The sequence below is a fragment of the Bombyx mori genome, chromosome 23 (genome assembly GCF_030269925.1).
Source record: "Bombyx mori chromosome 23, ASM3026992v2".
Taxonomy (NCBI): domain Eukaryota; kingdom Metazoa; phylum Arthropoda; class Insecta; order Lepidoptera; family Bombycidae; genus Bombyx; species Bombyx mori.
This window is the reverse complement of record NC_085129.1, coordinates 945,680-1,089,858: the sequence shown is the minus strand read 5'-3', so window position 1 is coordinate 1,089,858 and position 144,179 is coordinate 945,680. Positions and strand designations below refer to the sequence as shown.

The 144,179-nt window shown below is 40.6% G+C and overlaps 2 protein-coding genes and 1 non-coding gene across 3 annotated transcripts; 1 reads left to right on the top strand and 2 right to left on the bottom strand.

Annotated features, from left to right (window-relative positions):
- Positions 1–22,725: 22,725 nt before the first annotated feature.
- LOC105841534 (uncharacterized) lies at positions 22,726–143,306 on the bottom strand. Its single transcript, XM_038019243.2, has 8 exons — positions 143,007–143,306; positions 45,846–46,738; positions 43,590–43,699; positions 42,509–42,695; positions 41,499–41,558; positions 29,136–29,325; positions 25,588–25,768; positions 22,726–24,410 (listed from the first exon to the last, which is right to left on the bottom strand). The coding sequence occupies exons 2-8, from the start codon at positions 46,669–46,671 to the stop codon at positions 24,369–24,371; spliced, it is 1,596 nt and encodes a 531-aa protein (XP_037875171.1). The 5' UTR covers positions 46,672–46,738; positions 143,007–143,306; the 3' UTR covers positions 22,726–24,368.
- Positions 57,573–57,679, bottom strand: LOC119630389 (U6 spliceosomal RNA). The gene has a single exon (XR_005246149.1). It is a non-coding gene; the product is annotated as a U6 spliceosomal RNA (small nuclear RNA).
- On the top strand, positions 85,431–88,588 carry LOC119630316 (uncharacterized). The gene is made up of 2 exons (XM_038019313.1): positions 85,431–87,351; positions 87,579–88,588. Exons 1-2 carry the CDS (start codon positions 85,431–85,433, stop codon positions 88,586–88,588), a joined length of 2,931 nt encoding a protein of 976 aa, XP_037875241.1.
- Positions 143,307–144,179: the final 873 nt, after the last annotated feature.

The window sequence follows — 144,179 nt, the reverse complement described above, 5'->3', positions numbered from 1 at the left end:
GAACATAACTATAGAAATGTATGGATATCTGTTCAACCACGTGTATTTTTTTATTATATTTTATCTAGGTATACAATAACATCAAATCAATTTTAAATGCCACAAATTCTCTTCGAGTAAAAAAAGTGCGGATTTTATATGAAATCATCAAGAATCTCTGGTTTTGTAATTTTCTTTCCAAATATTGACATGGTCAAGTAGAAATACCCAGGTCTCATTAGGTCAGGTCAAATATAATCGAGTTTTCGACATATTTTGTATTAAACATTACGGTGCTACCGCTGGTTTTTCAGGAAACAATTTTTGTTATTTTGCTTTACGAAAAGGGTAGATAAGCCACTGCGCTGGTCGGTCGCAGATTACGTCAATTGAAATCGTTGTTGTGAACTTGTACATATTTTGTAGGCAGTGGCTTACTTCTGCCCCTGGCATTGCCGATGTCCAATGGCCACGGTAACTACTCACCATCAGTTAAGCCGTATGCTCGTCTACCTGCAAGGGCAATAAATAAACAAAATACATATTTTGATTATTTATAAACCGGCTATCATGATATCTTAATAAGAGAACGTATTTAATTAACACATATTTTTGGTCCGAATGTTATTTTGTCGTTCCTTATACCCACCCACATGCGCAGTTAAGAATGGTTTGCGCAAATTAACGGTAATGGTCCAAGGGACTTTGCGCCGGTGACCCTAAACACATCTTCCCTCCCAGTGGGTTGAATCGGAGTTCTCTGACGCCACATACATCTCCCAATTAATGAAAGTTGCGTAGGGTGGTCGCCGTCAAGGCTATTACCAAACAGCTCACGACCGTCCTGATAACGCCTAAAGCGAAAACGCCGTGTTTCCATGGGCATGTAAACCAACCAATATAATTTTTTGTAAGGCGATAAATTGCCCTATTAAATATCCCTTCATGAATTACTGAAGCAATCTTTCTGATCCAGCGAATATAACGAATATTTCATGACACATAAAAAGATAGAACTCATCGTGGGACAGACAATGTGAAAATCCTCCCTTAATCCAGTTTGACGGTTACGCAGTCATCTGTGACTAGTACCAGTTATTGCTCGATCAACTGGTCATTTGGATCTGTCACCGATTTAATGGCCATAGAAAATTGGATTGTATTGACGTGGCCGTAAATGTCTAATTGACATGAATTGTATTTTTGGACGATCTAACTAAGGGTTATCATGACAATTCACTTACTATCGAACATACGTGTCAAGGAGTTAACAAGTGCTCACGGTTAATGCCATTGACTCGAATATACATTGGCATTTAACTATAACTATGGAAGCATGAACTCAACATCTATACCGGTTGCAGCTAAACTGGCAAATGACAAAAACTCCACATCATTTTAAGAAAATACCAAATGAGCTCACATGGCGAAAATATTTCTGGCTATATAGTTTCATAAGAATTTCTAAGTTTTAAACTATTAAAAACGGAATAGGAATGTTTCCTACTGTACAATAGGAGAAACATCTCTCTCACACATAGTACCGGTAGCACCAATTCCTCCTTTTGTTGTTGAACAAGTTCTTCGGTCATCATGTTTTAAAAGTTTCTACCTTAGTAAATTCTGAATAAATTTACAATAGTATTTCTGTTTTGGATTTTGGAAAACATACATTTTTAAGAGACATATTTAAAACACGAACTCCAATTTCAAGTACCTTAATGTAACGACTACAATATCATCGAGCTAGTGTTCAGGAACAACATTACACAATAGCTGTGACCTTTTAAAACAAAATACACGTCGAGTATTATTCCGGGCAGCGATCCAGATCCAGGGTGGGATCCAGAATGACTTTGCATTAACCCCCGACTCTGGCCCTGTACGGTTCACTTATAACAAAGGGACTATTGTGGGCGTAATCAGGTAAAACTCGCACTAACTCATTTTGGTTTCGTACGGAACACACGGGATTTAAGTTGGCTAATCCTTTTTTTAAATCTGAAGCACGCGGTATGAGCGATATAACGAGCTTTTTCAATTAAATTAGCAGAGTTTGTTTCGAGAAGTTAATTAATTCGTAATTTTTGTTTTTGTTTAAGCTTAGCTGGTTATACTGCCCATTCGTTATTGAAATGGCTGTTTTACCCTTCAAACGGGAACGAATAAATTGCTATCTGGCAGTGAAAGGTCGCACGTGCATATCAGCTTTAAAATTCTCTACCTCAAGCACCTAGGAATATTATATTCTAAATACTATAAATATATTATTGTAATTTTTACATTGATAATATGTTTGAAGATTATTATCAGCATATTGGACATCTGATCTGTTAGTTGCTCAATGACCTCGTCTGCCTAGTAAAATATAACTTCCACAATATCGCTGTAGTATCTGAAATATTATAATGGCAGATTGAGAATTTATTGGGAATTAAAGGTCTGCTATACACATATTAATAGAACTAGTAGTTTCAATAATTACTATTAGTAACTACTATAGTTCACTCCTGCATTTATCTCTTTAACTCTTGCATTTATTGTTTTCGTTATTTTCTTGGTCACCGCTGACGTCAATAGGTGTAGAAATGATAAAAGCGAGACTAAGTCGTAAAATTAGTTTTAATTAATAGTTACAACTCACCATTTCCTCACTATTTCGCTTACCGTGTGTACCCAACATTCAAAAACTCAATTACATATCAGTTAGCGTTGGGTCGGCCACTGTGGCGAGGTCGACTCGACGGCGGGAGCTCTCGATTAATTTGCATATTTTTCAAAAGACACCGTTTTCATTATGGTCCGCCTAATTGGCGATCACGTACACCGAACCGTGACGGCTATTTTCGTGTAATTAATTAGTAATTTTGATGTATCTTATCTGAGTGTGGGGATTTTGGTACTTTAAGCAAGAAAACCGTGCACACATTTTACTGTTCATATTATCAGAAAAAAAAAAACATCTTTAAGTTTAATATTTATTTATTGTCCCTGTAGACAGACGAGCATATGGTGAGTGGTAACAGTCGCCCATAGATCCCAGCAATGCCAGAGGTAGAGCCAAGCGGCTGCTTGCCATTAAGTAAATGATTTTAAGTATCTATACGATGAATGTAAGGACGTCTTCTGGTGTGATCTTAGGAACTCATTTTTCTACCGCAAAACGACCTTGCACTGCACTTTTAGCACACTTTATTTCCTTCAAATACTACGATATGAGCCCTATGAATATCGTTTAGCCACTATTTTAGTACAGTTTTAACCGGGAACGACATACGTATCAAAAGGCATAATAACGTCAAGGCAGACATAGCCAAGCCTATGATATTAACTCACGTAAACCTACTCCTCCACCAGCTGATTCTTTATGCTAAAAAAACAGATAGATCATAAAACCACGCAAAACTGTTTCGTTATTTATTGAGAGGAACAACAAAATAAAACTTTAATCTAATTAAACTTTAATCTTACACTTTAATCAATTTTTGGGTGTCAAATTTGTAAAACGCCACTTAAGTTATGTAATACCACTCAACAGAATCCATACGTGTGTTTGAGACGTCCTGAAAATACGTCAAAATGTCATTAACCTCGACTCGGATCGACACAGCTCCTCCGGGAATCGTTGACAAAATAATTTTCGTACAAACATAACGGTTGTAGAGGAAAAAAATCTTGTAAGTGCAAAATTATTCCTGCGAGAATATGAAATATTTATTTCAATGTGTTTGACCCGGAGCGCCAATGCCGGTTCTTTGCAGGGACGGATTCAGTTTAGTTTTATTTTGTCCTATTCGATTTTTGCAACTCTTATTTTGTGACTTTCTGCATTCGGAGAAATGTACCTTTCAGTGAAGTGGTATTTGAAGTTGCTTTGCTTTCCCTTTCTTTTACTTCTTATCCTACTCTTTTAGCTTCGTATAAATATGAACCCATTTAGTCATAACCAAAATCTGAGAAAAGGCTGTCAACATCTTATCTTACTAATCAAGGGCCTGAACAAATGATGTGCTCAAAATTTCGATTCTCCTTTTAAAAAATCCTTTTGCGTCATTCCTCCTTCTGTTATTCTTTTTTTTTTTTTTTTTATTGCCTTTGTAGGCAGACGAGCATACGGCCCACCTGATGGTAAATGATCACCGTCGCTCATGGACGTCAGCAATGCCAGGAGCAGAGCCAAGCTGCTGCCTACCATAAAATTTTCTCTTCTATTCTCTACTGTTCAAAACACTAGTCTTGTGCGATTTATAACATTTTGTACTTTAAATGGTTTTTCTGCTTTAAAAATAAATGCATCGTTACTTAGCGGCAGGATTAGATAGGCTACCTATCCGCACATAACATCATTAGCATAGCATGTACTCTATGTATTAACCTGATAATTTAATGTTGACCCCCATCAGGATCCCCTTGACCCTGACTCAGCTATAAATCTTACCCTGCAGCATAAACAACTCTGAAAAAATGTCAAATCTCCCACCTTAAATAGAATTACTTGGTTATTGTCCTGAAACAACCTTTGACATTCGCCCTAGCGCCTATACAAAGGTTTTGCGAATGTTGAATTAACTCTCGAAAATTCTTAACGAAGAATATACAAAACCACTGGAAAATATTTTAATCAGTGAGAACCTATTCTTCGTTTATCTTCCATAGAAAAAATGCTCTATCACTCAATTAGATTGAATGCCAAATGAAATAATTTCTTTTGAAGCCAATTTCTTTACGTTATTGACTTTTTTTCGTTTTATTTAATTGCCTAATTGTATTCGTATTTCAATCGTTCTGTTTAAATTCAGCAACTCAGTGACCACAGAGTGAGGCAAAAAATTAAACACAATTTTTAGCACTGAGCTACATTTATTTCGGGAAAAAATGATTTGTTATTGCCGTGTTCTATTGCCTATTCTATATGTGTATAGCTCTTCAAGTGTTAATTTCAAAATAAGTTATTACTCACAAACGATATGAAGAAATCATATGAATCTATGCACAAATATCCTGAGAATATCAAACTATGTAGGTACCCGCAGGGCTTTATCAAATATAAAACAATGCGATTTACTGTAGTTATATAGTTATATAAGAGATTATTTATTAAAATATGCAATGTTTACAGCTAATATTAGATAAAACTAATTTCTATCACTGCCATCAAATAGCAAATGAGTTTCTTAGCTCTATTTTATTGACCCTTGTAGTAGTAGATAGAGGAAGCTGCGGTGACTATATGGCTTTATTTATGGTTGTATATAGTTATGGAAGATATGTCTCACAATTAAAAAATACAGTGGCCACTTCTCGTCTCATCTTGAGAAGCATACTACGGTAAAGCTAACAAAATAATCAATTTAATCACTCTTATCCCGCGTCAGAATTTCACTTCTCGTTAGTGGCAATTGATTAACATCGGTCAGAACCCGAGTCTGGAGATAATCAATACAAATGTTGAATGTCTCGTAATCAATCTTTGCGGTCTTGTATTTGAAATGATTTAATACAAAATGGAATTATTTAATTACCACTGTTGGTTGCTTTGGCGAAATATCAAAGTAGCGCACGTCCGATTACAATAGGAGCAGTTGATGTTTATTGCGATAGATAGATGACTTAATTCTAAACGGCTACCATAGTCCTATCTACCACAATATTCCTAGTTGTCTTGTAAGGTATATTTAATGAATAATAAATTGGTACGTGTACTAATGGTGTAGCTTTAAGCTGTGTTATAATTGGTGGATTATTATCAGTTTAATGGCGAACTAAACGTGCTACTTAAAGATCCAAGCAGCCCTCATTTAAATGAAATGGTTAGGTCTACAGCAGGCTGTATACAATGTTATACTGTCCATAGCGTTTGTACGGATGAGCTCACGTTCTATGGTGTGAAATGGTTATGGGACACTATATATATTAGGAGTGGGTAATATCGGTTTTGCCGCGTATCGAATCGTATCTGTATATCGAGTATCAATATCGGATATTGAATCTATATATTTTCGGAATCTATATATTGATGGATGCTAGTAGATTTTCTCGATTCATGATATTTGAGATTTGAAACGATACGCTGATATAATATCGTAGTAGATATAGATTTAAGTCAACGTTATACGGTTGGTTTTCTGATATCAATTTATAATATGATTTTAAAGTAATAAAAAGAACATGAAAATAAAAATATCAAAAAAACTTTCCTTCATGCTTTTACCAGGCTTAGGATTGGCTACATTATTTTCAGTTTTTAGTATTTTGTGTCTTAATTTAAAATTACAAAATATACCAAAAGAGTGTAGATTTCAAAAGTTTAATACAAACACAAGAAATAAACTCAATTATTTGGATTCAACTAAAAATAGAAAAATGTGTACTTTAAAAATCAAACACAAAAAACTTTTAAGTATTTATAAACACTTGTCCAAAAATTCTAGTTCAAGGCCAAAGCGCGTGAAATTAAATTCAACTATGCAAATAGGCTATACTGCATTTAAGTTAGAGTCGAAAGTTGAAACTTCTTTCCTAAATTGTATCCTGCTGATACGCTAAGAATAATCTACAGACATATGGACTTAAATATTATAAGGTTTACAATTGTATGGATAATGCCTGTTTCTGTTTCATTCATCACATGATATCCCTATCGTGCGCTCACTCACTCTGGCCGATTCGATACGAACCAAACGAATATTGCTGATATTCACGAATCGGTCCGATATGGCGATGCGCATCACATCGAGCAATATCGTGTATCGGCTGATATCGATGTATAGATTTCGTGCGGGGCGATATTGGATTCAACGATATTGCTGCGATATATAGATATTGAATCTATATACGATTTATATCACCCACTCCTAATATATATAGATGCGAAATGAATGCTGCCATTCACCTCGAGATACTCCATGTTATGTAATTCTATTTTTAGCATCAGAAGTGGAATGTAATTAAGAAATTATGAAGTTAACAAACGATGCGTATAATTACAACTCAGACCATAAAATCTAACCTATACAAGTACAATCAACACGATTATTACTAAACCAATTACTGCAAACTTCTACAATCAATTTACAAAAATAATAACGAAATGGCTTACGTGACCTTGCTAGCAACCAACACTGATTATCGCAAGTCGTCCGTGCACAGCGAGTGTAACGAGCAGAATGTCCAGTTTTTTTTTTTTTTTTATGATTGAGAGATTACTCGTGGCCCGGAGGCCTTTCCAGCTTCACCAGGACAGGTGGGCGAGCAAAGGCTCAGCCAGGAGGGGTGGGATTTGCTAACAGCTGCCCGAGCGCCTCCGAAGGAGACCTAATAACTCAAGAGCAGTTGCTTCGCGAATGAATCTACTACCGGATCGGAATCGCGATCCACTGAGAAGATCCGGCGAGAAACTCAGCGGGCTGATGCATGGGTTAGGCTGCACGTCGACCTCTTTGTCGAGTTCGACGAGTACGGTTACCGGGGTTCCTCAGCCTGCTTCTAGTGTTAGAGCTGAAGGTATCTAATGCAAGAGTTATTGGATCTGATGGATCCGTAAGGACGTGTCTAGGGCGACGACGGTGACTTGCTCCTGCGTGATCAGGATTCGGGGAGTAGTCAGCGGCGGCAACGATAAGGCGATTATCATGACGCATAGCCTTATCGAAGTAACGTTCCGACACTGACTTCATGTGTTTGCGGATCGATTCGAGGCCCAGGTCGTTGTGTAGGTCGACGTTCCTCACGAACCACGGAGCCCCGACGGCTAACCTGCAAAAGCGGGATTGTAGGGATTGGAGGGTGTCTATGTGTGTGCGGGCTGCGTGAGCGAACACCACACTCGCATAAGTCATGACGGGCCTTATGCAAGTTTTGTAAAGTGTCACCTTGTTCTGAAGGGCATTTTACTCCGCTTACAGATCATGGGATAGAGTCTGCCGAGAATAAATGCGGCACGATCGCGGACTGTTTTTATATGCGGGCGGAATGTCATGGATGCATCCAGGGTGACTCCCAGGTACTTGACCTTCCTAGCCCACGGTATAGGTTGGCCGAAGAGGGTGATCGGGGGTGTGATATTTCTCCTCCTAATGCGGGAGGAAATAAGCGGTGAGTTGTGCAGAATTATCTAAGTACCCTCCTTATATAGGTTTGCCGAGTATTCGATGACGATGTTTCGGAGGCTCCTTACACTATAAATTAATAACTTTGAAAGCGGGGCTAAATTGGCATAACATACATTTTTCGGCACGCGGACTTATCACAAGCAATAGAATGGTCATTGATGTAGTGGCAATTACTCTGACTGCCACGTCATTGGAGTTCGATTTCTAATTGTAATCAATGTTTTTGTTCAAATAATATAATTAGTGTTCTCGATGTTCAAGGAAAGTCTAGAACAAAATAAAGGGTAAGCAATTTACAATACATAAACAAATTTAAATATTTTTCCTGTTTGCGACATACAACTTTATATATTACTCTATATTTGGATACATGCACCTTATTTTGTTTATTTATTGAGGCATAAAACAAATCAAAATCACCACAGTAACTAAATCGTGCAATTAGTACTTACATATTAACTAAATCGTGCAATTAGTACTTAGATCTGATCTGGATTGCAATCTAAACAATATATGAACTTAGCAAACCCATATTAATGTACATAGCGAGCAAGCCTCCAAACCTGTTATTGAAAACAAAATTACAAATAAATAAATAAAAATACAAGATACTCCCACATATGTAGATAACCACAATTACCACCAACACAAATAATCCATGACCCCAGCTGCAGCCGTACCTTACACCAATGCAAATGCGATACACCAAACATTCACCCTTTTCCAGGGTATGATGAAGATTAATTCTCACACATTCAATATCGACATCTAGCCATTGTTAAATAGGATATCTTATCACACTATCCACGCATCTGACAAATTTCTTGACTCTACTTTCAAAAATATCAAGGTCACCGTGACATTTAGCCAAATCGTTTTACTGCCTGACCATTCTTACCATAGGGTTGTAGTAGGATATATTATTTTTATATGTCCGTAACGCAAAAAGGTCTAATGCGAATTTCGGGCTCTGAAGTGGGTGTTAATAACAATATTTTAGAGAAGTTCCATAGAATCTATATGGGAGTGTACAATTTTTAACAAAAATATCAAATCAAAATACCTACGGCGAGCTTCCAAAGATTGGACATGGAAAAGAACAAGTCTGGATTCATAATTTATGTGAAAACGACCTGGCCGCAGACGATAGATTAATATTCTTAAGAATTTCTTCTGCACCCTATTGATATCTTTGCTGTGAAGCCTGTAGTACGGAAACCATACCGGACTTCCAGACTCCAACACACTCCCAAAGATAGCAAAAAACAGATAAAGAACACTTTGCGGCTTATTGAACTCCTTAGTCTATCTAATCACAAATCCTAAAAGCTGATTAGCCCTAGTGAATTGGTAATCAGGTCGAAAGGACCTTTAATAAATATCAACCGCCACCGTCAATGACAAAGTTACATTAAGTTTTAGCTTCTCTAGAAGCATTAGCCATTAAAAGATTTCCTGTTTTCGTTATTTTTATTTTGGTTTTTATTATTGTTAGATATTTTTTATTATTATTAGTGCATCAACTAGCACTTGATGCTAATAGATTACCAAAGCCTATAGACATCACTACGAGAATGCCGCCTCTCGTCTTGAGACATAAGGCCTGAGTCTTAGTATAACAACTGTCCTAACCTTAATACCGGAATCCATAACTGCTGCGTGGAAGAGATAGACATGGTGGTGACACTTACCCCTGCAGTCTCACTAGACCCGCTATGACCACTACTCATAACAAATATACTTTTTCGATTTAACGTGGATATCATACTGGAACACAGAGCAAAACCATAGCCTGTTGATCAATATTTGCTTGAGGTGGAAATTTACCACCACCACAAATTGGTCTACCAATCAGAAGTACGGGCAACTACTATACATAATATGGTCTATTTACTTTGGATAGGTTTGACTAGGCTTAATAAAAAAAAACATTGTTATTAAAAATCACATCCACAAAATAACATAAGAAATTCCGCACGCAAAATCCTCTTAAGAATAAATTGAATGTTTCTGGTTCGCCTGTTAGAGATGTCACGACAAGTACGTATATACATCTGTTCCGAATAGATTTTGTGTCGTGTGTGCGATCATGTGTTCAATGATATTTAATTTCATCATTTTATTTACGAGTATTTTTCTGTATTTGGATTTTGTATTGTACCGTGATGGATAATGCACGAATGTATATTAAAATAATGCAATTATTTCTAATTTCCGATGAAATTTCAGTTTCCGCTCTTCTTGTCTTTATTGTGTTCCAAATAGACATATTGCTTTGAGTTATATTTTGATTAGGTTTAGGTGGTAGGACCTCTTGTGGGTCCGCACGGGTAGGTACCACAACCCCGCCTATTTCTGTCGTGAAGCAGTAATGCGTTTCGGTTTGAAGGGTGGGGCAGCCGTTGTAACTATACTGAGATCTTAGAACTTATATCTCAAGGTGGGTGGCGCATTTACGTTGTAGATGTCTATGGGCTCCAGTAACCACTTAACACCCGGTGGGATGTGAGCTCGTCCACCCATCTAAGCAAAAAAATAATATTCGACGGACCTCCCTCATATCCCATCACTGCGAATGGAATCCGTTTTTTGGAAAATAAAGTGTATTTTGCTAGTATAGGCATGCAAAACACTGGTCAATAGCATGATTTATAAAGATACTGTCTAACGTTTTGTTTGGTATAGCAGAAACGGCATAACAAACCGAGTGCCCAGCTGATAGACCATAGCCTATCGATGCCGCCGCTGACTACTCCCTGAATCCTGATCATGCAGGAGCCAGTCACCGTCGACGCCCTAGATGGTAAGGATGTGCCTTACCAATCCGTCAAATCCAGACCTTTGCATTAGACATCTTCAGCGCTAACACTAGGAGTAGGCTTAGGGGCCCCGGTAACCGTACTCGTCGAACTCGACAAGGAGGTCGACGTGCAACCTAACCCATGCATCAGCCCGCTGAGTTTCTCGCTGGATCTTCTAAGTGGGTCGCGACTCCGATCCGGTAGTAGATTCATTCGCGAAACAATTGCTCTTTAGTTGTTAGGTCTCCTTCGGAGGCGCTCGGGCAGTTGTTAGCAAATCCCACCCCCCCTAGCTGAGCCTTTGCTCGCTCATCTGTCCTGGTGAAACTGGAAAGGCCTCCGGGCCACCAGTAATCTTTCAATCATAAAAAAGACCATAGCCGGCATAGCCATAGACTGAGCTGCATCTGAGTGAATATGAAGTACCTTTCTGCTGCCTTCACTATTCTGCCTGTTTTGGCGGTGATCTCATTCTACATTCCTATTAGAAACACAAAAGTTCGGTTAATCAGATGCCTGGTCTTTCCAATTTTTCAGTATGGGGTTGATTGAGATTGACGAACTAGAAATGTGTGTTGGAAACGTCTCCTCAGAATTCCGAGGGCCGCGCACCGTACCAACGTTTCGATCCTGAAAGAGCTCAACATCAAGGCGAGACTATCGTCAACAGTCCAAATACGAATCCTCAAGTACTTCGGGGACATCGCTCGTAATAAGGACTCTATTTAGCGGTTGGTAGTGCAATGGGAAGTCGAGGGTAAAAGGTCTCGTGGATGATCTCCAACACGATGAACTGACCTCATAAAATCTGTGACTCACTCCAACATAAATGATTGCTCTCACTCTGCGAAACATCGTGGCACATGGAGTCGCATCGCGAGAGCATCTGTGTCGCAGGATTCGACTGATGCATGACCACGACCACTCTGTCAAGAGTGTACAATTAGGAAGAAGAAGAATTAGAAATAAAATTAGGATAAAGAGATGAAATCTCTCTCATTAAAACTCATTTCTAAATATGATTAACGACTTTTTACGTTGAGGATGAAGTCTATGAACTCTGATAGCCTTGTAATTGGAGGTAAGTCAAGAATTCGTTTATTTATTTATTTATTCAATTCAATACAACATGTTGTACGATTATTTATTACACGTTTTACTCATATAGTTGATTACATAAGTAGGCATTCACTCGCATTAAACATATTTAAGATTTTTTTCTCGCGTTCGTGTACTGAGCGACATAATTGTTATAAAAACAATTATAATCACATTTCTTGAAAATTTGACATGTCATCTATCAGGTCAACTTGTCAATATATTAAACCATAATATTCTTGTTACCACAAAAATACATAGGTAGTAATCTATTGTCGTAATAGAATTAAAGATATCTTCGTTTACTACTAAAATTCAAATAAAGTAAACACATTGTTACTAAGTTTTTGAAGTCTTAGAATACTGATGTTTTAAAAAATAAATATATAGAAGAAAGGATATATCCGCATGATATATTCGACGATTACACCCAAGAGTATCCTTGGAAGGAACTGTGAAAGCTATCTTTTGTAGTTCGAGATAAATCTAGTAAAGTCGTTCGGGGCCCCACGAGTACAAGGGCTGAAGAAAAATGAAATTTGCGGGTATTCTTAAAACTTGTTGAGATCGTTATTTAATGTTTCGAATGATTTGCTAAGAAATCGTGTAGTCTTAGTTGACAATAACTCAATAAAGGGCGTACTTTACAGCCCACAGAGAAAACCAAAGCTCTTATCGATGCCCATGGACAAGCCTATAAAGCAATAGGTAGATAAAATAATTCCGAGAAGAGCAATATTTTACATTAATTACGTTAGCATTGGGGCAAACCGACTTTCTTTATTGCCTTTGTAGGCAGACCATCATACAGCCCACCTGATGGTAAATGGTTACCGTCGCTCGTGGACGTCAACAATACCAGGGGCACAGCCAATTCGCTGCCTACTATTAAAGGCAAAGGACTAAAATGTAATAAAAAAATTCAGTATACTGATTGACATTTATTTTTCTAATTAGGATAAGTATTTTAAAAATTCTGTGCGATCAAACAAACGCTATATACCTACACTGCAATAATTTAAATACTCTTTATTCGAAGTCGGCTAAAAACTATTTATTAAAATTCAAGTTGTCAATATAAACTAATAGTGAAAGGTGGTTAGTGCTGAAAATTCATGAGCTGAGCTGGCTAACATTTATTAAAAAAGTTAGTCCTCTGGGAGTGGCAACTTTTTGACTAAGCTTAGTGGAAACACAAAGAGAAACCACGTTGGTATATCCAGAGAAAGCTCTGCCACTTTATAATAAAAGTTTTAGCCTTGCTTCATTCAATCAATTTATGGATTCTATTTTTACATTTTTTGTTGTTTCCCAAGAGTTTATGACTGGAAGTTTTTTTTTATTGCCCTTGTAGGCAGACTAGCACATGGCCCACCTGATGGCGAGTGGTTACCGTCGCCCAAGGACTTCAGCAATGCCAGGGGCAGATCCAAGCCACTACCTACCGCTTAATTAATACTCTCCACAAGCCTCGTTTGAAGAAGGACATGTCATAGCGCTCGGGAAACACCGTGGAGGGGAGCTCATTCCATAGCCGGATGGTACGTGGTAAAAAAGACGTCGCAAAAACGCAACGATTCCAAATAATATGGATGAACTCTGCTCCGATGGCGGGAGATGCGATGATAAAAAGGAGATGAGGGGAATTCCTCAGAGCACTCCCCATGGAACATATGGTACAAAATACCGAGTGGAAATAGAGTTTACAGTCCACCTGATAGTAAATAAATGAGTTTTGGCTGTGCGGTGATGTTTGACCGAGTATAGCATTGCCGCATTTCTCCTGGAAGCTGTAAAAGGCAAATAAGAGTTTTACTTGTGGGAGGTATTTAGTGATGGCAGAGCCTGTTATAAAATCACACGAGTAGGTATTACTAGCCTGGTTATTTCTTCCGCGAAGCAAACTGGTATTCCGGTTTAAACGGTGGACAGGCGTTGTACAATGCAGTTGTCATTTCGACCTCAAAGTGAGTGCCGACAGTCGCATAGTAATGTCTATGAGCTCCGGTAACCACTTTCCACGAGATGGGAGGTGAGCATTCACCCATCTCCGTAATATCTACACTAATATATAAATCTACAGTGGTTTTTACGCATGTTCCGTTATAACTACTGAACCGTGCATCCGATTGACTTGAAACTTGGTATCCTTGTAGAAAATGCATGTACTTAATGGATAGGCTAATATTTATATGAGTGTTGGACTCCCTACACCAGTTGTGGGGGCGTTAATGATGAGAATCTTTGTGGGGGTGAGAAATAAAATGTTAATTTTAAATGCCCAAGCGAAGCGGCCGGGTACAGCTAGTAAAAATATATATACATAAAATTTTATATTTATGATTTTTATATAATATCTTTTTTTGTCCTTGGCTGGGTTTACGTGCTCACGGCTCACCCGGTGCTAAGTGATTACCGGAGCCCATAGATATCTACAACGTAAACGCCGCTATCCCACTTTGATACATGAGTTCTAAGGTCTTACTTTTAACAGTATAGCCCTTCAAGCGGAAACATATTACTGCTTCACGGCAGAAACAGGCAAAAATATAGAAAATTAAGAGAACAAATTATGAAACTAATAAAGATAACAATAATATGATATACTCTATTACACAAAGATTACAAAAATGGTACTTATGTCCACGGGCCTTAGTTTTACGAAACTCAACCGATCAATAAAACAAAGCAATCATTAAAAACACAATCTTATTTATTCACTTCGTTAAAATAAGGTACATACATTAATTTTACATAATATTTATATTTTTCTAAAATCATGCATCTATTTTATTCTATACGATAATACGTTTCTATGTAATAATATAATTTTCTATATAAGCAAGTTACAATAGTCTTCATATGTTTGGTTAATGTTTTGATATGCAGGTATGCTTAAAGTTATTTATGTAGATGGCACACAGTCTGATTCATGATAAGGTGGTATTGATGATGATGAAAACTGTACTGAAATTTGAATCTTGCAATGTTGGAGAAGCTTCAAAAATACGTCATATACGCTTATGATACAACAGACTATCTTTTGATAGAAATTAAGTAGACCTTAAATTTCAGACCATCAATAATGCAAAACAGTAAATCCACACTTCAATACTAATAATTTTATAAATGTGTCAATGTGTTTGTTTGTTTGTGTTTGGTTGTCTTTTTTTTCGGTCAAAACAAAGTAAGGGATTGGCAGGATTTTTTTTAGAGTGTTAGTATTATAATATTTTTTAACCCGAAAAAACATGTCATGACCCCTTTTGCCGTTTCCACCGGCAAAACCGAGGGTAAAAGCTAGTTTATCTGGTGTTTTTATTATTATTGTTATTCATGTCATAACGCAGTTTTCACAATGCCCTAAGGTCATCAAGGATAAGAGTTTAGTCGTTCCTGACAATGAAAACTGTATTCGAAACATTTTAAAAATGTATTTACATTATCCTACATTAATACTCTCAGAATCAAGATCAAGCTAATCTTGAATCGTACATAATAACATTGAAACTAAAATAAAATTTGGTGTAATGATGAATACGCGAACTCCATTATGTTAATCCATCAATGAAAAGTAATTTATTCAAAGCTAGCAACCCGCCCTCGCTTCGCTTCGGAAACATTAAATTTTATTATTGATAGCTGAGCCCCGCGATGTTACCCGCGGTTATTGTCGTACCGCGGGTGATGCCGCAGGGCAAAGTTAGTCTAAAAAAAAGTAGCTTAAGTTACTTCTTATTTCATCAGCTACCCATCAGTGAAAGTCTCGTCAAAATCGGTCCAGCCGTTCCAGAGATTAGCCGGAACAAATAAACAGACAAAAATTGTAAAAAATGTTATTTTGGTGTATGTACCGTATATATATTCATATGCATGTAGTAAAAAGCGGTTATTTCAATATAACAAACAGACATTCCAATTTTATTTATATGTATAGATTGGACGTCCGATATACACATTGGCTATGCAGCAGACTTCTGGACAAATAAAAATATTGTGAAATAAATGTGCTCAGATTGGACTGGTAAAAAATTATCTGATACAACAAAGGTAAGTTTGACGATACGTTTGGTTTTACTGAGTAAACCCCGTGTGGCCATAAGAGACCCGAACAAACTCCCTTACCAATCACCGAATAGCGATCAATTTTCTAGAAACATTTTTTTGTGTCCGTGTATTCCTGATACGACAACACTAAAAAGAGACAAGACTACGAAAAAATATATTTTAGCAACGGATTTTCTATTGATTTTTAAGGGTGAAGGACCTTATGGATCAGCTAACACTGAGCGGTTACACAATGCTATGCAAATGTATCATGCCAGTCTCTAACTTTACTGGAACACGAGATTAGGTCACGACTGAAATAAGTAGGATGCTATTGCTTAATCCTGAGGGTTCATATATACGCACCATCACCAGCACCCCGGTCACGGTCCTCGCCAAACCTGTCGCTTGCGACGAAGGGCTCGGCGAGTAAATTAATCCATAGACACAGCCCACTGAGTTTCTCGCCGGATATTCTCAGTGGGTTGCGTTTCCGATCCGGTGGTAGATTCTGCGAAGGTAGGTAGGTAGGTTCTTGCTAGGGCCAGTGCTAGCAAGCTAGCAAGCAGTGAGCTCACCTACACGCCTAGGGTACCGCTGATATAGCCTCTGAAGGCTATCAGCATAAGTAGGAAAAAAAATACACCAGCACACGATGAGCATTTACACTCACGTGCAAGATCCCATTATTCCGTGAGCTATCGTTATCTGACCCATTACACCTTACCATTGCACTAACTAAAACTGAACATTCTATTCAATTAAGACAACCATGGAGGTGGATCACGGCCTGATCAAAATGGTAGGGATTGCGAAAGGTAAAAAACCAGAAAGAATGGAGTGCATATGAAGAGACCTACACTCATATTGGGAGGACAGGGGTTGAAGAAGAAACATTAATTCATAACCTGACAGTAGTTTTATGCCCTTTGGGCTTTCGAAGCTCCTTTCCGGCTTGCGAAATCACTGCTTTGCATTATTGCGTCAATCATTTCCGATCCGGAAAAAGATGTTAATATGTAATGTACGATCCATTAATATTATATATAATTTTCGTATCAAAGCCGTTTAAACGTATGAATGTTCCCAATAACCAATAATTCATTTTGTTTCACTTGAAGTCCCTACTGTGAATTAGCACAGCGATGGAATTACGATTATGGTCCGATTGATTTAAGGGACTGTTTTGTCAACTTTGTCAGCTTCTAACCTTTGGCCTTAAGAACGCCAAAAATTTGGCAATTTTATAGGTAAAAAAATTGTAGAAAGAGAATTAACTATATTATATAATTTACCATATTAGATAAAATCGGAAAGAAATTAATTCTCCAGGATTCGTCTTTAATATTGTTCCAATATACTATGCTATTCCCATGATATTCTTAATTGGGAGCTAAAGTATTCGAATATTTTTTTTAAAGCGAATTTGATATTATACTCTACTAGACCCTATTAAAGCAATTAAAATTCCAAAGCTTATAAAACCTTTAAAAAATTCAATACGTAGCGATGATAGAGGTTTTTGTAATATAATATCGAAACGGGATCTCTACGAAAGCCCGGTGAGACTGTGAAAGCTCAGGTCAAGGATGTCAACGTGATATAGCGAATACCTTATAAATATTAGAATTCTAATATTCGGTATAATATGAGAAGTACGTCTTCTGGGAGAAGATTGAATTATTTCACTGATATTGTTGGTTATACGTATGTATTATTGGTGTGTGACATGTGACAATGATGTGAGTTAGGTGGCATTAGGTCGTGCTTTGCCTATCTTGGTTACAAGACAAGTTGCAAAGACTTACTATTTTGGATATAAGATGGTATGCAGGATGAAGGCCCTTTTATCTTACGCTATTGAACAATGAATATACGTATAACAGTATAGTAGTCGTAAAAACTTATCTATATATGACTGTGTCAATAGTGCTTTCTCATTTAAAGGGTAAATACACTAATATTTTTTATTTTGTATATTAATCTGAGTTGAAGTGCCCTGACTTCTGGACCGAGGGTTGTAGGGTTGATTCCGTGTACTAAACAATTTTTTTAGCCGTATAACGTATATAATTTTTAAACGTATAAAAGCTTGTAGACCTGTCTCTGGTTCCCGCAGTACTGAGACTCCTAGTTTTGAGGTGTGCTATTTCTCCCTAATTATCAATTTAGTTATTTTTAGCATAAACACTGAATACTCTCTATACCTTTAACATATCAGAGATTTGAGATAGAAACTATTTAAGAGGTTTTATATTGCTGGACGTAGAACTATTTAAATATTCTATAACTTTAGTGAATTAAATAAATAGAATACACAGAGTAAGTACCCTTTATCAGATTGCGTAAAAGATTATTGATGTATCAATTAAGCATCGACTTGCTTTGGTAATCTTATTTTAATGAACACTCTGTTCTGTAGGTCTGATTTGGATCAGCTATTGTTTGAAAAAGATATTAACATCGTTACTACGATATATCCAATAAGGTAAACGAAAAATGTTTTAATTTGTGATGAATATACCATTATTTCTATTGCGATTTTTCTAATAATTTGTCATGAAATTATTTGGTGGTTCTAGACCAATATCGCGAGCTACGAATAAAGGATTAGATCAATACATTATTGTTTAGTTAAAATACAATGCAGCAACACGTAAAGCCGCCGTAGATCGAGTACCGATTGCGAATATTATTCCAAATACTGACATAGAGTTTTCAATCTTATCCCGTACGACATAATGTTTTTTTAAGGAAAAACGAATTCAACTATTAAAAAAATATTTTCTTCTACAATGTAATTTAGGTCAAAACTTTTGATTGTTACTTTGGTTATTGGTGATAATTTCTGTTGTAATAATATGAACGCCAGCTTCTCGATACATGGAATACTTTATGTAATATACTTTCAAACATGTTTACAAATGTTCACTCACTTAATTTGTCATTGATAATGTTATAGACGATCGTAATGTCTCATTTCTACCGCTTTAAAAACATAAAAACGCACTGTTAGTTGAATCTTTTTTACATCTGATCAAAATAGTAATATATTTTGAGTAATATATAGTATATGATAATTTGCATCTAATACAAATAGTTATCTGTTAATACTAAAAGATAATATTCCAAAAATATCTACGTTCTATGTTCCCATATTCATTTGCTGCTAAATTCTTATCTTTATATCGCACACGTTGGCAGCTCCACAAACATAATATGTGTCGTTATTAAGTCGCTGCCACATGTAAGCGGTTATATCTACGAATAATATATATAATATATCTATAATATATAATATTAGAAAAGAGTATAATACTTCTTATAAAGTTTCTAAAACAATTTAAATATTTGACTATATTTCTCTAAAAGATTAAGTACATTCAAAATTTTAATCTCAAATTAATACAATACAAATGTGTAGATACTTTTTTTTTTTAATTACTCTCATATTACATTTAATCTAATTTTCTACATTATACATTATTTAAATCAATTCTATGCGCATTGCTCAAATTTTAATTTACATATACTATAGTATACATATTATTTTATTTAAAAAAAATACTATTATTATAACTCATTATTAACTTTTTCTGTGCAAGTATATTAGAATATAATATAATAACTTATACTATTATATATTAAAATTAAGTACTATAAGTGTTTTTATTTAAAAAAAATATTTAGCACAGTTAAATCAACAAATTCTCAGGAAACATTTTGATTTAAAAAAATGTGATTTACATTAGAAATACTAATAGTTGAGTATTATATCGTTGAACCCAACATCCATACATACATATATGCATTTTTAGACGAAGCTAATAATACTTATGTGTTAAGGATTAGATTGTTTCATGATTGATGCGAATGTTTTTGTCATTTTCTCTGGGTTTCGATCTCTATATAGACTATGTTTTCTATATCTGTTAGTTATTAGAAAAATTATATAAACTTATTAAAATTAACAATTACTAAGATATAAAATGTTCAATCAGAAATGTTTTAGTCGTGATTGTTCAATGTTGTTTTTTTTATCGTTTCGAGATTTGGATCTAATTTTTTTTTCAATCAAGAACTAGATTTTTTAAGACCGCTTTAAACAAGAATTAGTTATTAGAGGACATCCATCGATTGATCAATTTTAATAAACGTTTTCTCAAACAAAATAAGCATAAAATAAAGTAGCATTAGATACTACTATGATACTCACACGATGCCACGGAATTCAGTATCGGCGGCGCAGACATCTAGAGAAACATTTGCATTATTTACAGAAACTTAAATACTATTTACAATCTTGCAATGCACATTTTCAAACTTATTATGTTTAAAACACTCAACTAAATTTGTCCAAAAGGTTCAGGGATTTTTTTTGAAACTTTATCTATTTTGTAGCCTTTCGAACTTTTTCCAGTCGTTTTTTAATGATCCTCTTAGTAAAAAAATGACGTGAATTTACTGAAATTTTAATAAAATTTTTAGTGAATCTAGAGAAGCGATTTCCAGCGATTTAGTGCTTACCAACTTCACACTCGGTATCTTTGTTGATAAATTATAGGCTCTAGCTCTCTACTTAGTCAATACTACTTGAAAAATATCAACTGGTGGTGGGACCTCTTGTGAGTCCGCGCGGGTGGGTACCACCACCCTGTCTATTTCTGCCGTGAAGCAGTAATGCGTTCCGGTTTGAAGGGTGGGGCAGCCGTTGCAGCAGTAAATCGTGAACATTTGTTGAGTACGTATTTCATTAGAAAAAATGGTACCCGCCTGGGATTCGAACACCGGTGCATCGCTCAACACGAATGCCCCGGACGTCTTATAATTTAGGCCACGACCTCTTATTACTAATATCCTGTCTATCGTTAATCAGTCATGCAATCTGTTTGCAGGATAGGACTAGTCGTGTTTCTTTTGCAGCAAAACATGGTATTTTTTAGGGCTTAGGTCGTCGTTTTTATGGTTTACGGCTGCCTCGCTCTTCAAACCGTAATGCATTACTGCTTCACGGCAAAAATTGTCAAGGTGGTCGTACATACACATGCGGGCTCACAGAACGCCCTATAACCAATCATTACGCATTTTTTTTTGCTGATTTGATTTTTATCTCACTATTCCATCTCCGTGGAAGTCTTCTTTGTAATGTCAACTGATGCTGATCCAATATTTGATATATAATACCTGATATAATAATATAATACCTGATATATAATACCTGATAAGCAATAGCTTTATTGAGTGTTTTAATGATAATAAGTTCCCAAAGCATCTACGTATAACACTGAATACATAACACATTTATTTACATTACTTATATATAAATTTACGATAATACTTTTTCATTACGACTACAATAATATTTTATACACAAAAACCTTTACTATTAAAGCCTGATCCAAATTGTTCTATATGTATCTAGAATGCTTTCAAGACTCTAATTTGTAATTAGCTATTTAATTTTAGTATATAGCTCATGCGTTTTTTATTTATTTTATTTTATACGACTCAAGATTCCCGGCCGAAGATCTCGTGACCGCAATCCAACGCGCTGGTCCGACCAAATCCGCACCACTCTGGAACCCCCGTCTACGATGCCATATACACCGCCGAGGATAGAGGAAGATGGCGAGACATCATCCAAAGAAGGACAATGGGAGGAGACAGTCACAACCCTCAGACATGCGGAATGCGACTCAAGGAGGAGGATTGTATACCAGTAGTATTTATATTATATACAGCGTATATATAATAAAAACCATTATAATATTAATTAAATTCTTTCGACAGTTTTTTTACTTAGGCTGTAAATATTTTATTATAGAGTCTTGAATCACATTCCATCTATTACCATTTTAATTAATCCACACAATCGTGTCGGTACATCTAAATGTGCATATAAATAATATTTTTATTATTCTAAAAAGCTTATTTTGCCTCACGCTATATGTTTTATTTATTAATGAAACATTTTTTTACTCGTGTGACTAGATCGAGATTAATAATTTCTTTCGAGTTTTAGATATTACTAAAATTAAATAATGTCACTTCTTGTTTATTTTTATCTAATTCTTAATTTGACGTTACGAAAACTCAGTTTGCGTGGTAATTGCTTGCTAAAGATAAAATCTTTGGGTAAAGTTCATGTGTTTATGTGTACCTAATCGAACCCGGTTTGCTGGCTGAGCTTTGATCCAATTGCTACCAAACTTCACAGGTTCACGCGCTGAACCAATCTGTAGACTTTCTAAAAAATATTTCGAAATCAGTCTCACCGTTAGACTCCGAGACTATTGAGAATATATTGACACATTTTCAAATATATAAACATATTACATATTGTCATTATTTCATGCAATGCACGTAGGATGCATTATGAACTCGTCCTGCCTACTTCTCAAAGCAATCCTGCGCTTCGATTTTAAGGGTAAGACAACCGTTATATGCAAGAGAATTTACTTCGACCTCACGTATTGAGGTGGGTCATGGCACCCGTTGGCATTCATGTCTATGAGTTCCATAAACCACGCGTGGGACCGTAATTCAAATAACAATGTACAAATAAACTTATTATAACTAAAGCTAGAGATTTCAAAACGTAGAATTAAGAAATAATATGATATGATATAATATGATTTAATATAATATGTTAATTAGAGATTAAATTGTGAATCATTTATTTACGGCGCTTCCAAAAGCTTTAAAGCTATTCGGACTTCAACAAGCAGAAAAGCGGTAGCTTACGATACTATAAATGTACTATAAAATCCAAATTGCGCTAGTGTCTTTATGTCCATTGCCTTTTCTATGCTAACGATTTTATCTTGGGAATTATTCAATCAAATTAAATTTTAATGTTATTTTAGAGCTCTACAATATTTCACTAATTGTTAGAGACTTTATTAATTCACTAGTTAAATTAGTAGGACACTATAATACAATGATTGCAATTTATATTATGTTAGGGTAACCGTTTTCATAGTATTAAGACAATAATAAATACGACATACTATATATTATTATATATTACACGCGCTACATTTAATGTGCTCAATAAATTCTAATTTTTCGTTGTTTCAAGGAAATTTTAATCACAATATTTTCATTTATTCGAAAAACGTACTACCATTACAAAATTGATAATATAATATTGTTGATAAATAGATTATGTATATCTAAGTAACGTGCGGACGAAGGGTGCTTTTTGAATATCTCCATTGCAACAGTCCCATTTAGGTCCTTGTTGATACCAATACAATACCAAGGCTTGTAAGGTTGAGTTAATTAATATAGAGTGTCGCCATTAAATACGTTAGGTGTTTATTTTTAAAAACGTCACTATGTGTGTTACGTCAAAGGTTAGGTTAATACATTAATGTTTTGAAATGATAAGATATTCGATAAGAAATTCCTGGAATTACTCATCATGAGATGGGCCTCGAACCTGTTTGATCATTCATACGTTACTGGAAGTAAGCAGCAAAACCTTAAATTTTTTTCGCAACTTCAAAATGGCTCTCTCATAGAGTCAACAAAATTTAACTTAAACCACCCTTCGCCTTTAAAGTTCATCTTGTTTCGCTAACGCTTCTACAACGTCTACTTTATTATTAAGAAATAAATCATTAAAAGGAACTTTCAGATCCAATTCAAACATTTTCCGAACACTTCGCGTTATTAGATAAAACAATATTTGAAGCTTTTAATAACTTAAAGAGCTTGTAGATTCAACTTCCTAATTAAAAGCTTTCAAAACGTTTCTTCTCGGTTAGTTTTACAAACACTCAACAAAAATTAATTCACAACATAATTTTTCAGAAAATCTTCTTTAGAACGATTACTTTTTTTTCCTTCTAAGCTTAGTAGACTTTTAGAAGTAGTATACTTTATCGTTGGCTTCGAAATGTACGTGTTTCTTGCTGTGCGGTGGTAGCACGACAAACAACCATCAGGCTTGGTTCTGACTGCTCCCATACTTTGCTCCATGAGATATTTCACTCCTCACTTTATGATTAGCACTTTTACCGCCAGACACTTTAGCATTATTCTCTCTTCCAATACTTCTAGAACTACCATTAACATTACTAACACACCTAGGAGTTTCGCCTAAATTACTAGAACTCACATCGTCACCGTTTTTTGGTTCATTGATTTCTGGTATAGGGTTCTTGCACTTCGATGGGTCGTCCCTTTCGGCCTGGGTCAGGACTTCCTGAACGTGGATGGTGAGTTCAGGCCTGACGACTTGGGTGAAGGGAAGCAGCGCGCCCGCTACATCCATGGTGTTGTTAATGTTTCTGTGCCATAACTCCAGCACAACGCTGCGCCGTTGCTACTTGTAGCGAGGCGGGCCCAGCCAGCCGCAGCCGAATACCTGAGAGGTGTTTTATTTATTTATTGCTCTCGTAGGCAGATAATCACAAGGACCACTTGATGGTTAGTAAATACCGTCGATCATAGACGTCAGCAATGCAAGGGCACAACTACTTGGTTCATAGCTGCTTAACTACCCCTACATTTTGAACCGTTTTAGTGGGGCAGGATTTAGACTTGTCTATATGTCCTGCTGCGTATCAGTCACACGGTCTAATTTGAACAATAACAACCACCGAACAATAAAGCTCTCCAATCTAAACCAAATTTACTAGTCTTAGGTCTATTTTGTCTTCACCTATAAAAAGTATTGGATAAGAACAGCTCACGGTAGGCTTCTGCGTTGAACGGTATACACCACTAGATACCACACCCTACTTTGATTCCAACAAACGAATCTACGTAAAATACGAAACACGAAACAGCAATGACAATTAATTAGTTCTGACTTTGTTGAGTTAACGCGATCCAAAACTGTTTCATGGATGTAGAATGCGCTAACAAACAGTTGCAGTATGCAGAGGACGAATTAGTTACGTCACAAAAGTTTTCGTGTCGTGCTTATAGAGTTTCAAACAACAATATACTTGTTTGAGGAGTACGTTTTGTAATCTCAATTTTAGGATAACTGTTATTACCAGAACAGATGTGACTCGATCAGTGATGAGAATCTTGATGGAAAAGAGCAAATTGTGGTGTCTACGACTTCTTGTAGCCTCGCCGGCTAAATTCCTCATGACCATCATTTTATTTATTTATTTTTTATTGCCCTTGTAGGCAGACGAGCATACGGCCCACCTGATGGTGGGTGGTTACCGTTGCCCATGGACTTCAGAAATGCCAGGGGCAGAGCCAAGCCGCTGCCTACCGCCTAATACTCTCCACAAGCCTCGTATGAAGAAGGACATATCATAGCGTTCGGGAAACACCGTGGAGGAGAGCTCATTCCATAGCCGGATGGTACGTGGCAAAAAATACCTCTGGAAACGCATTGTGGATGACTGCAGTGGATCCAGGTAGTGTGGATGAACTCTACTCCGGTCTCCGGTGGCGGGCGGTGCGATGGTAAAAACGAGATGCCGGTATCATCTCGAACAATTCCTCAGAGCACTCTCCATGGAACATACGGTACATAATACAGAGATGGTAGATGGTAGATTGTAAGAAGCACTTCTTACCTGGCAGATGACTAAAGCCAGAAGTAAGAGGACTATAAAAGCCAACACGCCCCATACAACACCAAGCTGGGTCAGCGCGAACACGTACAGGGTCTTGTGACACCACTGGTTTGGTTCGAAGAGCGTCGGGGAATAGTCGGGCCACATTATGTCCAGGGTCCAGTAGTTTCCGCACGCAAACCTGTTGGAAGAAAACATATTTTACGTTTACATATTCGAAAATCGCAGACGATAGAGATAAACGACCTTTTCCCGGACATTTTTTTATTAATTATACTGGTGGACGAGCTCACAGCCCACCTGGTGTTAAGTGGTCACTGGAGCCCACAGACATCTACAACGTAAATACCGCCACCCACCTTGAGATATGAGTTCTAAGATCTCAGTATAGTTACACCGGCTGCCCCACTCTTCAAACCGAAACACATTCCTGCTTCACGGCAAAAATAGGCGGAGTGGTAATACCTACCCGTGCTGACTCACAAGAGGTCCTACCCTCAGTAAATATCAATAAACCACATATTATTATCAATTCTGATGCACTCCCTATTTCTGCCAAAAAGTATAATTTGTGTTCAAGCCTGAACGCTAGAATAGGATAGATATTCCCAAACATACTATCGATCAACATCTAAAAGTGTGAGTACGGTTATCATTGCTGTTGAATGTGAACAGAAGTTGTTTAAATTTAAAAACGAATCCACCAAATTTAACAGTCCCAGAATTCAGTGGGTTAGAACACAAACCACACAAGCATAAGTGTATCAACAAAATTACCAAGTTCTATTAGAAATTACAGTATTCTATTAGGGGTTCTGTGATACAGTCATTAGGATCGCTAATCGCTAGACCAACATCGTCAAAGGCGATATTATTTAAACATGAAATACACACTCCAGATTTTAGACCAGTATTTAAGTACACGCCAAGATATAAATGGACCAGTTGTTATATGCGAAAATATGCGAATTTAAAACTGTTCAACGTTTTAAAATTAGATTTTTTAGATTAAAGCTGAAATTACGGTAATGACTTCAAAAGATTTGAATTAACCATTCAATTTTTCCTTCTTTTATCCTCAAAATTAATAGGATATATTTTCAAAGGGGAAAGATTTTTCAAAGGTTTTCAATTATGGTACGATAAATGTCATCGTGATCTCGGTAATTTTTCTTTTCAACGCACAAAATAATTCTGTTTTTAAATAGTTATATATTTATTTCAGATAAGACATTAGCTATTTTTTAATTTGAATAAGTTTTTAAGTTAAGGAATGTGAATTGAGTTTTTCAATTAAGAAACCAAGGTTTTTGGCAACTTTTCTGTGCCTTCTTATGATACAAAGTCAGTGAGAGGGACTGAATAACAAATGTTAAATCATTAGAATTCTGATAAACATCACAAGTGAGACTGACTGAATAGAGTGACTGGTGCCGCCGAGTTTAGGAGATGATATGAAATCCCAGCTTTGTTGGAATATCGGCTAAACTTCGCTAGAAGGGATAATTGTTGGATGCTAAGAACAAGCAGAAAGGCGATACAAACATATGCCGTCTCATCTTTCGTGTCTCAAAACTCTCCCCGAGTACTCATTCTCAAGCAGCTTGGAGTCGTTCGGGCGATTCGTTTTGAAACGTGGCCTAAATTAAAGACCAAATATTTTTTGTGCACGTGGGAAGATGAGCTCGGGGACTGCTTGGTGTTAAATGGTTTTTGGATCCATTCAGCCAAAAGAAAACCTATAGAATAAAGGTAAAAAAGAAAAAATCTTGACGCTCCCGATAAAGTTCTGAAAAATTTATTAGGGCACAGACCCAGTTCAGTAATAAATTCATTTCAGAGAATCCGCGCGTAATCCTCCGTGTATTTATAGCCAGTCCCGGGGCCTAGTGCTACGAAATATGGACTTATTGTGCTCCAATATTTACGTTTTTGCACCGTCAATAAACAAATAAATTCTAAAGAAGCATGTAGCGGCCCCGACCTGGAATTTGCTCTTATGTAGGCGGAACTCGACGAGACAAAAACTAGTTGAGAACAAACACCCTGAATATTAAATGTCTTACGGCTGATTTCAGCAAGAAAACGATCTTGAACCGCTCAATATCTTCGGTTTTTGAGAGTCTGATACATCACTACGTTTACGGCTTTGTCTCGTTTCTATCAGAATACTTATTCTAATTTTATGCCCAAGCCTTTAACCATAATTTTAGATAATAATTTACTTAATTTGCTGTACAAGTTTCAACTAAAACCGAAAGCTCTTAAAAAAGCTAAAAGAGTAAAATTTAAGCACAAAGTGAATCGAAACACGATAGGTACTCTCAATAATTATTCGTTTGTGGGTGTTTTGTTTCCAACAAGTAAAGTTCACGACTGAAACTTGGAGCTTTTGGAAGCTAATCAATTTCTATCGGTGTACCGATGAATAGATACTAGATGCTCTAGAAATTTCCCAACTAACTTATCTTGATTGAATATATCTAATTCAAATTCTAAAATTTTATTTATAAATGTTGTAACTAATCTTTTGCTATAATATCTTTAATTTTGTATTGATTTTTCTGTTTTATTGGATATTTTGTAAACACGTATATATAGCTTCAAGAGTTTCTTATATGCGAATTGATTGGGAAGATTAACAAGAATTCATATTTTAAAACTAATAATACTTACTAACAAACATATAAACTGTAAGCATGAACATCTTTGTCACACTACTAATACGTTTTATGTAGAAGAGGTACTGACAAGCTTGCGACCCGTAGCTCAACCCTAAGCGGTCTAAGATCAAACACTGCCCTTACGTACCGAGAGGTGTCATATCTGTGAGCTACACTCGCGATAATTCGGGCATAGTCCATACTTTCAGCTAGATAGATCTATTTATTAATTAATAAAAAATGAACTAAAGCCTAATATTGTACTCTAATATTACACGCTACAGAAAGCCAATTATATTTTCTTCCTTATGTGCTATGTCTCAATGTATTATGTGGTGGTTTTAAGTCAAAGGCTTTGTTCTACTTCAGAACGTCCGGTGTGGTACCATTATGGCTGGAAGAGGAAGAAATCCTGATCCACATAATGAATGTCTGTTATGATTTAAGCAGTAAAATAAACTAATTGGTCGGACGGTACACTCAAAGCCCGGAAAAGGTGAAAAATATCTGTCCAAGAAAATCAGTCCAGTTCATGCTAGATTTGGGTCTAGACAAAAATATTTGATACTTCGAGATCATGCATCGATTTTATTGCAATTATCGATGGAAATAATAGCTCTATCGCCCCCAATAATCTAATAAAAAGGTAAAAAGTTATCGTTGTAAGATTATATTTCGTGATAAGACATATTGCAATGGCAGCTGCCAGAATTCGTTTATATTGGATCCGTGTCAAATCGCAAGTCAGTACCTGCCTCGGAAATAGAAAGTCTAATTTAACTATTTATACCCATTACTTTCAGTGTTAGAAATTGTATGCGCTACAACGAAATTTTTTTCTTTCGATTTCTTGGCTACAATACAGTATAGTCAAACGAAACTTACCAGCCCATCAAGAAGACGGTGAGAGTGTACGCGAGGATAGTCTCCGGTACGCTCGCCGATGAGTTGGAGTTCCTGCTGGCCAGCTGAGCCCACAGAAGCCAGCAGATACCCGCTCCACCTGCAGCGCCCCCCACGACCATGTACACTGGAATACGAGGCTCGGCTGGGCAGTCCCTGATGTATTGTACTCCTGGTGACACATTTAATGTACACACATAATTATTATTTTTTATTGCTTTTTTGGGTGGACGAGCTCTCAGCCGGTAAGTCTCAGCGTACCGGTAAGCGCAGCGTTGGGCGTCCCCCTGCCCGTTGGACCGATGACTTGCGGCGATATGCTGGGAGAGATTGGATGCGGAAGGCGGAGGATCGTTCATTGTGGCGGACTATGGGAGAGGCCTACATCCAGCAGTGGCAGAGATACAGGCTGATGATGATGAGCTCTCAGCCCACCTGATGTTAAGTGGTTACTGGAGCCCATAGACATCTATGATGTAAATTCGCCACCCACCTTAAGATATCAGTTCTAAAATCTCAGTATAGTTACAACGGCTGCCCCACCCTTCAAACCGAAACGCATTACTGCTTCACGGCAGAAATAGGCAGGGCGGTGGTACCTACCCATGCGGACTCACAAGAGGTCCTACCACCACTAAAAAATCCAAAAAATCCAATAATCTCAATATCCGATGTTGGAGTTCCCCTGCATTAGTTAATTATTCATTCACCGTCTCTGCACGTTGATATAAGGTTTACGTCAGTATAAATATTCTAAGAGGAACCGCCTTCTTAAAACGCTAATTACAAAAGTCGTTCTGATCCGTAAATTTCTGTCGAACAACACCAAAGCCTGTAGTGAAACCTGCGTATCCGGAATTATCCGGGTTATGTCCGGTTCACTACTGATTAAACGGCGCGCGAACCTGTCAATATTTGTAATGTATTTGCGTCCGTTGTATCGAGCACACCTACGTTGTTCGTGTAAATAAACATTTAGATTGTTTGATACGATCAACAATAGCATTATCTCGGGATCTTTTTCTGTTTGTTTATGCTCGGAGCAATTATAACTTGGATTATGACAAAATGGCGACGCGCTTTGCCGTGATTAGGTGGTTTGATTTTCAATTGTTTGTCTTTGTTCCATATATAAGGAGTTTAATAAGAGCGAAGTTGGATCATCAGTTTTATTAGCTGCTTTGTTTTAGCGCTTACAGTATTGGAACGGCGCGATCAATGTAATCTTTAAAATCGCCCAGATTAATTGTTGCTTCGCGTATTTTGCTTCTAATGACAAGGCAATCATAATTATGCTAACTTCAAGCTGCTCTAACGATGAACTTAAGCAGATTACAAAACCCTAGATATTCACTTCAGACTCATTCAATTTGCCTTAAAAAATACAAAAACAAAGCGTTTTCGTATTTTTCGGATTTGAATTATATCGTTATTAGGTTGACAGACACAATCGCGATGGTCTGTTTTCGTCCAATCATAAATCTAAATGTCACATCCGGACACGACAAACGAAGCAAAAAAGTGCCACCTAGTAGATGCGAGCCGAAACTGTTCGTGAAACATCGGCACACTTCGGGTGGTGTGCTTCGGCAGAGTCCATAGAGAATACACATAAATTAGTTATAGATAAGAAACTCAAGCACTCAACAAAAATGTTTACGGGCGTCGACCACTAGATGGCTTCGCTTCGATTAGTTTCTCATTGCTCCTGTATATGGCAGTCCTATATCCTATATTTTATTTCAATGAAGGTTTTTGTAAATTTTCTATAACAAATTCTTCTATAACAAACTTGTATTTTTTTTTCTGTGTTTAGCTATGCAATAATTAAATGCCTTAACTTTAACAACATATAGGTATGTTTAGGGGCATCCGCTACAAGATGTCGCTAGTTTCCATACAAAAAAAGATTTTCAGAGCCCTAGCAGAGTCGAGGTGTCATCTCTCGAGTGGAATCGAAGCACATTCGTTGCTTGACTTGGGAAGAGTGAAGACGTCTCGGAACTGTCATCATTTCGTGCTGTGCAATCTCTTTGCACTTATACCTATCATACGCCAACAACGCCATATGTCAAGACATAATGAAGATATCGGCCCATTCTGCGACATATATATTCAAAATTATCGACGTGTATGTGTATATCCCTATATACCTACTTCTGCACGGCTGTACATACCTAGTCAGGTCATAAATTCTGTCACATGTTTAATGTAAAATAATTGAAACAAGTTTATTCATTATGTAACCATTCATATACCAAAATGAACTTAACAAAACATAGATTCTTATGACACTAAAGTTTATTCAAAATGACCTCCGTGATTTTGAATACAGGCCTTCAATCTGCGCGGCCAGTCGTCTATCGCAGCACCAACGAGGTCCATGTCAATATCGGCGGCTGCCTTAATCAAGGATGTCTTGAGTGACTCCAAATTGGGATGAGGCTTTGAGCACGCCTTTTCCTCCAAGTATTGCCATATCTTGTAATCTAACGGATTCAAATCTGGACTGGAGGAGGGCCAGTCTTCGTGCCGGATGAAGTCGATTTCACGCGTTGCCAGCCAGTCTTGTGTGCTCTTCGCTCTATGAGCTGGCGCCGAAGGACTGTATTTTGATACACAACTGCATTCGTTTTTACACCTTTCTCACAAAAATGTACCTCTGTTAAGCCCCAATAAGAAACTCCCAACCATACCATGAGCGAGGATGGAAAATGACCTCGTTGGACACGCGGAATACGGTTGCTCGCTTCTTCACTACTGTGTGCGTACACCTTATCATTTTGTTTGTTGTAGCTCTCTTCTACGGTAAAAATTTTTTCATCCGAAAAAAGAATTTCCCGATATTTTTTTCCCGCGTACCGCTTCAACAAAGCGCGGCATCTTTTCAGTCTCAGGTCCATTAGACGAGCATTCAAACGATGTCCTGTTTTTCTTCGATATGTCCGAAGCCCTAAGTCTTCATTTAACACCCTTTTCACCGTGGTTCTGCTTAACCCTATCTGAAGGGCCAACAGTTTCTGCTTACGTTTGGGATTTCTTTGAATTCGCGCCTTCACAGCTTTTATCACTGCTGGAGTCCTAACAGACCGAGGGCGACCACTTCTTGACCTGTCATCTACACTAGAGTCTTCATTGTATCATTTGATGGTACGATAAACGAATCTTTTGGTTATATTCAAAATTTTCAGTATGTTAAAAATTTGAATTGGCGCGTAACCGCAACGATGCAACGCAATAACTGCAACACGGTCTTCTTTAAGTGTCCACTCCATATTTAAAAATGAGTAAAATTCTAAAAGTATACATTTTTATTTTCATGAACAATTCGAAATTCGAATTCAATAAACTTTTTTGTGGCAAGCATTCTAAAAGAAAAGTTTTTACTGTGTGACAATACTGATGACCTGACTAGTTATTTCGATGAAATTTAGGAAATCTTCAGATTGACTGAGCAAAGATCGATCAGCAGGGCGAACCGGGTTTGATCAGTGGATACTTTACATACAGTATGTAATTATTATTTTTTAAGTTCAAAGCTATATATATCGGAAAAGTTTAGTTTAATCTGTGTATTTGTCACTGGTTACCAATCACCGTTCTCGTGAATTAACCCACAGACACATCCCACTTACTTTCACGTCGGATCTTCTCAGTGGGTCGCGTTTCCGATCCGGTGGTAGATTCTTCGAGGCACTGGCTAGGGCCAATACTAGCAACACTCCTGGTTTGAGCCCCGTGAGCTCACCTACACGTCAAGGAGAAGCTGAAATAGCCTCTCAAGGCTATCAGCATACGTAGAAAAAAAAGTCTATGGGTTATCTAAAAAAAGTGTCAGAGGTAAAACGTTCCCTGGTTAAGGCGAAAAATAAAATTTTTTGTGAAACACTTGAGGAAGTTATTGCTTTATTCGACTACGCCATCCCACATATATGCTAAAAATTAGTGTTATATAAAAACACCAAAAGATAAATCTCAAATTTGATTCGAAACTCAATCAGTTCGGAGCGACACAAGTGATCCACAATCGTTTTCTTTGTCGCAATAATAATTTTTCGACCCAGTTTTATTTCGGCGAAAGCACGACACAAATTCAAGCGATTCAAATTGAAAAAAGCTTTGTGGAACATTGAACGGGCGAATGCGGGAGATGTTACGTTGATGTTAATTTAGATTGACGTCCTTCGGCGCTGGGAAAAAAACTGGGAAGACGAGAAAAATTAAATTTCAGAATAACGATTAAGATTTTTATGGAACAGATGAGATTGACAAGCTCAAAGGATGTCTAATGCTATCCTACGCTTGAAAGCGAACAGTACTTTCTCTTATCGGTGCAAATTACTGGTGGTATGTCTTATGAGTTCGCACGGGTAGGTACCACCACCCTGCTTGTTTCTGCTGTGATGCAGCAATGCGTTTTAGCTCGAAGGGTGGGGCAGCCGTTGTAACTGAAACCGTAGAACTCATATCTGAAGGTGGGTGGCGGCATTTACGTTGTAGATGTTTATGGGCTCCGGTAAACACTTAACATCATGTGGGCCGTGAGCTCTTTCACCCACCTAAGCAATAGAAAATAAATAAACAGGAGTGTCGTAAAGTTACTCATGATAGACCTTATGAGACCGTGCGCATGGGCACATCCTGTCTATTTTTGCAGCGAGGCAGCAATGTGTTCCAATTTGAAGGGTTCCAGTTATTATACCCTACAATTGACAATTGACTTACACCTCATATCTCAAGACGGGTGGTATCTTAAGAGCACCGGTAACCGTGCAGTATAAGTGCCGTTCGCCCGTCCAAATTCTCCAAAGAGAAATACGTGAACGTCTATCAACTGTGTAACAACTCGTCACCGCGATTCAGGAATTGTTGAATTTACGTGCAGCGACATCTGTTGATAATAAACTAAATAGAAATAAAATAAACATGGCGCGTAACGGAATAAATTAAGATGGCGTGTAACCGAAAAACGTTACATACGTTTTTTCCTCCCTACGTCGATAAAGAAGTTTCACTTCAATAACAATTAGTGCCTAAACCAAGTTAAATACAGCTCGCCTCGCATATAGACAAACCAGCTCACACGACATCTCACTGTTGATGTACCCGATCCTGTAGACCGAATGGTAAACAGTCGACGTCGCCCCAAACACGTCATTACGGATCCTCCCGATCCATTAACGGTGCTTTTAGGTACCACAAGCACCGGTCACCGTCCTCGCCGAACCCGTCGCTTGCGACGAAAGGCTCGTCGAGTAAATTAGCCGTCAGGCACAGCCCACTGAGTTTCTCACCGGATCTTCTCAGTGGGTCGCGTTTCCGATCACTGGACCGGTAGATTCTGCGAAGCACTGCTCTTGCTAGGACCAGTGTTAGCAACACTTCTGTTTTGAGCCCCGTGAGCTCACCTACATGTTTTGGTAAAGCTGAAACAGCCTCTCAAGGCTATCGACATAGGTAGAAAAAAACAAGCTGATGCTTAACAGAGTATTTTAAAAGTCGATTGTATATACAATACTGTTTAAGGCCTATCTGCAACGAAGCAGGCAATTTATAATGAGAAACGATCAGTGTCCTAAATTCAATCTAGTAAGGAACACAAATCATAGTATTTTCTTCGTTTTTCTCGAGTCGTTGACATAATGAAAATTATTCTAGACCCGTGCGTGATCACGAAAACTGTAAAGTAATAATATTATAACAGTATATCGAAAGGTGAACGGTTATTTGGTATAAGCGATATTTCGCTTAATACGCGACATTTATCTTTGTAATTAAAGGTCCGTTTCATTTGGTATCAGCATCAACAGTTCGATGTTTTTAATTGAACTTCAATTAAGTTTACTCCGTTCAAACAGCTGACGAAGTTTTTTTGTAATGATATTATTTCCAAGTTTTATACTTCAAATGACTCTCCTGTAAAGCTGCAAAAATATCACTGAAGTCATATATCCTTTCACCCCTCGATATATTGACTATATAAACGTAAAAATAAAAGTATTTTGAATTAAAACATCTGTTTTTTTATTGCGAAATTAACATTTGGCCCGCGTTTTGGATTTATTATAGCAAGGCGCTTAGAGAATGCAAATTGACAGGTAATTATCTTCAAAGCGAAATTATGACGTCTCCAATGAGGAGTTGTGCCGAGTGGCGTTGAGCGACAGTCTAATGAACTGTCAATACTACACTGGAACAGAGTACTGGCTAAGTGGCCGGCAGTATAACGTCATAACTGACATTTATGCGAAACAAAAAGCAACTATAAATACAAGAACAAAAGGGGCAGTTTTCTTTGCACTGGCATTAGATTTAATGCGACTAAATGGTTTCGATAAGAGGGTATTAGACTACTTGAGGTTGTAAGCCGTCAAGTGGTGTGTAAGGCGGATTGTTTCTGACGTTGTTTGTTTCATTAAATTGTAAGACGCTGTCTGCCCTTTGTAATAATTAGACAAATTACGCTTACGACTAGTAAAGCCCTATCCTACATTTATTTCTGTCCATTATTTAGCTTCATTTTAATATCACAATCCTATCACAATTGATTTTCGTAAGACATCTCTTTGTCTCAATGTTAGGTCTGTCCGTGACTGCGTCGCGTTTATTCTCGGCAGAGCCTATCCTATGATCTGTAAGCAGAATAAAATGTCCCTACGGAACAAGGTAACTCTTTACAAAACTTGCATAAGAGCCGTCTTGGCATTCGCGAGCGTGGTGTTCGCTCACGTGGCCCGCACACACATAGACAGCCTCATAACTCTACAATCCTGTTTTTGGAGGTTAGCTGTCAGAATACCGCGTTTCGTTAAAATATCGACCTGTACGACCTGGATCTTGAATCGATCCGGAAAAACCTGAACTCAGCGTCGGAACAGTACTTCGATAAGGTTATGCGTCATGACAATCGCCTTTTTATTGCCGCCGCCAACTCCTCCCTGGAGACAGTCACCGCCGACGCCCTAGATATGGCCTTACGGATCCATCAGATTCAACGACTCTTTACTCTCTAACGCGAACTTAGACGCCTTTTACTCTAACACTAGGAGCAGGCTTAGGAACCCTGGTAACCATACCCGTGGAACTTGGCAAAGAGTTCGTGCAACCTAACCCCTATATCAGCCCGCTGAGTTTCTCGCCGGATCTTCCCTGCGAGTCGCGATTTCGATCCGGTAGTATATTAAGTTGTTAGGTCTCCTCCGAAGATGCTCGGGCAGCTGTTAGCAAATCCCACCCCTCCTGGCTGAGCCTTTGCTCGCCCACCTGTCTTGGTGAAACCGGTAAGGCATCCCGGCCACCAGTAATCCTTAATTCATGAAAGAAGATACGCTTTGCATATTATCGCGTTGCCAAAACTATTATTGCTAAATATAACCTAACCTTTCAATCCCACTTTTATGTTATGTTATTTAGACGGACCATAGTCCGCCTGGTGTCACATAGTTGCCCAAACTAATATATACCACACCCTAATACCATACTACACCATACCACAATATCAATGCTAGCTTAATATATGGAAATAATAGTTTCGGTTGTAATTTAAGTTTCAAAGAGGGCATTTTAAGTCGCCACCTCCATAAGACCTGTTGATCACTCACCAATTATAATTATTATTAAAACTTGATTCACTTATTTGCCTATGTAAACTTAAAGCACGAGCATGATTTCGAACTCATGTCTTAATATGACCACTTAACTTGGACTTGACTCAACAAATTCCAGTAATAATAATGTTAACACTAAAACCATACCACGTTCTTATCCAAAGCTGTACAAAAATAAACACAGCATAATAAAACACAATATAACAAAGATAATCTTACGCTTTAGTTTTCGGAATGATCTCTGAAGTGCTTCCCACGGAGAAACTTTCAAGCTTTCACGGAAAAGCTCACACAGAAAGTTCATCTTCTCGTTTGTTATGAAATTTTATTAAGAAAATACTTTCCTACCTTCCTGTATGAATAGCTAAATGTTTTGTTTCATGAAAATAATAATCAAGCCTACATTTAAAGCTTACGCTCCGCTTAATCTTAAGTGCTTATTGAAGCGCAAAGGTAGCGTAAAGCAAATGTCCTGAGACTTTATACATAAGTATCGATTGGATTTTAATACCGGAAAGAATGACGGCCAGGAATATTATTTAACGGCCGTCTGGTGTAGTGGTAAGTGACATGGTCACTACACAAGGGGGTCGCGGGTTCGAATCCCGCCAAGGGAAGATATTTGTGTGATAAATATAAATGTCTTTTCCAGGGTTATGGATGTATATTAAATATATGTATGTGTATAATAAAAATCTTACATTTATTTCCGTTATCTGGTACCTGTAACACAAGTTCTTTACGAACTTAGCACTGGACCAGTTAACGTGGCGTGATTGTTAGTAAATATTTATTTATTTATATTAACTTGATCGCAAGATACGAGTACACTGTGCACCTCATCCTTTAGGCTCCGACGACCGATTCATGGAACAAATAGCTTTGTGAAGATTTAAATGACGAGAGCTGCTCTGTAATCTATACTAAGATCATAAATAAGAAAGTAACTGTTTCTGTTACGTTTTCGCACCACAGCCACTAAAGTAATTGTGAAATTCGGTATGGTAATAGTCTGAGCCCTGAGAAAAATTATAGGCGAATTTATCCCGCGAATGAGCAGGGCTCTTCGCCTACGCGATATGGAATATAGTCCAAGCGCACGTAGCTGCGGATGGTAAACTAGTATTATAATTTAATAATTTTTTTTTGTACAGGAGAAATGTGTAATGTGAGAGTTGAACCTCACCAAAAACTCCTGCCGCTCACAGCCGGCACCCGACACCGAACCGGGCCGGAGCCCAGTCGGGACCATTGAAACGGCGGGACAGGTTTGACGCAGAGCATATTACATCCATCCCGCCGTCTCTTAGACGCCGGACGGCGCGCCGGCCGCCGGCGACTCGACCTTGATGGCGCCGCACTGCATCTTCCCCCGGAGCGGTCGGGGGAACGCGGCCTAACATCACCTGGCTTCCTATCACGAGAGAGCGTGCCATGCACGCCGCCTGTATCTCTCCCTGCACAAAGCGGGTGGAGCCCGAAGCTCTTAGGGGGCTGGGTCACTGATGGGACCCGGTCTCGACCCCCTGCTCGGTGGCGGCAGATTTATGCATTGTGAGGAGAGCTTTGCCTCGCTCGCTTCGCCACCGCCTTCCGCGATATGGCGTACTCGCAAAAGTCGAGCATAGCTTTCCAGGACTCGCAACCGCCAAGCAACGACGCTACGACGTCAGGCAGCGACAAATCCGGTCCTATCTTTGCGACCAGGACACGGCGTTGCACCTACCAAGCGGGGTAGACTGCTATATATGTAATACCCTTTATTCCAAGCGTTAGAATAAATGCCGATTTCATTGATTTTACATTAATTTACGACAAATTTCCGTAACCTAAATAATACTCAAATCATCGCTTTAGCGCTGAATCCGTAAGATAAGGGAAAAGCATTAAAGCAGCTTAAACCGCTAATCGCCCGATGAAAGAGATCGAGGGAAAAACCTCTGTATGCATTAAAAACGAAAGTCTTAACAGTTATTTATGAAAAATGGGTTACAAGTAGCTCCAAACAGAATTAAACTACAGAAGAACAGCATATTGCAAAATAGTTTTCACCAAAGATAAATTCTCAGAATTAACTGTTAATTTAAAATGCTTTTTAGGTTCTGCACATGCTATATTAGAGCTGATCATTAATATTATGCCAGTATCCATTACATTTTTCTGTTATTCGTTAGTTTTGTTATTATCTTATGCCTTTAAACGAGCAATTCTTGTATATATATATATAATCTGAATCTCGGAAACGACTCCAACGATTTTTATAAAATTTCGGGGGCGATAAATCGATCTAGCTACGATTTATTTTCAGAAAATGTTGTTTTATTCATGTTTTCAATAATCAACTTTATCGATAATCAACTTCATGACTCTTCCCGACATCTATTGGCGGATAATAATACTATTTTTCATAATTGAGAGCTATTAACTGCTTTAAAAACACAATAACACTAAAGCTATTTCAGCAGATGGCGTTGTTAAGCCACCCGAAGCCGCTTAAAAATGCCTAAACGATCTTGGAATATCTCATCATTTTATCAATATGTAGTTCGTATTTAAGTAAATATAATTTCTAAAAAACACAAATTACAAAAAAAAAACGAGCAAAGCTCGGTCATCGTCTAGCAGAAAGTAAAGGCGTACCAGGAAAGTAGTAGTAGTAAAAGTGTCCTTCAAACTATTTTACATCGTTGGTTTTATGCAAGTCTAGACTTCGATCTTCTCGCAGCTTGTAAAACAAATTACAAAAGTATATTGTTGCATCTGTTGTCTTTACCATACTATAAATATTGTAACCAGTTTTTTATAGCAAAATTCAATTATTTCCAAACCCAGGGAAGCTCTTTTAAAATAGTTTATCTCACCTTTAATATCCTAACACTTGATTAATCTTTCATTACCTTGGTGAGTTTTTATATCCGTATCTACTCTGTAAAGAAAATAGTGTCTAAGTTGCTTTAACTTTGCAAATGGGGCTAAGTACATTCCTTACTTAAATTCTAAGTTATCAGGTAATAGAATATGATTAACAGATAATAGTAATAATAAAAATAAAATGGTTAGATATCCTGACGGCCTACCCGTTGTTAAATACATATTTTTGAAGCCTATAAACATGACTATGTGAATGCCACTATTAACATTGAAGCACGAGTCTTAATTGTGTTTCGTGATAACAGATCCTTCAAACCGATAAGTTCGACTGCTTTTCCGTAAAAATGGTCTTGGTGGCACACCCGGGCGTGCTCCGAATACATCCTACTATTACTAAAATGGTAGTTTCTGAAAGTGATCGTAGCCCCAAAAATTAATTAAGAAAACTTCGATTGTCGTAATCGTAAATTGAACGCGAGCAAAATAAGTAAAAACATTTTGGTAAATCGAAACAAATAAAAAAAAATCGTTCTAAAATTGCCTTCAAGTTAAAAGAAGAATAGATATTTATAGCAATGGAACACATTTAGTACAATGACAGCTAGGGACGCACTCATTTCACGCTTGTTGGCCGACTAGATTAAAATACCTAACGAAAGGCTGTATGAGGTATGAAAATAATAATAGGTATTTTGTGTATCGGTATCCCGCTAATCTAGATTAGCGGAATTATGTCCAGACCACTCAAATGAGTTTGGTATTGATGAAAAACAAGCGTAAAGAAACCCAATTAGTATATGTTTTCTACGGTTCGAAGAATCAGCAGCCTGTATAAATATAAGCCTGTATAATAGTGGTCGTGGCCTAAAGGATAAGACGTCCGGTGCATTCGTATATAGCGATGCAACGGTGTTCGAATCCCGCAGGCGGGTACCAACTTTTCTAATGAAATACGTATTTAACAAATGTTCACGATTGACATTCACGGTGAGGGAATAACATCGTGTAATAAAAATCAAACCCGCAAAATTATAACTTGCGTAACTAATTGTGGTAGAACCTCTTGTAAGTCCGCACGATAGGCGCCACCATCCTGCCTATTTCTGCCGTGAAGCAGTAATGCGTTTCGGCTTGAAGGGTAGGGCAACCGTTGTAACTATACTGAGACCTTAGAATTTATATTTCAAGGTGTGTGGCGCATTTACGTTGTAGATGTCTATGGGTTCCAGTAACCACTTAACATCAGGTGGGCTGTGAGCTCGTCCACATATCTAGGCAATAAAAAAAAGTGGGTAACGTTGTTGTAACGTTTCCATTAATCACTTACAATAAATAGGCAACAGATCAAAAGTACGTTGACAAATTTACCTATCTGTTAGCTAATAAGTCTACGCTACATAACACGATAATGTTAAAAAGTCCGTAAAAAGGGGTATTAACTAAACTGTGTTGGTATTCATATAACATAAAATTGAAGATCACCTCGAGACATGATTTGTAAGGTCTCAGTTTTAATAGTACAACGGCCGCCCCACTCTTCAAACCGAAACGCATTACTACTTACTTCACGGCAGAAATAGGCGGGTTGTTGGTAGCTTCCCGTGCGGACTCATACGGCATTCTAACACCAGTAATTACGCAAATTTCTATTTTTCGGGTTTGATTTTTATCACACGGTGTTATTCATTCACCGTGGATGTCAATCGTGAACAATAGCTAAGTACGTATTTCATCAGAAAAATTGGTACCCGCCTGCGAGATTCGAACGCCATTGCATCACTCGACACGAATGCACTGGGCGTCTTATCCTTTTAGTCCACGAAGACTTTAAAATGTACGCAGGTAAACTATTGAAAACTGTACTCACCCATGATAAGCATGATGACGGGCAAAGTAGATAAGCAAGCTAGGAACACTGTCATCAGAACTGCAACAAAATGTAATTGAAGGTCAAGTTAGTACGTCTGGGAGTTTGGAAAAAGGAGAATCAAAAGGCAAAACATCTCCATCTCCTGACTGATCCTCAAGTTCTTTTTTATTTATTTTTATTGCTTAGGTGAGTGGATGAGCTCACAGCCCACCTGGTGTTAAGTGGTTACTGGAGCCCATAGACATCTACAACGTAAATGCGCCACCCATCTTGAGATATAAGTTCTAAGGTCTCAATTATAGTTACAACGGCTGCCCCGCCCTTCAAACCGAAACGCATTACTGCTTCACGGCAGAAATAGGCAGGGTGGTGGTACCTACCCGTGCGGACTCACAAGAGGTCCTACCACCAGTAATTACGCAAATTATAATTTTGCGGGTTTCATTTTTATTACACGATGTTATTCCTTCACCGTGGAAATCAATCGTGAACATCTGTTGAGTACGTATTTCATTAGAAAAATTGGTACGCGCCTGCGGGATTCGAACACCGGTGCATCGCTCAACACGAATACACCGGACGTCTTATCCGTTAGGCCACGACGACTTCTAAAAACGACTTCTAAAGTAACCCATTTATCCTTGCTAAGTCGTTAGGTCTCCGGACCAAAATAAATCCTTCCATCCCATAAAATTTGGAAGTGCCTCTCAGCTGATTTTTAATTGCGTAGGCTCATGATAGAGGTCAGTGTCAATCCGATGTTAAGAGGTACCTCATATGGCTCTTATGATCACAACGTGAATGTAGACAACCACTTTGAGATCTGTGTCTCAATGGTAGAGCATAACTATTTTTCCACTGTTTCACGGCAGAAACAATCAGGATGGCGCTACTTACCCATGTGGACTCACTAAACACCTCATCACCAGTACTGAAGCGAGGTATTAAGTGTATAAGCCCTTATACTACATTACTATTAAATTTGAATAATTTAATTTAAAACTCACTAGTTCTATTCATAATCTTAGCGGCCCGACAGACGAAGTCCATAGTGCCAGAAGCTTCCATGTTAGCGTCTTTGAGCTGATAAGCCACAGATCCATACGTCGTGAGCCCCACGCCAAGACCCAGTCCAACTCTCTCGTTGTATTTTGCCTGCTCTCCGCATAACCTTCGTTGCTCATCTCCTGAGACCTGATAGAAAACAAAAAGCTAGAAGAACGAATATGTTCTTTTGAAATAAACCAAATGAACGTGTGTTTAATTTACTGGTATCTATTCACCAGTTTCACTAGACGCCTTCCGGGTTCCTCATAGTGGCTTGACCTACTTGGAAAGTTAATTCGGCTCACAAGATTAGTTCATTTTATAAATCACAAGTAATGCTCATTGAAGTCTTAAATAGAACAATTAAAAGAGAAGTGTTAATTTTAAAAAGCACTTTTATTGTTTAATCAGAGCGCAATGTACTAGCAGTACCTACTGTAGTGGAGTGTTTTCCTCCATAGTCTCCCCATCAGTTCCTTTTGTTTGTCAGTAACTCTTTATTATTGTTTTGGCATATGATAAGCACATGAACTGTTGATCCACTTATTGTTAAGAAACTATCGGATGCCATAGATGTCCGTCACAAATTGAAGATCGCCCTCCACCTTGATACATACTGCCTATTTCTGCCGTGAAGCAGTAATGCGTTTCGGTTTGAAGGGTGAGGCAGCCGTTGTAACTATACTGAGACCTTAGAACTCATATCTTAAGGTGTGTGGCTGCATTTATGTTGTAGATGTTTATGGGCTCCAGTAACCACTGAACACCAGGTGGGCCGTGAGCTCGTCCACCCAGCTGCCCCGCCCTTCAAACCGAAACGCATTACTACTTCACGGCAGAAATAGGCAGGGTGGTGGCCCCTACCCGCGCGGACTCACAAGAGGTCCTACCACCAGTAAATACGCAAATTATAATTTATATTAAGGTAGTCAACGAAATGGCCCTCGCATTGCTGATGTCCCTAAGCCACGGCGACTACACGCCATCAGATGAGACGATACTCATCTGCCTACAAAGGCATTATTCAGATAAGCAACTGACCTGACTGACGGAGCTAGATGCCCTTCGAGACCCAGTATCTGACAGAGCTCCAGTGCCGCTCTGTCGTCCGCCGAATGACGCTCTGTACGGAGACACGCTTCTTCCTTTACCTGCATCCAATACCGTTACTTGTATCAAAAATCACAAAAGTCATTATTTACATCATTAGGCCTCTCGTGGTATTCTGGTATCGAAAAGTCACATTGATAATGGATTGTGTGTTCACGAGTGCTTGGTACGTTCATGACATCAATGACTACTTCGAAATACACCACATCACTACTGTCAAAAATCAGACTAACACTTTATGAGTTTTTAATTAGATAATACAATAAAGTTATTAATTAGCACAGCCACTACAAAGTGAATATCATTTTCGATTATGAGATATAAGCATAGGCAATTTTTTTTATTCCTTAGGTTGGTGGACGAGCTCACGGCCCACCTCTGGTGGTAGGACCCTCTAGTGAGTGTGCGCGGGTAGGTACCACCACCCTGCCTATTTCTGCCGTGAAGCAGTAATTAATTTCGGTTTGAAGGGTGGGGCAGCCGTTGTAACTATACTTGAGACCTTTGAACTTATATCTCAAGGTGGGTGTCTCATTTACGTTGTAGAAGTCTATGGGCTTCAGTAACCACTTAACACCAGGTGGGCTGTGAGCTCGTCCACCCATCTAAACTAAAAAACAAAGAAAAACCTGAAGTTTAAGTGTTAACAGAGTTAAATATCTAGAAGGTGAATTCCGCCACCCACCTTGAGATATGAGTTCTAAGATCTCAGTTTTTTTTAATACATGGATTGTACTTCAACAATGATTTCTCTGACCTTTTAATTACAAATAGAGAAGGCTGAGCGGCAGAAATATAGAGCGGCGGATAGAAGTAGGCACTAGTGCTTGCAACATAACCTACCATCGTTCTTAAAATAGAAACTAGTCTTTGCTAAATAAGTTAAACTTACACCTCTTGTCAAAACGTGACACATGAATTGTTGAGTACAAGCTACAGCTACAGCTTTTTCGTCTGATATTTAATCTTCAAACGTTTAAATCTGAGTAATATGTCACCTATTCTGTTTGTTCGTGTGGTCTCGCGACATTCTTGTTAATATTTCAGGGAAATATTTTTTTCATAGTACCACCAAAGAATATCACTCTTAAAGCGCCCGAGTTATATCAACAGAAAGGTACATTTTATATGTATAACTGCGACCCGCCCTCGCTTCGCTTCGGAAACATTAAAGTTTATTATTGATAGCTGAACCCCGCGATATTAGCCGCGGTTACTGTCGTACCGCGGGTGACGCCGCGAGGCAAAGCTAGTCTTAAAAAAGTAGCCTAAGTTACTCCTTATATCATCAGCTACATATCAGTGAAAGTCTCGTCAAAATCGGTCCAGCCGTTCCAGAGAATAGCCGGAACAAACAGACAGACAGACGGACAAAAATTGTTAATATGTTATTTTGGTGTATGTACCGTATATATATTACCGTATATACCGTATTCATATGCATGTAATAAAAAGTGGTTATTTCAATATTACAAACAGACGCTCCAACTTTATTTATATGTATAAATTTATATATCAAACTTCTAAAAACTTAAAACAGCAAGTAGGTTTTATGATATTATGAATAGTGTATAAATTAATATCAAATATACGTTTCTAAATACGATAACACTGAGACACGCCGTGAATATTTAATGTAATCTAAACAGAAGTTACGCTCGTATTGCATTCATCTGTGTGCGGAGGAAAACTATAATTGCAAGAGCAGAAATTGCTAACATTTCATCTATTTGGATGCGGGTAGAACGAGATCACGTCTCAGCTGGTGTAAAGTTGTTGGTAGAGTGCGTAGACATCACAGCGTGTCGCCATCCACCATAAGAATGATAACATAAAGTCGAACTTGCATTTGTATTGTAAAGTATATCAAAAAAGACTGACTGTGTTGTAGCAGAAATAAATAGAATATACCGGGACGCTTGGGCTCACTACAAATCTTACTTTACTATTACACGACATTATTCTTTCATCGTAGAAGTCATCAATAAACAAATACTAGATAAGTGTCTAACACGTATGTTAGAAAACTGGTGATTGCGTAATGTGAACCCTGGTAGAGTCGCATCATTCGATACATGTACACCGGACGCTTTATCCTTTACGCCCTAACGACTTGTACCTTGAGTTTGTGATTTATCTTTGTCATAGTTTGTTATCCATTTTATTTCGAATGAAAAGATTTCTTACCTGCAGCCTGGCTGTCTTCGCTGGGTCTTCTTTCTTTCGATACCAAAGGCTCTTGAAATGTCAATGTAAGACTACCTCTGGGACTAACTCTTGCAGCTTCATTTTCAATTGCCACAAGACTACCTCTAGCACTTCTTTCAGAGGGAGCAATACTACCTCTCGGACTCCTCTGCGAGTCCGGAATCAAGGATCCTCTGTGAGTTCTGTTTATTTCTTCTTTTTTCAAATTTAAGTCAGGACCGACACTCCCACGAGGGCTCGTTCGTGGACTAGGACCTAAATCCTTTTGAGCGCGTGCTGGATCTAACTGGATGCTGGCCACGGAATGCCTTGGACTTCTTCCCACATCGGGCACCAGCGAATTCCTGGGCTGGTTCCATAATGTACCTTCAGGCACCAAGCTTCTTCGCGGGCTTCTAGCTGACACGTCAGGAGTGATACTATTTCTAGGGCTCCGGTTGAAATCTTGAGGATTCAGACTTAACCTCGAACCGTAATTAAGATCGACACCTAAATTGTTTCTGGACGGCGCGAGACTGTTTCTCATCGGCATTGCTGTGTCAGGCGTTATGGAATTCCGCGCTGATCTGACTTCGGGTGTTAAAGAATGACGCGGGCTTCTGTGGTAGTCCATGATTGCGTCTGGTGCGAGACTAGCTCTTGGACTTCTTTGAGGAGTTGGTTCCATTTCCTCGTCAGTTTCTGCTGTAGCTAGTGAAGCACGTCTGGAGGGTAGAGCTGAGTTTCTTGGTGATCTTGTCTGCGGCGATGTGGCGGCACTTCTTGACGCCCTACGTCGTCTTGAAGATGAAGTTCTATGTAGCATATTTATTGGCTCATAGCATTAGATCCAATCTTACTGCCTTATTGAGACTCGTTGTATTCTTCATTACCTGTTAAAAGAAAATGATTTGTCATTTGAATCCGGGTTTACCATCGTGAGTAATTTTGATATTTTATAACTATTTGAAGGTTTTAAATATTTGACATTTAGGTTCCTTTTTTATTTATTGCTTAGAGGGGTGGACGAGCTCACAGCCCACCTGGTGTTAAGTGGTTACTGGAGCCCATAAACATCTACAACGTAAATGCACCACCCACCTTGAGATATAATTTCTAAGGTCTCAGTATAGCTACAACGGCTGCCCCACCCTTCAAACCGAAATGCATTACTGCTTCACAGCGGAAACAGGCAGAGTGGTGGTACCTCCCTCCCAAGAGGTTATGAAATTATGATTTTAGCATGTATTTATTGTACTAGAATCATACCCATACTAAACAATAAATTTATTCAAACCTCTAGTTAAAATATAGACAAGCTCACGGCCCACCTGGTGTTAAGTGGTTACCGGAGGCCATAGACCTCAACGGCGTAAATTCCGACCCCCACCTTAAGACATGAGTTCGAAGTTTCGGTTTTATAGTGAAAGTTTTCTTACATTAATATTAAATAGAAAAGACAGAGAAGAATGTGTTCAAAACACAATATTTTCGCGACAACGTAAGTGTGAACCGTGAACTCCCGAGGCGCATATAAAATTTACTGCTATTTCTCAGAGCGAAATTTTCTATTTTCTCACATATCTTAAAAAGTATTCAACATTCTTCTGTTTCGTACTTTCGGATAATCTGATGTTTTCGATACGGAGAGTACTTTTATGCTGTACTGTTTTCAATGATTTTTTCTTTAGATAGGAAAAGAACCTCTAGTTATAAATTGCAGCTCATACCGAAGACTATAATCAACGTAATACGCGATCGTGGACAAAGCGATGAGACACTGGTCGATTTTTTGCACGGAGGTTCGAAGGTTCGGAGGTTTATTGGTGATAGAACCTCTTGTGAGTCCACGCGGGTGGGTACCACCACCCTGCCTATTTCCGCCGTGAAGCAGTAATGCGTTTCGGTTTGAAGGGTGGGGCAGCCGTTGTAACTATACTTGAGACTTAGAACTTAGAACTTATATCTCAAGGTGGATAGCGCACTTACGTTATACATGTCTATGGGCTCCAGTAACTACTTAACACCAGGTGGGCTGCGAGCTCGTCCCTCCATCTAGGCAATAAAAAATAAAAATAAAAAGCTTCAAAGCGTCAAAGATCATTTTATTTTGTTTTTGAAATCTTAAATGGTTCGACAGCGGAACGACCGAATCAATTGCTCATTTCCACAGCTCTGTTATCAGAAAAAAGTTTTCGAACTCACGCAGTCTGAGTAATGAGGCTCGTAACTGAAGGATAAAGTCAGACGTCGCCATCGCAGTATCATTAGCTGACAAATTTATCTTAAACTCTCGAGATATCTTTGATTTGCTTTGCTTATCTGATTTCTATTAAATCTGCACGTATTTCTAGGTAGAACGGTGGTAATCTAGCAAAACTACAGTCATCACCGGCAAAGTAGTAGCTAGGTAGTCCCATGCGCTGGTCCGACCAGATTAAGACGACATTGGACTTCGGCATCAATGTCGCTATCCACTGCGCAGAGGGCAGGAAAGAATGGAGGAACATAGTCCCAAAAAAATTGCTCCCTAAAAGTCACGACCCTCAGCATTATAGAACACGATGCCAGGAGTAGTAGGAGTACGTATTAGGCAGTCTGTTCACTATTTTCAATAAATACGTGTCAAATTAAACCAGCTGAATCTATATTTGCAACAAACTTTAAAAAAGGCTTTGTTCTTTCTGGTTCGTGCTTCAAAATCGAATTTCAATGGCGACCGGTCTGAGTTCCTGTAAAATTTATCAGGCCCATTTTATTCATTCCAATTCGCGGCTCTGTGGCTTTTTCGATTCGTCACGAACATTATACGGGAAAAATTTGTTAGGTAATTATTTGATATTGAATATCGTATTTATTCGTAATCGAAGTGTATTTACGGAAAGAGCTTATTGACTACATTGAATTGGAAACCTTGAGCAAAAAATACTGCTACACCAGTAAGAGTAACGCCATCTATCGCCGAATAGCCGAACGAATATTGAAGGATCTAGTAGCATCTAGAACGCTCGAGAAGTATAGCACCATCTATTGTCAGATAGCGGAAACACGATACTCAACTTGTGTGGAATATTCTCGATAATTCTAGGAATGTGGTATCGGCTATAAAAGCGTTGCAGAGATGGCACGCAGTATGTCAGTAATCAGAACTACTCGAAGCGAAATAGCGAATGGATCACCTGAAGCGAAGCGGAAGAAGTGAATTCAGAATTTTAAGGTGTTTGTGAAATGTTTTAAGTATGTTCTAAGTTTTCAGTTGTAATTTTATGGAACATTTATTTATCCCGAACCCCAGCGCGTAACAATACTATATGGTCGCGGATATTCTCTTTACCAGTCTTAGTGGCAAGGGCTGGAAGAGGCGTGTACGCTGATAGACAAATCTATAGATATACAAGGTTTTAAAATCAGCTTATTAAAACAGAGCCCTAAGTTTAGCCAAGTGTATTATACAAAAAAACTCAAGACTTGGTTGTTAGTTGATGTACATATTTATAAAAAAAATCTTTCCGGCCGCGGCTTTGGCTATACAGACTATAGATGTAGTGAGCAGAGACCAATGCGTAGCCTTGAAATGAAAAGTAGCCTCACTTACTCAAGGACTCAGACTATTTTCTTAGCACGTTTAATCAAAATTGGTTTCAGACAGACAGCGGTTTGGACAGGCAGCGTTATTTTCTTATTAATAATATTGTTATTTGCTTTAAAACTTCTCACAGTGTAAATGTAAATTTCCAGAAACCTCTTTTCCAGCATCCGATTTTAAAAGAGAAAAGTTTAAATCCTACTCTGAATCCACAGATAGACTCATGTTGTATGTCTGTGAAAACGACATGAAAATCCATACTATAGTTCCGGAGATTTGCGCAAACAAACAAATAAACAAACATATACTGAAAAGAATGCTCAAAATTGATAGTTTACATTATAATACATTGTTACATTGTTACCTCTTTGTATTTTTATTACTTTTCTTCAATGTAGAAACACCGACGGATTTTACTCATTAGTACTCATTAATTAGACGAGCATCTCACCAGCAAACTTAAGCTCAAAAATGTTTATTTGGAATATGTCTTATGAATCTCAATCAATTAACAATTTGCATCTTGTGTAATTCTAATCGTTATATTTTGCAACGCTTATTTTAACGTATCCCAAATTGGAGAGGTCGTGAAGTGTTTAGATATAGAAAAAAAACGCCTTACGAATCTAAACACATGTGATGATCTGGTAAAGTTAATTTGCGACTCGTAATTTTCAATTTCCAATACAGATGGGGGCGGGATAAAGGAAAAACACGGTGAACTCGAGATACGCGTCAAAATGGTGGCGGCAACATCCGGCGGAGGCTCCGAGGGGAGCACACCGGAAATTGCGGGCTCTCAATGCTTTTTTCGCTCACTCGATCCGTTTATAGACCGCGAAATGTGCCAAAGAAGTACGGATGTATTTCCGTATAATTTTTTTTCCTTTTCTTTAAAAATGCTTTTCGGTCGTGGCAGCTGGAAGTTTAAATATAATCTATAACAAAGTATTATATAATCATTGCTTAGCTTTTTTTTTAATGCTTAGAGAGGTGGACGATCTCACTGCCCACCTGGTGTTAAGTGGTTACTGGAGCCCATAGACATCCACAGCGTAAATGCGCTACCCACCTTGAGATACAAGTTCTAAGGTCTCAAGTATAGTTACAACGGCTGCTCCACCCTTCAAACCGAAACGCTTTACTGCTTCACGGCAGAAATAGCCAGGGTGGTGTTACCCACCCGCGCGAACTCACAAGAGGTCCTACCTCCAGTAATTACGCAAATTATAATTTTAAGGGCTTCACTTTTATTACACGATGTTATTCCTTCACCGTGGAAGTCAATCGTCAACATCTTTGAAAGTATCGTGTAAATCTATTTGATTATTTTGAAGAAGTCACCGAAGCTTGCTCATTCCACGGCCTTTGCAATCAATTCTAGGCTGCAGTGCGCTCCTTAAAAATTTCAGTTGGCGAGTAGAGTTAGTTCTACATTGAGACCAGTAATCAAATAGGTTCGTACACTAATGAAGCCACGGTCCGTCTGATGGCATAATTAACTGTTTTTACGATTGGATCTTGCGTTTTTATTATCATTTTATTATTATTGACGCAGCGTTCGGCGTTGGGCGTCCCCCTTCCCGGTAGACCGATGACTTGTGGCGATTTGCTGGAGAAGATTGAAGGCGGAAAGTGGAGGATCGTTCATTGTGGCGGACTATGGGAGAGGCCTACATCCAGCAGTGCAGAGATACAGGCTAATGATGATGATGATACGACGAATACTGTATAGCTTTCATGGTCCTGGAGGACGTTCGTAAAGTGACATAGAAATAGTTTTAAATAATGAATACGAATCACTTCTCAATCTTATCTCAAGCTTATCTGGTGCTAAGTGGTTACCGGAGCCCATGGACATCAACAATGTAAATTTCACCACCCACCATGACACATGATGTCTAAGTCTCGTTTGTGTAATGACTGTACCACACTTCAGACCCCATGACTGCGTCGCGGCTAATTAGGCAGGATTGTGGTACCTGCCCGTTTGGGTTTACAATAAACCTTACGGTAACAGATTCGAAACTTTTAACAAATGAAAGGAAAAGCTTTTCAAATGAACCGCCTTAGACAAATTTAATCAGCTTTTGTATTCGAATACTTCCCGCAGGTAATCAAAATGTCTGTCAAGTACCTAATTAAGTTATAATCAAAGTTATAACTTGACTAATTTAATTCAACTTCCAAATTAAGCAAAAGGTAGCCCTCTTGCAAGCGATTGTGGTTTCTACGGCGATAGGTCGAAAACAAAAAATGGCTTGAAGTCTTCGAAAATTTATGAAAGTTATGACCTCGAGAGGAGGTTCGATGAATTTTTTTTCATTATTTTTAAGATAAATGAGAGAAATTCATAATTGAAAAGAAAAAAATTAGATCGCTGCCAATAGGCAGCTATCTAATAAGCAGTCTAATCTATCTAATAAGATAAACATCATTGATAGATATGTGAAATAGATAGACGTAGATACTTAGATACATCAAATTCAAATTCAAATTCAAAATCATTTATTTCAACTTAGATGTCAGTATGACACACTTGTTGAATGTCAAAATACAAATAACAATGTTAACTCTACCACCGGTTCCAAAAAAAGCCACAGTCCTGAGAAGAACCGGCGAAACAAACTCAGCGGGCTTTTTTTTTTTTGTTTTTTCTCAAATATTTTCTTTTTTTTTTAAATAAATAGAAATATTCACAATAAAAGAAAAAACAAGTCAAAAAAATACAATTAAAAAAATAATAATAATAATGAAAAATGAAAAGGCCAGGAGCGAGCGCCTCATTCCCACGTAGTGCCATCTAGTAAATAATCCTTAACTTTATAATATGCCTTGTTGCACAAACGTTCCTTAACAGTTTTCTTAAATCTATGAACAGGTAGTAGTTGAACGTTTAGTGGGATCTTGTTGAAAAGCTGTACACCCAGCCCCCTAAAAGAGTTGCTTATTTTCTTAATTCGAGCCGCCGGCAACGCAAGCCTATGTTTGTTCCTAGTGTTCACATTGTGCAAATCGCAGACTCTGGGGAATTCTTCAATGTTTTTACGCACGTACAATAAATTTTCAAAAATGTATTGGGACGCTAAAGTTAGAATTTTGATTTCCTTAAACTTGTCCCTCAAGGATTCCCTCGGGTGCATATTATAAATAGCACGAATAGCCCTCTTCTGCAGGATGAAAATCGTTTCGACATCGGCAGCATTGCCCCATAGCAAAATGCCATAGGACATAACACTATGAAAATAACTAAAATAAACCAGGCGTGCCGTATCTTCATTAGTATACATTCGTATTTTTTTTACCGCAAACGCTGCAGAACTAAGCCTACTCGCTAACTTGCATATGTGAGGACCCCACTGCAGCTTGGAATCAACTGTTATACCAAGAAAAACTGTCGAATCCACAAGCTCCAGTGTCTCTCCACTTACAGTAATATTAGTGTCTACTTGTCTAACATTAGGTGTAGTAAATTTTATACATTTTGTTTTTTTGTTATTTAATAACAGATTATTAACACTAAACCAATGTACCACGCGCGAGATAGCATCATTCACATCGTCATAATCTTCCAAATGTCGTTTAATTTTAAACAATAATGATGTATCATCAGTGAATAATACGACCTCGTGACGGGTTTCAATAAACTTAGGTAAATCATTGATATATACAAGAAATAGGAAGGGACCCAATATGGAACCCTGAGGAACACCCATATTAAGTAAGACACCGGAAGATCTCGTTCCTTTAACGTCTACCTTTTGGATTCTTCCGGATAAATAAGATTTAATAAGTTCTAATGAAACGCCCCTAATACCATAATGGTGTAATTTCCTCAACAATGTATTATGCTCAACACAATCAAAAGCTTTAGATAAGTCGCAGAAAACCCCAAGGGCATTATGCGACTCTTCCCAAGCCTGAAAAATATTTTTAATGAGATCTACACCTGCATCAATAGTTGACCGACCTCTAGTGAATCCATATTGTTTGTTATGAAGCAGGTTATTGGAATTGAAGTGGTTCAAAAGTTGTTCCAGAATAATTTTTTCAAAAATTTTACTCAATGTAGGTAGTACTGAAATGGGCCTAAAGTTAGAGGGGTCAAAAGTACTACCAGATTTAAATAAAGGTATTATTTTACTATATTTCATTAGATCAGGAAACACACCACCATCAATACAGTCATTAAATATTGTAGCAAGGTAAGGTGCAATTATATCAATAAGGGATTTTATAACATTAATTGAAATTCCCCATAAATCACCAGTTTTCTTAATATTAATGAGCTTGAAATTATCAATTATGTCCTTTATATCAATATTTGTGAACTTAAAGTTAACACTGCATTTATCGACATGATTTTGCAGTAATGATTCGGCGACGGTAGGAGATGAAATTAAAGATTTTGTGGTAGAAGCTGGGATATCAGCAAAGTAGTGCTCAAAGGCACTGGCCACTTCTTGATGAGAAGTTATTATTCGATTATTGATTTTTAAAGTTAATTCAGCATTACTGTTTCTGACATTCCCAGTCTCCCTATTAATGATATTCCAAGTCATTTTAATTTTGTCAGGTGCATTTTTTATAAGATTGCCTAAGTGAAAATGACTTGGCCAATGTACAGACTTTTTTAAACAGCTTGGAATATTTAGAGACATACTCATGAAATGACTTATTATGATTATATGATTTTTCATGATAGAGATCGTATAATCTCTGCCTACTTTTGTGAATTCCAACAGTCGCCCATTCATTGAATGATCTTTTATTATGTAAGATCAGAGTTTTAGCAGTAAAGATGGCACTAAATTCAGAATTAATAACATTAAATAAATCCATGTAATGAACATTGGGATCTTCACTATAAGAAACATTCGGAATTTTTGCCAAAACTTTACCTCTAAGCTTCTCCAAACGTCTAATATTAATAGGAACAAACGGTAGCTTTCTTGTACTATTAACATCTGAAACAGATTTAATTTTAAAAGATAAGAATTGTCCACTGTGGTCTGAACTTAAATGATTAATTAGTAAAGGTTTTACATTTGTGAAAATATTATCTATACAGGTTGCCGATGTGCTAGTTATTCTTGTGGGCTCTGAAAATAGATTGCTAAGGTTATATGATTTTAACAATGTTCTGAGTCTAATAGTGGCATTTGTATTTTCTAATAAATTTATATTAAAATCACCACAAATAAAAACATGTTTATTAGAAACAGAAAGCTTTAATAAAACACGTTCCATTATATTTTCAAAAAAATCATATAACGAATTCGGGGGCCTGTACACACTTACAACAATGAATCGCTCAAGCTCTACACATGCCATTTCAATAATCCGTTCCACAGAGAGGCTCACAATGTCTTTACGTTCCTTACATTTATAATCTTTATTAACAATGATCAGTGAGCCACCTCGTATAGCATTCTCTCTGCAGAAGGAACTTACAACCTGGTGATTTTTAAAATTACAATTTAATTCATATTTTTTAAGCCAATGTTCAGTAACACATAGAACATTGACTTTATTATAATCTAGGAACAAATCAATTTCAAGTTCTTTACCCATCAAACCTTGTAAGTTCTGATGCACCAGGTTGATCACAGTTGTTTTCAAAGAAATATTATTAGTTGATGGGCTGTGTCCAAATAAATCATATTTACTGCAAGAGGTAAACTCTGTTGTCTTAGTAATTAATTTAAATTACTTGGAACGGATTCCAAATTAATAGATGTCATATTTTTTTTCTGCTCAAAAGAAGCAGTAGGTTGATTAGCCAAATTCATGGCTAGATAAATGTGTAAAAAATAATGTAGCGAGTTTGCTACTTGTCTAAAATTGTAGCTACCTAAATAGAATTTGTTAGGTTTTGTCATAATAATACATTTATTTTTTATCATGCAATTAATGTCAATAGTATAAAATATATTTTCTGATTTGCATGGTGTCATTACATAATAATTATTAACATTAGAAATTGTCTGCATGAAATCATTAATGCAATGTCTGATTTTATTTTCTGCTGGCATACTCTGAATAAATGGAAATGCAAACATGATGATCTTTTTCACCTGTAGTGTTAATAATTGATTTATTTGATATTTTATATCTCTTATATCTGCATTTCCCCTTCTCCCAATCATTATGACTATTGTTGTGTTAGGGCAATGAGTCACATTTAAAATTTTATTGAGTATGTGGGTACATGAAGCCCCAGGCATACAATAATTTATGACAGATTGTCCCAAACACAGATCATTCAGCGCTACACCCATATTTTTCCCTAGTTCATCACTGAATATTTTAATAATGTTTTTAGTAAGCGCAGGTTTCATTATATTGTTTACAACGGGCTTAGAGGTAGAACTAGAAAATTGATTTTGACTATTGGAACGGTCTGGTACGGGAGAACCTGATATAGAGCAGTGGCATTTACAATTAGCATATTGAGCATGAGGATAATATTTAATTATTTAAAAAAAAATCGGTTGTCTGTAAAGTCGGTTTTCTGACGATAGTTGAACGTGACAACGTCATAAGAAAATTCGCCTCAGAGCGAGGTAACGCCGCATGAGTCATGTTTTTTCGTGCGTGCAGCCAGCTCCATCGAATCATGACGTTGTCACGTCAAAAGTAATTGTACCGGTGAGTTGAATGATTTACGGAAATGTTACCGTTATTCAAAACTGTTGCATTTGAAGTCCAACAGCAGCTCAAATTTCAAATAAACAAAACTCAAACAAGACTGAGCTGTTGCAACGAGCCGTCGGCAACTATTAATTAATTAGTTTTGTGCGCTCGAACACGAAAACGCTTTTCGAAGAAAATAAACAAAGACAAATAGATCTCTTTAACAATTTATCTCCGTGACGTGGAAAGAGTGCTATAGAAAAAGAAGATGTGTAATCTATACTAATATATAAATCTACAGTGGTTTTTACGGATGTTCCGTTATAACTACTGAACCATGCATCCTATTGACTTGAAACGTGGCATCCATGTAGAAAATATATGTACTTAATGGATAGGCTAACAATTATATGAGTGTTGGACTCCCTAATAATAATGACAATAAATAATAATGTTCATTTTAAATGCCCAGCAAAGCGGGCTATTATTCTTATATCCTCACTCGGATGTCCTTTTTCGAGGTAATTTGGTAAAAAAAGTTCTGGTTATCTCTGGTTAAACCCTCCGAAATCGGAGAAAATTTTAAATTAATAAAATATCGAAAAGCACTAAAATATCTAAAAAAACTTAAATTGATTCTCTAATCTACGTGGAAGTCGTTTATAAACACAGATGTGGTGTTCAGATTAAAATGAAACAACTGGTGGCTATTCCGGAATCCATGACTTAGTTATTTGAATGCGGAGACATTTAAAATTGTGTTTAGTTGTAAGGTAAGTTTGTATATACTATACATTTGCCTTCTAAAAAAAAAAGTCCCATGACGAGTACACCAGAATTCTTAAAGGTCACACGAGGTCCAAAATTACAGCTAAATAAAACATAAATTTTCAAATACATGAATGAAATTTTGTGATTAAATTTGCTTAGAAAAAATAAAAAATCGCCTAATAAATTCAGAAAGATGAAGGGAACACGGAAATTACTTCAAATGGCACATAAATTGTAACTGTTCCATCAAAAAACTTCCGTAGAAACGTTAAAAGATAATAATAAATTATTCAACTCTGGTGAATATTTAATGAGGTATCGATCATAGCCAATGAAAATAAATGGCATTTAATACTTTTCAAATTATACCTACCGTTAGGTAGTGTTGTATAATATCATAATAATATCATATGAATTGACTTTCAGTAATCATTTAAGTGTCTCACTGACTTCCATTTAGCTACAATTAAAAAAATTGTACTTATTAGTTTATATAAACGGTTTTTGTTTTAAGTTCAATAATATCATAATTTATAGTGTTATTTCATAATTTGACAATGTAAGTGAAAAGCTATTTTCAATGTTTCAGCTTGTCTTTTTTTTTTATTGCTTTGATGGGTGGACGACGATCTCACAGCCCACCTGGTGTTAAGTGTTTACTGGAGCCCATAGACATCCACAACGTAAATGCGCCACCCACCTTGAGATATAAGTTCTAAGGTCTCGAGTTAGTTAAAAATGTGGAACGCGTCATGATTTTGCGTGTCATCCTTGCGCAGGGGCCATGCTAATCTTCTCTGTAACGTTCCAATTTTAGTATATGTACTGCCGAAGCAAGTATTTTTTTAAAAAAATTACTGTATTCTTATAAGATACTTTTTTTTATTGTGAAAGAAAAGATGTAAATATGAAAAAAAAGATACTAAGATAGTTAAATTAGATTCGAAGTTAGATACGAAGAATGTTAGTGTGATCAATTTTTTTTTATGATCTACTAGTTATTTTTGGAAATACTAGCTAGTAATTAGTAAAATCCAATATTTATCATACTTGACGGTAAGCAGTGACTTGGCTCTGCCCCTGCCATTCCTGAAGTCCATGGGCGACGGTAACCACTCATCATCAAGTGGACCGTATGCTCGTCTGCCTACAAGGGGAATAAAAAAAAAACCTAACTTAATTTCACTGAATTACAGACTTAATACTCTTTAAAACTGAGACATTGACTTGAATTTATTTCCGCAAATCGATTCGATGCGCAAATAAGTGAAGTAATTCAGAGGCCGCTGTCTAGGCGACCATTTCAAAATGTCTTCGGCACAAAAGGGATCTAATGTTATTCAGATTGACACAATATGTATTGGAAAGTAGAGCTGTCCACTTGGATATTCTCTCGAATGGAGATGTGGAACATTTACTGGAAGATTTGTCAGAATCACTGCGCAGTCGTTTCACACGAACATTTCGGTTGCAACTTCTAAATGAATATTGATAAAAATGAATATTTAAAAAAATCTAATTTTAAAAAAGAAATCTAATATTAAAAAAAAAAGACATGCCCGCTGAGTTTCTTGCCAATTCTTCTCAGGACGGAGGGTAGTTTTTGTGGATTGGCGGTAGTTCTTTTGACATTCAACAAGGATGTACTTTCGTTTATGTTGAATTTTTTTTTATTTGATTTGATTTGATAAATTGGGCACAAACCTAACTATCTGCTGTGTGAAGAATACCTAATTTGAAAGGAAAGAAAACTGTTAGTTTCACCTGGATGCGCGAAGTGTTAATATTATGAAGCGTGTTATAAATAATCACTAAATATGAATTATTAGAAACAAATAAAGCCGCTATTTTGAAGTATTCGTCTGTCTTCGCAGGTGCGTAGGGGACAACGGTAAGCTAATTTGTTCCAAAAAGCTTAATACCATTTATCCTACATACACATTAATCTATTCAAGAATAAAAAGAAAAAATATGTTTAATCTATAAATAATAATAGTAATAAGCCTTTTATTTCATGCAAATAATAGGTTACATAGACGTTTCAAGTATGAAGAAGATAGAAGAATTATAAAGAAGAAAAGAAAAAAGAAAAAAAGGAAAGAAGAAAAAATAATAGTGATGCTGTTTAGACTTGTTTACCCTTTCTCCTTCCTCCTCTCATTACTCTTCCCTCCCTCCCCTCGTTTAGAAAATTATAAATGTAGATAGTGCTTTTAAAAAAAGTTATAGTGTGTAAATATAAAAGTTTGTTTACATGAACCCTCCTCAAATGAAGGTGAAGGCCTCCTCTAAAGAATACCATGTATCTTTATCTTGGGCTATTTGCGGCCAGCGGGTACCAGCTATTTTTATCAGCTCGTCTGACCATCTCATGTGGGGTCTGCGTTTCCGGCGTTTGCCGATTGGACCCTTCCACGTTGTTACCCTGTTGGTCCATCTCTCATCCTTTAGCCTCGCTACGTGCCCAGCCCACTTCCATTTCAGTTTCTTAGCGTAGATTAGAGCATCCGTCGCTTAAACAGCTTAACAGCAGATTAAACAGCTTAAACTGTTTAATTTATACTAATATATAAATCTACAGTGGTTTTTACGGATTTTCCGCTATAACTACTGAACCGTGCATCCGATTGACTTGAAACTTGGTATCCATGTAGAAAATACATGTACTTAATGGATAGGCTAATATTTATATGAGTGTTGGACTCCCTACACCAGTTGCGGGGGCGTTAATGATGAGGATCTTTGTGGGGGTGTGAAATAATAATGTTAATTTTAAATGCCCAGCGAAGCGGACGGGTACAGCTAGTATTACATAAATTTAATGCATATCATGTAATAAATGCTATTTGAAAAATTAAATGTATACAATCCGAACAAACCGAACTTCACGGACTTATACCGATATTATTTCAGAAACCAAAATACCTAAATCGGTACAGGAAAAGGCACAGATTTATAACTACTCGCTTTGCAATCATTTTATTGGAAATGTTTAATAGTATTATTTATTCCCTTTCAATGTGTGAATTATTGGTGGAAGCTTCTTGAAACAATTCATACGAAAAATAATTTTCAAATATTTATTTGTTTTATTCGTACATCATATTTCTCTTACTTGTCTACGGATGTCTTCTTGTTTTTTCTAAACATGTAAATAAGCCGTATATCATCATAAGTAAGTATGGATCCGCGGCAAACGCTACCTCAAACCAGCTGTAATCCACATGTTTAGTTTGGCTGGCTCACAAATCCAGGCCTTGCCGAGTAAATATCTGCGCTTAATCAAACTCGGTTAGTGTTTGAACGGGATACGAATGAGCTGGCCTAAAACTTCAACTACAGTGATGCTTAGAAATATTTTGGAGCCTCAAAATCCATTTTACCTATCACTCAGAAAAGAATCGGTATATTTTGATTCATTATAGGAATACAATTCGAACAAATACGGAATTAAAACTTAAAGTTTGTAAATTTAACTAATGAACATCTTATATTATATTTGATATATTTTAAGTTATGTTTCTTTTATAAGTGTGCCGATACAAATTGGTATAAGACGCCAGCAATCTCCCAGCCATTACCAGGAAGTGCCATTTCTACACCATTCAACATAATCCGTCCGTGGTAATTTAACGTTATTTTCTTTACCCTACCCATTTCTGCCGTGAAACAGTACACGGTTTAGATTTAAAGGGTCGCGCAGCAGTTCTAACTTAGAACTCATGTCTCAAGATGGGTGACGGCGTTTGCACTGTTGATGTCTGTGGGCTTCGGTCACCACTTAACACCAGATGAGACGTAACGCTGCTCCGTAACCGTATCTATTCAATGAATAAAAAAGAACAAACTGCCCGGCCCGGCCTAAAGCAAAAGAGGTAAAGTCATTTGACATTTAAATTCGAGTTTGGTAAGATAACTGGACACAATCTTATTATTTTTTTATCTATTGATCCGTCTATTGCTTGCGATCGACCATAGACATAAATTTTGTTAGTTCTAAGTTGAAGTGACAAGAGCTTGTTTTTTTTTTAGCCTAAGTTGATAGCCTTCAGAGGCTATTTCAGTGTAATCTTAACAAGTAGGTGAGCACAGGGGGCTCAAACCTGACGACGTTGCTAACACGAGCAAGAGCCGTCCTTCGCAGAATCTATCACCGGATCAGAAACGCGACCCACTGAGAAGATCCAGCGAAAAACTCAGTGGACTGTGTCTATGGGTTAATTTACTCGTCGAGCCCTTGAGAACGATAACCGGCGACAAGATATAGAAGATGTTTAAAAACTTTCTTTGAACTCTATCCAATCGCTCAATATAAAGACTACGTTGGGAGTAGGTATATTTATATAATTTTAACATAGTTAATAAGACTAAATAAGCTAACGTCAACAAAATAGATGCTAATTAGCAAAAGGCTCTTCGTTCGTCTCAAGATGGCGCTGCGCATACCTGATATCATAATTACATAACTTTATTCACCCGATTCAATTTACGTGATCGCACGGCGTGAAGGTGAGTGCGCTAATTAAAACGTGAACATTAATATAAATCATTTCTACTATTATGAATAACAGCGGTTCTGTGAATTATAAAATGAATTTTGCGCCGAAAATCATTCGATTGATTTGAAGTATATAACTTTGTTCGTATTTCAGATTTTAGTTTTATTTTTTTATTTTGATCAAGTAATTGTCTAAGAATACACGGTATATTTTTTTGATTTGTTGATTCGATTTGTGTCTCGGTTATTATATTTACTGTCATCGTGTTTTCATTTAGTAGCATTAAAAATTTATGGATTGGCATTCTTTTTTTTTTATTGCCCTTGTAGGTAGACGAGCATACGGCCCACCTGATAGTGAGTGGTTACCGTCGCCCATGGACTTCATCAATGCCAGGAGCAGAGCCAAGCCGCTGCCTACCGATAACTTCGACCCCATGCCCTCATTAAAATTACAATACACAACTATACTACTACTACTTTAGAAATAGGTCTGTAATATTAACTCTTCAAAGATAATGAACGTGAACACAATATATAATTTTAGGTTTTTTTTTGTTTTCGACCATTCTTTTTACAATGCAGTATATTTTTTGGCAGTTTATATGAGAAAAGAAGCTCAAGCACCATAATGTTTTCTTTACCTGAAAAATTTAATGTACCCTTGAACCATGCATCCAACGTGTCAATCAAACTTCGTAAGCTTTCCTAACTATTTTGAAACTGAAATTCCCAGTTTCTTTCAACACAGGAATAAAGCGATGAAGTTCCTACGGTTGCATCTTTAACGCCACTTAGAACCAGACTTTTATGCCAGCCTGGTAGAAAAAATTGTAAATAATCTTCAAAGACTTCAACTTAAATCGACTCAACAATTTTAGAATCATTAAAACCTTCAACAGACGTTGAGAAGCAAAAACTTGAAGTCACGTTAGAATTACAAAGAATCGAGAAAGTCCGCGTTCCTCAAGAATAAAGTTCATCAGTGCTTTTCATACAATCCTAATGAAAATAGTTGTTACAGCTACAAACATTTTTCTTAGGAAGAAAACCCTGAAGCCTCTCCAAGCATCGTTAAGAACAACACTTAAGGGCGCTTACAACGGATCTGCAGTTAATGTGGAAAACTGAGGATCGTAGAAAAACACGAACGTAAGAATTTGGTTTATATAGATGACCTAGTTATTTTTACAACTACGTAGTTTCTCATTGTAAGGAAACTAGAATGAGGATCTGTCTGCGGTAATGGATAAAAGCTACGTTAATTGAAAACGTAGTATTTATTTTAATCAATGGCTTAAAATTGTCTTGTCGATTTTCTTACAGGAGCAAAATTTGACCATGGGTGTGACTCACTTTTTGTTCAGCAAAAGGAAATTTACACAAAACCTTTGAATCATTCAGAATGTCGGAAATGGTTCATAAAAAGAACTAATACTAGCTTAAGAGGTAAATTATTTTTAATCATATCAAAGACTCTTCAAAAGCTTAAAAAATACTAGAACACAGTGCTAAATATATACATAGTATATAGAGACGAAACGATCAGATGAGTTTGGTCAGGATTGCCGTCATTAATCAGTTAGGTGTCGACTGTTTGAAGTTTGTAAATCACCGAAACTTCGCTCCATTAGCCGTTCAATCATTCGGTCGTCAAATTTCGGCTGATCGTTACAGTTAAATGAACGACAATAACTCAATGTTATTTTAGCACATGTTAAAGCTTAACAACTGTTTGACATTATTAAATTATTTTATCGTGTGATTTTAAATTTTATAATCATGTTATGTACAACTGATTTGTGCGTCCAGTGTATAGTGAGACTATTTCACTATTGGGTGAAGTTTGAGTCCGAGTTAATACCGCATAATAAGCCTTGTAGCCTTTGTGATAATTTTGTGGTCGCGATCACATTGTTTTTTAGATTTTATAATTGGGTATGCTGATCACTTACATTGTACAGAGCTTGCATACGCTCGGTCATAACTTATTCCCTCACGCGGTCGGCACTCGCATAAACACCCTACAAGTCATTCAATTCCCTTTCTGCAGGATATTCGTCGGATAACCGTGATACGTGAGGAATGTATCGACGCTTGAAAGGCAAACGTGACTAAGCGACAATAACTGCGCGACGATTCCGATAGAGGCACCCGTCACGTGCGGACGTGCTCATCGTCCACTCGATCGCCCGGTCTTTGTTCGCCCGGCTTTTGTTAGCCCGGCCATTGTTCGCGCGGCCTGTGTTCGTGGTACATCTGCCGACAAAGTGGTTTCCTGCAAGTATTTATTTGTTTTGTTTCTTTTCGTAATTTCTGTTTTGTTGTGCTTTTTCTTTGTCCTGTAGTAATCGCGCCGCATTGCCACCTGTGTTCAATAGAACCGCTCAGGTCCGAGAAGTTGGGGCCTCGCCGCAAGGCGAGTGTTTTCAAGACCCGGGGCCGCCCCACCTGGGTACTCAGCGATCATGGACGCTGTATTCGCGGAATTCCTCCGACTTCGCCACCCACAGCTCGCCTCGGAGTTTTTGGCCTTCAAGGCCAATCACACTGCGAGCCCTCTCGAGGACTCCGCCGCGCTCGCTGCTCCTGCGTCGCCTGTACCTGCGTGCAGAGCTTCTGCATTGAGCACCGCAGCCTCTGTCGTGCCTGCCGCTCCCGTGTCGCCTATACTGGCGAGAAAAGCTGCTGCGTCGTCCGCCGTGACCATCGTTTCAGCTGAGCGATCATCCGCGGCCTCCGTCGCGCCCTCTAAAATACCTACACTTGCTCGTAGGTCGCCTGCACCCGCCTCCTCGTGCTCCGACTCTGACTCGGACATGGAGGTTGACCTCGCCCCCGCCTCATCGACGGATGGATTCACCCTGGTACAGAAGGGTAAGAAGCGTGCCGCGGAGTCTCGAGCTCCCGCGGCCGCTAAAATTAGCAAAGCCGTGAACGCGTCGCGCCCCCGCCCTCAGACTCCCGTTGCGCCCCCAGCCCGTGCCACTCCGTCGCCGCGTCCGGTGGCACAAAAAAAAACCCAGACCCCTCCCCCGGTTATCCTTCAGGAGAAGGCAGCTTGGGATCGAGTTTGCCTGGCCCTTAAGGCCAAAAATATAAATTTCACGAATGCCCGTAACCTCGCGAACGGCATTCAAATTAAGGTTCAAACACCCGACGACCATAGGGCCCTCTCTTCTTACCTCCGTAAGGAGCGTATAAGTTTCCATACGTATACGCTCCAGGAGGAGCGCGAACTCCGCGTTGTAATACGCGGAATCCCTAAAGAGTTAGATGTAGAGCTCGTAAAAGCCGACCTGTTAGAACAAGGCCTACCAGTGAATTCTGTGCACCGTATGCACACCGGTCGCGGTAGGGAGCCATATAATATGGTTCTAGTCGCTCTCCAGCCTACCCCCGAGGGTAAGAAAATCTTTAACACACAGACCGTCTGTAGGCTCTCTGGTATCGCTGTCGAAGCCCCCCATAAAAAAGGCACTCCTAGCCAGTGCCATAACTGTCAATTGTACGGGCACTCTTCCCCTAACTGTCACGCGCGCCCCCGATGTGTTAAGTGTTTGGGCGATCACGCCACGGCCCTCTGCGCTCGCGACCAAAAAACCGCGACGGAACCGCCTAGCTGCGTCCTGTGTCGAACACAGGGTCACCCCGCGAATTACCGTGGTTGCTCCCGAGCCCCTAAAATAAATCGCCGCGTCGCCCGCCAAAACCGCCTCCGAGCTTCCGGCCCAGACATCAAAGCCTCGGCACCCTCTGCGTCGCAGGCTAAGCCAGCGTTCGTTCCGGCGGCGGTGCCCAGTGTCTCGGCCTGGGAAAAACCGCTGCCGTACACGAACACGGCTACAACTCCCTCCTCCGCGATTCGTCCCGCCCCCGCGACTCGTCCCTCTCCCGCGACTTGCCCTCCGACCGCGTCCGACAATCTCGCTTTAGCGATCGACTTCTTTCAGTCGATCAACTTTGAGCGCGTTAACGCTTTGGGCGACGCCATTCGCGCTGCCTCCACTGCACAACACTTTATCGCCGTTGTGCAGGAATACGCCGACGTATACGCGTCATTAAATACGTACGTCCTCCCCTCACTCCGCCGGTAATCAATGGCGTATATAAGTAGAATAAAGCCCCTATCCGTAACGATAGGATTTTTTAACGCTTACGGTCTCGCAAATCAACGTGATCAGGTTTCTGACTTTTTGCGTGACCACCAAATTGATATCTTTTTAGTGCAGGAGACCCTACTTAAGCCCGCGCGCCGTGACCCTAAAATCGCGAACTATAACATGGTCAGGAACGACAGGCTCTCTGCTCGTGGTGGTGGTACCGTCATTTACTATAGAAGAGCCCTGCATTGCGTCCCGCTCGATCCTCCCGCGCTCGCTAATATCGAAGCATCAGTGTGCCGAATCTCACTGACGGGACACGCGCCGATCGTTATCGCGTCCGTTTATCTTCCACCGGATAAGATCGTTCTAAGCAGTGATATCGAGGCGCTGCTCGGTATGGGGAGCTCTGTCATTCTGGCGGGCGACCTAAATTGTAAACACATCAGGTGGAACTCACACACCACAACCCCGAATGGCAGGCGGCTTGACGCGTTAGTCGATGATCTCGCCTTCGATATCGTCGCTCCGCTAACCCCGACTCACTACCCGCTAAATATCGCGCATCGCCCGGATATACTCGACATAGCGTTATTAAAAAACGTAACTCTGCGCTTACACTCGATCGAAGTAGTTTCAGAGTTAGATTCAGACCACCGTCCCGTCGTTATGAAGCTCGGTCGCGCTCCCGATTCCGTTCCCGTCACGAGGACTGTGGTGGATTGGCACACGCTGGGCATCAGCCTGGCTGAATCTGATCCACCATCGCTCCCGTTTAACCCGGACTCTATCCCGTCTCCTCAGGATACCGCTGAAGCCATAGACATCTTAACGTCACACATCACCTCGACATTAGATAGGTCATCGAAACAAGTTGTAGCGGAGGACTTCCTTCACCGCTTCAAATTGTCCGACGATATTAGTGAACTCCTTAGAGCTAAGAACGCCTCGATACGCGCCTACGACAGGTATCCTACCGCGGAAAATCGTATTCGAATGCGTGCCCTACAACGCGACGTAAAGTCTCGCATCGCCGAAGTCCGAGATGCCAGATGGTCTGATTTCTTAGAAGGACTCGCGCCCTCCCAAAGGTCTTACTACCGCTTAGCTCGTACTCTCAAATCGGATACGGTAGTAACTATGCCCCCCCTCGTAGGCCCCTCAGGCCGACTCGCGGCGTTCGATGATGACGAAAAAGCAGAGCTGCTGGCCGATACATTGCAAACCCAGTGCACGCCCAGCACTCAATCCGTGGACCCTGTTCATGTAGAATTAGTAGACAGTGAGGTAGAACGCAGAGCCTCCTTGCCACCATCGGATGCGTTACCACCCGTCACCCCGATAGAAGTTAAAGACTTGATCAAAGACCTACGTCCTCGCAAGGCTCCCGGTTCCGACTGTATATCTAACCGCGTTATTAAACTTCTACCCGTCCAACTCATCGTGATGTTGGCATCTATTTTCAATGCCGCTATGGCGAACTGTATCTTTCCCGCGGTGTGGAAAGAAGCGGACGTTATCGGCATACATAAACCCGGTAAACCAAAAAATCATCCGACGAGCTACCGCCCGATTAGCCTCCTCATGTCTCTAGGCAAACTGTATGAGCGTCTGCTCTACAAACGCCTCAGAGACTTCGTCTCATCCAAGGGCATTCTCATCGATGAACAATTCGGATTCCGTACAAATCACTCATGCGTTTGATAGCTTATGCCTATGTATAGGTATAGATATATAACACAAATGTATAGGTATAGAAATATGTTAGTAAATTAAGTAATAATATATTTATAAATAATTACAGTAAATACAATTTTAAATTAAAGCCAACGTTCGAGCGATGACAAACAAGTATGACGCATAGTTGTTTGTCACCGCCTACAAAAACCCCTGCGCCGACCAATCTCGATTCATTCTCGGTTGAGACGTCGGGCGGTGCGGAGCTCTCTCTCTGGCTTGATACTGTGTATAAGTGTGGACATTGTGAATTAAAAGATAAGTATAATTATTACGTTATTAAATAAATATTATTATGTATGTAAAATGTTTCTATTTGCCATTTATCATAAATAAATGAATATACAATGATTATTACATAATGGTATTATTATTACTCAATAGATAGATGTTCCTGATGAAGTAACTGTTTTGGACTATGCTTTAATATGCAATTCAACAAATATATAGTGTAGAATTGATAAATTGCTGATTTATAGGCTGTTGTCAGTTTAGGTTGCTATTATCAGAAGTGGGATTCGATAATCCATGCTTGTTAACTGATATTTTCCTTTTAGTTTCCAGATGGATTTACCTAAGAGTTTCTGAAGGCCATCAAAGACGCAGTTTCCGGTTCCCGCCAGAACGACAGCGAGGTCGCTCTGCCAGTATTTGATCCAGCTAAGTGACCTTGGTGCTGAATCATGGTGCAACAATATTGAAACCCTCATCCAAAGAGTTTGGATGGAGTAACGCCGCAACAGTCGCCAAAGCTGGTAAGGCCCGTAAGGGATCCGCCTTATTGTGGTTTGAAACATGGGACCCGGCTGAGGGTCGTTCGTGGGATAATTTACGTTTAGAGCTGGTAACTTTATTCCCTGAGAAAAAGAATCTAGCAGAAAAACTTCAAAAGGCAGTACTATACACGTCTGAAACTGCAGATTCTTATTGCGAGTACGCAAGAAAAAAAATTAGGTTACTAAAGAATACAAAAATTACATTTACGGAATTATAATTGACTAAATTAGTCTGTGGCAGTATATGCGATGTTAATGTAAAAATGGCTTCGTTTAACAGCAATGTTAAAACTACTTCAGAATTAATTGCCCTATTTACTTCTTAGGCGAAAACAAAAAACAAAAAAAAAGGCCAATAGACAGTAAAAACCCTTACAATCGCAACCCCCTAAACGCTTTAAGACTGATTCTAAATCCGATGACATAGTGTTTTAACTGTGGTAAAATCTGTCACACCAAACAACAATGTTACGGTAAAAAAAAAGTACCCAAGAACAAGGATCAAATAATGATAAAATAAAGTTTTGTACTTATTGCAAAAAACCCGGGCATTTAGATTCTTACTGTAGATATAAACCCAATACGGACCCTTCTAAAATTGAAACACCGAAAAATGGGAATGGGGCATTGAACAAGATAGAGCACGAAAGTATGTAATTGATCATCTTACCTCCAAACCTCTTTTGACAATATTTGACCCACAGCGTCCAACAGTTACACACTGATGCTAGTGCTATAGGTTATGGAACAATATTATTACAAGTTAGGTAACGTGAATAAGGTGGTCGCTTATTATAGTGAACGGACAAGTCCAGCAGAATCCGTGTACTGCTCTTATGACCTAGAAGCACTTGCCATTTTTAATGCTTCTTGGCATTAAATTTACAATAATTACTGATTGCAATGCAATAAAATCAACCATGCCGAAAAAAGATTTGTCACCTAGGGTAGCACGTTGGTGGACCTTTATGCAGGATTTTCAATTTGATATTCAGTATAGAAAGGGTAAATTCATCAGTCATGTTGATTTTCTAAATCGCAATCCTGTTTCCGCTCCTTCAGAACGGCAGCATTATCTTAAAGTAAATTTAATTGAAGCCGAATATAAGTCCCGAGTCTTGGTTAAAAATCGCGCAAACAAACTACCCCGAAACCCAGACCCTAATGTCGCAATTGCAAGTCGGTAACTTAGGACACTAACCAATATATAATTAAAAATAATTTATTGCATTATAAAACTAGTCCTGATGCTGAGCCGAGGTTGTTTGCGCCGAAGGGATGTAGATTAAAAATCTTAAAACTATTTCGTGATGAAAATTATCATGTGGGGTTCAATAAGGTTTTACATAAAATCCGACAATATTTTTGGTTCCCAGGGATAACATCTTTTATCAAAAAAATATATTAACCATTGTCTTACTTGGGTTAAAAAGAAGGGATTCTCTGGTCCTAAACAAGGGTTATTACATCCGATCGCTTAAATTGCTGTACCATTCCATACCATACATTTAGATTGCACAGGGCCTTTTCCAACAACCACGGAAGGCTTTAAAAAATTTTGTCTCTTAAAACCCCTTAAAACAGTAAGGGTCGATTCGACCAAACAAGAGTAAATCTTATTCTTAGAATAACTCGTCAGTTAATCGAGAGTAAATCAATTTTACGTTTTACCAACTACAATTCTAAGGATAGTGGGCCTATTCGGAAATTGTTGCTATACCGCCGTTTCGCACGGAATAACGGAGCTATTCCTAGAATGGCGTCAGTCAGTCCATCTAATTTCTGTCATTTCATAAATATTTATTCTGTTCAACGCAATGCACTAAATTATTATTAATAGTCTGGCGTTGTATAATGCAACGTTTAAACGAAAAAAGATAAAACTACGCGACAAAACTTGACAATTCCCTCAAACAACAAATAAAATTAATACGTTTGACAGCTAGATATCTTGATAATGTATCGAACTGTTTATTTGTTTTTTTGGTGTACATTAAAGAATTCTCTCTCTTACACTACAGCTACTTTTTCACACTAAAATACGGCAAAATCGAGTTGACACTATGTATGTTTTTACACTATGCCGTTATACAACAACATTTATTTGCCGGATTTTATTTTCGTTCACCATTCACTCTGCTATTCGCGTATTGCTATTCCTAGCGCAAGTATACTATCGTTTACGTGGAAAAACGACTATGGATTTACTCGAGATTAAAATCATGGAAAAGATTATTCTTCGTATAGTTACTATCATTGGTAATAACTGATCGTAGTACGAATTTTAGCTCTAATCAAATCCAAGACCTTTTTAGAGAACTGAATATTGAACACTACATGATAGCTACTGGTACACCTAAAAGCAATGGTTAGGTTGAGCGTTATGTGGCTACTGTAGTCAATATATTACATACTATGTGCGAGGAGCCGTCAGAGTGGCCGAACGTATTGCTAAAAGTACAGCAGTAAATTAACACGACAGTACAAAAATCGACTGGTTTCACCCCCATACGCTTACTAACCGGTATAGAAGCAAATATACCTATAGTACAATCTCATCTAAACGGAATTATTAATGATGAGGATTTACACCCCAATATTGACGTCCAAGCTGATCGTGAAATAGCCAAACAGAGGCTAGAAAAAAAAAAAAATTAGCAGAAACATTTAAGCAACGATTTGATCATGTTAGGCGGAATACTAAACAATACAATATAGGTGATTTGGTCTATGTTAGCCAGGATCATAGGCGTAATGATAAATTAAGATCTAGATTTATGGGCCCTTACGAAATTCAATCTATCCCTCCAAATGATCGCTATACTCTGAAAGGCAACGGGAAAAATTACGGTTTTGGCCAGGAGAATGGGTTGATGATAATTTGTGATTGCTTAGATTTCAAGATTATAATTGTTTGATGATTATATTTATTTTTCAACTATATAATGTTTTGTACAACTAGATTGGTTTAAATTAAAGTTTTTTTTTTAGGAACATAGGTTACCTACATAAAATGTTACTAAAAATATACCTACATAAAATGTTACTAAAAATATATACATGGTACAAAAAGAAATTCAGAAACTCACGTCATATTGTGAATGAGTAAAAATATTTGGCTTTAACTTTTATCTGTCTGAGTACCGCTGGTCGGCCTACTATTTGGTGTCAATTATCTCACAGGCAGCGGGTGAATGTGATTGACATGTCTATGTAGTTGGCATTACTCAATAATTTTTCAATCCGAGTACCGCTGGTCGGCCTTCTATTTGGTGTCAATTATCTCACAGGCAGCGGGTGAATGTGATTGACATGTCTATGTAGTTGGCATTACTCAATAATTTTTCAATCCGAGTACCGCTGGTCGGCCTTCTATTTGGTGTCAATTATCTCACAAGCAGCGGGTGAATGTGATTGACATGTCTATGTAGTTGGCATTACTCGAAGAGAGTACCGCTGGTCGGCCTTCTATTTGGTGTCGATTATCTCACAAGCAGCGGGTGAATGTGATCGACATGTCTATGTAGTTGGCAAAAATACTCTGTTACTTATTTAAAGGGGACCATCGTGTCTATGCAAATGGTTGATTCGACTTGTTTGAAAACTTTTGACTACTTTCTTTCTTTTTTTCTGTGCCATGTATATTATGTTGATTAATGAATCGAATATACCTACTCATCTATTATAAATAAAATAGTAACACAATACTTCGAGGACGAAGTACTGTCAGTATGGCCGTGATAGCTTATGCCTATGTATAGGTATAGATATATAACACAAATGTATAGGTATAGAAATATGTTAGTAAATTAAGTAATAATATATTTATAAATAATTACAGTAAATACAATTTTAAATTAAAGCCAACGTTCGAGCGATGACAAACAAGTATGACGCATAGTTGTTTGTCACCGCCTACAAAAACCCCTGCGCCGACCAATCTCGATTCATTCTCGGTTGAGACGTCGGGCGGTGCGGAGCTCTCTCTCTGGCTTGATACTGTGTATAAGTGTGGACATTGTGAATTAAAAGATAAGTATAATTATTACGTTATTAAATAAATATTATTATGTATGTAAAATGTTTCTATTTGCCATTTATCATAAATAAATGAATATACAATGATTATTACATAATGGTATTATTATTACTCAATAGATAGATGTTCCTGATGAAGTAACTGTTTTGGACTATGCTTTAATATGCAATTCAACAAATATATAGTGTAGAATTGATAAATTGCTGATTTATAGGTTGTTGTCAGTTTAGGTTGCTATTACGTTCAACAGGTGCACCGCCTCACGGAGCACATTCTTGTGGGGCTTAATCGACCAAAACCGTTATACACGGGAGCTCTCTTCTTCGACGTCGCAAAAGCGTTCGACAAAGTCTGGCACAATGGTTTGATTTTCAAACTATTCAACATGGGCGTGCCGGATAGTCTCGTGCTCATCATACGGGACTTCTTGTCGAACCGCTCTTTTCGATATCGAGTCGAGGGAACCCGCTCCTCCCCACGACCTCTCACAGCTGGAGTCCCGCAAGGCTCTGTCCTCTCACCCCTCCTATTTAGCTTATTCGTCAACGATATTCCCCGGTCGCCGCCGACCCATTTAGCTTTATTCGCCGACGACACGACTGTTTACTATTCTAGTAGAAATAAGTCCCTAATCGCGAAGAAGCTTCAGAGCGCAGCCCTAGCCCTAGGACAGTGGTTCCGAAAATGGCGCATAGACATCAACCCAGCGAAAAGTACTGCGGTGCTATTTCAGAGGGGAAGCTCCACACGGATTTCCTCCCGGATTAGGAGGAGGAATCTCACACCCCCGATTACTCTCTTTAGACAACCCATACCCTGGGCCAGGAAGGTCAAGTACCTGGGCGTTACCCTGGATGCATCGATGACATTCCGCCCGCATATAAAATCAGTCCGTGACCGTGCCGCGTTTATTCTCGGTAGACTCTACCCCATGATCTGTAAGCGGAGTAAAATGTCCCTTCGGAACAAGGTGACACTTTACAAAACTTGCATAAGGCCCGTCATGACTTACGCGAGTGTGGTGTTCGCTCACGCGGCCCGCGCACACATAGACACCCTCCAATCCCTACAATCCCGCTTTTGCAGGTTAGCTGTCGGGGCTCCGTGGTTCGTGAGGAACGTTGACCTACACGACGACCTGGGCCTCGAATCAATTCGGAAATACATGAAGTCAGCGTCGGAACGATACTTCGATAAGGCTATGCGTCATGATAATCGCCTTATCGTTGCCGCCGCTGACTACTCCCCGAATCCTGATCATGCAGGAGCCAGTCACCGTCGACGCCCTAGACACGTCCTTACGGATCCATCAGATCCAATAACCTTTGCATTAGATGCCTTCAGCTCTAATACTAGGGGCAGGCTTAGGGACCCCGGTAACCGTACTCGTCGAACTCGACAAAGAGGTCGACGTGCAACCTAACCCATGCATCAGCCCGCTGAGTTTCTCGCCGGATCTTCTCAGCGGGTCGCGATTCCGATCCGGTAGTAGATTCATTCGCGAAACAATTGCTCTTGAGTTGTTAGGTCTCCTTCGGAGGCGCTCGGGCAGTTGTTAGCAAATCCCACCCCTCTTGGCTGAGCCTTTGCTCGCCCACCTGTCCTGGTGAAACTGGAAAGGCCTTCGGGCCACCAGTAAACTTTCAATCATAAAAAAAAAAAAAACAATAACTGCTTTATACATGAATAATAGGCAATAACCATCTTCGATGCACAAAAAAATATATATTTCTAGGTCTATTAAAATCATTTCAATCCTACAGCTAGATTCGTTAAAATAGGTTTTTTTTCAGGTATTTCAACTTTAAATTAGTCTACTGTAAAGTTCACGCATTGTCGCTTAGTCACGTTTGCCTTTCAAGCGTCGGTATATTTTCACGATGAGCCACAATTCGAATCTATCCTTAAGTATCTAAAGACAGCATCGGAACGCTCGGAATCTTCCCGATCCACACTCGGTGTTTTAAAGCATTCCAAGCACCGGTTACCGTTCTCGTCGAGCCCGTGGAATGCGAAGGGTTCGTCGTGCAACTTAACCCCACACAGCCCATTGAACTTCCCGCCGGATCCTTTCAGTGGGTCGCGATTACGTTCCGGTGGTAGATTTAGCGAAGCACTGCTCTTAATTAGGCAAGTGTCAGTAAAGTCTCCCAGGCCAAGCCAAATGAGCTGAGTGAACCTAGTATAGCCCCTTGAGATTATGGTTGCTATCGATTATCGATTATTGAATTCGATTGATTATGAATATCGATTATTGAATGGTTGATATCGTTTTTAAATTACAGTCAAAGCCACAGTGAAAACTAAACTGCTTCGTACCATTCAGAACTCTCGTAAAAGCACCTCGCGAATAATAATATAGCACAGAGCTCATATAACATTGTTAAGTCATTCCAGAATCAGATGCTATGTCGCAAAGTAAATATCTGGAAACGCTCTTTCCATTTAATTATTTAATCTTAATACATTCACACGTTCAAAGCGTGTTTACAAGTTAATGACGACACACATTGTTACTTCAGATTTGTTTGTCCGTGCATAAGTATAAGAACGTGCCATTAATTTTGATGGGACATCGCGTATCGGACGCGTATTCATAATACCATCAAACTACTCTACTTCAAGCGCGATCAACATATTTATTATTTCAGAATGTCAACAGTGCCTTTTAATGACATGTCAACATTAAAGTAGGGCACGAACCCTTCGACAACATTAGTAATCGATGACAGAACACCAAATATTGATTTCTATGTTTTACAGTGATAATGATATGAAGAACAATAACGTATATACGTAAATTTACTTGGTACGAATTAATTGATAAGCGTATTCAACATCATCATCATCAGCCTTTATCTGCCCACTGCTGGATATAGGCCTTCCCCAATGCCTTCCACAGAATGCGGTCCTCCGCCTTCCGCATCCAACGACTTCCCGCCGTGCGCACTAAGTCGTCAGTCCACCTGGTTGGAGGACGCCCCACGCTCCTGGTACCCATCCGTGGCCTCCATTCGAGGACTTTCCTCCCCCACCAAACATTAGCAAAGCGTATTCGATTGATGTTAAATTAAAATCTGCGCTATGAAATCACAGTCCTGAGTTGTAGGACGCGGCCTGGCTGTGCCCCTGGCATTGCTGATGTGAGCGACAGTGAGTACTTACTATCAACTGGCCCGTATGCTCGTTTGCATGCAAAGCCAAAAAAGTTTCTTTATTTATTTATTAATTGGTAGACGAGCTCACAGCCCACCTGTTGTTTAGTGGTTACTGGAGCCCATAGACATCTACAACGTAAAATGTGCCATCCACCACCACCTTGAGATATGAGTTCTATGGCCTCAAGTGTAGTTACGACGGTTGCCCCACCCTTCATACCGAAACGCATTACTGCTTCACGGCAGAAATAGACAGGGTGGTGGTACCTACCCGCGCGGACTCACAAGAGGTCCTACCACCAATCTCATACACTAGGCACACGTTCGATCGCTTTAATGTGGTAATCAAAAACGTAGTCCAAGAATCAAATTCCTAAAATTATACTGTGACATACGACCATTTACAGTGAGCCCATTTTCCAAAGGGAAAGAAATTAAGGTGTGGTAAGTTCAAACAATTGTATGAACCCGAAATATATTTCAATTACCACAACATGGCACATTCGTTGTGATTTATGTCGAATTTGTCCTTGTACGTAAACAGGCCTGCTATGTTGAGTATCTGAAAAGCTGCAGTCCAACGACGCTTTTCAACTTGACCCAGCGATATACGACTCTTACAGCCACAAGCTCGGAGCTGGACAAGTTCTCGCTTTTATTAAAACTTTCTGATAGTGTTATTAAAAGCGAGGTAAATTAGTATTATCATCAGCACTCACGATCAGTCTACTCATTTATAAACATAGATGAACAAAACTCACAGCTCACCTTAAGCTTTAACGTCGACCTATTTATTTATCGCGTAAATCGGTAGGCAGTGGCTTGGCTCTGCCCCTGGCATTGCTGAAGTCCATGGGCGATGGTAACTACTCACCATCAGGTGGGCCGTATGCTCGTCTGCCTACAAGGGCAATAAAAAAAATCAATGAACAAGCTCTCGACCCACCTGATGTAAAGTTTTTCTTGAAGCCCATAAATGTGACTTCCACCACCCACCTTGGAATAAGTCGAAGTCTATTTTTTCCGCAAATCAATCATGCATTGAGTTTTTAAACTAAGATTCACAATAGATTAGCGATTTCTTCTATGGAGCAAATGAATAAACAAATCATTAGATTTCGGAAGAAAAGAATCGAACCACGGCAAATAAAATTCTATACGAACCTCACCCGATCTTGAGTTTGTTTTCTCCTATTTTTGTCCCATTGTACCCTTTCAAAAGCATTGATTCCTCTGAAAGGTCCGAACAATTTGAGACTCCATTCAAACAGAGACTTGGAAAGTACTTTGTTCAATAGAAAGGTGATACCGATCTGTAAACAAGTTATTGAGAGGGATCTCCTTTAAGATCAGTTCTTTCGTAAGCTAGAAACGTGTATGATAAAAATATCTTTCTATATATTTTTTTCAAATAAAGGTTATCGTGAAAAATGTTCAACAAAGTGAAAAGTTTCGTAGCAGACAGTCGGTGAAGCTGATCAGTGTATGAGTAGATTCGACCTGATGAGTAGCTATAGATATTTATGTACATATTTACTTTCATGTAAAGATTAAGTTTCCTAGACGGATTTAGCGACAGTGGTCTTAATAATTCTGCTGGTAGGACGTATTGTCGCCATTATATGCCATTATACAATACAATTAGTAGCAGCAGTAAAAGCAGTAAATGTTTCGGATTGAAGGGTGGGGCAGCTGTTGTAAATATACTGAGACCTTAGAAGTCATATCTCAGGATGGGTGGCGGCATTTACGTTGTAGATTTCCATTGGGCTGTGAGCTCGTCCACCCATCTAAGCAATAAAAAATAGTATATAATCTTGTCCCATTTCATGTTCATTTATCTGACAGATCCCTCGAATTTAGTTAAAATAACTACAGCAAAGTAGGGGTTAAAAAGGTAGTAAAATGCCCTCTACACAGAAACTTTTTCGAGTATTTCACGAATTTACCCGAACTATTCCAGTCACGTGAAATGAAATGACACGGGCATACTGGTGCACGGACAAAAGGGGCATACATAACGGCGTATAACGGCATAGAAATGTGCGTTATGAGTGAAATTCGTTCTTTTACGAGAGATCCCGTTATTCTGGAGCCCTAATATTTCACAACGAAAGTTTACATTTAATGTCTGCAATTTGTAAGCTTTTTTCCTCCGTCTGTTATATTGCGGGGCTTTCGTGGAGCTTTTATGAGAATCCGAGCTTACTTTTGTCTCGTTTTCTTCCAGATGCACTTACGTATGTGTTCGTGCTTTAGTAATTCCCACGCTACTGCGCTTTCAGTTTTTAATATTGTCAAATCGGGCTAGCAAGCGACGTCTAATGAAACGTAGCTATTGAAGTTTGTTGACCCCTAAAATAGATTTGATCAGCCATCCCGAGCCATAAAATAATTCACACAATGTCAATTGCAATAATAGCATTATTTTATTTTTTTATTGCTTAGACGGGTGGACGAGCTCACAACCCACCTGGTGTTAAGTGGTTACTGGAGTCCATAGACATCTACGACGTAAATGCGCCACCCACCTTGAGATATAAGTTGTATGGTCTCAAGTATTTAACGGCCGTCTGGTGTAGTGGTAAGTGACATGGTCACTACACAAGGGGGTCGCGGGTTCGAATCCCGCCAAGGGAAGATATTTGTATGATAAATATAAATGTCTTTTCCAGGGTTATGGATGTATATTAAATATATTATTATGTATGTGTATAATAAAAATCTTACATTTATTTCCGTTATCTGGTGGTACATGTAACACAAGTTCTTCACGAACTTATCACGGGACCAGTTAACGTGGCGTGATTGTTTAAAAAAAAAAAATGGTATAGTTACAGCGGCTGCCCCACCCTTCAAACCGAAACGCATTACTGCTTCACGGTAGAAACAGGTAGGGTGGTGGTACCTACCCGTGCGGACTCACAAGAGGTCCTACCACCAGTAAATATACTCTTTAGTAACAGTTATAATATATTTGCTGAAATAGCATTTGAAGGTAGACAACTCGAAGTACCTCTAATTTACAATGATCCAAATATTCACGTACTGAAATAAAATTACAAAGGATTCTAGAACCCATTCAGTCGGGCTCAATCAAATTGAGATTTTTTATCAAAAATATAATCTGTAATGTTCAGTTAACTGGATATTGGCTATATGTAACATATAAGTAGAAGTGAATTTCAAAATCGATGTGATCAAAGCGAAATCTTTTGGTATTTTGTATTTTGAACGAAATGTAACAGTCTGCAGCCGGACTCAGACTCTGTAGTATCCATTAGAGTAAAGTATGTATTACGTTTTGGCATCAAAGTAGCGTTAAGGAACTGCCTGAAATTTATTCCCAAACCTCGAAACATAATAGACGAAAAGAACTCTAGAAATTTAATTATTCTCAACTAGTGCTTGAATAGCATTGACCTTCTGGTATCATTGCTAATTATTCCTCAGGGATACTTCAAGTTACAAAGCGCAATTCGATCCAATAGCTCCCCGTAGACGTAGAGGTTCCAATTAATTGGAAAATGCAACGAAAATTCGTCCCGCCACTAAAACTTATTCATAGCTTTCACATATACCTTCTCGTACTAGAACAAGAAGTAGCAAAAGTCACAATTTTCAAAAAAAATTCTTTTTGCCTTCTCCACTAGCCTGGAGGGGCGGTTCTGTCCGTTCTGATGTGTAGGCTTGCTTACGGAGCTCAGTCTGAGAGAACGTGCTAACATCTGCCCTAGCAAGAACAATTTTCTTCTTCTTCGTTCCCTCACTGCTGAGGATCGCGACCACTTGTGACTTTCCTCCACAGTGTTCGATCATGGGTGGCATAGACCGCATGGTATAGACTACCACCAACCGCTTCCTTTACCAGATGCGACGATCTGGCTGTTGTTTTGTCCATGGCGCGCTTGCCCTCTGTGCGACCCGCAATTATGAGCTTGTCTAATTCATGTCTGGGAGACCGCATGATGTGTCCGAAGAAGCTAATAACACGTTCCCGGCAGATGGAAGAGAGTCTTTTTCGGATGATTAGCTCCGTTAGAATGGACTCGTTTGTTCTCATGGCAATCCATGGTATTCAGAACATCCTCCGCCACACCCACATTTCAAAGGCATCGATCTTTTTGCTATCGCGGCTTTTCGTGCACCATATCTCCAATGAACAAGGCTTTGTTGAAACTAGGACCGGACCTCAATCGCGACACGCTGAGAAGATTACAAACCCCAAATGTCAGAACAGTTGAAAAATTTTTCAACCGTCAAATAGCTCGTCTAACAAAACTGAATTAGCGAAAATAAAAACCTTTCAGTACATCTTCCTTTTCTGTTTGTCAACTAGTTTTCCTCTATTTTTTGTTTCGTTTCATTCATTATAGTTTTTTTTTAATTATCAATAAAGGCTTTCTCGCCACTGACACGAGATACATTGACAGTAAAAATAGAAAAGTAAAAAGCAATACATAAAATGATTCTAAATCTTGTAGCATCAATGCTTAGGGTCGAGTATAGACTACTGCTCGCCACCTGGTGTAAATAAATCGGAGAATGCATTTTATAAGTGTGCTTGAAAGCTCTTACGTGCTTTCAGCCGTTGAAGCTGATACAAGACTTACATTTGGAGTTTTTCATAAAAAATAATATTGTAAAGCACTATATTCAAATGCTAGTATCAAACAATAACAAATTTACTGTTGATTTATTATGTGTGTGTAAGTAGTATATTGGAATATAAATCAGTGATCTCATATTATATTTAACATACCGCTAATATCTATTTATTGTAGGTATGTATTTTCTTTAATATTAAATTATTAATAGTACACCGCAACATATCTGCTGTATCTTAATCTTTTCCAGAATTATTATAAGTTTAACGGTTGTCTGGAAGAGATCGCTTTTAGCGATAAGACCACCTACTGTACAAACGTATCTGCTTGTTGACTGTTTTCTAATCTGTTAATTGTGGTTTGGTGTGTAATAAAGTATGCTCTCTCTCTCTCTCTCTCATATTTCCTAAAATTTTGGATTTGACTACCATTTGCTCTGGTTTCGGATATCTATATTTCTAATGCCGATAGCACAAGAGAAACCTTATTTTAATCTTGCGGCCGATGAATTTGGAGTGTCTAACATTAATCTACATGTGAACACTTGAAGGCAATAGTCTAGCTCGTACTCTGAAAACCTATAACTGTTTTTCCTTGAGCAAATCACTCCTTAAATGTGAAGAAAACGTCTTACGCTGGATATATTATTAAAACTCTCCACGCTCGCTCTCCGTGTTCCGTGGAAATGCACTCAATTTGTATTCTGAACCGTCAATATTTTAAAACGGAAATGTTCAAGAAATTCTGCTTTAAATAAATTACCATATTTATCTTTTCAAACGTGTCTCCATTAGTCTACACAAACGGGAGAGCATACATTATGACGTATATAAGCATGGAGTATTTTATTGGAACAGTTTGCTAATACTACAGTTAGTAGGGTGTGGTGAATAACTGTAATAATGTCTTTATTTATAATGTTTGAATGTGTTCTTCTTCAACTTAAATTTCAAAAAATTCCAAAACGGTACCTGTATCTTTTTTTTTTATTGGTTATATGGGTGGACGAGCTCACAGCCCACCTGGCGATAAATGATTACTGGAGCCCAAGACTTCAGAAATAGGCAGGGGGGTGGTGACCTCAATGACCTACGAGGTATTAACACCGGCACACCTGCACCACCCGATACGAATACACACTTTAAGCCACAGTGACTTCAATGATTTTAAGTTATTTTAAAACGTATCAAAACAAACTCCGAAAATACTTTAAAAGTAATTCGTTACAGACACGTACGTCCTATTGATTTCGTCGCCTTTAATATTACATTCACGTGAAATACACATGGAAGACGAAAAGGGAATAAAGTACTCACTGAAATTTGTGTTCGACTATATTTTTTATGATCGCAAGCTCTCAATCGAGCAATCGAGATCAAACGAAATCGATGTTTTTACCGTCAACAAAGTTGAAATAGGTCTTATTGTTCTGTTAGACGCAAATCAACTGCCATTTCAATACGTGATATTAAGTGATTATTTATTAAGCCCCAAGAAGGCTGAAGTGAGTGGAGGTTGTCTCGTCTCTATACCGTCGAGTACTAATAATCAGTAAAATTTACAGTCCTGTTCAATAATGTAAATGATCGAAAATTTTATTACGAAGGAAAACTTTTTACTGGTGGTAGGACCTCTTGTGAGTCCGCACGGGTAGGTACCACCGCCCTGCCTATTTCTGCCGTGAAGCAGCAATGCGTTTCGGTTCGAAGGGCGGGGTAGCCGTTGTAATTATACTTGAGATCTTAGAGCTTTTATCTCAAAGGGGATGGTGCATTTACGTTGTAGATGTCTATGAGCTCCAGTAACCACTTAACACCAGGTGAGCTGGGAGCTCGTCCACCCATCTAAGCAATAAAAAAATGATATTTTTTTTAAATTAAACCTAGAAGGAATTCTAGAAATTAATTCAATTAAGATGTTAAACTAAAGTAAAACAGACAAAAAAAAATCCCGTCGCCTATAACTAATTGTTCATTTTGAAAAACCATTCTGAACTATCCACTCCGCCATGAATTAGTATCGGCAGCTAAATTTGAATTGAACATTTAATCGTGGCTACATTTAAGATTTTTTAAATTAGTATACGGATCCTATAATTTTATTCACGTAAAGAATCGTGAAGTTCTCTCTTTCAAACGAAACATATGATCAACCTCACTCATGACGACTCACACACACCCTACCACAAAAAAAGGGTGCGTGTACTTATATATGCGCGTAAGAAGCTTATACTTTATTTTTATTAAATTTATTTCTTTTTTTATTTAAACTTTGATCGATTTGAAAAAAATCGATTAAACAACATCCTCAAACACGCATATAGGACATCCCTTTTCTTGACATCGTATAAATTCGGTAATTCTTGGTACGGTTCGGAAAGTTCACCTTCGGCTATATTCAGACTCACCAAGTTACGTCGGTCGTATTGTAATGAGCGATTTAGTGGGCAACTTCATTCTGTTAATTTTGTGTCACGGTGCGCGGGCATCGTAAAATTTCACTCTCATCACTTTTTCATAACGCGCCTAAAGTAGTATAACTTCAAAAAATCCACTGCAATAGCTACTACATGATAAATAGAACGATGAAAACTAATCTTAGTGCAGATTTCCCGTCGCAGGCTGATTTAACGTTAAGAATATATAGAGGAAATAGATTTTATCCCCATTCCCCATCTCTGTGTGAGAATTGAGAAGCAATGAGGAAGTCGTAGCTTCATTCTACTTATTCGAAATATTTTGTTCGATTCATATTTCTCTGAAACCAAGTGTTTGTTTCAGTATAATAATTTGTTTTATTGTAAAGATACGCTTGAAGCCTTATTAGTGTCGTAGCTAGTGACGGAGCCTATTGTACTATTGATTTCAGGTTCGAGTCCTCGGTTGGAGTCAGTATTTTTGTGTAGCGCAAGCTGTGCAACTGAAATTTAGGCCCAATATCTTCAAGTGGGTGGCTGCACTCAGATTGTTATGGAAATTGACTCTAATCTGGCTGTTTGTACAGTCATTGTCGCAATTTAAGCTTAGTTTTAAAACAAATCACAACTCTCAAAGTCGCAGCCGGAAGAAATATATTCATGGAATGGTCCGAGCTTCTGATAGTGCGGATCGATATTTGTAGCGATACTGAAAGCCCCATGACACGCTAAGGTTTCGTGGGAAACGATTTAGTAGCTGACTCAACGTTATTGTGTCTTAGACTATGTACGGACGGAAACAAAGGCTTCAAAGGTAAATTGGCTTCAGGAAGGTAATTGATTTTCGCAGCAGACTATTATAGTTCTCAATTTTATATCAATTATCTGGTGAGTTCCCTAGTTACCTTTTACGATGCCTATGGCAAGAGATGGGCAGTCACTTTCTAGGCCGTTACATAACTGAACATCTTCCAGTTCAAATACTAGGATACCCATTGTTTCGATATAGAGGAAACTTGGAATTAGTGCTCAAAGTCGGCCATCGATATAATGTTTTTTTTATTGCTTCTTAACACTTAACACCAGGTGTTAAGTGGTTACTGGAGCCCATAGACATCCACGACGTTAATGCGCCACCCACCTTGAGATATCAGTTCTAAGGTCTCAGTATAGTTACAACGACTGCCCCGCCCTTCAAACCGAAACGCATTACTGCTTCACGGCAGAAATAGGCAGGGTGGTCGTACCTACCCGTGCGGACTCACAAGACGTCCTACCACCAGTAATTATACAAATTATAATTTTGCGGGTTTGATTTTTATTACACGATAAATATTACACGATGTAGCAATAAATGCTCATCCAGCAGAGTGCGTCCAACAGATGAACATCTAAATCTGTGCTAATAGAGTAAATTCACAAAAAGGAATCGTCAGTTTATTCCAAGGTAATAACGCCAAGACCCAAGGGTGTGATGGCCGTCACTCGGAGCGAGGGAACATCTAACGTCTCAAGGTCAACTGTTATATCTTAGGGTTACGGTCACTGGGTGGATAGTTAAATCGTCTGACCGCCACGACAGTAAAACGCCACAAAATAGAACGAAAACAACTGAACTCTGGGCAGGATTTAGACCACCTAGATGGTCTTATTTGAAATTGTAACCGTCTATTAATCATAAGACTCATATCAGCAATCTGTATGATGATCTCGCTATTATTCCTTCTTTGCTTATGTTGTTTCTTGCTTGCTGATTGTTTTTAATTTCTTTGTTTCTATATTATGTTTTTGTTTCCCTAGTGTTTTAATTTGTTTATATTGGTGAGGACCTCTAATTGGCTTTTTGTTTCCATTATTTGTTATATTATAAAATTATGTTAGTTGCTGGTTGGTTTCCTTGTAGTAAATAAAAAAAATATATTTACTTATTTATTTAGTTAGCACCAACATAATGATCATCAATACAAAATATTAACAAATTGACTATGACAGATATCACCTCAATCACAGGTGCAATCGACAGTACAATAGCTTACAACATCTTGAAAATAGAAAACTAAAAATATAATGAGTAAAAGTAATTTTAAAAAATATGAAATCCAGAATTATACTTTGTTACTAAGTAGCAAAATATTTAATATCTACACTGATTAAAAACATAATATACAACTAAAAGTTAATTACATTTGATTAATTATCACTCCATAGTGGTAACAGTAATTCTCAAACAGTACCACTTGTTTATTTCTCTGAGAATCTTGGGTACCATTTCGTCCGATCCAACGACCCGTCGTTCATCTAGTTAGTCTATTTTAAAAAGAAATTGTAAAATTGCTTCCCAGCAAAAACCAAACAGAGTATTTGGCTTTTATGTTAGGTTTAAAAGTTGTGAGCTAATATTGAAATAAGAATTTTAAAACGAGGTTCAAAAACAGCGTACAGGATAGGCAGCCTCTCAACTTTATCCCTAGTGTCACAAATACCGATAAGTGGCAATTACCATCAACCGTGATGGCTATGACCACGGAAATCACAAAGTTCACCATCCCAACAGCTAAAAACTTGCTTATCTATTTACGTCAAACTATCTTGGTGTAGACAGTAGAATGAGCAAACAATCATCATTTCTATCACACTGGTAGCCAATTAGCTCCAAGCAGACTGAGACTGAGAGATCTATCTGTAATATCGCGACAATTATCTTCAAACAACAAAACGCCTCATCCAAAATAAGTTACAACGTCAACAATTCTATTCGGTACAGTTCCAAAATTTCCACCGAGACACGTATAGAAAAAAAAGAGAAATATAAGAAAAATGGCGAAAACGTGAGTGCGAAAGGTCCCTGTGGATCAAGGGGCATCAAAGCAGGCGATTTATTTGAACAGCGCACAGATATGTACCTAGGTAAGCTAGTCACTTAAAGAAGGATTTGAAGATACTGCCTAAACCGGACGATTGAGATATTTTTTTTATTGCATATATAGGTGGGTTTTTTTTTATTGCATAGTGCATAGATGGTATACGAGCTCACAGCCCACTTGGTCTCAAGTGGTTATCGGAGTCCATAGACATCTATATCGTAAATGCCGCCATCCATCTTGAGATATGAGTTCTTAGGTCTCAGGGTACCTCCCGCTCCGCGGGGGGAGAATCCCTCCGTGCGGCCGACTCGTCGGACGCACGCTGCCCCACGTACTCTGGGGGGGCAAAAACTGCCTAGACGTCAGGTCCGGGAAGGACGGAGTTCAGAGGAAGATGTCCGAGAAGGACCTTGAAGTAAGCTCCTTTAGAGCCAATGTCGTGTCAGACGATGACATGGCCACAGTCGGTTCGGCCCAATCGTCGACCCGCTCGTCGCCGACACGACGACAGCGGAAAAGGGTCCTTAATATAAGCTCAGACGGGTTGAGCAGCAGCTCCGGTTCGGAGACTCAGGGCCCGTCAGTTGCGAAGCCCAGAGCCGTGACGCCATCAAAGCGTGGAAGGGGACGCCCTCCGACCACGAAGCAGTGCGTTGGCATGGCTGCTGCCAGGAAGGCGTGCCTTAGGGCCCAAAGAGAGGAGAGGGAGTTCACAGAGAGCGCGCGCACCACGCGCCAGAAGAAGAGAGCGGCTGAGGGATCTGTCCCTAAGCCTGATGCCGAGCGTAGGCTCCATCAGAGTGCTGAGGTGGCTCTGACGGTGGCCGCCAAATCTAGTAGCCCGAAGGGCACGTATGTGCGTGCATTGAAGGAGTTGGCGGCCACCGTCAAGGAGGCCACGGAGGACCTTGTGGGCCGCACCGCAACTGAAGAGGCTGAAAGACTGCGTGCGATCAACGCCAAGCAGGAGCAGGAGATCCTACAGCTTCGCAAGGAGCTTGATGAAATTAGGAGGGAGCTGGCTACGGTCTCGCAGGTGCTAGGAAATGCACCAGCCGCAGCCCCGGCCCCAAACACCGAAGAAGAAGAGGAGGAGTTGCGCCTCCAGCGCATTATGCGAGCTGTCGGCACGATGCTCGACGCTCGCTTTGCGGGGCTGGAGGGACGGCTTCTACCGGAGCCGCGAATGCGACCACCGCTAGCGGCGGACAGGCGGAAGAGCCGCGAAAAATCACCGGACCCTCCTATGGTCGTAGACGCTACACTGAATTCGGCACCATTATTGAAACCAGTGCCACCTACAACATCGGCGAAAAAGAGGATACGAGGCCCCAGAAGAAAAGCCACTGCGCAAGTGGCTCCACCTGGAACGCCCACCCTCCTCCCGGCTCCAGCTTCCTTGATCGAGAGCTGGTCAACGGTCACCCGTAGGGGCACTCGGCCGAGGGAGGGAGCAGTGAGGACGGCTCCAGTGGTAGCACCCGCTGAAGCGGGAAAGAAAAACCCGTCCTCTGCAAAGAGGAAAGAGAAGAAGCTGCGTCCTCCGCGCTCTCAAGCAGTTGTGCTCAAGCTGCAGCCGGAGGCTGTAGAAAGAGGACTCACATACCGCAGCGTACTCGCCGAAGCGAGAGCCAAGGTGGACCCCGGGGCACTCGGAATCCCCATCCAGCGCATCCGGTCTGCAGTGACTGGGGCCAAGGTGTTGGTAGTGGAAGGTGCTGATCAGAGCGCCAAGGCTGATCTCCTGGCCCAAAAGCTTCGTGAGGTTCTGTCCGCGGAGGGGGTCATCGTGACCCGGCCAGTGACGACTGCAGCCATCCGCATCAGCGGGCTGGATGACTCCTTGACGCCGGAGGAAGTAGCCGCTGAGCTCGCCCGGATTGGCGAATGCACTCTTGAAGCGGTGAAGATCGGAGAGATCAAGTCTGGCCCAAGTGGGATGGGTCAGGTGTTGGTTCGGTTGCCCGTCGCTGCCGCGACGAAGGTCCTCGCCGTACCGAAATTGAGGGTCGGTTGGAGCGTGCTCCGCGCTCATCTGCTAGAGGCTAAGAAGCTACAGTGCTTCCGATGCCATGAGCTAGGGCACGTGAGCGCTCGATGTCCGTCGTCGGTCGACCGCAGCCGTGATTGTTACCGGTGCGGCCAGACCGGCCACGTAGCGTCCGGCTGCTCTCTGGCGCCACACTGTGCTGTATGTGCCTCTGCCGGCAGACCGGCGGATCACGTCTCCGGGAGCAAGGCTTGTGCCAAGTCCCCGAGACCGAGACCTAGAAGAGGAGCTTCCGCTGCGCTTGAGAATGCGCGGAGGCAGCCCGGTACGGCTATGGAGACATCGAATGACGCCCTGTTATGACAGGTGTCCTTCGATTCCTGCAGGGGAATCTCAATCACTCTGCCAGAGCTCAGGACCTTTTGTTCCAGAGCATGGCAGAGGGGTTGACCCATCTTGCGGTGGTCGCCGAGCCGTATCGGGTTCCTTCGAGCCCCGATTGGGCAGCCGATTTGGAGGGCCGAGTGGCTATCATCCGACGTTGTTGTGTAGGTGCTCCGCCCAGGTTCGACGTTGTCGAGAGAGGTTGCGGCTTTGTTGCTGTCCTCTGGGCCGAGGTATTCATATTGGGAGTGTACTTCTCCCCAAACAGGACGCTCGCCGAGTTTGAGGTTTTTCTCAACGAGCTCAGCCGCGTCGTTGGGAGGTCGCACTCCCAACGGATACTCGTTCTCGGGGACCTCAACGCCAAGTCATTGGCTTGGGGATCCTCGAGGACGTGCCCCAGAGGTAGGGCGGTGGAGGAGTGGCTGGTCGGAAGCGGTCTTCTCGTCCTCAATCGTGGCGCAGAACTCACGTGCGTGCGACGTTTGGGCGGGTCCGTGGTTGACGTTACATTTGCCACGCCCGACGTGGCGAATCGCGTACGCGGTTGGGCCGTGATGGTCGGCGAGGAGACGCTCTCCGACCACCGCTACATTCGTTTCGGTGTCGCAGTGCCTCTGGCGGAGTCTATCCAGGGCTCTTCCTTGCTCTGCGGTGGCGGCGCGGGGGGTCCTCGTTGGGCCCAGAAGCGCCTCAACGTCGAGAGGTTGTGTGAGGCGGCTGTAGTCCAGGCATGGCGTCTTGACTCGCTTGGTGAGCCAGCAGACGTGTGCGAGGGGGTGGAGCATCTGCGCGAGGCGATGTCGCGGGTGTGCGACGCCGCTATGCCTCGCATTAGAGCTCTCGCTCCTAAACGCAGAGTCCACTGGTGGACTGAGGAGATCGCTAGCCAGCGCCGGTTGTGCGACGTCAGTCGTCGCGCATACCAACGGTATCGACGTCGAAGAACGCACCGGGACCCCGATGAGGAGGACCGACTGTACGAGGTGTACAGGATGGCCATAAGGGCCCTGCGCGTGGCTATCGGGGAGGTGAAGGAGGCTGCTTGGAACGACCTACTAGCTTCGCTCGACTGTGATCCGTGGGGGCGGCCCTACAGGCTGGCGCGCAATGTGGCCTCCGCCCTTGGGCCCCCCCCGCAACCAGCACCCTGCCGCCGGAGACATTGCAGCGGGTAGTCGGGTGTCTGTTTCCGGATTTTACCGGGACGGCCTTCGTCCCCCCTGTGATGACGACGATGCGGGTTGCTGATGGCGGGGAGCCTGCGGACGTTTCGCAGGCGGAGTTTGAATCGGCTGTGCAGAGGATGCGGGCGAAGCGCACGGCTCCCGGTCCCGATGGGATCTCGTCCCGAGCATGGGCGCTCGCCTTGACGGGCGATGGTTTGGGGCCTGCCCTCCGAAGGCTGTTCAGCCGGTGCCTCCGTGAGGGCAGGTTCCCAGAGCCATGGAGGACTGGTCGGCTCGTCCTTATTCCTAAGGAGGGTCGGCCACGTGACGAACCGAACGGGTACCGCCCAATCGTCGTGCTGGACGAGGCCGGTAAGCTCTTCGAGCGCGTCATCGCTAATCGCCTTGTCCAGCACCTGGAAAACGTTGGGCCTGATTTGGCTCCTAACCAATACGGTTTCCGGAGGGGTCGCTCGACCGTGGACGCGGTCTTGCGTGTCCGCCATCTCTCCGATTGTGCGTGCTCCGAGGGGGGCGTGTTGTTGGCTGTGTCGATTGACATCGCCAACGCCTTCAACACGATCCCCTGGAGCACGATCGTGGAATCACTTCGGTTTCACCGCATCCCCAATAGTCTCCGCACCCTGATAGAGGACTACCTCTCAGGGCGGAGCGTGATTTTCCCCGAGAGAAGAGGATGGGGACGAAAAACGGTGTCGTGCGGGGTCCCACAGGGGTCGGTATTGGGACCACTCCTGTGGGACATCGGTTTCGACTGGGTCCTCCGCGGTGCTGGCCTGCGTGGCGTCGACGTGGTGTGCTATGCCGACGACACGTTGGTGACGGCTCGCGGAGCTGACTACAGGACCGCAGCGATCCTTGCAACGGCGGCGGTCTCCACCGTCGTTAGCCGCATTCGGAGACTAGGTCTTGAGGTGGCCCTCCACAAGTCTGAGACTGTTGGGTACTGGGTGCGGGGGCGCCCGGTGCTCTGCTGTCGGTTCCGTGGTGAGGCGGCGCAAGGTGGCTCCTATGCGCCACTCACGGTGTCTCCTGAGACGACGTCCTGCGGGATCTTCCCGGGGATTGGATCCCGTCCTATTGTCAGGATGGGTACCGGCGACGGCGAGCCTGCGGCGCGCATTGTGCGGTACCGTAGGTTTCGTGGAGTCGGAGTGGTGGAGCTCGATGGGGTTTAGTCGGTAGTCGGTTTTGCGGGGCGGGTCCTGCGTGGTAGACGCCGCGCAGCGCCTCGCGCGCCTTTCCCAAGGCGTAGTCTCCCGGTAGGAATTGGAAGAAGAGGAGGACTTTGGTCTTCCTCTTCTCCCTCTTCTTCTCTGGAGGCGCCGGAGTCCGACATAACCCGGTCTATTACCCCTCTCGACCGGGTATCCGTAAATGGATTCCCCAGCGTTAAAAAAAAAAAAAAAAGGTCTCAGTATAGTTAAAACGGCTACCCCACCCTTCAAATCGAAACGCATTACTGCTTCACGGCAGAAATAGGCAGGGTGATGGCACCTGCCCGTGCGGACTCACAAGAGGTCCTACCACCAGTTATCAGGCTCTAACGGACTAAGTAAACTATGCAAAGGAGGGGTCGTATATGTAACAGCTCACAGCATTAGGAGCTACAAATGAATATAAACTTAATCAAATTTTTTATCATAATTTTTTTTGTTGCTTATTGTTTTACGTGACTATTTGAAAGATGATGTACAACTAACCAAGACAAATAAATCGATTTTAACACATATTATATAACATAATAAAAATGCTTACAGATATGTTTTTAAAACTGTGTTATTGCTAGATTACAATGATGAACAATTGACCGAACTATTAAGAACTGTGCTTTATGCTAAGCCAGAATCATAACATTTATAAGCATGCCTTCAAATAGAAAACTTTATTTATTTCGACCCCCAGGAAGTCGAACGCAAATCCGCCCCAGTATTTCTTGTGCCGTACTGATGCAATTTAGATAATGGCATGAAGTGGCGTTGTGGCATCCTTACAACGTAATTGAAATTGCAAATTCCATTGTAAAATATCCCTCGAGGAGCTTTTACGAAACGTACCAAGTTATGATCGTTGAATTTAAAGCTCTTTCATATACGTATTGCCTAAATACGTGTCGTTAATTACTATCAATTTAGAGATGAAGAAGTACTCTAAGATTTGAAGTCGTCGTGGCATAAAAGATAAGACGTCCGGTGCATTCGTGTTGAAGCGATGCACCGGTGTTCGAATCTCGCAGGCGGGTACCATTTTTTCTAATGAAATACATACTCAACAAATGTTCACGATTGACTTCCACGATGAAGGAATAACATCGTGTATACAGGGTGTCCCAGAATGAATGGATAATCCTTGAACCCCGCACGGGACAGCTCTCCAGCGCTCAGAAAAAAATATGTAAAAAAAAGAATTCCAAGTGATACCCAAAATATGATTTTTTTTAGAAAAACATACGTTATTTTTACTTTACTTCACATTCATGTGCACAACGGCCACAAAGTTATGAAATTTGTGGCGTTTTTGGTGTCATCGTGTTCCTGATAGACTATACTACTAGAAATACATTAAATAATATAAGTATCTATGATACTTTTTTCAAAAACAAAATAAGAACTTTAATTTTTAACCTGAAATTTGATACCAAAATAATTTTGGCGTAGTTTGAGAGTGTTTCATGTAAAAAAAAAGTATGAAAACGTAAGTGGCCAGCTATTTTAAAAAAATGCGCAGCTCATACAGCTTACAAAATGGTATCATACATCTTTTTATCTAATACCACTACGAAGTTATTGCTATTGAGATGCAAAAAGAGTAAATACGTCTAAAAATAAAAAATAAGTCTTAATAAATTTTAATAATAATAAAAAAAATCGGGTGTACATAAATCAAGCTTTATTCACAACAGGTGTTCAAGCTGTCTGCCACCGACTCTAATACACGCTCGACATCTTCTATTAGAGGCTCTACTAAGATAACGTCCATAGCGTCGTTCATTTGGAACGGTCAAAATGGGACCCAAACTACCAATCCATTTATTTGGATACGTGGCATTTAAATAAGAGGGGACGTTTGTACCATAATGTGCAGGGCAGCCATCATTCTGTAGCCAATGGGATTCCCTTACCTTCTCAGGCACTTTTTCCACTAAGTCCAGGAGATCATTTTGCAAAAAATTTAAATAACTATGAGAAGATAAATTTGCCGGCAGTTCGAAAGGACAAATAATTATCCCGTTTAATATACCAGTCCAATAATTTACTTTGAACTGGTATTGCGACCTCTCTTCTCGCATTAAATTTGGATTCGAGAGTTGTCAGCTGTGCATATTATGCATAATATTAAAGTATCCGTCTTTTTTTAAAGTAGATTCGTCGCTCCATAGAATTTTTCCAAAGAATTGGGGATCTTCTTCTATTTTTGCAAGCATTTGCCGACAAAAAAACAATCTTGCATCTCTCGGTTGCAGAGCTTGGACGCGTCTAATATCGTAAGGATGATATTTATTTATTTTCAGTACACGGTACACGGTCGTTTTCGGGATTCCAGTACGCCGTGATATTGTTCTTACAGAGGGGTCTTGCTGAATTTCGTCAAGCACAATGTCTTGAGTATTGGCATGATCAATTATTAAGTTTTATTGGACAGGTATATTGAACGGGATAATTATTTGTCCTTTCGAACTGCCGGTAAATTTATCTTCTCATAGTTATTTAAATTTTTTGCAAAATGATCTCCTGAACTTAGTGGAAAAAGTGCCTGAGAAGGTAAGGGAATCCCATTGGCTACAGAATGATGGCTGCCCTGCACATTATGGTACAAACGTCCCCTCTTATTTAAATGCCACGTATCCAAATAAATGGATTGGTAGTTTGGGTCCCATTTTGACCGTTCCAAATGAACGACGCTATGGACGTTATCTTAGTAGAGCCTCTAATAGAAGATGTCGAGCGTGTATTAGAGTCGGTGGCAGACAGCTTGAACACCTGTTGTGAATAAAGCTTGATTTATGTACACCCGATTTTTTTTATTATTATTAAAATTTATTAAGACTTATTTTTTATTTTTAGACGTATTTACTCTTTTTGCATCTCAATAGCAATAACTTCGTAGTGGTATTAGATAAAAAGATGTATGATACCATTTTGTAAGCTGTATGAGCTGCGCACTTTTTTAAAATAGCTGGCCACTTACGTTTTCATACTTTTTTTTTACATGAAACACTCTCAAACTACGCAAAAATTATTTTGGTATCAAATTTCAGGTTAAAAATTAAAGTTCTTATTTTGTTTTTGAAAAAAGTATCATAGATACTTATATTATTTAATGTATTTCTAGTAGTATAGTCTATCAGGAACACGATGACACCAAAAACGCCACAAATTTCATAACTTTGTGGCCGTTGTGCACATGAATGTGAAGTAAAGTAAAAATAACGTATGTTTTTCTAAAAAAAATCATATTTTGGGTATCACTTGGAATTCTTTTTTTTAGACATTTTTTTCTGAGCGCTGGAGAGCTGTCCCGTGCGGGGTTCAAGGATTATCCATTCTTTCTGGGACACCCTGTATAAATATAATGTAATAACGTAATAATGTAATAACAAAGTGAAACCCGCAAAATTATAATTTACGTAATTACTGGTGGTAGGACCTGTTGTGAGTCCGCGCGGGTAGGAACCACCGCCCCGCCTATTTCTGCCGTGAAGCAGTAATGCGTCTCGGTTTGAAGGGTGGGGCAGCCGTTGTAACTATAGTGAGACCTTACAACTTATATCTCAAGGTGGGTGGCGCATTTACGTTGTCTATGGGCTCCAGTAACCACTTAACACCAGGTGGGCTGTAAGCTCGTCCACCCATCTAAACAATAAAAAAAAAGATCAATTGGTAAGAGCATTGGTCAATATTAACGGCCAAGTTCTAGTAGCAGAAGTCTACCATGTTTACTCAAACGATAGCACTGCTTTCTACGTTTCTCCCAATTTTTTTTCTTATTATTTAATTAATTGTCTAATTTACCTTGTATACTCACATCAAGTGATACAACCATGTGAGCCTGTATAGGTAGGAATTATTATCCTGCTTATCTGCCACGATGTTTTTTTAGGATTGAATGATTGCTGGTGGCCCGGAGACCTTTCCAGTTTCACCAGACAGGTGGGCGAGCAAAGGTTCAGCCAGGAGAGGTGGGTTTTGCTAACAGCTGTCCGAGCGCCTTCGAAGGAGACCTAATATCTCAAGAGCAGCTGCTTCGCGAATCTACTACCGGATCGGACTCGTGACCCGCAGAGAAGATCCGGGGAGAAACTCAACGGGCTGATCTGTGGGTTAGGGTTATATTTCAATCTGTTTTCCTTTGTGCTTGTGCTTACTGTACATTGTTAATAAACCGATACCATTTAAAACGCTTTACCATTGATTGCCTGGCATAATATTAACTCGTCAAATATAGTAGAGAATGACATCAATTATTTTTATTACGAACGTGAACTATATAAAATGCAGATATATTTATTCAACCCTCAAATACCAGTATTTTTCGGGGTAAAGGTTAGGCCGCCGCGTAATGTCAGTATCACACACATACATATTTGATGTACAGATAATGACGTTTACGTAAATTATGTGTTTACGTACAGAATTATGACAGATAAAATTATTTTTGAATATATATAGGTACGAAATTTTATTTTTTACTTAATTTATTTTAACTCTTGTAGGTCTATTGTTATTATAAACTAGTCCCGCAGTAGTCGAAATTCGACTATAATTAATTTGAATTGTAAGTATGTACACTATTATGATTATATTTTATACTTCTATAATCACGAATTTCGCCAAGACTACACTATAAAAAATATTAACAAAGACAAACCATGTTCTATTCTCAATTTGACAACAGACGTCATGAACAAAAGTTTGACAATAAATAGTATGCATGCGTGTGTGCGTCAAATACATGGTATGTAGTGTGTGTAATTTTTTCTATATTGATTTAATGTATCTTTTATGCATTATTTTAAAAAAATATTAGCATTGTGCACTTCTTCTCTATATTCTCTATAAGTGTGAAAAATTTCATCCTCCTCCGTCCGCGTAATTTTCTTAAAAAGGGATACAAAGTTTTTGCTTCACGTATTAGTATATAGATATTATTTCTGTTCTTTCTTAAGTTAAAGAAGAAGATTACATTAGAACTGATATTTATCTGCCCTTAACCATTCATTAGAAATATAAACCAGCAAAGATGTGATTGATCTTTGTTGACTTGATAAGTAAATAATCCAACAGCTACTTTAATAAGCTATAGTGTACATTAAAATAAACAGTATGAAGGAATCAACAACATTGTTACGCCGGTAAGAGTAACGTCATCTATCGCAGAATAGTCGAACGAATATGGAAGGATCTAGTAGCACCTTGAACGCTCGAGAAGTACAACGCCATCTATGGTCAGATAGCGGAAACACAATGCTAGAGATGTGTGGAATATTCTCGATAATTCTATAGGCTATAAAAGCGTTGCAGGGATGGCACGTAGTCAGTTAGTAATCGGATCCACTCGAAGCGAAACAGCGAACGGATCAGGTGATTCGTTTGGAATTGAGAATTTTAAAGTGTAGTGAAATGTTTTAAGTGTTCTAAGTGTTGAGTACAGTTTTTAATATATACTTTAATGAACTTTTATTTATCCCGAACCCCAGCGCGTAACAATATTATTTGTCTATACTAATATTATAAAGAGGAAAGATTTGTTTGTTTGTTTGTTTCGAATAGGCTCCGAAACTACTGGACCGATTTGAAAAATTCTTTTTCCATTAGAAGCCGACATTGTCCCTGATGAACATAGGCTACTTTTTTTAAATCTTTTTTTTTATTTTATTTTTTTGGTTTCATGTGTGTTTTAATGTTTCCGAAGCGAAGCGAGGGCGGGTCGCTAGTATATGTATAAAGGCATTGTTTATTTGTTAAAGATTGTTACCTCTTTAAAGTTCAGTTCAACATTTCTTTTGCGGTGCAGTAAAATTATAGTACATTATGTTGTTTGATTTTACCATTTTACTTACAATATTCTATATTTTTGTACATAGTTATAATTACATACACATTTGTATATACCGGTAAGCTTGTTTAAATACAATACAAAAGCAATGTTTATCCAATTACGATCCATTTACGGTCACGACTAATGAATCACTGACGAAACATGATAAATCGAAAATCAATATTGATAATACTTCGTATATTATTTAACGTTTTCGTACTTAACGATCATTATGTTAGTTTCGGGTGACTCGGCGTTATCGCGGAGATACTGTATCTATAGGCCGCTGTGCCGAGCCGAGACGTGGGCAAATAGGCAAAGACAAAAGGATGATATTTATTCAAACTTTTTCGTTTTTTATTTGTTTATTTTTTATTGCTTAGATGGGTGAACGAGCTCACAGCCCACCTGGTGTTAAGTGGTTACTGGAGCCCATAGACATCTACAACGTAAATGTGCCACCCAACTCGAGATATAATTTCTAAGGTCTCAGTATAGTTACAACGGCTACCCCACCCTTCGAACCGAAACGCATTACTGCTTCACGGCGGAAATAGGCGGGGTGGTGGTACCTACCCGTGCGGACTCCCAAGAGGTCCTACCACCAGTAATTACGCAAATTATAATTTTGCAGGTTTGATTTTTATTACACGATATTATTCCTTCACCGTGGAAGTCAATCGTGAACATTTGTTAAGTACTTCGAACACCGGTGCATCGCTACACACGAATGCACCGGACGTCTTATCCTTTAGGCCACGATGACTACAAACTCTTCTGTGTGTTGCATGTCGCGTGACGGTCGGCTGCGGAGTAGGGATAAAGTGAAAGGCGCTCGTCAGAGCAGCCAAGACCAATATGGCGGCGCCTATAGTTCGCAGCAACTGACCGTGTAGTGTATAGACTATTACTCATTTGTGCCAGTGCTCCACGCTATTTTGTTTGTTTTTGTCAGAGTTTAATGTAAATGTTGTTTGTCAGAGTTAACTGTTTATAATGTGAAAAAAAGTTTCACTTTTACGGTGGTCTCATAAAACCACACAATTCTTTAATTTTTGTTTACTTAAAATTTGTTTCGAAATATTATATTATATATAAATATTATAAATATTATATAGTATTAAATTAATTTCTTATATCGGAGTTGTAAGGTGAATAAACTACATAGGACACGCGACGCATGCACGCGATGTTTTAGACAAACTGATTATCGATAATGCTTACAGCTAATTGTTGGAAGGAAACACAATGATGTGGAATCCGAATTGTATCATCGATAAAAAAATTTTTCATTATCAATACCGTCAAAAATAGCTTAACAGTAGATAGAAATATTGAAATATTATGGAGTTAATGCAAAAAAAAAATTTTTTTTTATACTTCCAGTGTCAGTGGCACCGATCAACTACCTGATTGTAAGTAATTTTCATCGGCTTCAATTAATTTGGAATCGTTGTCGACTGACACTTTTCAAATCTCATTCAAGGCATATTGAAAAAACACTGGCGAGCTATTTATCTATATGTAGCTTCGCATTGCCAGGTTCCAAAATTAGAATTAAAAATGTAACTGTAAATAACAAATAAAATAAATAAATTCAGTAGATAGAAAAAAATAGATTATAATAATATTATTATGTTTTATGAGTTAAAACAGAAATGCAATCAGTATATGTACATGAGTAGGTCTTGTAGATAAAAGCGAGCACTTATAAAGAAGCATTCAATGGATACAACAGTTCAATGTTATGGAAAAAGGCATACGCTTTTTTTTATTGCTTAGGTAGGTGGACGAGCTTACAGCCCACCTGGTGTTAAGGGGCTACTGGAGCCCATAGAAATCTATAACGTAAATGCGCCACCCACCTTGAAGCATAAGTTCTAGGTAGGACCTTTTGTGAGTCCGCACGGGTAGGTACCACCGCCCTGCCTATTTCTGCCGTTAAGCAGTAATGCGTTTCGGTTTGAAGAGTTGGGCAGCCGTTGTAACTATTCTTGAGACCTTGGAACTTGGTGGGTGGCGCGTTTACGTCGTAAATGTCTATGGGCTCCAGTAACCACTTAACACCAGGTGGGCTGTGAGCTCGTCCACCCATCTAAGCAATAAAAAAAACTTCCGCGATGAAGGATTCCCAAGCAAACCCCAAACAAAAGTTTTTTTTTTTTTTTTTTTTTTTATTGCCTTTGTAGGCAGACGAGCATACGGCCCACCTGATGGTAAGTGGTCACCGTCGCTCATGGACGTCAGCAATGCCAGGGGCAGAGCCAAGCCGCTGCCTACCATAAAGAACTCTCCGCAAGCCTCGTTTGAAGAAGGACATGTCATAGCGCTCGGAAAACACCGTGGAGGGGAGTTCATTCCAAAGCCGGATGGTACGTGGCAAAAAAGATCTTTGGAAACGCACTGTCGATGAACGCAGCGGTTCCAGATAATATGGATGAACTCTGCTCCGATGGCGGGAGGTGCGATGATAGAAAGGAGATGAGGGAATCATCTCGAATAATTCCTCAGAGCATTCCCCATGGACCATGCGGTATAAAACACAGAGAGAACCGAAGTCCCTCCGTAGACCCAGAGGTTCCAAGCGATCCGCGAGCGCAGGACTATCGACCATCCGAACAGCCCGTTTCTGTATGGAGTCAAATGGAAGTAGCTGGTATTTGGGAGCCCCGGCCCAGAGGTGAGAGCAGTACTCCACGCGAGGTCGGACCTGCGCTTTATAAAGCGCAAGTCTCTGTCCAGGCGTGAAATACCGCTTCGCTCTGTTGAGAACTCCCAACATTTTAGAGGCCAATTTGGCTTTACCTTCCAAATGACTCCGAAACTGGACATCGCTCGAAATATCGACCCCCAGAATCCCGATACTCGCGGAAAGCTGCAGGGATACTCCTTGAAATTCCGGCGCCATGACAAAAGGGTCCTTCTTCGCAGTGAACGCGCAAACCTGTGTCTTCAATGGGTTGAACTGAACTGAATTCAGTTCACCCCACTTGGAGACCCGCCCCAGAGAGTTCTCCACTTCAGACACAAGTTTTAATCGCCTCTCGTGTATAACGCTTCGAGAGAGACTCTGATGGCCGATATATCGCGCATCCCCCGTGCTGTCATCCGCATAGCAATGCATGCCATCAATAGATAGCATGTCATTGATATGCAGTATGAAAAGCGTGGGGGAGAGCACCGAACCTTGTGGAACACCAGCGTTGATGGTCATGGTATCGGAGCAGCAGCCGTCGACGACAACTGCGATGCTCCGTCCATCCAAAAAGCTAGTGATCCACTTGCAGAGTCCCTCAGGGATCCCGTATGCTGGAAGCTTCGATAGAAGTGCCCTATGCCAGACCCAGTCAAAGGCCTTCGCGATGTCAAGGCTCACAGCGAGAGCCTCGCCCTTGCTTTCCAAGGCTTCAGCCCACCTGTGTGTAAGGTATACAAGAAGATCGCCAGCTGAGCGACCATGACGGAAACCGTACTGCCGGTCACTGATCAGCTGGCGATCCTCAAGATACTTAAGAAGTTGGATGTTTATGATTCGCTCCATCACCTTGGAAAGCAAGGAAGTTATCGCGATAGGTCTGTAATTCGAGGGGTCCGACCGGTCACCCTTCTTGGGGATAGGGTGGACATGAGCAGTCTTCCATGAAGACGGAACCCTGTTGGTATTGTACGAGAGGCGATATAGACGCGTTAGCGCGGGTGTCAATTCAGGGGCGCATGTTTTTAGAACCACTGCGGGGATGCAATCTGGCCCACTCGACTTATGGACATCAAGAAGCCGAAGCTCCTGCCTGACCGCACGCTGTGTGATGCGAATCTCAGGCATGGAGCTGTCACACCGGGAGATGTTGGGCGGCGTGGCTCCCCCGTCATCCAAAGTCGAGTATGAGGCAAAGAGCTTGACCAGAAGGTCAGCCTTCTCCTTCGCACTATGAGCCAGACTGTCATTGGACTTACGCAGTGGTGGAAGGCTTGACCTGCAGAAGTTACCTTCTGCAGCCTTAGCCAGCGACCAGAAAGCACGGCTCCCAGAGGGATAGCTATTCAGTCGCTCGCCAATTCTGGCAACGTGCTCCGACTTCGCCTTGGCAATAGCCCTCTTATAGGACCTAGAGGCGGCGTTAAATTTCCGCCTTTTCTCCGAGATATCAGGATCCCGGCATCTCCTAGCAACATTAAATGCCACGTATGCAGACCGCTTGAGGCGTGCAGCATCCCTACTGGCTTTATTATACCAGGGTTTGCTGCGACCCCCAACGGGCACCTCAGAAGAAGGAATGAATAATTCCATTCCCTGAAGCACCACGTCTTTAAGTCGGTCCGCACAGACGTCAGGATCATCGGAGGAAAAGCAGAGCCGCCCCCATGGGTAGGATGCGTAAAATTCACGCATTCCATCCCAGTCTGCTGACCTGTACCGCCAAACTCTTCGAAACCCGGTCGTCGTTCGACGACTAGGACGAGAGAGTGGTATGGCAGCACGGATAAGGCAGTGATCAGACGATCCAAGTGGAGCGTCGACCACCACACTGTATCCAGCTGGGTGAGTAGTCAGCAGAAGGTCCAACAAAGAAGGCTCGTGCCCCTCAATGTCTGGGACACGGGTGGGCTGTGTCACCAGTTGTGAGAGGCCGTAGGACAAGGCGAAATCGTAGGCAGCCCGACCCGGGAGGTCAGTGGTTCTGGACCCCAACCACTCCTGGTGATGAGCGTTAAAGTCACCAAGGACCACCACCTCCGCAGATGGGTACTGCTCAAGCACGCGGTCAGTCCCCTCTTGTACATGCTCAAACAGAGCTGACCCCGCATCACTGCTGTGAGACCTGTACAGGCAAGCGTAGACTCGGGTGCAGCCCCCATAGTCCACGCGTAGCCACAAGAGGGACAGGTCCCGTTGCTCGAGGCCCCGAAGCCGACGACAGCAGACATCCTCCCGGATAAACACGCACACCCCGGCTTTACGCAGGAAGGTGTGCTCCAATACGTAGCCGGGGTATCCGAGGTACGACGTATCGTCTGGGGCAGATATCTGCGTCTCAGTCAGGAAAAAGAGGGCAGGCTGCGCCGTCTCAAGGTGGTGATGTACGGCGTCAAGGTTACTGTGTAGGCCCCTGACATTGCTGAAATCCACATTAAACGTGGAATGGGGATCCGCCGAAAAAACTCTTTTTCTTTTGTCGACTTTCATAATTTTAGTTGGAGAGTAAGGATTTGGAGAGGTAGGATGCTAGAGGTGAGATCAAGGCAATACCTGAATAAAGCGCAGGGCACAATGAACACTCGATCCGGGGTTGCGCGAGAAGCTGACGCAGGGCATGGAAGGGCCCCCAGTCCACCCTGCATACGATCGCCGGGATCCACTCCGGTCTCCGACTCCGGCACGACGACCGCATGGCAGAATTTTACACCGGTTGGCGGGACAGCTTCCTGGGGCGGAGTTTAGTTGTGACACCCAGGTTCAGGTCCCCTACTGACCGGCGGGCGGCGGCAGGCACCGTTTCACTGGGTCTCCCTATACCCCCGTCAGCAACCCACGCCCCGCGGACTTGCGCGCACGTTTGCTCTGCATGTTCCAAGTATCACCAAGACTCACCCCCAACAAGGACGAGGAAAGGAAAGGAATAGAACTGGCTCTCCAACCCACATGCCGGAACACAGCTAGGCTATTTGGCGGCAGACTCTAGTTGGAGGGTGGTCGCCAGCCAGTCGGACAAGGTCCTACCACCGATTGTGTTTTCGGCTCCCGTTTAGCACCACCCAGGGGTTACTTGTAGGGAATCGCGGGTTAAACCTACGGAAGCGGGAAGCATCAACCCCCAAAGTAGATTGTTTATTGAAATTTAGACAGCCGTTATACAATACCAGAGATTTAGACCTCATATCACTCACTCCCATGGCTTATTGTGACCACTTAAAGCCAAATGAGCCGTGAACTCATGCACCCAACTAAATTATAAAATACAGATCTCTATTATTTATGTTACTCTGCAATTAGATAGTTTTTTCATCATTGGCTTACGACGCAGAAAGAATTAAACCCACCTGATGGTGATAAGATATGTGAATTGAATTTGTTTTTAACCTAACCTAACGAGGTAGAAAGCATTCGGCCCATCTCAGGTTAATATGGTATTTGAATTGAATTTCTTATGAGCATATTAATCGTTCGCTGTGTTACACAAAGCGCCTCGCCGAGCGCCGTGTTATGCAAAATCGCATAGGGTGTGTCGTATTTGAAGATAATTTGGCCAATTTAATTTATTTACTAACGTTGGCAACTTTGACTCTAAAATTTTCGATAGAACAGATTGAAAAGAGGGCCTGTGAGCGGAGATAAGGTCTTTTATAGTATTGTTACGTTGTAAGAGTAACGCTATCCATAGCCGAATAACCAAACGACTATCGAAGGATCTAGTAACATCTAGAACGCTCGAGAAGTACAACGCCGTCTATTGTCAGATAGTGGAAACACGCATCGAAAATACTCGACTTGCGATGAATATTCTCGACGATTCTAGGGATGTCGTATCGAATATAAAAGCGCTGCAGAGATGGTACGCAGTTAGTTAGTAATAGAAACTACTCGAATCGAAACAGCGAACGGATCACCTGAAGCGAAGCGGAAGAAGCGAATTGAGAATTTTAAAGTGTTTGTGAAATATTCTAAGTGCTAATACAGTTTTGAATTTGTACTTCAGCAGAATTTTATTTATCCCGAACCCCGGCGCGTAACAGTATTTAACAGCTGGTTTCGTATGATGACAAAAAAATCACTTAGAAAATTCATATTGTACATTATGTATGTCGGCGCAAATATGACTATTTACCTACTGATCATCAACTAATTACTCTGTGATAAGAAATTGATGTTAAACAGTCCCTTTTATTGTAATTTCAATACTTTAAAATCTTGTAAACACGCTCACGTGTTTAATACTTGTAAACACGCTGACGTGTACGAAGTCCTATAAATACGGCAGTGCTGTCTAGCGTTTAGTCATTCGTGTCCGAGCTGTAGTACAGTACGGATCTCTCTGTAACGTTGTTATGCTTCTCGTGCAATATACGCAGCTCTCGTGAAGTTTTGTTTTGGAAGCCCAAACATGAGTCATCGTCGAGAACTTAATGATCGTGACGTCAGCAATGCTGACGTCACACTTTTTAAAAACATTCCTTCAGCGTTTCTCCTCCGTCATCAGAAGTGGGATCACATGCCGCCTCCGCTCAGCAAGAACCTGGAGACCATTTAACCATATCGGCGGAAGAAGACTACCCTCCAGCAACAGCCGATGAGCCTATACATCTACTTCACAAATCAGCATGGTCGAGCAACAAAATCAACACTCAAAGATAAGTTTTTATTTTTGATTACTAAAATTCCACTACATAAGTACCACAGTGTACGCCCACTACATAAGTACCACAGTGTACGCCCACTGCATAAGTACCACAGTGTACGCCCACTGCATAAGTACCACAGTGTACGCCCACTACATAAGTACCACAGTGTACGCCACAACATCACACTACACAACATCCTTATCCGAACACCTTAAATAAATCTACGAGAACCGCCGAGAACTCTACGAGAACCGCCGAGAACTCTACGAGAACCGCCGAGAACTCTACGAGAACCGCCGAGAACTCTACGAGAACCGCCGAGAACTCTACGAGAACCGCCGAGAACTCTACGAGAACCGCCGAGAATTCTACGAGAACCCTACTATACCCTCCGAGAACCCTACTATACCCTCCGAGAACCCTACGATACCCTCCGAGAACCCTACGATACCCTCCGAGAACCCTACGATACCCTCCGAGAACCCTACGATACCCTCCGAGAACCCTACGATACCCTCCGAAAACCCTACGATACCCTCCGAGAACCCTACGATACCCGCCGAGAACCCTACGATACCCGCCGAGAACCCTACAATCAAATCGCATTAATAAGTCTCAAACCTACATAGTTACAAGTAACGCAAGTATAACAGATGCGCTACTCAGAGAAACTTTTTATTCCTACAGGTCAATCAAAGAAAAACCTACGAGAATCAACGAGGCCGGTGCAGAGCGCGCACCGCCTGTCAGTATGGCCGTGTCGGCGCAAATATGACTATTTACCTACTGATCATCAACTAATTACTCTGTGATAAGAAATTGATGTTAAACAGTCCCTTTTATTGTAATTTCAATACTTTAAAATCTTGTAAACACGCTCACGTGTTTAATACTTGTAAACACGCTGACGTGTACGAAGTCCTATAAATACGGCAGTGCTGTCTAGCGTTTAGTCATTCGTGTCCGAGCTGTAGTACAGTACGGATCTCTCTGTAACGTTGTTATGCTTCTCGTGAAATATACGCAGCTCTCGTGAAGTTTTGTTTTGGAAGCCCAAACATGAGTCTTCGTCGAGAACTTAATGACCGTGACGTCAGCAATGCTGACGTCACACTTTTTAAAAACATTCCTTCAGCGTTTCTCCTCCGTCATGTACATATTCTTTTATAATTTAAAAAAAAGGCAGCCTTCCGATAATGCAGTAATAGAATTACAAAATAACTTAAACAAAATATATGCTCTTCCACTGGCACGCACTGAAAGAAATCAGGATAATTTTGTCGTCATATTTACTGTATCTCTTATTTGTAGGTCCATTTGAATGTAATTTTAGTGATTAAACTCTTAAACTAACTTTTAATGAAATAGAGATTTTTTTTTAAATAATGAATATCGGATCACCATTTCTATAAATGACGTATAAATGTTTTTTGCCGCTTTTATTTAGTTTGCAAAACTTTAATGTTAATAGAAAAGGAGTTTACTGTTTTTACGTCCTCATTAGCATTCAAATTGTCCGCGAGCTGATAAATAAGACGGCGTGTGCTATTCTTGAGATTAAGCAAATACAAAGTTATATTACGGACCCGATATAATTTTTCCAAATAATTATGTGGAGACTAAATATGATGATAGAATAACAAACATGTCATATATATTTTTGCACTAATGCGAGGTTTAAACATGTACTGTAATATAATTAAAATAACAAAAATAAATTGAAAATAAACACCCTGTAGATATCGTTCACAAAGACTTCGATAAACTAGCGGTAGTTGGATGAAATAAATTCAGACTAAAGAACCATCTATCTCGCTCGAGTCTTTATGTGGACCGATTTCTGGGAAGGGCTTCAATTGTTTCGCGACAAGCAACTTCGTGGAATACTCTAGAACGTTGTCGATTCGAATCAATCCGCAATACACGTGAATAAACTATGCCTATAAACGGGGCTTTTCATGAATTTATCATACCATCAGTACTAGGTCGTTTCTTGTCACACAAATAAAATTTTATAGGCGTAATTGGTCAGACCAGCTCAATGCCAGTTTAATATTAAGTTCTTGAATGAACAACTTCATTGGTTACGGGAAATGCTCTGAAGGAACTTAAGAAAAAAAAACACGTGTGGCACTCGAGAACTGCCGCGATAAAGCTATTGCATAGCATTTTTTTATCAACTTATGCAATTATAATTAGACAGTAATCATTTAATATTAAAACAATCATAAAATAAGACCACGCTATATTTAAAAACATTAACAACAAAACCAAAACATTAACTGTCCCCTTCACACTTATAGGCTAGACTGCGCGAGAGAGATGAGCAGATTTTTCATGATGCATGCAGTGCGACGTCACGATGCGCGTTTATTCACAAACACTACACAAGCGCAACGTGTGAATGTGTTGAACGCGAGCTACATGGTAGGCGGAGTGGGGGTGTTAGGTTTTATTTTCGTTACGGAATTTCTTGATTCGGTCGCTGCGCTCAAACTTAAAACAAAAATAAATTCGGAATCGAAAATATATTCGGAAATAATCTAAAGCATATAACCTTTGACGTGGCTGTGGTCGCCGAGCCATACTTCGTTCCCCCAGCGGATGACTGTTGGTTTGGGGACGTTGATGGCTTGGCGGCCATACATATCAGAAGAACCGCGATGGTCCCCCCCCTGGCGATGGTGACCAGGGGCCCCGGGATCGTCGCGGTACAGTTAGAAAATATCGTCGTGATCGGGGTGTACTTTTCTCCGAATCGGCCTACCGTCGGGTTCGAGCGGTTCCTGGACGGGCTAGAGGTGATCGCTCGTCACCTCGCTCCCCGTTCAGTGATACTGGCGGGGGACTTCAATGCGAAGTCTGTCGCTTGGGGTTCCCCATTCACGGACGCTCGTGGTAGGCTGCTGGAGGAGTGGGCGGTCGCGGTCGGTCTCTGTATCGTTAATAGGGGCTCGATCGCGACTTGCGTGCGGTGGACGGGCGAGTCTATCGTGGACCTGACGTTCGCGAGCTCGCCCGTCGCACGGCGCATCCTCGGCTGGAGAGTGGTGGTGGGGGCGGAATCGTTGTCCGATCACCGGTATATCCGGTACGATCTTTCTGCCCCTGCGCCGACGCCGGCTGCAGGTGCCCGCGGGGTTGACCCCCCGCAGAGTGCATCCCGGTCATTCCCTAGGTGGGCACTGAAGCTCCTGAACAGGGAGCTCCTGGTGGAGGCCTCTATGGTGGCGGCGTGGGCGCCCAAGCGCCCACAACCTGTTGATGTGGAAACCGAGGCCGAATGGTTCCGGGGCGCGATGCACCGCATATGTGATGCTTCGATGCCCCGGGTCGGCTCTCGGCACTCTGGACGGCGACAGTCGCCCTGGTGGTCGCCCGAAATTGCAAGACTGCGTGCGGTCTCCATTCGGGCGAGCCGCCGGTGCACTAGACACCGCCGTCGCCGCCGCCTGCGGCGCGACGAGCCCGTCGCGTTCGCGGAGGAGGAAGCTCGGCTGCACCGCGAATATCGCGCTGCGAAGGACGCCCTGCGGCTGGCCATCAGGCGGGCCAAGGAGCAGAACATGGAGAGACTCTTGGAGGCGCTCGAGGCGGATCCGTGGGGGAGCCCATACAAATTGGTACGCGGCAAGTTGCGCCCGTGGGCCCCCTCTATGACTGAGCGTCTCCAGCCCCAGCAGCTGCGGGACATCGTTTCGGCGTTGTTCCCGCAGGAGCGGGAGGGTTTTGTCCCTCCCGCTATGGGCGGGCCGTCTGACACCGTCGACGGCCAAGCTCCTGCTGAGGTGCCCCGTATTACCGAGGCAGAGCTCCGGGTGGCCGTTGTCAAGATGACTGCGAAAGACACGGCCCCCGGCCCGGACGGAGTCCACGGCCGGGTATTGGCCTTGGCCCTCGGTGCCCTGGGGGACCGGCTCCTTGAGCTATACAATGGCTGCTTGGAGTCGGGACGGTTTCCGTCGCTCTGGCGGACGGGTAGACTTGTGTTGTTGAGGAAGGAGGGGCGCCCGGTGGATACAGCCGCTGGGTATCGTCCTATCGTGCTGCTGGACGAGGCGGGAAAATTGCTGGAACGTATTCTGGCTGCCCGCATCGTTCGGCACCTGGTCGGGGTGGGGCCTGACCTGTCGGCGGAGCAGTACGGCTTCCGGGAGGGCCGTTCGACCGTGGATGCAATTCTTCGCGTGCGGTCCCTCTCGGACGAGGCCGTTTCTCGGGGTGGGGTGGCGCTGGCGGTGTCTCTTGACATCGCCAACGCATTTAACACTCTGCCCTGGACCGTGATAGGGGGGGCACTGGAGAGGCATGGAGTGCCCCTCTACCTCCGCCGGCTGGTTGGGTCCTATTTGGCGGCCAGGTCGGTCGTATGTACCGGGTACGGTGGGACCCTTCATCGTTTTCCGGTCGTGCGTGGTGTTCCGCAGGGGTCGGTTCTCGGCCCCCTCTTGTGGAATATCGGGTACGACTGGGTGCTGAGGGGCGCCCTCCTCCCGGGCCTCCGCGTTATATGTTACGCGGACGACACGTTGGTCGTGGCCCGGGGGGATGATTTTAGGGAGTCTGCCCGTCTCGCCACAGCGGGAGTGGCCCTCGTCGTCGGAAGGATAAGGAGTCTGGGTCTCGACGTGGCGCTCAGTAAATCCGAGGCTCTGTGGTTTCACGGGCCGCGGAGGGCGCCACCCGTTGACACCCACATCGTGGTTGGAGGCGTCCGGATAGGGGTCGGGGTGCAGTTGAAGTACCTCGGCCTCGTGTTGGACAGCCGGTGGGCCTTTCGTGCTCACTTTGCGGAGCTGGTCCCCCGATTGATGGGGACGGCCGGTTCTTTGAGCCGGCTGCTCCCGAATATTGGGGGACCGGATCAGGTTGTGCGCCGTCTCTACGCGGGGGTGGTGCGATCGATGGCCCTGTACGGTGCACCTGTGTGGGCTGAGCCGCGCAACCGGGCCACTATGGCTCGGTTCCTGCGCCGGCCGCAGCGCACCGTTGCCATCAGGGTCATCCGCGGATATCGCACCGTCTCCTTCGAGGCGGCGTGTGTTTTGGCGGGGACGCCGCCATGGGAGCTGGAGGCGGAGTCGCTCGCTGCCGACTATCGGTGGCGCAGCGAGCTCCGTGCTCGGGGCGTGGCGCGTGTCCCCGAGAGTGAGCTGCGGGCGCGGAAGGCCCATTCTCGGCGGTCCGTGCTCGAGTCGTGGTCGAGGCGATTGGCCAACCCCACGTGGGGGCTACGGACCGTCGAGGCGGTTTACCCGGTCTTTGATGACTGGGTGAATCGTGGCGAGGGACGTCTCACCTTTCGTCTGGTGCAGGTGCTGACCGGGCACGGATGCTTCGGGAAGTACCTGCGCCGGATAGGGGCTGAGCCGACGACGAGGTGTCACCATTGTGGACACGACCTGGACACGGCGGAGCATACGCTCGCTGTCTGCCCCGCTTGGGAGGTGCAGCGCCGTGTCCTGGTCGCAAAGATAGGACCTGACTTGTCGCTGCCTGGCGTCGTGGCGTCGATGCTTGGCAGCGATGAGTCATGGAAGGCTATGCTCGACTTCTGCGAGTGCACCATCTCGCAGAAGGAGGCGGCGGGGCGAGTGAGGGAAAGCTCTCCTCACTACGCAGAAACCCGCCGCCGCCGAGCAGGGGGTCGGGACCGGGGTCGTATCCGTGACCTGGCCCCCTAAGAGCTAGGGGTCCCACCCGTTTTGTGCGGGGAGGGACCCAGACGAGGGGTGGCGTGCTCTGCACGCTCACCCGCAATAGGAAGCCGGGTGATGGTAGACCGCGTTCCCCCGACCGCTCTGGGGGAAGGTGTAACGCGGCGCCATCAAAGCGGGCTCTCGGCCCGCTGAACGAGGGAACCGGTGGTCGTTTCGCTGGCGGCCACCGGTCCGGCGTCCGTGGGACGGTGGGATGGATGTAATGTGCTCTGCGTCAACCCTGTCCCGCCCTTTCAATAGCCCCGACTGGGCTCTGGCCCGGTCCGAGGTAGGGCGCCGGTTGTGAGCGGCAGGAGTTTTTAGTGAGGTTCAACTCCCACATACCCCACCTGCCGCGCGGGTGGGGATCCGGCGATTTTCTCCTGTGGAAAAAAAAAAAAAAAAAAAAAAAAAAAAAAAGCATATAACCTCTCACATGTCGAGCACGCATCCTCTGACTGACCTATGAGCGCGCCACAACATCAGATTACATTCATTCCGTCCATGTTATCAAATAATCAATTCAATTCATCATAGACTATTGCTCCCACAGCCCTCCAAGCATAATTGTTCGAGTACGTACATAACACGAAAGGCCGGCTTCTCCACAGAGTCGTGAATAATCAAGGCTGAAGTATCTAAAGGTTTGCTTTCACTACAAACTGTTTAATATCTAATGAACTACGACAGACAAATCTAAATTCTTCCTAAGATCTCTTCAGTTTTTTATTCTCGTACTTTTTTACTGAACAAACTCATGGAATACCTGATAATGAGTGGTCATCATGGATGTCACAATTTGATTCCTATTTTCCGAAATAAACTAGACGTCTAAATTGTATAGTGCAACTTTTTTTCCCTACCCGTTCTAGCAACTTCGAGTGGTTATCCTAGATTCGCAAAACGAGTCGGTGAGCTCACGGGGCTGAAGATATTGCTAACACTAGCCCTAGCAAGAGCAGTGCTTTGCAGAATCTACCTCCGGGTCGGACGCGGCTTAGAGTAACTGCTGTTCAACTCAACAATCCGCAACGCATGCCAATTTTGTAGCACAAAGACATCGGATGGAAATTGCAACTAAAACTTGAAACCAACGTACTTGGATTTGCGAAATTAAATGGCGCACAATGCATCAGATACTTAACGCATATCATTACACAATGCAATGGAAACAACTCTTCTTCTTATTTTTCTCCACTTTACCCCACTAGGTGGGGTCGACACAGATAATTTTTATCTTCTATCAGCCGTCAGCGTAACACTCACTCCTCTCTCTCTCTTTCTCTCATATCCTCATTCACACACTCCGTCCATGTCTTCTTCCGTAGACTTCCTCGAAGTCGTCGTGGCCTAAAGGATAAGACGTCCGGTGCATTCGTATCGTGCGATGCACTGGTGTTCGAATCTCGCTGGCGGGTACCAATTTTTCTAATGAAATACGTACTCAATAAATGTTCACGATTGACTTCCACGGTGAAGGAATAACATCGTGCAATAAAAATCAAACCCGCAAAATTATAATTTGCGTAATTACTGGTGGTAGGACCTCTTGTGAGTCCGCACGGGTAGGTACCACCGCCCCGCCTATTTCTGCCGTGAAGCAGTAATGCGTTTCGGTTTGAAGGGTGGGGCAGCCGTTGTGACCATACTGAAACCTTAGAACTATATCTCAAGATGTGTGGGGCATTTACGTTGTAGATGTCTATGGGCTCCAGTAACCACTTAACACCAGGTGGACTGTGAGCTCGTCCGCCCATCTAAGCAATAAAAAAAATAATAATAATAATACAATGCTGATAATAAAAAAAAAAAAAAATCCTCTTCCCCCTCTTTGTACTACCATTTCCATACATCTCCTAGTCACATGGAAAGAACTCTTATTGATTTTATTTAAAAAAAATTAAACAGTGTTATACAGCACACTGCCATGTTACAATTTGATTTGTGTAACTAAAATATCATTAAGCGACAGTGGTCGATTAGTGGGATGTGAATTTCCTATTCCCTAAATTATATTTTCCATGTCAGTTCTTTTACTTTACTTAATTTCTTACACCTTGGAAAATTCATAACTGTACCAGAAAACTATCTTGTTGTTAATCACAAAAACCCATAGTTGATCAATCAAATATTTCCAAAACTACTTGTATAATTTAAGTATTCAATCGTCCAAGACAGTAATACTCAAAAAGCCATTGGCCACAAGGGTAAGAGCTTCCGATTGGAAAAAAATCTTCACTAAATTTACACAAAGTATAATTGTTATCGTTATCGTCGTTTAAAGCCAAAGGAAATTGGAATCCGAACGAGTTCCGCTCAAAGCACTCGTGTACAGTCGAGTGGGAGTCGCAGAGAAAGCACTCGGCTCTCAGATTTCAGAAAATTAAATCGATTTACCCTCTGTTGTCCGACTCTATTTGGTGTCGCAGTGAATTTTTCTATTTTCATTTCACACTACCTTCATTTACTGGTGGTAGGACCTCTTGTGAGTCCACGTGGGTAAGTACCGCCACCCTGCCTATTTCTGCCGTGAAGCAGTGACGCGTTTCGGTTTGAAAGGTGGGGCAGCCGTTGTAACTATACTTGAGAGCTTAGAACTTATATCTCAAGGTTGTAGATGTCTATGGGCTCCAGTAACCACTTAACACCAGGTGGACTATGAGCTCGTCCACCCAAACATTGATAATTTTCATTGCACATAGAGTATGTATTTAAATGTAGAGCCAGCCTTGCAGCCTACATAATAAAAGCTTTTTCATTGCTGTGGATCAGCAAACGAGCATACGGCAGATCTGGTGAATAAAGCTTCCATATTCTTGTGTGCGATTATAATGCGTTTTAAGCCCAGAAAATGACTATTTACAATTTTAGTTTGCTAGTACAACATTTAAATATTACTTTTACCCGTACCTCGGTGGTGTAGTAGTTTGAGCTCCTGACAATTGCACCAGTGGTCAAGGGTTCGAGGGTTCCCACATCGAGCAAACTTTTGTGTAATAAACAGATTTTTTTGCTCTTCCTCTGGATGTATATTGTGTACATATGTATATAATTAAACGTTTATAAGTGTGTATGTCAGTCTCTGGTACCCATAGAAAAGGGAATCCTTATTTGGATCCGGATGAGCGTGCGTAATTTTGGCCCAGTTATTTATTTATTATTATTATGTACTAAGTTTTTATTCTAGGATTTCTATGAATTTCGGTAAATACTGAAAAACCACGGGCCTACGCCAAGTGGTGTTCATTTTCAGTTTTAGTTTCGTCTAATGCTTCGTCCTGCAAAAACTTCCGAACAATCCGGCACGTATTTAAAATTGTGTCTTTTTGCAGGGTAAAAAATATATTTTTGGGTAAATCTAATAGTTTGATGGAGTGGTGAAGATACTTTGGTATGACACCAGTGCTGGAAAGCACCAGCGGCACAATATATACTTTATTCATTTTCCGAACTCTAGTAATTTCTAAATTTAATTCTGTATATTTATGTATTTTTTCAGTTAATTATTATTATTATTATTTGTATTAAATACCGACTCGCCTGGGAAGACGGCAGGATACACTTCGGCGAGGTGGGCAACAATCGGCCGGAGCGTTAGGAACTATTGGAAGATAAACCGGCGAACTACATATACGGGCATTGTCCAGCAAGACTGCTTTTTGCATTTGGGCCACCACCGACTTTTTGTTGAGACCAAGCCTCTCGCGATGTTTTGAGAGGCTTTTAGGGACCAAACCATTCTCCGATACAACTACCGGGGTTATTTCTGTAGATACCACCCTCCACATGTCGGTCACCTCGTGCGCCAGGTCCAGATATTTGGTCTTTTTATCTGCCTCGGCCCGCACGAGGTTCTCGTCGTAGGGGATAGTAATATATATCAGAAATACCCTTATTATTATTATTATTATTCTCCGGTGAATTCTTAAGATGCCTTTAGCGATAGCGACGTACAATGATGGGGTGAAACTTTTCTAGGTCACACACACAGCTTTCCACATATTCTATTATCTCACACAATGTCACGGAATCATCTCGGAAGCCGTCTGGAGCTTGTTTACGGCGTCGTGACGCAAGCGGAGTGCCGGTCGTCCACAATATAATATTGTGCACAGTAAACACGTGCTTCTAAATCACAATAAGCAACCGTTTTCAATGAGGCCAGGCCTCCCATCGGTCTTGTACCTAACAAGAGCCGTGCACGCTGACCTCAATAGATAATGCGGTACATGCTCGTACAACGGAAATACAGTATACGTAAAAAACTAAGAAACTATTGTTGGTATATTGAAACAATGAATAATGCGCGGTTTTTGTTGCCTTCCAAAATTAAAATTTCAGTTCACAGTCTGGAACTTTTTTTTTATTGCTTAGATGGGTGGACGAGCTCACAGCCCAACTGGTGTTAAGGCGGCGGAAATAAGCGGGGTGGTGGTACCTACCCGTGCAGACTCCCAAGAGGTCCTACCACCAGTAATTACGCAAATTATAATTTTGCGGGTTTGATTTTTATTACACGATGTTATTCCTTCACCGTGGAAGTCAATCGTGAACATTAAAATTTGTTGAGTACGTATTTCATTAGAAAAATTGGTACCCGCCTGCGGGATGCAAACACCGGTGCATCGCTACATACGAATACACCGGACGTCTTATCCTTTAGGCCACAACGACTTCTTTAACTTATTTAACTATTAAAATATGATAGAGCAACTGTGTTAAATAAAAATTTGGAGCACTCCATTGAAAATGTCCATCTAAATGGTGTTTAAAAATGATCAAATTGTATGAAATCATGTGGTAAATTAGTTGGTTAACGCTGCGTACAATCCAGATCAATTAGGAAGTGCGGTCAAATTTGTGGCGCCTATGATCTATGGATAGCGTCAGGAAAACCATAAACATAACCACTAAAATTAATTTTCAAATTTAGCGTAGGTAATAAACAAATAATTTCTACATAAAACTCAAAAAACCATTAACACTGAAAGTACAAAAAGCTAAATAAACGCTCACCAAGCCGCCAAATACTTATCGAAAGCTGAACGAAAAGCGCTGAACGTATGTAACTTTTATCTCATTTGTACAGAGCTTTTGAGTTCAATAAACACACGACGCGCCCAAATCTGCCTATTCAAATTTGTGTAATATTTTTGTTGAGGATAAAACACGTGCCGTATAGAATTGTCTATTCGAGAACCATTACTAAGGGAATCAACGTCAACTTCGAGAGTTGTTATAGTTATACTGTCTTAATTATTTACTTAGTTCAGGCCGAATAAACACTAATAATCAAAAATGTAAAATTTCGGGAAGAGGATAATTGAGTCGACTATTATCAAAGCCGGCAATGTGACTTTTGGACAATTATTAGTAAATCAGAAAAACGAATTATTGACTTTGTATTTCATTGGCAGTCACAAAACTCTTCGGACCGACATCTTAGATAAATAACAGGTTAACTATTAACCTTTATTTAATGCAGGTTTTGAACCGTATTCTTTGAAGGAGACGATTATATTCAAATCAATCTGTATTGACATATCAATAACATTGTTTTGTCCAAATGCACAGATTGCCACCTTTGATAATAGACGACTCAATTGTAGGTTTTAGTAATGATCATAGTGATACAAAGATAATTATTTTATATTTTATTCGTATATATTACCTAGATTTATTAAGAATGTATTAAGTACGAATATTAGGTACGAAGCAGAACACAAATAGGAACCACGAATATAAGAAACACCTGTATAATGCTTCCTATCCCATTTTCTCCCACGTTAAATCTTATGAATTTATGTGTCTGTCTCTTTTTATTGTCGCTTTTTCGTTTCATCAACTTTCGAATCACAACGATGCTAAAAGAGTTTTCACTTCAACAATACTGATAAATCCGTTACACACATTGAGATATGAGTACTAAGTCTAAATGTTTACAGTACAGTTGAAACAGAAACACATTACTGCTTCCCGGCAGAAATAGGCAGGGTGGTGGTACCTACCCGCGCGGACTCACAAGACGTCCTACCACCAGTAATTACGAAAATTCTAAATTTGCAGACTTGATTTTTATTACACGATATTATTCCTTCACCTTAGAAGCCAGTCGTGCAGATTTCTTAAGTACGTCTTTCATTAGAAAAATTGGTACCCGCCTGCGGGATTCGAACACAGATGCATCACTCAACCCGAATGCACTGGACGTCTTATCTTTTAGGCCACGACGACTTCAAGTGTACTGCCTCACGGTATGGCATATACCCACCCACTTACACACACTAACGCACTTACTCAACTTACAATGTACTAATATTATGATTGTAGTATAAATGTGTACGTGCATTATTATATGTATTTATTATATGTATATATTATATAAATTACAATGTAGATAGAAAGTTGAGTAAGTGTGTTAGTGTGTGTAAGTGGGTAGGTATATGCCACAACGGTATTTTTTTTTTTTTTTTGTGATTGAAAGATTACTGGTAGCCCGGAGGCCTTTCCAGCTTCACCAGGACAGGTGGGCGAGCAAAGGCTCAGCCAGGAGGGGTGGGATTTGCTAACAACTGCCCGAGCGCCTCCGAAGGAGACCTAACAACTCAAGAGCAATTGCTTCGCGAATGAATCTACTACCGGATCGGAATCGCGACCCACTGAGAAGATCCGGCGAGAAACTCAGCGGGCTGATGCATGGGTTAGGTTGCACGTCGACCTCTTTGTCGAGTTCGACGAGTACGGTTACCGGGGTTCCTTAGCCTGCTCCTAGTGTTAGAGCTGAAGGTATCTAATGCAAGAGTTATTGGATCTGATGGATCCGTAAGGACGTGTCTAGGGCGACGACGGTGACTTGCTCCTGCGTGATCAGGATTCGGGGAGTAATCAGCGGCGGCAACGATAAGGCGATTATCATGACGCATAGCCTTATCGAAGTAACGTTCCGACACTGACTTCATATGTTTACGGATCGATTCGAGGCCCAGGTCGTCGTGTAGGTCGACGTTCCTCACGAACCACGGAGCCCCGACGGCTAACCTGCAAAAGCGGGATTGTAGGGATTGGAGGGTGTCTATGTGTGTGCGGGAAACCACAACGGTAAAAACGGGCTGTAGTAGTAATGTCTATCTGTGCACGCTCAATGGCCCTATCGTCACAATTGCTAGGAAACTCAGCACTGGCTCGCGATAGTTGCGGGTAGTTATTTCCAATCGATTGACGTAACACGTAAAACTTGTTTGCCTTCAAGGCGACTGGTTACAATGTTGGAAGCGTTATCAGCTATCTCGATATCGGATAGCCATTACACTGTATGCTTATTCAGCTTGGTGCAATCAAAACAACGTGAAAGCACATGACGGTAGTCACCTTAATGAAGATATTGAATAATTATAATAATAATATCAAACAATATTAATCTATTCTCAATTTGACCACGGACTTTAAAAATAAACAAAAGAGTAAATATGCGCGTTTGTGTCAAATACATGGTTGTGTAATGTTATTTTTTGTTATAATTTGAAAAAAAAATTTAGCGTTCTGCACTCCTTTTCTATATTATCTATAAGTGAAATCTCATACTACTCCGTCCGGACAATGTTTGTAAAAAGGGATACAAAGTTTTTGCTTCACGTATTAATATATAGATATACTAGAGAACTGAGAACAAATCACGCACGGGCATTCGGCTGCAAATTATTGTTACCTGAGTTATGAGTACTAGAGACTGATAAACATACTTATACACTCAGACAAAGAGCAAACAGACTTGTACATCACACGAATCTTTACCCAATGTGGGAATCGAACCCCCGACTCTTGGCGCAACAGTTATGGTCGCTGCCTACTGCCCCACCCAGTCAGTCGAATGACGTGTAAACTCATTTTATTAATAACAAATATTAAGATTAAAAAAACTTATATTTTATTGTGCATAACATATATTGTCGTACAAAATCAAACTTACAAAATATTAATACGTATTTATAAGCTGAAGCGAAACGATAATAGCGTTTTAATATGTGACTCGTACAATACAAATATATTCTTGAAATCATCCCCAGTACTAATGAATTAGGTGGTAGGACCTCTTGTGAGTCCGCACGGGTAGGTGCCACCACCCCGCCTATTTTAGCCGTGGGACAGTAATGGGTTTCAGTTTGAAGGATGGGGCAGCCGTTGTAACTATACTTGAGACCTTAGAACTTATATCTCAAGGTGGATGGCGCATTTACGTTGTAGATGTCTATGGGCTCCAGTAACCACTTAACACCAGGTGGGCTGTGAGTTCGCCCACTCATCTAAGCAATAAAAAAAATATATATATATAAAATATTTATGAAATGCCACCATACAAGCACAAAGTGCCTAACGATGTAAACGTAGGTTTGTAACTCGAATAAATATCCAGTAACGCAGCAAATCGATTCTATATCTATACTCAACAATTTCGATTCTATAAAAAGGAAGTTAAATGTACCGATTGTAACCCAGCCCTGGCCTTCAGGCGGATAGCTCGGTTATAAATGGCTATCTCTCACGTTAACGGATAGTTAAAGTTAAAGACTAAAGTTAAGGGACGCAAGACACAGCGGAAATAAAGATAGACTTTTTTTATTTATTTGACCACATTGTAGTTAAATAGTAATAATCAAAAACACTACATACTCTTTGCTTCGTGCAAATTCAGCTCTGAAATCTGGCGGCACGTGCTGTTTTATGATGATGAAGAGAAATAAAATAAATAATAGTTTAAAAAAAACTAAAAAACACGCTTTATATAAAATTCAACTAAAAAATAGAAAATAAATTTTAATAAAATGAAATTGAAAATAGTGTAAAAATATAGATATTTTATTGTAAAAAAAGCGTGGAGTGCATAACAAGTGAAGCTAATATAAAGCGTGTAAAAATCAACTTATTATGTATCATCCATTGAAACAGCCACCGACGTACGCTTAAAAGCCGAAGGCATAATAGCGTCACAGCCAATTTGTTGTGAGCTGTGATTCCAGTCCGAGCATATTCATACTGGCTGTGTTTTTATCATTTTTTTATCGACGAACAAAATAACAGCAATGAACATCAAAAAAATTCACTTTCGTAGTCAGTGCCGTAATGACAAGTATTCACATTTTCGATCGCCGCCATTTTCAATCATTAATTTGTCCTCTAAATTATTCAAATTACGATAACGATGATTGAGATAAGATTGTCTATAATTGTACGTATCATTTTTTCTTCGCGGAACTGGTTCTGTAAAAATAATCAATCCAATATTGATTAATTATTAATTGTCATTGAAATGATAACTCGTATGACGTTTGGTAATGCGGTAATTTGGGAAAATAAAAAAAACCCATTGCGCTTTAGAAACAGCCGGAATTAATAAAAAAATTAATCGAATTTCAAACTAACATTTTCACTCAACTCACACAGATTACACCTTCATCTAAAGGAATATTTAGGGAATGAGCTCCGCTATTTCACTCAAATCTCTCCATAAAGAAGGCTCCCCGAAAACTTCTAAATATACGGATATTTGGCTACTCGATACCGAGGATGCCACGACCGGTTTTGTAATACAATCATGTATGAAAACCATTCATATGCTGTATTTTCATGTGAAACGCTATCGCATATTTAACGCTTTTGAAAGTCGCTTGCCCGTTGGCACTATCAACGGAAATAAGTTAATTACAATCAAAAACGCGAAATTAAGCCGTCATAGTCGTTTTCATTTTGACTATTAAAGGCGTGTGAGATTGGATTGCGTGGCTCAGTCTCGTGTACAGATGCTCGGACACTTGGTCACTCCATCCACTTTACCCATCACTATGAGTCTCTCCAGGTTGAGGATTTTCTTGCTATATGGCCAAAGTATTGAAGCACTCTATATAGACATTTAATGGATAGCTTCTGATCAAGTTTTAGCTCGTTGAGGATGGAAGCGTTCGTCTGTAAGACCGTTCAACGGATGCGCAACATATGCCGCCAACACCATATCCTTAATACTAGCTTAATGAAACTACTTAACACTCCAAACTAATGCCTTAAGAGATTAGCAGTATTCACTGTGAAGTTTAAGTGCGCCTAGAGCTCGCCGTCTATAAATACCAATGAATAAATAATTTATATAATGAGGTTGATTTAAACAGAAAATCCACTCGTTTTAGTAGAGCCGTCAACTCTCATCTCTTTCATTCAATTGATTCATTCAGTGGGCTTAAAGATTGAAAGGCATCTTCAAGTGAACACAAAAGACTTATATTTAGCAGACGATAAAACAATTTCAAACTGTAGTGTATTCAATGTCAAAAGGAAACGTAAATTTGTAATAGCTCTATAAATATTACAACATAAATCAATTTTTTTTTTCCTTTTTCTATTTTAGATGTGAAAACATAATAAATACGTCCAAGGAAATATGCAGACGTTATTCTGCGGTCATGTACTTCTCATTCGTGAAGTCGATAGTTCAATACTGGACATAATCCACTATTTCAGTTTCTATAAGTGTGACGACAGAGTTTTCTTCTTCTTCTCCAGCGCTCCCTCATTACTAAGGATCGTGACTCCGTTTCAGCTTGTCGACTGCCAGCATCCTTCGGTTCCGGTCATTTGCCTGGTGTAGTGCAACGCTAAGTGGTCCGCTGGTTTGCTCGGAGATCTGGTCGGACCAACGTTTGGGGCTCCGGCCTCTAGGACGTTTTCCTTCTACTTTTCCAGTGACCATCAGACGTTCCAGGCTATCTACACCTCTGCGGGCAACGTGGCCAAAGTAGCACATTATGCGTTGCAGACAGGTAGTAGACAGGCGTTGAGTGTTCTCCATTTTAAGCTGTTACAAAACCGAGATGTTCGTGCGGTGGGCTGTCCATGTGATTATTCGTTTTGAAATTGTTGAAGTCAGCTTAGACCTTTCTTGCAATTTCTTCTTCTAAACTCGGAGGATCAACTTTGTCGGTAACATCTTCTTGTATCTAGTAATAGCATTTTGAGAATACTGGCCCTTAGTGGATACGGTAGTCCTTCTGATAAGGCCATTAATATTGGAGATCTGCATCAAGCTGTTGTACCATAAATCAATGGAAAACATTAAGACGGCACGTTTATTACGAACTAGTGAATTATTATTACACTGGTGGTTGCACCCGGCCCGGACGGCGTCCATGGCCGGGTTTGGGCCTTGGCTCTTGGTGCCCTGGGGGACCGACTCTTGACTCTCGCTGCTGACTATCAGTGGCTGACTATCAGTGGAGCGCTCGCTGCTGACTATCAGTGGCGGGCTGACCTTAGTGTACGGGGCGTGGCGCGTCCCAGCCCCAGTGTGGTCAGAGCGCGGAGGGCCCAATCTCGGCGGTCCGTACTGGAGTCATGGTCTAGACGGCTGGCCGATCCTTCGGCTGGTCGTAGGACCGTCGAGGCGATTCGCCCGGTTTTTGTGAACTGGGTGAATCGTGACAGAGGACGCCTCACTTTCCGGCTCACGCAGGTGCTCACTGGGCATGGTTGCTTCGGTGAGTTCCTGCACCGGATCGGAGCCGAGCCGACGGCAGAGTGCCACCATTGTGGTTGCGACTTGGACACGGCGGAGCACACGCTCGTCGCCTGCCCCGCATGGGAGGGGTGGCGCCGTGTCCTCGTCGCAAAAATAGGAAATGACTTGTCGTTGCCGAGTGTTGTGGCATCGATGCTCGGTGACGACGAGTCGTGGAAGGCGATGCTCGACTTCTGCGAGTGCACCATCTCGCAAAAGGAGGCGGCGGGGCGCGTGAGAGACGCACAGGCCCGCCGCCGTCGAGCGGGGGCCAGGGAGGCGGATATCGCCCAAGCCCTGGCCCTCTAAGTGTTTCGGGTCCCCTCACATGTCGGCCTGGGGACCGGCGAAGGGGACCTAAGAAGACGACGTGCAAGCTGCTCTGCACGCGTTTTATGCATGAGCATCCGGGTGAAGGAAGGCCGGCTATCCTCAACCCACGCTGGTTCTGACCCAGCGGGGTATTCCGTAGGATAGACCATTCTAACCGGCGCCATCTAGGCGGGCTTCGGATAGCCTGCCGACCGAGAGGGCTGGTGGTCGTGGCGCCGACGACCGCCAGTCCGGCGTCCCGAGGGGGAGGGTGATGGGAGAGATGTGCTCCGCACTAAACGCTTCACTTTCCCCCCTTTGCCTTTTCATGAGTTTTGTCTCATGCGAGGTTTGGACGTTGGTTGTTGAGAGACAGGAGGTTTTAGTCGGTTCGACTCCGACATGCCCCGCCCTCCATCCCCAGTGAAGGGCGGAAGTCCGGCGATTTCCTCCTGACAAAAAAAAAAAAAAAAAAAACACTGGTGGTAGGACCTCTTGGGAATCGGCTACGACTGGGTCCTGCGGGGCGTCATTCGGGGTCCCCTCCCCGGGCTGAGCGTAATTTGTTACGCCGACGACACGTTGGTCGTGGCTCCGGGGAGGGACTACCGGGAGTCTGCCCGTCTGGCGTGCGCAGGCGTGGCACACGTCGTCACAAGGATCCGACGGCTGGGACTCGAGGTGGCGCTCGACAAAACCCAGGCCCTGTTGTTTCACGGGCCGGGACGAGCGCCGCCTCTGGGTGCCCACCTCGTGATCGGAGGCGTCCGCGTCGGGGTCGGGGTGACCGGTCTTCGGTACCTCGGCCTTGAACTGGATGGTCGGTGGAACTTCCGCGCTCACTTTGCGAAGTTGGGCCCTCGACTGATGGCGACGGCCGGCTCTTTGAGCCGGCTGCTTCCAAACGTCGGGGGTCCCGATCAGGTGGCGCGCCGCCTCTACATGGGGGTGGTGCGGTCGATGGCACTATACGGCGCGCCCGTATGGTGCCGCGCCCTGACCCGCCAGAACGTCGCCGCGCTGCGACGTCCGCAGCGCGCGATCGCGGTCAGGGCGATCCGAGGATACCGCACCGTCTCCTTCGAGGCGGCGTGCTTGCTCGCCGGGGCGCCACCCTGGGACCTGGAAGCGGAGGCGCTCGCTGCCGATTACCGGTGGCGTAGCGACCTCCGCTCTAGGGGGGAAGGGCGCCCCAGCGAAGGTGTAGTTCGAGCGCGGAGGCTCCACTCTCGGCGGTCCGTGCTGGAGGCGTGGTCTCGCCGCTTGGCGGACCCGTCGGCCGGCCTCCGAACCGTCGAGGCGGTCCGCCCGGTTCTCGCGGACTGGGTGGGCCGCGACCGCGGATGCCTCACCTTCCGGCTAACGCAGATGCTTACCGGCCATGGTTGTTTCGGCCGGTACTTGCAAAAGATAGCCGGAAGGGAACCGACGGCGCAGTGCCACCACTGCGCGGACCGCGACGAGGAAGACACAGCGGAACACACATTGGCGCGTTGCTCTGGATTTGACGAGCAACGCGCCGCCCTCGTCGCGGTCACAGGAGAGGACCTCTCGCTGCCGCGCGTCGTGGCTACGATGCTCGGCAGCGACGCGTCCTGGAAGGCGATGCTCGACTTCTGCGAGTCCACCATCTCGCAGAAGGAGGCGGCGGAGCGAGAGAGGGAGAGCTCTTCCCTTTCCGCACCGATCCGTCGCCGTCGAGCCGGGGGCCGGAGGCGGGAATACGCCCGTACGTCCCGGCCCCTGTAGGTGGCGGCCTCCCCCCGGTGAAGGTCAAGGGGCGACCTGAGGGGGTGAGGCCGCGCGGCGCGCTACCAGCACTCTAGCGCGCTGCCGTGGAGTGAATAGAGCGACCGGTCGACGGTGTATCGCGTCCCGACCCGGCAGGCTGGTTCTGGTCCAGCGGGGTATTCCGGGACACCAGCGGCACCGTCTGGGCGGCCCGACGGGCTGCCGTACCGAGACGGCCGACGTTTCAGAGCCTTCGATTCGCCTCGAAGGCTCCGTCGGCTGGGCGTCCTTGGGGTGAGCCGCGCCGTCTGGTTGTAGTGTTGACCGCGGTAGCCCCCCTACCTCATCCGGGTTCTGACCTCGGAGGGGATCGGACGTCGGGTGTAAGAGTGCAGAGGAGTCGTTTAGTGGGTGGGCTCTAAAATCCTTGGGCCCGCGGTCTGCTCACAACACCATGCAGATCGTTGAGTCTCACATACCCCGCGCGCCCCTTTTGCGCGGGGACCTCGTAGGAGGTTCGGCCCTCTACCCGAAAAAAAAAAAAAAAAAAGGACCTCTTGGGAATCCGCATGGGTAAGTACCACCACCCTACCTATTTCTGCCGTGAAGCAGTAATGCGTTTGAGTTTAAAGGGTGGGGCAGCCGTTGTGACGATACTTGAGACCTTAAAACTTATATCTCAAGGTAGGTAGCGCGTTTACATTGTAGATGTCTATGGGATCCAGTAACCACTTAACACCAGGTGGGCTGTGAGCTTGTCCACCCATCTAAGTAATAAAAAATAAATAAAAAAAACTACCCTAAACTGTCGTCACACCAGATTCTGTTACAACCAGTTGCTCGTTCGTAAGTATACAAATAATAAAAATACTTTATGACAAAAACCTAAGCTATGAAAACTCCCAAATATTACTAACGGAAATCAGGTCGGTACATTGCTGAAACAAACCAAACCGAAATCCTTACCGACAGAAACGTAATCTAACAGTAAGACAGACTTAAATTGGAAACCTCATGTCCGAGCCCCAAGGGAGAGACCCGGACCGAACATAACTTATACTTGATAACGACCGATAAATGTTATATATATATATATATAGTAACATGTTTTACTTTGGTCCGTCCTTCAAATCTAAATGTATGGTTGCTTCCATGTAAATGGTTAGGATTGATGTAGCCATCCGCGCAAACTTCAAAATATGCTCTACCACAAGCAATCAGAAATTTAAAAAAATATCAGTTCCATTTTTTAACTTTGAAATATTTGTTAATTATGAAAGTAGACGGCACCAGATGGCGTGGAAGGTTGCCCTTGGGATGGACAGTTGGCGGCTGTTTGCATGAGTGTACCAGGCTCACCACAAACCAGGAGGAGTGGCGACTGCTTGTGAGGCGCATAACATCTGCCCACAGCAATGATGCTGAATAACGACCATGACCGCTCTGACAAGAGTGATACGACAAAGGAAAAAATTGCAAATTAAACAATTTTTAAGTAGGTTAAATATGTACGTATTTTCTTAACAACAAATCGTATATTGCAAAACTTCAACCCCCGAATAGTCACTTCGGTCACAATTAAATCTTTTTTTTTATTGCCCTTGTGAGCAGACGAGCATACGGCCCACCTGATGGTGAGTGGTTACCATCGCCCATGGACTTCAGCAGGGGCAGAGCCAAGTTGCTGCCTACCGCTTAATACTCTCCACAAGCCTCATTTGAAGAAGGACATGTCATAGCGCTCGGAAAACACCGTGGCCCCTCCACGCTCATTCCATAGCCGGATGGTAAAACTGGAAATTTCATCCTAAAAGATGCCTAAAGACGTCGCCGACCAAATAACAAATTTATAACTTGAATTCTGTCAACGAATTATAAAACTACTTCGATTTTTAGGCAATGTTATTATTCAAAGTCATGTCTCGTTATGATTTAGGGTCGGGAAAACATTTTGACGATTAAATTTGTCGATTTATATCTGATTATTATTAAAATGTACTTGCTAAAAATACGCCAATGCTCTCCTAAAAGATGGAACAAATTAATTAGTACTGTGAACAGTGTATAAACAGTGGTACCAACAGTTGCAGAGTCAACGCGCCATCCAAATAAATGCATAATCTTGAAATCCAATTTAAATGTTCAAATGTTAATCTTTAAATCACGGCATTTTCAATGTGGCTTCCAAAACACAAAACAACACCAAATCTCTTGAAATCTAAATCAAACAGATTGTACAATTAATCAAAAGTGATCAAAATTTCAAGTCATTAATTTCGTAAAACGCAATTAGGGCCTGATAAAATAAATAATTTGTCACTTAAAGTTCTGATGCGATTATTTGATTTTCCTTCGAACATTTGAAACAACTAAGTTCAGCTAAGTCACAGCAGGCCTGGCATTTTGGCAAAGTATTGATGTTGGTGATTGAATAATACTATGTAGATAAACCACATAAACTTCTTAATTTTTAAAGAAAAATCATAAAAAAGCGAAATTTTGATTTTTTGTAATAAAAAGACGTTTTTTATTTTTTATTGCTTAGATGGGTGGGAGAGCTCACGGCCCCCCCTGGTGTTAAGTGGCTACCGGAACCCATAGACATCTACGACGTAAATGCCGCCACCCCCTCGAGACATTAGTTCTAAGCCTCAGTATTAACAGTACAACGTCTGCCCTACCCTTGAAACCGAAACGCATTATTGCTTCACGGCAGAAACAGGTAGGGTGGTTGTACCTACCCGTGCGGACTCACAAGAGGTCCTACCACCAGAAATTACGCAAATTATAATTTTGCGGGTTTGATTTTTTTTCCGCCCCTGTAGGCTGACAAGCGCACGGCCCACCTGATGGTGAGTGGTTACCGTCGTCCATGGACTTCAGCAATGCCAGGGGCAGAGCCAAGCCGCTGCCTACCAAATTGATTTTTATTACACGATGTAATTCCTTCACCGTGGAAGTCAATCGTGAACAATTGTTAAGTATGTATTTCATCAGAAAAATTAGTACTCGCCTGCGGGATTTGAACATTGTTGCATCGCAAGATACGAATGCATCGGACGTCTCATCCTGTAGGCCACGACGACTTCATTTATTTCGGTTATTCGGTATTTAGCATCATTGTGATTTCAAACTCAGTTAGGTACACTCGAAAATCGATAGTAATAATATAGAGCCATAGCTATACCATGCCGGCTGCGAGAGAATGTGAATAAAACTCGTCATGGTTTCGCTTCTACTGACTATGAATTGCACACATGTTTATACCGATGGTAGGACCTTAGTCTGTACAGGTACCACCAGCCCTGCTATTTTTGCTGTGATGCAGTAATGCCTTTCAGTTTGAAAGGTCGGGCAGCCGTTGTACTGTAAAAATGAACACCTTAGAACTCAAGTCTCGAGATGAGTGGCGCATTTCCGTTGTTGATGTCTATGAGTTTCGGTAACCAGTTATCACCAGGACCCATCGGAACAGCGTATTTTTCTATTCCATTCTCTTCTATCAGCCCTCATCTCAATCTCTCTCTCATATCGTCATTCACACACTTCATCCATGTCTTCTTCGGTAGACCTCTTCACCCTCTACCTTGCACTACCATTTCCATACATCTCCTAGTCATATGCATCTCCTCTCTACGCATCACATGTTCATACCACGCTAACCGTAAGCAATAAAAATAAATAAATAAAGTTTATTTTTCTCGATAGCCATACGAATTTATAGCTCTCTTGGTGAACTCACAAGGATTAATTGTAACTGCCATGTCGTAATACCAGGGACTGGGGATCTTACCGCAAAACACACTCGTTGAACCCGGCTTAAAGACAGACGCCACGGCAACGCCATAGACAAACTAGACTAGTATTTCCAAAAACTAACTAGCTGATACAAAAAAATGAAACTTCGGTCAGATAAAATTTCTCCAGAAAAGTGGCGAACCTCGGTGATGAGCAGTATAATTTTAAAACAGAGAAGTAAGTGTCGTCTTCTCTCAATGAATCATGTATATTCCCTTCACAGGTTATAATTTACTATATGTACGCAATTAATTTTTTTTTTATTGCTTAGTTGGGTGGACGGGACGAGCTCACAGCCCACCTGGTGTTAAGTGGTCACTGGAGCCCATAGACATCTACAACGTTAATGCACCACCCACCTTGAGATATAAGTTCTAAAATCTCAGTAAAGTTACAACGGCTACTCCACCCTTCAAACCGAAACGCATTTAGATTTAGTAAATAAAACTATAAAGTTCACTGTTTGTCTTTTTTTTAATTAATATTCTGATCAATCACTTAGATGAAATATAAATCTTGATTTAATTGACACTCGTGTATTAGAAATGAAACAAATTTGGAGTAGCCAGTCAGGTGACTAATCTTAGAACTGTTAGTAAATCAAGTTGCACACAACATAGAAACAAGCAACAACTTTGATCAAATAATTTCTAATAATCTAACTATCGACAGGAATTACAACACTATTGCGGATTTAATTAAGAGCCGTGAAAGATTATTTCGTTTCGATTAACCTCGAGGATGTCGATAGCAAACGTTCACTCATTAAAATTAAGATTTACATTTTGATCAGTATTCTTCTGATTATTTTGAATGAGCGCCGTCGCTAGAACAACTGTTCCATGTTTCGAGCCGGAACACATAATAGTTGATCTTTAGAAACAACTCAGCAGTGTACAACACGAAAACGATAACAATAATGTAACGCGCTGGGGTTCGGGATAAATGAAAATTCTACCGACGGACAAATTACAACTGTATTATTACTTAGAGCACTCACAGAACACTTTAAATTTCTTAATTCACTTCTTCCGTTTCGCTTCAGCGTGCCATCTCTGCAACGCTTTTATAGTCGATACGACATCCCTAGATTTATCGAGTACATTCTGTGCAAGTCGAGTAGTCTCGATGTGTGTTTCTGCTATCTGACAATAGTTGGCGCTGTACTTCTCGATTTTACTAGTGCATTCGATATTCGTTCGGCTATTCTGCGATAGATGGTGTTACTCTTACCGGCGTAACAAACTTAAAATAACTGTTCCATGTCTCGAGCCGGAACACAAAATAGTTGATCTTTAGAAACAGCTCAGCAGTGTCCAACACGAAAACGTTAACAATAACTTATAAATTTTAGGCTTCGTTCTTTATGCATTTCTCAGTGGGTCGCGATACCGATCCGGTGGTAGATTCGGCGAAGCACTGCTCTTGCTAGGGCTGGTTTTAGCAAATACTCTCAGATTGAGTCTGTGAGCTCACCTACCAGTGCGCGCGTAACTTGAATAGACGCAAAAGCTACCAGTGAACAATAAACTATATTTAATAATATATAATAAATAACTATAGTTTAATTGGCTTTATGACAGATGGTACTAATAGTACTGCTATATTCATTAAGCTCACATGAGATAGCAATTCCAATTCTTGTTTCCTACAACACATATTGGCTATAAAATGAAGCGAGCTCACTGTCGCTTCTTAGTTCTGACATGTTCATGATATTTAACATAGAATAGTAATATTGAAATATCTTGCTCCGTTGGTGTCTTAGTGAGATTCCGGTTATCGTTCTCGTCGAACCCGTCGCTTGCGACGAAAGGCTCTGCGTATATATTGATTCACAGACACAGCCCACTGGGTTTCTCACCGGATCTTCTCAGTGGGTTGCATTTCCGATCCGGTGGTAGATTCTGCGAAGCACGGCTCTTGCTAGGGTTCGTGTTGGCAACATCTTCAGGCTTGAGCCCCGTGAGCTCACCTACTAGTTAAGATTACGTTGAAATGGTCTCTCAAGACGATCAGCTTAGGTAGGGAAAAAAAAAGGTGAGATTGTGAGAAAATGGATAAAAATATGTGCCTCTCCACAACTCACTCTTGAGGAACGTCCTACCGTGAACTAATACTGTATATAACCACTCTAAAATTATTAGATAATATTTTTTGATCACGAACGAAGGTTGGGGTAATCAATTTATTAGGGTACCCGCCCCATTACGTTACATTCCCATCACATATTCATTTTTTTATGACTCCATTCATTTTGATGGTTAAAATATCAAACGATGCAACCACACATTGGTCTAGTCGGAAACATTTATAAGAACACTTGATGAGTTGCGAAAAAAATCAATCGAATTTAACGTAGCATAGCATAGTCACCGCAGCCGAGGAGAGGTTCATGACGTAAGTAATTCATGGAGTCTGCCAAGATCATGGGAAGTCATGTATTATGCAAGTCTCCAAAAGTTTGGTACTGAATAATTTAACTTAAATTAAATTTGAGATTTCTACTGTCTACAATATCCCAAACACAATCCAAATTTGGAAAATCAAGGCACAATCTTTGAGATATCTTTGAGATACAAAAAAGATACAATGTAATTAGATAGACTAGATATGCACTGTTGTATGTTGTACTTTTGAAGCCTAGTTGAATTTTTGAGAAAACCGTTTCGTTATACCTCATGATAACGGATTGATACATAAATATCATAGCCCAAATTACGATTTCCACTGAATGATATCGATTATCTTTCGTTATTCAATTAATAGTTTCGTCCCAACAAAATGCAGTCAGAAGATGTGACGATGTGTTCTCAGATCATATTTTACATATCAGAACATATATTATAGATTCAAAACTAAGCTTATATCTGTGTTCTTAGCTACAATAACCAAGTTAAGTTAAGTTGTATTAGACTCTCCAATATTGTCCCGCGTGTATCTAAATTAATGGTCAACCAAAATTAAATGTTACTCTATAAAATATTCACTCTCGGGTTTAATATCACCCACACACTACTCTAAATAATTAGAAGCATACCCAAAATTCGGTACAATTACTTTACGAAAATTGGTTTAAGAGAAAAGAGCTAGGAAAATTACAGAATTTTCCTCCACGGCCTTTCGTAAAAAATAATTCAATTTATTGATTTCGATTTTGGATTACTATATTTTGCGGTTTTTCTTTTTCAGTTCGAAGCGATTTCTATGCCAAATTTTACATTAGTATCTTCGGCGATGGACACATGGTTACTGTCCTAGATATCAAAGCTTAGAAGATGTTTGTCGTTGCTTTGTTTGTCCTGAAAATACTTTTTACCTATTGCACATCACAAATGCGGTATTTGTGAAAATTGGCAGTTTCCTTACGATGCTCTGAATCTAAACTCTGTATATTTGAGAGATGGAAAGAGTACATCTTCAACAAATTTCATATTCAGAAATTTAGTGAATCAACAACTGGATGATCGTTAATATACATATGTCAGAGACGGTCATTAGTTTGGTAGCAAAACAAACCGCAGCACGATTCCCGAGAGGTGACAGACAACACGATCGTAATGTCAGATCTCGACTAACTTCGTACCACGACAGAGCCTAGCCGATGGAGGCGCGCATAGACGCCATGACACTTACCAACCAGCCTTCTCGAAGATTGGTGCCTCCATCCTAAAAACTGTCATTCGTTTTCTTTTGGTAACGTCAATAGAAGTTTCCAAAATTGTTCCAAGGCAGCAAATGTGTTTTGTGAAGTCACTATTTCTCTTAACTCAATCACCCTGGCTACTCAGCCCCAAAATGTCTGAAGATGGTCTTATTAATGCGGTTGCTCTGACACATATATTAAGTAACATAGAAGAAGGTGACGAAAGAATGCTTTGTCAGAATTTAGAATAACAATGAACAAAGCTTGCAAATTGACAGTCTATTGTTCAGAAATTATACGCAAAATTATGAACACGCGAGTATACAACGTAATCTAAGAATGAAATAACGAATTTAAGCCGCTTCCTACGTTTCAATTGTTTTACAGTTTTTTTAGTCATAGAGGTACTAAAATAAGAATTATAAATGCGAGATTATATACCTTTAAAGTTATTTTTCATATTCATTCAGATCATTTAAGTGTGTACGGCTCTTAAAAAACAAAAATACTAAAGCTAAGCCCACTTAAAAATTTTACTAGTAATTCGTCTTATATTTTTTAGCAATTAGTTTGCGATCTTCTAGTCCATCATATTTATTAGCTATATGCATAATACGCAATTTAGATTCAATAACATTCGAGAAAAAATTTACTTAATAAAGCTGCGTAGCCTACTGGGTGAGAGGTCAAAATTCAAATTGTTTTTTATTACCCTTGCAGGCAGACGAGTATACGGCCCACCTGATGGTGAGTGGTTACCGTGACTCATGGACGTCAGCAATGCCAGGGGCAGAGCCAAGCCGCCACCTACCGCTTTGTATAGATTTAGATATTCTTTTTATAGAAAAAATCAGTTAGTAGTTGTTGATATTTTGTTTATTATATGAGCTTACTATATCTTGGATGCTACTGGATTTTTTTATTAATACACATTTTGCAGAAAAAACATATTATTTATTTTCCCTTGAATGACAGAGTGATAGATTTTACACGAAACGGAAATGAGCAAACATAATACAGATACTAATAACAGACATTAGTTAGTGCAGATATTTAACAGTAGTTATAGACATTTCAGTCGTGCGTGGATCCAATAAGATTAAAACCTTAGTAGTGCTCTTAATTGTCCACAGAATTAGGTACAGTGTGTTTGAACTTGAATTTTCTCACCAGACAAAAGTCAATCTCGCATGTATACGAAATCTCGATTGCTATTTAGGCCACGAAGCTGTTCTGTGCTCGACTTGAAAGATGGACCAGTCTGTGTAGTATGATTGAGGATTGAGGCGGTCACGTCGTGATGTCTAGGCTCCTCGTCGATTTCTCGTGATTAAAAGTCGGTGTTTACCATCATCAAGCCTCCAGACCTCGCACCAAGCTTACTGGGATTCAGACCGGCGGCCGGAACGCCACTGGTTGGGGCCTCTTCAATAACATTTGTCTATTTGTAAATATACTTGAGACCTTAGAACTGATATCTCAAGGTGGGTGGCGCGCTTACGTTGCAGATGTTTATTGGCTCCAGTAAACACTTAACACCAGGTGGGCTGTGAGCTTTACCACCCATCTAAGCAATAAAAAAAAATCTGGTCAGCGGTCTTTCGCGACTCCTTTCAGATTGCATACAACTACTATTTTTTTCAAGTTCACGTCCGGTCACACTGCAGTATTTAAAGGAGTCTATGCGTGTGAATTTTAGGTTCCTAGAGTCACCAGTAACTAATTAACATTAGGTAGTAGTATCATCATAGCCCCTTCCACACATCCGTACTTATATTACATATTTAAAAAAATCTGTTTGTGAAATTATTGTAACAAGTCTCGCGATTGACGAATAGAACGAATATATTGTGACATTGTCAAGGTCAATGTTGTTATGTAGCTATTCACTAATCACGACTTTCTTAATAATCCACTTACTTTCTTACATCATTCTTTAAAGCAGAATACATTTCTCAAATCCGAAATACGCCTCCTGTTTATAGCCAACCTAAAACTTCCTCAATTATATTGCTTAAAATACCATTACCTAGTTCAAGCACTAATTTTAGTACTTTCTTCAGTTTTCTCCTGTCGCCCATTCATATAACTATTTTCACGGCTTAACCTCGTGTTTATTATTGGCAATAAGAAGACATTATTCACTGCGAAGAAGGCATCTGTTATCATGGCACCGAAATTACAAGAAAGATCCCTGTAACCTTCCACGAGTATTAGGATACATGGTGTGGACGTTTCGACCAATACCGGAGTCATTAGAAGGACAAAGCCAAGTTGACGTCAAATAATTATGTTAGAAGTCCTAAACAGAGCGAAGCGGTACTTCACGCCTAAGCAAAGACTTAAATCAAAGCGAAAGTCTAGCCTTGCATGAAGTAGTACTCCCATCTCTGGGCTGGGTCTCCCAAATATATATTTATTTGGCGTATTTTATATGTTTCCAGAGATCCTTTCTGCTATTACTTTGGAATAAGCTTCCCTACACAATGTTTCCTGAGTCCTACGACATGTAAGTACTTTCTTCAGACGAGACTTATGGAGAGTACAGAATGGTATATACGGGCTTGGATCTGCCCCTAGTATTACTGACGTTCACGAGCAACGGTAACCACTCACCATCAGATGGGCCGTATGCTCGTCCGTTACGTTTTTGAATTATATGGGTTCCGGAAAGCACTTAATACCAAGAGGACCGTAAGATCATTTACTTGTCTGAATAACAAAACAAAATTGGTTTTTATACATAATTTATAAATGTAGGTACATGGTGTGCCTAAGAAGATAGATATATCACAATTACGTCTAATTCAAGCAGCAAAAACATTTCGACGCTACATTCATGATAAGCTCGGTAATCTTAAAATAAAATCTCGAATTCTAAAATCTTCCAAGACTCAACGAACCCAGACAAATTAAAGCTCGCGTCTCATCTCAGATTTCGTTTGCTATGTATGTTTGTATGTATACATATATATATTATACCTCTTTAAGTAAATTTCCATAGAATTCTCGTGGAATAATTTGTTTTTCTGGCTGCATCGTTTTAATTTGATTGGATTCTAATAAAATGTCTTAATTTAAACTAGAGGTCCCGCAGTAGTCGAAATTCGACTATAATTAATTGGAATTGTAAGTTTATACACTATTATCATTGTATTTTATACTTCTATAATAAACAATTTCCCCAAGACTACACTAAAAAAAATATTAATAAAGACAAACAATATTTAATCTATTCTCAATTTGACAACAGACGTCAAGAACAAAAGTTTGACAATAAATAGTATGCATGCCTGTGTGCGTCAAATACATGGTATGTAGTGTGTGTAATGTTTTCTTTATTGATTCAATGTATCTTTTATGCATTATTTAAAAAAAATATTAGCATTGTGCACTTCCTCTCTATATTCTCTATAAGTGTGGAAAATTTCATACACCTCCGACCGCGCAATTTTCGTAAAAAGTAATACAAAGTTTTTGCTTCACGTATTAATATATAGATATAATGTTATCGGCACTCAGTTCCACTGAAAAAGCGTCTAACCTCTATAGTAACATTTTTGACATTACTAAAAACTTCATTAAATTTGTTATCCCACCGAGTGTTATAGTAGTATTTCCAAGGGCAATTTGCCACTGCCAATCGTGAATGCTTAACAACTTCAAAACTATCTCAGCAATTAAAGCATGCATGTTCTTTTCAGAATATGACTCTAAATCATAAATTCATTAACTATTCATGATCGAACATGTTGGTGAATCAAAAACGTTCCTTCTAACTTCTAGCCATGCTGTTGTAGACTGGCCTTTGTGACCCGGTTTTATTGCTTATATAAATGGACGAGCTCACGGCCAGCCTGGTGTTAAGTTTTTACGGAGCCCATAGATATCTACAATGTAAATGCCGCCACCCACCTTGAGATATGAGTTCTAAGGTCTCAGTACAGTACGACAACGGCTGTCCCACTCTTCAAACCGAAACGCATTTCTGCTTCACGGCAGAAATAGACAGAGTGGTGGTACCTACCCGTGCGGACTCACAAAACGTCTTACCACCAGTATTTACGCAAATTATTATTTTGCGGATTTGATTTTTACTACACTGTTATTCCTTCACCGTGGAAGTCATCCTGAACATTTGCTAAGTACGTATTTCATTACATAAATTGGTATCCGCCTGCGGGGTTCGAACACCGGTGCATCGCTAGATACGAATCCACCGGACGTCTTATGCTTTAGGCCACGACGACTTTCAACACCCAAGACGATCACTTTTCGTTATGATACACGGTGATAATAAGAGGCTTAAACGTCTTCTAAATACTCGTATCTCTCAAATCAATAATGACACAATATGGCCAATGGATTGACTCCACAAGCTTGGCCTGATAGCTAACACCTAACTATGATCGAAGCTGGAAGATGCGACTGTTGTACCCAACTGACTAATTGAGAAACTTCTCTATAACTTTGAACGTCAACTCAATCATTACGTTTATTAAAAAGGTGCTCAGTAATTAAAAAGTCTCATCAGTATATTTCTTCCCGTTACGTATCACATAGGAAACCGTTGTTATTTCATTACTCTGTTAATTTTTGCTGTAAATTAGCAAATCATTATTTGTACGAAAAAAACATAAATCACTACGGAAGCGTCACTGTAAATCTATGTAAGCTAGTGGTCCCCCAATAGTCGAAATTCGACTATAATTAGTTGAAATTATAAGTTTGAACATTATTATGGTTCTATGGTCAAAGTCTATTATTATACTTTTATAATCACAGATTTAGCCAAGACTACACGGATAGACAAATAATTATATTAAAGACAAAAAATATTAACAAAGTTAAGTGTTTGACAATAAACAAAGAGTGTACATGTTTATATGTGTTGTGTCAAACACATGGTAGTGTGTGTAATGTTTTTTTTGTTGATTAAATGTTTTTTTTACACATAATTTTAAAGAAAAATTAGCATTCTGCACTCCTCTATATTCTCTATTAGTGTGGGAAATTTAATACTCCTTTACCCGCACAATTCTCGTAAAAAGGGGTACAAATTTTGCGTCACGTACTACGAGTAATACATAGATAATGACGGGACAGGAAATTATTTCTATGACGTCTTTGATATTTAAATAGAACATCACTCTAAATGTCGTAAATCGAATAGTATCTACGTAAATAGAACAATCGATAAGACATGAATATACAATAGGATTTGTAATTTTATTTACAAAGGTTTTTTGCTCAAACGCCAATTGAGTTCAGGGTTCGTCTTTCTTTATGTTGTAGTTACGGAAAATATCGCGAGTGACGCAGTCTGTATGATAGGAGATCAAAATTTAGTCAACTAGATGCTTGACGACTGATGGTTGCACCATTCAATTTACGGTCGCAGTCAATACACCTGTAACGGATCTAGTACCAGGATATATGTTTAAAAAAATCCAAATGGCATTACCACCACTAGCGTTCTGCCTACAAATAAAATATATGATTGGCCAGATAGACCCATCCGAGCAACCCTTACTTACTAACACTGTCGATAAATAAATAATTTGCATAGGGTTCGAATTTTTGAATATCTTAGTTTATGCCCATACGTATATACGTATTGATGTGCCTTTGGAAAACATACAGCATTGTATTACGAAGAAGCAGTGTGTACTTAGCTTAGATTCCTTGTCTATGTCCAACCATAGACAGTCAATTTAGTTCCATCTTTAGCCGCTAGGTGCTGCCAGCAAGTATAAAGGGAGCGCAGCCATCTTTGATCTTCATAGCGTTGTGTACTTTCGTACTGTGAAGTCGCAAGTCCACAAATATTTATTCGACTTCTTATTAATTGCAAAAAATATTTATTTTGTGTTTCTATGAGTGTTATTTTGCAAACATTACGAGTATTATTTACCAATCCTATCATCGGACGCCATGAATCACGCGTCATCTGTTGGAGGTGATGTTGAGTCAAGCTCCATAATTTCCGAGAGGGAAGATGTCCAGGCGAGACGCGATGGAGACGCCTCGCGTTCGAACAGCTCGTCAAGCGAAAAAGAACAAAAGGAGTCTCTGCGTAAGAAACGACGGGATTCAAAGGTAACGGTCGATCTTCGAATCGGCTCGTTATCCCACCAGGTCAGTGACGTTGTAAATCTAATAATGCATCAACTGTGTGTAACAATTGAATGTAACGAAAATTGTTGTAAACAAATTGATCTCGTCAATACGGAAATTTTGACAAAAACACAACAGATTTAAACTAATAATCTTTGTAACATAATTACTGAAAACTTTGACAAATCGTCTCCGTCGTACAAGTTACCCGTAAAAAGCGTTTTAAATTGTATACGGAAAAAAGGGCCGTATGTATAGAAATAAGACGTCAAAGTTTAATTTCCGTGGTCTCTAACAAAGTATCCTGTTGCCAACGCACCACTCATTGAGGAATTTTTGTTTGATAATACTAAATTGAAATCTATTCAGTCCCTCGGAGGGCTACAATCCTATTTGTCACGATCTCGTACAAAAGGTAAGCCAAACATTATAAACAATCATAGTCCGTAACATCTGGCACAATCCAGAGGGGGGCAATTGAAGACACCGACGGGAGGCACTGAGTGCCACCAAAATTGTAATAATTTGTAAACCATGTATGGTTACCAAATACAGTAAAAAAATAAAAATAAAAAATAAATTGTATTTTCTGCGGAAGAAAAGCGACGGATCAATGCGTCCAATTTTGGATCTTCGAGAGTTGAACAAGGTCGTAAAGATAAAACACCTAACTGTTTTCGGACACCTAGGTACCAAACTTTCTCCACCCAGGGGACTGGATGATAGAATTGAACATTTCTCAGGAATATTTTTCTAGTATCAGTCGCAAAATTTCGTCGATACTTCTTGAGGATCAGTACCAAGGTACCAGTATCAGTACCTCCAGGAAGGAATCGGTACCTTCTTATGAGTTAGTATGAAATGACATGCCTACCCTTCGGTCTGGCTTCAGAGCCACACCTTTTTGCTTCTATAACATGCGGGTCGCAGAGACCTTGCGTGCAAAGGGAACTCGAGTGCTAGTGTCTACTAGACGACTTCCTTTTTGGTCGACCAAGACAAATCCAAGTTGAAACTTCAGGCTGCAGAAGCTGTGAAGCTTTTGGATTAACCTTTTTTGCTTCCATAACATGCTGGGTCGCAGAGACCTTGCGTGCAAAAGGAACTCGAGTGCTAGTCTACCTAGACGACTTCCTTTTGGTCGACCAAAACAAATCCAAGTTGAAACTTCAGGCTGCAGAAGCTGTGAAGGTTTTGGATTATCTGGGCTGGCATGTCAATTTCCATTATATAGGGTGCTCGGTCGCTCGGTCGCTCGGTCGCGGAGATATTGCGTGCAAAGTCGAGTGCTAGCTTACCTACACGACTTAATCTTGTTTCACTAAGACAAATAAACGTTTTTGTTCCCATAGCATGCTCGGTCGCGGAGACCTTGCGTACATAGGGAAGTCAAATGTTAACGTACCTACGCGACTTTCTCTTGGTCCTTGAAGACAAATACACCTTTTTGCTTCCACAGCATGCTCGGTCGCGGAGGCATTGCGTGCAAAATCGAAGTGCTAGCTTACTTACACGACATGATCTTGTTTCACCAAGACAAATAAACGTTTTTGCTCCCATAGCATGCTCGGTCGCGAAGACCTTACGTACATAGGGAAGTCAAATGTTAACCTACCTACGCGACTTTTTCTTGGTCCAAGAAGACAAATACACCTTTTTTGCTTGCATAGCATGCTCGGTCGCGGAAACATTGCGTGCAAAGGGATGTTGAGTGTTATCCCACCTACGCAAATCCCACCAGGTCCATCAAAAGAAGTCCAAGTTGAGTCTTCAGGCCACATAAGCTGTAAAGCTCTTGGATTATTTGGGCTGCCAAGTCAGCCTTACAAAAAATCAATTAGTACACTGGTTCAAGAGATGACATGTCTGGGGATTCGATGGAAAATTGCGAGAAATGAAGTGGCCACTCAACAACATCCTAGCTCAAACTCTGACGGAATTACATCAATCTATGCTAACTTGCAAATTTTCTTGCGAAGTTTCAAGAAAAGGGGTAAAAAAAAAAAAAAAAAAAAAAACAGGCCATCCTGCATGTGTTAACAATTAAATGCAGTGCTGACGCGGAGCCACATGTTAGACATTGCCGATACACAAAACCAACCATTTCCTGGCAACGGAAGCTTCGGACATGTGTAGGGATTACAAATGCAGTGCTGACGCGGAGCCACATGTCAAACATTGCCGAGACCCAAAACCAACCATTTCCTGACAACGGAAGCTTCGGACATGGGTAGGGGTTACAATTAGACAAAATATTAACGTCCTGTCTATGGTCAGCTCAACAACAGAAACGGCTCACCCACAAAAGAGCTATTTGCAATGGTAGTGACAATCAAAATGAATTTGAAAGTATTTCACTAACGTTGACCTTTCGATTTTTAAACCTAAGCGATAAGTTCAAGATAACTGTCAGCTTATAATCTCTCGGGGAGATACATCATAGGCGACAGGCTATCACGAGGAAATCAACCTGTGAAATGGCACTTTTTACTACAAGTGACCACAAAAGTTTTTCGAAAGTGGGGTCATCCAGATATAAACCCATTCGCCGACCAAGATTGGATACCTTCAGCAGACCGTAGAAGATGCAACTAGCATGGAGAATTCCTCCTCTCAACCTTCTCCCCAAAGTACTGACTCACTTCAACAGTGTCTAGGGAACCTACCTGGTAGTGTTCCCAGACTGAGCGAAAGCATTTGGGTTTCCAAGCCCTCAGATCCCGAACGCTAGATAACTCGCACGAAATCCAAAACCTGCCTCCTCCACAGGTTAAACATTAACCCTGAAAGCTTAGAAAGGGGGGGGGGAGGTTGTACAAATAATAGACTGGTCTAAACAGGAGAAGATTTATTGAAAATTAGCTGGTGTCAATCCACTTTGTCAGCATACTTACCAGCAACTAGAAGATGGTGCATATGGTGCTACAGTTTTAAAATTGATCCTAAGTCTGCAGATGTTGCCAAATTCTTTCTTGTTTTCCAAAAAGAAAATTTTGCCTATAAAACAATCCTTCTGCATCATAAAGCAGCGCTGTCGACTTTGTGGGCGAAATACATGTAGGACAGCAAACATTCTCAAGCTCTCTAATAAAAATTGCTATTTTAAAAAAGCCATCGGAATGGCTAAACAAAATTCAACTACTTATTACAATTTTACTAAGTGTAGTCCCATTCACATGAGATCCGAGAATAGTTCTAAACTGGTTTTCTTCAAACCCAGCCACCACATCACGCCTCAATGTAGCTTGAAGGACACCAACAACCATGTTGCTGGCTACGGGACGCAGAGTTAATGACCTTACTTTGCTCAACATTTCTAAAGACAGTTTCTTTGATAACAGAGAAAAACATCATTCTGATACCAGTCTTTGGGTCTAAAATTGAAATCCATTTTCGTCAATCTGCATAAGTGCTTTCTAAACATGAAACTAAAGACATGCCCGGTAAGATTCGTAAGGACTTTTTTCTAACTATGTGTGTTGTCACAAAAGCGGCATCCCGTACTGTAATTGGAAACTGGTCTTCGTTCAACCTTACGAGGTAATGGCATCAACGCATCTCTAAGAAGTTGTAGATCAGCAGTAGCCTATGAGATGGATTGATAATGAACCAATGGACGAAATACTTTCTAGAGGCAATTGCAAATCATCCAAACGTTTACAATAATTATTGCCGAATAATAGAGCTTCGTAAAAATCCTCACGATTCTTTTTTTCAACACATTTACTTCTACATGATGTATATACATCATTTATACAATTTATACATTTTCTTGTATATACAAGATAAAATGTTTATTACAAACTTATAAATATTTTTTAATTATTGAATTAACATGGAAGTTAACTGGTTTTTCGATTTAATAATTATATAAATTATGAACATTATCATTGCGCTTCATAATTTTATTATGGCTTTACCTATTTCATCATAGCGTTGTGCTTAATAATTTCACCAGCAGATAACAAACACGTCTTCATAATACAATGCTGTATGTTTTCCAAAGGCACATCAATATTACGGTTTTACATAACAATAAAACCGATATTATGTGCCGAGAAGGAAAACATACAGCATTGCAGGAAGTTCTTCCTGGTGAAGACTATGAAGATCAAAGATGGCTGCGCTCCCTTTATACTTGCTGGCAGCACCTAGCGGCTAAAGATGGAACTAAATTGACTGTCTATGGTTGGACATAGACAAGGAATCTAAGCTAAGTACACACTGCTTCTTCGTAATACAATGCTGTATGTTTTCCTTCTCGGCACATAATATCGGTTTTATTGTTATGTAAAACCGTAATATTATGATTTATTTATTGAGCTTTGCAACGCCCGTACCTTTCCAATTTTTCACATATTTTCTATATTCTTCTAACTTATATTTCGTGAACCTTGCAACGAATCTCTTTAATAGGTTAGTGGCATTTCGTTTGGTACTTAATTGATTTACAAACACAACTGACAGTAAATCAATATGAGTACTGCCAACAGAACAGAGTGGTAAAAACAATTTTCAATATTATTCTGTTTACAAAACTCAGTATTGATATTCGAATTGATTGGCACGTCCATAGCTTATGATAATACGATAAGAGTTTGTCCGGGCTATATTCAAAGATCCATCCAAAGTTCTCGTCAATCAAACCCCCGGAGTCCCTTTGAAATCGTCGTGGTCTAAAGGATAAAAGTGACATCCGGTGCATTCGTATGTAGCGATGCACCGGTGTACGAATCCCGCAGGCGGGTACCAATTTTTCTAATGAAATACGTACTCAACAAATGTTCACGATTGACTTCCACGGTGAAGGAATAACATCGTGTAATATAAATCAAAACGGCAAAATTATAATTTGCGTAATTACTGATGGTAGAACCTCTTATGAGTCCGCACGGGTATGTACCACCACCCGGACTATTTCTGCCGTGAAGCAGTAATGCGTTTCGGTTTGAAGAGTGGGGCAGCCGTTGTAACTATACTGAGACCTTAGAACTCATATCTCAAGGGGGGTGGCGGCGTTTATGTTGTAGATGTCTATGTGCTCCAGTAACCACTTAACAACAGGTTAGGTGTGAGCTCTTCCAACCATCTAAGTTATAAAAAAATAATAATAAACTTAGTTTTTTCTTTTTTCGTGATAGGATATTTTGTGAACTCGGATTGGCTGCAGCAGAATCAAGTAAAACAACTCTGACTGCAGAAGCAAAGGCTCACAATAAACTGGACCCAAGTGGCAGCTACGACAAAATTATAAACAGTCACGCCGAACAACGACCGAGGACCGGCCTTGATACAATATTTAGATACGAACGCTTGGGTTGTTGTACAACTACCGGTAATCACCCGGCGACCTGGCTATCGAACAACAAAACCGGATATAGTTGTTGTCAGTTAAACTGAGATGTATCTGAAGTAACACGTTATTTCTGTTTGATTCACATGTATACCGAAGATAACAAGCACGCATTAATGTCGCCACACACATTCTACACCAAGTCAAAATCTTAAATGTATTGTATGATATTATACCATTCAAATGCTGATAGCACCGATGGACATGATACTGGTGGCAGTGACATCGGCATTCGGCTCAAAATATGTCGGATAAATCTAATAATGCTTTGTAGTCCTTCAAAAGTGCCCTGACCAAACTATCCCCATCCTCAAAACAGTTCGACTGTATTGCAGTACCAGGAATTTGCGAAGAGTCACAATGATGCAAAAAATTATATTCAAAGACATTCAAAACCTTATAAAATTCTGTTATACAGTAAAACTTTGCGGTGAAACCCACGTTTGCGATTTTTATTAACAATTTCGTTCAATTTATGTCAGTTGCGTAAACATTCATTTGTTAATATAAAATATTCGTGAATTTACTTCCAAAAAAGTAAATATTATAAGACGTTTGTCGTTTCGTATTTCCATAATTAAGTCACCGTTTATTTGATGTTATGTTCACGACATGTATGTATGGGGGCGGACAGGAAGCGTTTAAACAGGAAAATACGTTTCAAAAGTGATACGGAAAAAAATAGCTTATTACATTTCGAAGTGGGTTCATTTTTTAATATTCCGCAGGATCACATTTTTTTTTAATATTTCCCTGGTGGGTTTTTGTTGGGAAGTTGTACGGTATTTTCAGGAAAGCATATTAAAAAAGTCGAATTTGTGTAAAAAACGGATGTCGTTAGAGAAATGGAACTTTGATGTTGTCGAAATTAGTACGTACACTTTTTTAAGTTTTCACGAGAAGCTTAAACATCAAAAGTTTTTTTTTTAACAGTTCAAGTATTTTCGGGTAAAATTACCCTTTTAATTTTGGATAGATTTGCTTTTACTTTATTATTACAACGAATTACCGGCAAAGTGGAAGGAAATAGATCTCGGGGGCAACGTACGTATTGAACTAACCAGGTCCGCACCAACCTCGATCCCACCGTCTACGATGCTCCCCAAGTAGCTGAAGATAAGATGAGATGGTGCAACATAGTGAGGACGAAGGTCATGGATGAAAGTAGTCACGACCCTCGCATATGAGGAGTACGACTAACCAAGATATAATCCCGGGCTATTTTTTCCCTACCTATCCCTGGTAGCATAGGACTATACCAGCTACACCCGGGGGATAGGTGAGCTGACGGGCTCAACCTGAGAGATTTTTCTAACACTATCCCTAGCAAGGGCAGTGCTTCGCAGAATCTACCATCGGAATCGAGACCCCCTGAGAAGATCCGGCGAGAAACCCAGTGGTCTCCCGGGCTATATAAAACTGTACCTACTAACAATTTTGTTTTTATTGTTTTAAATGTCAAAGCAGGATTTACTTCTGAGTTAAAGGCCAAAGTGTGCGGCAGTTGAATTTGAAATGTTTTATCGAATTTAATCACTAATCGGAAAAAGGCAGTAATTCGTATAGTCTACTTCGGGAGTTCGACCATTATTGTGAAACAAATGTCTTATTCTCCAACACATTGTCTATTGAAGAACGTTTCTGACAACTGATATCTCTTGATCTTCAGTTTTTAACAATACTGTTTTGAACTTTTTAGTTCAACACTAAGTGTGCCCTAAATCGCTTGAAAAAAAGCACCTTATGTAAATTCTATATTTCGATTTTAAACGGTAAAATGTTAAGGAATCAAGTGCAATTTAAAAAATACAGATTGATTAAAATTAAATACTCACACATAACACCACAACTCCGATTACAAATTGGTGATTACCAATCAATAAAGTCACTAATAGTACAATAAAAATGAATCACGTAATAAAACTTCGAAACACGGAATAAATTATTTATATTATAAAGTATTTAATATTTTTTATGAAACAAAAATCTCGAAAATAATTTACGTTTTTATTCGTTTGGATCCGAGATCGCGCTGACGTCCGTAGTGGAGGGCTCGCGTAGCGGCACTGACGCGTAGCACGTAGCAAGTGCTACGGCTAAAGGTATTTTCCCACTCGAAATTATTAGGATAAAATTTTAATATTGTTCAATGAAAATTAATTTCATAGAGTCACAGCTCACACTGTTAATTAGTGTCCATTACATTCAAATCGATATTTATCGTTAGTATTTACGGATATCGCAATAAAATTAATGGCAACGTTATTTCCGGAACTTCAATTAAATTTACTAAAATACTATTAAGAAACTGCAAGAGAAGTATAATTAAATATTGACAAGAAAATATGTTTTGTTGTTTTATAACTGACTTGTTGTTACTTGTAATTTATATTGACATTTCTTTTTTTTTTGATATGACATGACATAATTTATTAGAGATTCATATTAATATTTCAACAATTATTACTGTTTTACTTTTTAAATTTGAATCTCAAAGTATGTTTTCATTAGGTATTCTCTTTTTTTTTATTATTATTGTATTCCATCTTCGAGCCGATGAATTGCCAATGTTGTGTACGCCATTATTGTCACATGCATCGGGCCATAAATTAAATAGTTTAAGTTATTTTCAATGTTAAATGTTTGTGATGTGGCAGTACTTTTTTAAATAAATAAATAAAAGAAAATATAGCACATTGACAGTACTCTACATAGCTAACTAGTTAATAAACCTAACACTGGTATTATAATAAATTAATCAGACACAAAAATTCGCCAAAACGAATTGATACGTGCCGTCAACGATTGATTGAGATTCAGTAACAATATTGTCTTTCAATTAACGACGTGCGATACCTTTGTCTGTCGCTGTTAGACCTACCTACACAAGAAATTGAACCTAAGTGCGTAAGATATAAAGTACGAATGTTAATGCCAACTTAATTTGATAGTATCGCAGTCTTTTATTGATCATTCAAATTTAAAAGCGAACAAGTAGGTATCAGTCA

What these genes read in the sequence shown, in the direction of transcription:
- LOC105841534 (XM_038019243.2), bottom strand. Translation starts at nt 46,671, where the DNA reads ATGCTACATAGAACTTCATCTTCAAGACGACGTAGGGCGTCAAGAAGT. An exon ending in CATCTAGCTCCGTCAGTCAG is followed by an intron (nt 42,696 to 43,589) that starts GTCAGTTGCTTA and finishes GTTTTCTATCAG; the next exon opens with GTCTCAGGAGATGAGCAACG. An exon ending in TAAGATTATGAATAGAACTA is followed by an intron (nt 41,559 to 42,508) that starts GTGAGTTTTAAA and finishes ATTTTGTTGCAG; the next exon opens with TTCTGATGACAGTGTTCCTA.
- LOC119630316 (XM_038019313.1), top strand. Translation starts at nt 85,431, where the DNA reads ATGTCCGAGAAGGACCTTGAAGTAAGCTCCTTTAGAGCCAATGTCGTG. An exon ending in GAATGCGCGGAGGCAGCCCG is followed by an intron (nt 87,352 to 87,578) that starts GTACGGCTATGG and finishes GTTGTTGTGTAG; the next exon opens with GTGCTCCGCCCAGGTTCGAC.